The sequence below is a fragment of the Callithrix jacchus genome, chromosome 20 (assembly GCF_049354715.1).
Source record: "Callithrix jacchus isolate 240 chromosome 20, calJac240_pri, whole genome shotgun sequence".
NCBI lineage: Eukaryota > Metazoa > Chordata > Mammalia > Primates > Cebidae > Callithrix > Callithrix jacchus.
The window spans coordinates 44466791-44610969 of NC_133521.1; the positions used below are offsets into that span (position 1 = coordinate 44466791).

At 50.3% G+C, this 144179-nt stretch overlaps 1 long non-coding RNA gene across 1 annotated transcript; it reads right to left on the reverse strand.

Annotated features, from left to right (window-relative positions):
* Nucleotides 1-4180: 4180 nt before the first annotated feature.
* Nucleotides 4181-90427, reverse strand: LOC144580554 (uncharacterized). The gene is made up of 9 exons (XR_013530247.1): nucleotides 90151-90427; nucleotides 79968-80153; nucleotides 35123-35222; nucleotides 34362-34706; nucleotides 33806-33934; nucleotides 21771-22045; nucleotides 16354-16541; nucleotides 13164-14057; nucleotides 4181-11229 (listed from the first exon to the last, which is right to left on the reverse strand). It is a non-coding gene; the product is annotated as an uncharacterized LOC144580554 (long non-coding RNA).
* Nucleotides 90428-144179: the final 53752 nt, after the last annotated feature.

Consider the following 144179-nt stretch of genomic DNA (forward strand, 5'->3'; position numbering starts at 1 on the left):
GAGCAGGGATGCCTACAGGTTGTTTTCTTACAAGGAGGAAGTGGTGTGGTTGGGTTTCCATTTCAGAAAGGTCACTCTGGCCACAGAGCGGGGGACAGATTAGCAAAAGAGACACCTATGGAGTATGTTCAAGTATATACATATAGGAGATCCAAGAACACACGGCCAACACGGGACATCGTGTGTGCGTCTGTCGGGCAGTGAATTAGCGGAAATACGTTCTTTTGCAGATGCAGCGATATTTGCAGACCTGCAATTTGTGATGGTTTCCTTTCTGAAGAGTCACTTGTGTAACTGCTGTTTTATATGTCATCTTTCCTTCAACAGATCCTCAAACTGCATTAAGCCTGTAGTTCACAAAACCTGGATCTGGCAGTGGGGACCAGGAGTGTCCTTCTGCAATTACAGACCCATCGGAGGACATGTGGGGTAAGGCTGGAGTGTAAACAGGGAGGGCCACCCCGAACCAGGTTTGGAAACTCGCACTGGATCCCAGCTGAACCAATGCCGCTCTGGGCGGATGCTCTGACCTGGGAGCCTTCATGGGCAGTTCACTCATGAATATCACTGGGCTCAGATCTGTGAGATCCACGCCTCCCACACGAGGCCCCGTCTTCCAGCCAGAATAACACACTCTAAGCTGGGGCGTAGTTGAAAGTGAAACTGTGTATTTTTAAAGGTTTAAAAGCTCATCTGAAGAAGGGCAAAGGGTCAGGAAAGAGAGTTCCATTTACAGAGATTTGGAAATCTTCCCCAAGGAAGGTGCCCCACTTAGTGTCCTTTCCACTGTATGCGTCGCCCCCAGGCTGGAACCAAGGTGGCTGGTCCATGTTCCTGTCCACAGTGGTGACAAGGGGTTGGCTTCTGAAGTTTGCTCTGGAGAAAGAGGTAAACGGGCATTTTGGAGGTGGAGGGAGGGGTCTGCGAGGGGCTGGGCGAGACAGCTATGGGGTGTAGTGGGGGAACCCTGCACTGCATACCTGTAGGTATCCCCTCTGGATGGGCCTGAGGGAGTCCCTTTCTCCAAGTGGGTCTCATATGCCAAAGAGGAACAAACGAAGGCTGGAGAGTTTATGCCTCTTGCCCAAAGTCCCTGTGAAATGTGTGTGGAGTCGGGGGCAGCAAGCATTGACTGGAAATCCGCCTTTTAACGGCAGCCTGATTCAGATTGACAGGTAGTCAGCACTCAGATGTTCCCATCTGAGCTCATTGCTGCCGTTCTGAAAGGCTGAGTTTTGCTGTCAACATTCCACATTTTAAAGCACCCTTTATCATTATCTACAACAAGCAGCATTAGGAATGCGTGTCCTCCTGTGCTTTGCAGCTTACATAAGTCTTTCTTCTGCATTGTTTCCTGAAATTCTCACAAGAACACTAACAGTTAGGTGTTGGGTGTCCATTTGACAGAACAGAAAACAGATTTAAAAAAGAGGCCAGGCGAGGTGGCTCACGCCTGTAATCCTAGCACTTCGGGAGGCCAAGGAGGGTGAATCACAAGGTCAGGAGATCGAGGCCATCCTGGCTAACACAGTGAAACCCTGTCGCTACCAAAAATACAAAAAATTAGCCAGGCATGGTGGCATGTACTCATAGTCCCAGCTACTCGGGAGGCTGGGGCAGGAGAAATGCTTGAACCCGGGAGGCACAGGTTGCAGTGAGCTGAGATCATGCCACTGCCCTCCAGTCCAGCCTGGGTGATACAGCGAGACGCCGTCTCAAATAATAAAGAGAGAAGGAAAAAGGCTTTATTCAAAGCCAAGTCAGTGAACAGGGCGGAGCAAGGCCTCAAACCCAGGCCTCCCAGTCTTAACTCCAGTATTCTCGGCTCTCTTGGGAACTGCTTAGAAGGGCCCATTCCATTTTCCTGGCGTAACACGAGGGAATGATGGAATGGGTGTGGGTGTGGGTGCCGTGGGTCCCCACGGGTGCTAATGTCTCCCAGCTACCTCCAACAGGTGCTGCCAGGACACGACTCAACGTCTGGGTCCACTGGACAGGAGCGCACTGCGGGCCCCCGCCCTCTGCTGCAGGCCTTGGCTGGTGCCGTTCTCTCTGCCCAGGACGCATCTCTCGCCTTTCTGCTTGGGCGTTGCCTCCTTAGGAGCCAGCTGACTCGTCTCATTGACGACTCCCGAAAGCCCCTACCACTGGGTGGAATTAGCTCCCGTATGTCTTCTGCTGCTTCCTCGACATCTGCCTCACAGCAGTAGGTTGTAGCCTGCAGGAGGACAGGTGTCTTCTTCCTCTGCTCGTCACTCTGTCCTCAGCAGCCACTGCTGGCACCCAGTGTGTTCTCAGTGATGGTGTATGGCTGACAGGCAGGCGGGAAGCAGGAGGAAGCCTTGTCTGCTGTCCACCTGCATCGGGGCATGTTGTACTGAGTACAAGCTCGGCCGGGGAGACCTGAACCCAGGCGGCGCTGAAGGCAAAGACAGGCAGACACCCAGCTAGAACAGCAACGTGGGTCTGTCCCGGGGTCCAACAGCCTACCGAGCTTAGAGTCTCAGGGGCAGACAACATTCCAGGCTGAAGGCCCCCGGCAGAGTCTGATCCACTTATTTATTCACTCTTAAACAGGTGATTGTTATTAATAAACAGGTGTTCTGTATTTACTCAACTCAAAAACATACCAAGTAGGCAGCTGTTTCCCACTTACCACTAATTGTAAACTAAAAGGTATTCTCCACAGGGAGCCATGGGGGCAGGGGAAACTTAATGTTTCTCAACAGTGTTTTCAGTGCAGATTGCCGTGGGCTGCAGGTTTTCAGTTGGGACATTTATCCCAAAACAGCATCCTTGAGCAGCCTTCTATTCTACAGCACTGCCCAGGCTACCAAGGAGCCTGGAAGGACGGCCAGGGTGAAGCCCTAACCCTTCCTTTTTGATGGGAGAACTCCGGGACAAGTGACGGACCATCTTTGAGTCTTGGCTTCCTCATCTGTAAGACGGGTCTGAGAGCATTGCCACTTGCTGCAGCCCTGAAGATGGCACCAGAAGCAGGACACTGAAGTACCAACTCAGGATACCCCGAGAAGTGCCCAGTCAACACCAGCTGGAGAACAGATGGGGCAATGCAAGTAACTAAGCTCTGGAAGGCTCCACCTGGTATGTTACTAATCACTAACACTTAAACATTGCTTTCAAACATTAGCATTGTAAGCAACCATCACTCTACCACTGCTTGCAGAAAGAACGAACACAGGACTGGCGATTTGGGGAGCCCATCTCAGCCATCACTTCTCTCCTTGCAGGGACATTGTTTCACACGTCGGGGTTGTCACCTCAGATGCCTCTGGGGCAGGCAGGTGCCTAAAGGAAGAAGGCAGCAGGGGTTAGGTATGGCCTTGCTCCCAACAAAGGACACCCACAGGTTTAAAACATAGTGGTCACTCTAAAATCTATCTCCAGCTCATTCTGCAGACTAGCACTTTGCAACTGATACCTTGCATGGGGATACTTGATTACTGGTGACTATCCTAACTGAGATTATTTCAGGTCCCCAAACCACTGGGGCCAGATGCCTGCATAATTCAGAACTTTCATGGGTTGTAGAAGGTCACACGGTGCATAGACCCCACGTGATATCACTTCCCCACAGGGTTTGGAGCAGCCTTTCATGAACAGTTCTCTCGGGAGGGTTTCGGCTTTCATGCTGAGGGACAAACTGAGATTAAAGACAGTCTCATGCATGTTCACGGTGGCAGGTTTTCCGCCATTTGAGCTTTTTGATTATTATTAGGTTTTCGGCGTTTGGGATATTGAAATTGCTGAAAAGGGACTGTGGATCTGTGTGGCCAGATTCTGAGTCTCCCAGGCAGATCCTGAAGAACCGACCACCTCTAGTGTCCCTGTGTCTGTTTCCCTGTGCCTGGAGGAAGAGGTTCCCTGTCCGCCAGCGCCAAGCCACCTCCTCTTCCTTCTTCCCTCAGCAGTGGCCTTCCCATCCAGGCTTCCGGGAGCAGAGATTTTTTTCCTCTCTGCATAGCTTGCATATTCAGACTCTGAGCGCAAAGGCCAACTGAGCTGCCAACTGAGTGGAACAGTACCAGGGGAGCCAACCGATAACTGATGAGCAAAGGCGGGTTCCATGCAGGATCACCAGCGAGCCACGGCGGGATCACGTGGGATCACCAGCGGGCCACGGCGGGTTCCACATGGGATCACCAGCACGCCACGGCGAGTTCCACGCAGGATCACCAGCGAGCCACGGCGGGTTCCACGCAGGATCACCAGTGAGCCACGGCGGGATCACGTGGGATCACCAGCGGGCCACGGCGGGTTCCACGCAGGATCACAGCACGCCACAGCGGGTTCCACGCGGGATCACCAGCACGCCATGGCGGGTTCCACGCAGGATCACCAGCGAGCCACGGCAGGTTCCACGCGGGATCACCAGTGAGCCACGGCGATCGGGGCTAGACTTGCATCTTCTCACTCCGACCTTGGGGTGTTTTTCTCTAAGCTGCAAGAGACTCAAGAAAAAAAAAAAATCCCGGCTATCCGGCAGGGGACAGCACGCCAAGACTGAATCTGGAGAGGAGACGTGGGGCCCCAGGTCCATGTCCATCTTACAGGCCTCTGGTCTTTGGCAACTCTTCTTCCTGAAAGTGAAAATTCCTTTTGTCTGTGGGAAAAACCTCATAAAAAAAAAATCCCAACTGAAAAGCACATTGGTTTCTATTTATAATTGGGGGGAAGGAATTTCACACAGATTCAACACTTACATGAAAAATCAAAAGAGCCTATGACTCAGACGCCGACGTGTTTCCCGTTTCCTAATAGCCTTAATTTTTTTAGGTCACTGCTCAGCTATTCAAAGATTGTCTCATTTAAAGATGATTTATTTATCAAGGACATTGGGAGAAGCCCGGTGAGTGCTGAAGGCAACAATGCCGCTCTCTACTCACAAACAGAACAGCAACCGCCTACCTCCCTAGCGGTTTCCAAAGAGCTGCCATGTTCAGAAACCTCAAAGAGGAGAAAATGGGTGGAAAATGGTGACTATTTTTAATTTCTTCCCTACAGATAGGAAGAAGGGAATCAAAGAGAAGAAAGGGGACCAATTTCAAAACAGGCAAAGCTGGGGCCTGACTAGAATTTCCAAGCACTCTTTCTGCATGGCATGTCCTGGCAAGGTCGACAGAGAATGAAGAAGCCTTCGAATAAATTTCATTCCATGGGAGTAAAAATCCAATTTCATGCCCTGAGGCACTTGGGGAGATTCGGGAGTTTTGACCTCTTAGCTGGGTCTGTCTGTCTGTCTGTCCAGTAAGCGTGAAGGAGGAGGTCAGCTCCAGCTCCCAGTTAACCATTTAGATCAAAGAATGATTTCACCAAGTCAGTGAGGCTCACCACTCACTGTCAGCTGCAAACCTCCATGGCGGAATGGGTGGCATGGCGTTGCTCTTGTCAGTGAAAACCTACTGGATCAGGCCTACTTGTCCATCAAGAAGTAAAAGAGCTGCAAAAATAATGGCAACAGAGAATATGGCTGGGGGGTTAGCACCTGCAGAGGCTGCTGGCAGGACCTGATGTGAATTAGCCAACTCCTCTAATGGATTGAATTGTGTCGCCCAAAAGAGCATGGAAGTCCTAACCCCCAATACCTATCAATGTGGCCCTATGTGGAAACAGGACCTTTGCAGGTGATTAATTTAAGACAGTGTCACACCTAGTGGCCTCTGGCTGCTCAGTCAAGAACAGGAGCGGTGAGGGTGGTATATGAGTCAGGGTTCTTCAGACAGGCACAACAGGATATATGTCTATATGAAAGGGAGTTTATTAGGGAGAATTGACTCATATGATCGCAGGGTAAAGTCCCATGATAGGCTTTCTGCAAGCTGAGGAGCAAGGAAGCCATTGGTGAATCAGTCAGAGCCCCAAAACCTCAAAAGTAGGGAAGTCCACAGCGCAGCCTTCGGTCTGTGGCCAAAGGCCCCAGAGCCCCTGGCAAACCTCTGATGTAAGTCCAAGAGTCCGAACGCTGGGCTAACTTGGAGTCTGACATTCGAGGGCAGGAAGCATCCAGCATGGGAGAAAGATGGGGGCCAGAAGACCCAGCAAAGGTCTGCTTTATTCTAGCTGCACTGGCAGTTGATGAGTAGTCCCCTCGCACACCGAGGGTGGGTCTGCTTCACCCGCTCCCCTGACACAAACCTTAATCTCCTTTGGCAACACCTTTACAGATGGACCCGGGACAACACTTTTCAGCCTTCAATCCAATCCAGTTGACACTGACTATTAACCACCACAGGTGGCTCTGGATGGGTGTCCTGAGTGGGGCATGTGGTGCCTGTCACTCCCGGCCATTCTGCACCTCTGTTTAGGGGAGGGCGGTGCACTACCTCTCCTCCTCCCACCAGCCTTTCTCTAATTATTGAGCAAATGCTAAGCGCCAACTCTGGCCCGAGCACTGGGGGCACACAGCCTATTTAGCCTTTTTCACCACCCACCAGGTGGGTGCCATTATTACCCCAGTTTAGACATGAGACTCGTTAGGCTCAAGACAGCTGTGTGTCTTGCCCAAGGTCAAACTCCAGCAAGAACAGAAATCCGAGATGCACCCTTGGGCCTGCCTGGCCCTAGAGCCCGAGCTGTGATGCCTGCGGTCCGCTGTGGGTGCCAGCCATTTGAGGGGAATGGGAGTAGCTTCCAGGGGTCGGGTGAGCTCATCCTGTGTCCTTAGAATAAACTAGCAGGAAGTAGCTACACTAGAAACACAGTGTTTCTGCAAGCAGGAGCCCAAAGAGGGCAACCTCTCCAGCCTCACTGTCTTTCCCTGGGGTGTTCTTTGCCCCATGGAGCACTCATATTGTGAGCTGTAAAAGTCAGGGAGCCACACTCTGAAGCCATTTAAGGTCAGCCTCTGGGCCTCCAGACCTCCCTGCCTCCCTGCCTCCGTTTTCCTCCCTGGGCACCTGTGTGGCTCCTAAGGCTCCTCTCCACTCTCCCCACTTGAAGCTGACCTACAGTCCCCTCCCAGGTCTCCCGGGATGGACCTCGCCACACCCCTCCAAGCGTTGTGAAGGCCCCACTGCCCCTCTTGCCAAGGCCCGTGGTGAGTACATCGCACCCAGCTTTGCTGAGCAGAGAAGGTTTGAGCCTTTAGTCTGGGGCAGGTGCTCTGTTCCCACAACCCCGAAGTTACCCCAACCTGTCTGTGCTAGAACCTTGGCCAGGGGCCCACCAAGGAAGCCCTCAAGGAGGTCTTGGTATTGTAGCTGGGGGGATAAGAGCTGACCCCAACATCTGGGGAAAGGTCCACATTTTTCATACGGGGCCAGAAGCAGGGTGAGGGGCGCCACCGGGGAGGCCTTTGGGGTGGAGCCCTATGGAATGGAAGAGTTCGGCCCTGTGCACATGCTTAGAAGGGAAGGGAGGAATATTCTGGATGTGTGAGGACCCTTGCAGGGGTGAGACACCCTGTTGGCCAGTGGGAAGAGACCAAAGCTAGAGGCAGAATATTCGATGGAAGAGTTGGGTTGAGGCTTGGGCACGGATGGTGGCTGAGGAGAGGCATATCCCCGCCACACTGAGGGTTAGAAGAGGGACACTTGGCAGGTGGCCTTCATCCACCCACACCCTCTTCTTGGGAACAGTGACAGGCACAACACACAGGATGAGAATTCCTCATGCATGACAGTCACCCCCCCATTCAATAAAGAGAATTGCATTCACCACCAAAGAACGACCCCGACTTCCCACACCGACATTTTGGGCTTTTATGACATGTCACAAAAGGCAAAGAGAGGTGGACATTGTTGCTGTGTTAGGAGAGGCAGAGACGTGGGAGAAGCGAACAGCACCAGAAAGGAAAACGTGACAGCACGGTGCTGTGTGCAGCCCCTGGACGCCCTTCGTGTTGGCTGAGAGATGCGAGTTAGCAACTTGGTGTTTTGTTTTTTTTTTTTTAAGATGTCCTCTGGTTGCTGGATTTGGCTTCTTTGATGACTGCATTGCCCTGAGACCGGACCCCAGGGGTAAGTGCTCCCCGGACAGCTCAAAGGTGGGTTGCCGCATACACCAGGGTCTCTTCCTAATCCAACACAAACCATGTGATCCATGGTACTCTTGAAAATCATGTAACTCACCCCTGAATGGTAGGACTTGAGCCCTAATAGGCTCAGACATGTAAAAAGTTATTCTTTTTTTTGTTGATGAAGGTTGGCCATAGGATCCCTTTTCCAGGGTTCTTTCCCTAAAACAGGAAGGAGGGCAAAGGAATTTAGAACACAATTTCTTCTTAAGCACACATAATAATCAAATTCTGAAAGTGAAATGTACATGTGCCTCTGTTGTGTGTTTGTGTGTGCATGTGAATTCATGTGTGTTTGTGTGCTTTGTGTGTGCTCATGTGTGCATATGTGTGTGCTCATGTGTGTGCATGTGTGCCTGTGTGTGATATGATTCCACTGATATATTTCACGGGGGAGAGCGGTTCCTGCTTCTGTGTCTTATTCAGAAGACACTAAAGCTATGAACTGAAGCTATGCCTGCTTCCTCTGCCCCAGGCTCTCCTTCCAAGGCCAAAGTCATCCTTTGTCTCATCTACTCAACCTAACAGATGCATTTTTAGGAAAGAGACCCTCCATGCATTTCAGCTCCGGGGCTTGGTGACTTCTACATTCCTTTCATCTTCCTAAAGGGGAAGGTCAACACAAAGCCAGCCGTGGCACAGGCCTGGAGGAGAGGGCTGACTGTCCATAGACAGAAAGAAGGCTGACCGTCCACAGACAGAGGGCTGACTGTCCATAGACAGAAGGAAGGCTGACTGTTCACAGACAGAGGGCCGACCATCCACAGACAGAGGGCTGACCGTCCATAGACAGAGGGCTGACTGTCCATAGACAGAAGGAAGGCTGACCGTCCACAGACAGAGGGCCGACCATCCACAGACAGAGGGCTGACCATCCACAGAGGGCCGACCGTCCACAGACAGAGGGCCGACCATCCACAGACAGAGGGCCGACCATCCACAGACAGAGGGCTGACTGTCCATAGACAGAAGGAAGGCTGACCGTCCACAGACAGAGGGCTGACCATCCACAGACAGAGGGCTGACTGTCCATAGACAGAAGGAAGGCTGACCGTCCACAGACAGAGGGCTGACCATCCACAGACAGAGGGCTGACCATCCACAGACAGAGGGCTGACCATCCACAGAGGGCCGACCGTCCACAGACAGAGGGCCGACCATCCACAGACAGAGGGCTGACTGTCCATAGACAGAAGGAAGGCTGACTGTCCACAGACAGAGGGCCGACCATCCACAGAGGGCTGACCGTCCATAGACAGAGGGCCGACCGTCCATAGACAGAGGGCCGACCGTCCATAGACAGAAGGCTGACCATCCATAAACAGAAGGAAGGCTGACCATCCATAGACAGAAGGAAGGCTGACCGTCCATAGACAGAGGGCCGACCATCCACAGACAGAGGGCCGACCGTCCACAGACAGAGGGCCGACCGTCCACAGACAGAAGGCCCACGGCTGTTCTCGCTCTGCTCTGCTGCTGGGAGTGAGCGGCTGGGTGGCAGACGCCCTCCATGGCGTGTATGAAACTTCACAAATGGCACTTTGTCATCCCGCCGAGGGATCTGGGACGTCCCGTGAGGTGGAATATACAAACGCCCACTGGATTAAGAGCCGGCAGACTGGTTCCCAAAGCAAACACTGAGCTAATTTTTCCAGCATATGCCTTTCATGTCTGGGCTGCTTCAGGCTCTGCTGGGTCACTGGGCTCTTTGTTGCTGCCTCTGCCGAAGTCCCCGGCCCCTCCGCCTCACTGGCTCCTGGAGTCACCCAGATCCTAATACAGTGTTCTGTTTCACTAGAGGAGCTGGAAGAGCCCCCCAAAGAGTTCCTCTGAGATTGGCCTTTGAAATCTGCATGCTGGTGAGCAGGAACCCGCTGGAAGTTTGGGATCCCATTTCTCCAAGTCCACAGCACATACCGGACTGTAGAAGTCAGGTCCTCACTTCAGGGTATGTCCCAGATCCTGTGACACGTGTCTCCTCCTGAGAACTGCCTGGTCGTGCTACACAGCCCTCTGACCCTTGCGAAGGTGCACCAGGGGCCCGCGCTGTATCGGGGTGGTGCCCAAACTCCTCCCAGCACTGCCTCCATTCATGCATCGATGCACCGGAGACACCAAGCTAAAATGGAACAATCTAGAGTGGTCTTCAGATTTTCTGCCCAATTTCACTTAATAGGCAGCAACAAGAAGAGAGTCAGCTAAGATGACCCAGTGAATGAATGGACAGCACAGAACCAGGGACCAGCTCTCCTGGCAAGCAGCCCTCTCCCCACCTCCTCCCATTCATGCCTCGGGGGAGAAGGGCACTGGGATTCCAATAGCAATCCTAGCGCCAAAAGCTCCTAGCGAGGAGTTAGAGTCATGCTTTTTATAGCAACAGGCTCAGTGGGGTGTGCTCCCCTGACTGGAAGGAGCAAGGATCAGGTCCCCATGTGGCTGCACCAGGGCTGATGGCTTGCCGTGTGTCACTGAACCTCCAGCTCTCCATCAGGGCAAATAAATAATAATCGACATTCCAAAGGCAGTTTACATGTGAACATGCATGTTCCCGACCAGCTCTCATCTCCTTCCTTATCCGCCACCACTCCTGCTCCATGCTCCAGTGACCCCGGCCTGCCCAGAGTTCGTGGACTGGTCTGTGCTATCTCAGGGTGCTGTCTCTGTGTGGCCGTCCCAGCAGCCTGGAATCCAGCCATCCCAGCCCGCCTTTCCTGAGCCATCCTTTAAAACCAGCTCAGATATTCCCTTCTCCTGGAACCTTCCACACCGTGCCTCTCATGATCACAGGTGTCATCTTTAGAATTACCGTCATTGGTGCCAACAAGCAGCCCAGAGTAACTGCGTGGTTCTAAAGCTGCCTGGTACAGGCCGGCAGCAGCAGATGCTTCTGGGAGGAGCTTCATAAGTGGATGCTTTTCTCCCCGGCTCTTTACACAATGATGGGTAACCAGGAGCCCAGCGTTTTTATGCACCAGCTGTAGCGTCACCTCTGTCCCCTAGAAGCAGAATCATTTCTCTCTGCTTTGTGGTCCTAGGACACCTGCCGTTCTTCACCTGGAGCTCTTACCTGGGTGCCTTGCACACCTGTCACCTCAGTGGGCTGTGAGCTGCTTGAGGACTGGGCAGGCCCCTTTTTCTCCCACCTCCACCGCCTCTGGGAAGACAGTAGGCACTCAGTAAGTATCACTGAAAGCCTGCAGCGGGCACATTAAAAACAACAATAAAAACAGATTCACTAAAATGTTAATATTGAACAAGGTGCATATCCCACAGCCCCGTAGGGAGAGGAAGAGGCAGGTCATCCAGCACCAAAAACATCCCTCAGGCCGTCCTAACATCACAGTTTTCCAAAGGGCTGATCAGAGACAGGAAGAGGCACGGGGCGGGGGCGAGTGTATATGTTCCATTTCTAGAATTCAGATGCCAGTTTCCTTGTTTAGGGGGATAAAAGTGTTTAAAATAGATAAATCACAAAAAAAATGGTTAAATTTTGTTATCAAGATGACAACTCTTGTAGCATTAAAGCTACAGCGCTTTGGCCAGTGGCCTGTAACCCCAACATTAGGAGGCTGAGGTGAGAGCACCACTTGAGCCCGGGAGTTTGAGACCAGCCTGGACAACACAGTGAGACCCCACCCCCTCTCAAAACGTGTTTTACATTAGTGAGGCATGGTGATACACACGAGAGCCTCAGGCAGGAGGATTGCTTGAGCCAAGGAGGTCAAGGCAGCAGTGACCTCTGATGGCACCTCTGCACTCCAGCCTAGAAGACTGAGCAAGGCCCTGTTTCAAAAAAAAAAAAAAAAAGTTGTAAGGCTTTGCTTTGTGGAGCCTGTTTGGAGTTTCTGACATCTGCCGTTATCCTCACCACCATCATCTTCCTCACCACCATCACTGTAATCGTCACCAGCATCATCATGATCACAGGTGTCATCTTTAGAATTATCGTCATTGGTGCCAACAAGCAGCCCAGAGTAATTGTGTGGTTCTAAAGCTGCCTGGTACAGGCCGGCAGCAGCAGATGCTTCTGGGAGGAGCTTCATAAGTGGATGCTTTTCTCCCCGGCTCCTCTTTACACAATGATGGGTAACCAGGAGCCCAGCGTTTTTATGCACCAGCTGTAGCGTCACCTCTGTCCCCTAGTTCCACCCGGAGCCTGACCTCACAAGTCAATTACAGCTGTTTTCATTGTGCTCATCGGCTTCCAGCATCCACCCTGGCCCAGCTTTCAACAGAGGGTGGATTCCCATGAACTCTATTCTTTATGACCAGCTGGTTCCGATTAGAGATGAACCAATAAAGCAGGGAGTAATACAGTCGCAGCGTGGTCCTGAATGCAACGCTTTTCCATGTGCGTTCAGTTACCAATTGACCAATAAAACCCAGCCTTTCAACAAGGTGGATTCCATACCTCAGAGGTTTTGCTCATTTTGGTACATGCGGGTTTTCAGAGGTTGAGTAGAAAAAGAGCAGGATGACATAGGCTGGGTGAGTGTGTAAGGGTGTGAGCTCTGTGGGGGTGTGAGAATGCATGCGTGTGCATGTGTGTGAATATGTGCGTGTTTGTAAAAGTGTATGAGTGTGAGAGCGTGTGATGTATTGGGTGGCTCTGATGGGGCGGTAAGCACTGACTTCAGAGCATCTAAGATTTCGGTACAAATGCTCCTTGTCAGCACCCTTGGTTAAAAGGATTATGAGCAAAAGGAGAAATACACATTCTGGCATTTTCCTCCCTCATTTTTATGAGAAAGAGAACGATTTCTTTCCTTTCTAAATATTTACTTTCCACCTGGTTTTTCCTTTCCCTCTAAAGGTAGCCATGACTCATCAGTTTCTCATCAGCCTTTGTGCTGATGGAATCGTCACTATGAAAACGGCAGTAACATTTTTTTTTATTGCATTTTAGGTTTTGGGGTACATGTGCAGAACATGCAAGACATTTGCATAGGTACACACATGGCAGTGTGTTTTGCTGCCTTCCTCCCCTTCACCCACATTTGGCATTTCTCCCCAGGCTATCCCTCCCCAGCTCCCCCCCACTGCTGTCCCTCCCCTTTTCCCCCCAATAGACCCCAGTGTTTAGTACTCCCCTCCCTGTGTCCATGTGTTCTCATTTTTCATCACCCACCTATGAGTGAGAATATGCGGTATTTCATTTTCTGCTCCTGTGTCAGTTTGCTGAGAATGATGTTCTCCAGATTCATCCATGTCCCTACAAATGACACGAACTCTTCATTTTTGATTGCTGCATAATGTTCCATGGTGTATATGTGCCACATTTTCCCAATCCAGTCTATCACTGATGAGCATTTGGGTTGGTTCCAGGTCTTTGCTATTGTAAACAGTGCTGCAATGAACATTCGTGTGCATGTGTCCTTATAGTAACATTTTAAGGAAAGTCCCACATTGTAGCTTCGTGGCCTGGGAGAAGTTCTGCAGGGTTCCAAAAAGAAGAAAGACAACCTTCCCATTAGGCCAGCCTGTCCAAAGACAGCGCTTTATTGTTTTAAGGTAGTTCAAAGGTGGGTGGGGAAAACGTCCCTGGAAAAGCAGGCAGTTTATCACAACCCCCCAGAGTACAAAGGTGCAGATTTGGTGCTTCTGCCTCAGGCTTGGTTCCTCAATTAATTTCTTTCTCTCCCACATGGAGAGCTTGCTTTGGGTGCAAACACCAGGCAGATGGAGGCAACACGAGTTCCTCTTACACACGAGAAAATGGTTTGAGAACAAGAGCACAAGGAAGCTTCAGGTACCGCTCAGAAGCCTAACTGCATCTAGACCAGGAGATGGGTGATGGGAGGGGTGGCCCCTGGCCCTGCCAAGCTCTGGTGCTGTGACGGCACCTTGCCTCTGTTGTTCTGCACCGCAGGCCTGGCTTGCTCCACGACGATGCTATTCACACCTGAAACCCCACGTAAATGCTGTGGCTGGCATTCAGCCGGTGCTCAATAAATGTGTGTGCCGAGGAGGGTCCCAGGGAGGCTTGCTGAAGGAGGCAGGCCTGAGCCTGGTGCTGTGGATTCTGTTCAGGAGAGAAAACATGGTTTTAGGTGAGACTTGGAACTGAGTGTCGGAACAACAAAAACGGAAGAATGGAGACCACCAGCTTGGCCTCCTGCAAAGATACCAGCATGGTGCCCTTAAAGGCAGGAGCACTACAAGCTGTAATTTATCATTAATTTATTCATTCAGGAAATGAAGCCACAACGGTGAGTGATATCCATCCCTCACTCCTGGAACTTACCTTCCAGGTGGGAAAGACAGAAAATTAACAAGCAGACAAGACCGTGAGATTGTGGCAGGTGCCTGATGAAACAGAGCTCTGCTGGGGTGATCAGGGAAGGCTCCTCTCAGAAATTCACGATGGAGCTAAACCTGAAGGGAAAAAATGAAGGAACGCCATCTCCATGGAAGAGACAGGAACAGCATTCTGGGGAGAGGAGGTAGCATGTGCGGAGGCCCAAGGTGGGCTCAACTGGCCATGTCCGTGAATCAGAGGAGCTTGCGTGGCTGGAGCTCAGTGAAGTGAGATTCTAGCACCAGTTTCTCACCCTGGGCTGTGCACTAGAAATCCAGAAGTCCAGGCTGCACCACCAGAAAGCAGAATCTGGGGGCAGGACTGGGGAGTCAGTGTTTTCTCAAGGGCTCCCAGGGATGCCCATGGGCTGCCAGGGTTGAGCATCCCGGTGCCAGGCTGGGAGCAGGCGAAGTGTGTTAGAACAGGAGAGCCATGAGCTGGATTGAACACAGATGGTGACAGTGCAGACAGAAATGGTGGCATCAAGGGAAGATGCTATAATGCTGAGACTCCAAAGGGACGGGCAGGGGGACTGAGGAAGGCTGCCCTACAGAGGGGCGTTACTTGGGGTCTGAGGATGTACAGTTTTAGGCAGTTAAAGGAAAGGGGAAGGACGGGAAAGGAAAGGGGAAGGACGGGAATGGTGCTCCAAGCTGAGCGCCGCTTCCAGAGCAGTGCTCTGGAAGATGAAGCTGGACAGTCAAGGCAGAGACAGGAAGCTCATGTGGCCAATGGACGGGACTGAGGAGGGGACACAGTGCAGCCAGATTGTGCAGTGCTGCCGGCTCACTGGAAACTGTTGAGTTTTCTTCTAGGGACTGTCCCCAAACCCAGGATGAGCACTGAGTGCCACGCGTTTATTTGGGTGGATCCCAAGAAGCTTAGTAGGAGGAGCCTGGGGACGAGTGACGGGGAAGGGAAGGAAGCCACAAGAGGGAGTGCAGGCAGTCAGGTTTCCCTGGCTCCTGAACTCAGACCCATCAGAGGCTTCCTAGAGACAGTGGGGAGCACCCATCAGGTGGTCTTCATGAGCTGTGAGGGAGCCGGGGTATTGATCCTTCAGCCTGAGCTGGTGGAGGCTGTTCCTGGGCCGTCCACCCCACGGCAGCCCTTTCTGCCCCTGCGTGGGCTGAGCATGCTCCCTCAGCCAGAGACACACACGGGATAGGGCCACAGGTGCTGGCGGCAAGAAGCCACCTGCAAATGGACTGAGGCCAGCATCTGTGATATTAGCCTGGCTGCATGTTAGAATCACCTGGTGTCCTTAAAAAAATATCTAAGCATATTAGAGTCACTTGCTGAATTTTTCAAAGAATCAAAGCACACATGTGCACACATACACACCACACACTACACACATACACACCACACACTACACACACACACATATTACACACACTACACAAATCACATACACATAAACACACATATACACACCACACACATCACGCACATACACCACACACACACATAAACACATATACACACACACATATACACACATCACACACAGAAACATGGACCACACACATCACATACCACACACATACACACACACACCACACACAAATCGCACACAAACACACATACCACACACACCCCACACGACACACACAAATACACCACACACACACACACACACAAACATTTCTGGAGGTTCAGGTTGGTCTTCGAAGCTCAGGCTCAATATTTTTATCAGTATTCCAAGTGATTTCCAGGTACAACCAGACAGGGACCCCCCGCCCAAGTCACAAGGAGCATTAAAGGGTTGTAAGCATGAGAGCCAACCTAGCCTGAAATCTGTGTCCCAAAACTGTGATCAGACGTCTTGGTCTGGGGTGGTTATGGGCGCTGGGCAGAGGGAGCGCTGCCGGGGATGTGAGCAGGTACTTTCCTTTGCTTCAACATGATTGTCCGCTAAAATTTAATAACCCAGGCTTTTTCTCCATTTGTCTTAAACTGAGCAAGTTTTTGCTGGCATGCAAGGAAAGAAAAACAATCAAATACAAATATTCCTCACTTGGAACTTTTCAAAAGAGACAATGTGTAGAGGAAATGTCCAGTTGCTTCCTTTTGCAGAGGGTCAGTGCAGCGGCCTGAACTCCTGCCTCTGAACTGGTCACACAACGACCCTCCTCGGCCCGGGAGCTGCATTGTCACTTTTCGGTAGGAGAGCGGAAATCAGGTCAACCTTCCCATTAGGCCAGCCTGTCAAAAGAGAACACTTCATTGTTTTAAGGTAGTTCAAAGGTGGTTGGGAAAAAATCCCTGGAAAAACAGACAGGAGTGCATTGCAGCGCTGCATAGTACAAAGGTGGACACTCGGGGCTTCTGCCTCAGGCTTGGTTCCTGGGTCAATTTCTCCCTCTCCCACATGGAGGGCTCTCATTGGGTGCAAACACCAGCCAAATGGAGCCAGGAAAAGATCCCCTGTGGAGGAGTGAGTGGCCTTGCTGGCCAGCAGGTAGAATGGCATCCTTGGAGAAGGTATGCTTTCCATGTCTGCATGAAGAGCATTTTAATTTCTTACCATTGCTAGTCGAGGACAGCTGTCACCCATGTGGCTAAGGGTGGGCTTCGGGCTTTTCTTTTTTCTATTTTTTTCTATAGAGGGTCTCACTCTGGTTGCCCAGGCTGGGCTACAGTGGTGCCGTCTCGCCTCACTATAGCCTCAAACTCCCAGGCTCAGGTGATTCTCCCAGCTCAGCCTCTCAAGTAGCTGGGACTACAGGAACAGGTCACTTCAGCCAGCTCATATTTTCTATTTCTAGTAGAGACAGAGAGGCAGTCTCCTATGTTGCCTGGACTGATCTTGAACTCCTAGTCTCAAGCAACCCACCCACCTAGACCTCCCAAATTGCTGGGATTACAGGTATGAACCACTACACCTGGCGTAGGGGTGGTTTTTTCACTTTCTGGTGAATATCATCATTTAACGTTCACCTGCCATGTGCCAGGCAAGAAATGACACTGGGGACTCTTGAGTCTGGAGTGGCTCCTATGGGAGGATCAGGGAACTGTTTCTGAGGAAGGTGGTGCTTTTTGGCTGATGCGTTCTGCACTTTTCCAGTTTTTTTCTCTTGATGGCGAACGCTTAGAAAAGAGAGATGAGCAAAAACACCATAGGAATCTCTCAGAATTATGGTGACCATGCAATTTATTAGCCAAATTGGGACACTTGGGAAGTGAGAGAAGACACTGTGATTAACTGATTAATGACAGCAGGAGAGACCAGGCAGGAAACAATGCTGTCTGGAGCCAAACAGGCCATCTGGGAGCTCTGCTGCTAACATGGCTCCCAGCAACAAACTCCTCCAAAGTCTGGAGCACGCTCTTCTGGTCATTTTTCTGTGAAGTACAGACAGTGTTTTCCATGAAGACGGGACCTTGCTCTGCATTCTAATTTTAGGATGACCATGGACTTCCTGGTCCTAACTGGGAGTGTGGACAGTGAGAGGGGAGAGGCAGATATTCTCCTGCTGGGAAAACAGGCTGTAGGGCCACCCTCGCTATTTTGAATCCTGTCTTCCTTCCACTTGAAACATCATAGCGCCTTTCTCTTTTGCTGTTTTCTTTTTCCATAAAAGCATTTCTGATCACTGCCTCATATTCCAGCATGCATGCATGCCATCTCCTCAGCTGAGCTTTTTCGTGGTCTCCCATCATTCTGCTGTTAAAACAATGCAGGGGGGATCATCCTTGGAGACAGGGCCCGGTGCAAATCCATGATTATTTCTCCAGGACACATTCTTAGAATGTAAAGTTTTTAAAATGTAAATTTTCAATTTAAATTGCTAGGCGAAAAGATATGGGCTCTTATTTAATACTAGAGCTCTGCTCTACCCAGCCATCCCTTGTGAAAATAAATCCCCCCACCCTGACTGCTGAGTATAAAGGTACAATGGTGGGGTGATGATGTTTTAGATTCTTAGACTATTTGTAAGTGGAAGGTGACTGCAACCAGCGTGGAGGGTAAGTGGGAACTGTCAGGAGAAGCGGGCAGGTAGGGTATTCCAAGTAGGTGGAAAGACTCACCCAAGGCCAGGGGTAACGGAAAATGCCCAGTTTGGAGGTTCTGTCTGTCATCAATGTTTCATGTTTTAGAGAGCTAGATCACCTGCGTTTCTGGGCCCATAAATAGACTGAGAACAAATACAGATTATGAATATATTATCTAATCCCACTTTGATCCTGTTTTCCAAAGTAAACACTGCTGTTAACAGTAATGGCTCTAACACCTTCCTGTCGGCAGCCATGGAAATAGTGACTGCATCGCCATGTCTCAAACCCTCTTAAGCAGGTGGCAGGAGCTTTTACTGTCTCCACTCTACAGTTGGGGAAACGAAGGCCTAGAGGAAATTCTGTACCTTGTCTGTAGTCAACTTCGGGTCTCCAGTTTCCCTTTGCTGGGTTGCTCACCTAGTTTCTAATCACACCAGATTCCCAGGTTCCTGAATATGGTGATGATGGTGCTTATGATGGTAATAATGATGGTGGTGATGATTATGGTGGTGGTGATGGTGATGATGGTGGTGATGGTGAAGATGGTGGTGGTGGTGATGGTGATGGTGGTGATGGTGATGATGATAGTGATGGTGATGATGGTGATGATGGTGGTGGTAATGGTGATGATGGTGATGGTGATGATGATGGTGATAATGGTGGTGATGGTGATGATGGTGGTGGTAATGGTGATGATGGTGATGGTGATGATGGTGGTAATGGTGGTGATGGTGATAATGATGGTGGTAGTAATGGTGAAGATAGTGGTGATGATGATGGTGATGGTGATGATGATGGTGGTGATGATGGTGATGGTGGTGGTGATGGTGATGATGGTGGTGATGGTGAAGATGGCAGTGGTGGTGATGGTGATGATGGTGGTGATGGTGATAATGATGGTGGTGGTAATGGTGATGATGGTGATGGTGATGATGATGGTGGTGATGATGATGGTGATAATGGTGGTGATGGTGATAATGATGGTGAAGATAGTGGTGATGATGACGGTGATGGTGATGATGATAGTGATGGTGATGATGGTGGTGATGGTAATGATGGTGGTGATGATGGTGATGATGGTGATGGTGATGGTGATGATGGTGATGGTGATGATGGTGGTGATGGTGAAGATGGTGGTGGTGGTGATGGTGATGGTGGTGATGGTGATGATAGTGGTGATGGTGATGATGATAGTGATGGTGATGATGGTGGTGATGGTGATGATGGTGGTGGTAATGGTGATGATGGTGATGGTGATGATGATGGTGATAATGGTGGTGATGGTGATAATGATGGTGGTGGTAATGGTGATGATGGTGGTGGTGATGATGATGGTGGTAATGGTGGTGATGGTGATAATGATGGTGGTGGTAATGGTGATGATGGTGGTGGTGATGATGATGGTGATAATGGTGGTGATGATGATAATGATGGTGGTGGTAATGGTGATGATGGTGATGGTGATGATGGTGGTGGTGATGATGATGGTGGTGATGATGGTGATGGTGATGGTGATGATGGTGGTGATGGTGATAATGATGGTGGTGGTAATGGTGAAGATAGTGGTGATGATGATGGTGATGGTGATGATGATGGTGGTGATGATGGTGATGGTGATGGTGAAGATGGTGGTGGTGGTGATGGTGATGGTGGTGATGGTGATGACGGTGGTGATGGTGATAATGATGGTGGTGGTAATGGTGATGATGGTGATGGTGATGATGATGGTGGTGATGATGATGGTGATAATGGTGGTGATGGTGATAATGATGGTGGTGGTAATGGTGAAGATAGTGGTGATGATGATGGTGATGGTGATGATGATGGTGGTGATGATGGTGATGATGATAATGGTGGTGATGGTGATGGTGGTGATGGTGAAGATGGTGGTGGTGATGGTGGTGGTGATGGTGATGGTGGTGGTGATGGTAATGATGATGGTGGTGATGATGGTGATGATGATGGTGGTGATGATGATGGTGATAATGGTGGTGATGGTGATAATGATGGTGGTGGTAATGGTGAAGATAGTGGTGATGATGATGGTGGTGGTGATGATGATGGTGGTGATGATGGTGATGATGATAATGGTGGTGATGGTGATGGTGGTGATGGTGAAGATGGTGGTGGTGATGGTGGTGGTGATGGTGATGGTGGTGGTGATGGTGGTGGTGATGGTGATGATGATGGTGGTGATGGTGATGGTGGTGGTGGTGATGGTGATGATGGTGGTGGTAATGGTGATGATGGTGATGGTGATGAAGGTGATGATGATGGTAATGATGATGGTGGTGACGGTGATGATGATGGTGGTGGTAATGGTGAAGACGGTGGTGATGATAGTGGTGATGGTGATGATTGTGATGATGATGTTGGTGATGATTATGATGATGGTAGTGTTGATCAGAGTGGCAATGAAGGTGATGGTAATGACAGTGGTGATGGTGATGATGGTGGTGATGGTGGTGGTGATGATAATGGTGCTGCTGCTGATGGTGGTGGTGGTGATGATGATGGTAGATGATGAAGATGATGGTGGCGATGATCATGGTGGCGATGAAGGTAACGATAATGACAGTGGTGATGGTGATGATCGTGGTGATGGTGGTAGTGATAATGGTGCTGCTCCTGATGATGGTGCTGATGGTGGTGGTGGTGATGGTAATGATGATGGTGGTGACGGTGATAGTGATGATGATGGTGATGATAATGGTGCTGCTGCTGCTGATGGTGGTGATGATGATGGTAGATGATGAAGATGATGGTGGCGATGATCATGGTGGTGATGAAGGTAACGATAATGACAGTGGTGACAGTGATGATCGTGGTGACGGTGATGATATCATGGTGGGGATTGTGGTGATGACTACCAGTCATCTGGAACTCACCTTGTGCTGGCCCTGATCTATAGCCTTTGTATAACAATTGACTTCATTCTCATAATTACCCAGGAGTGACGAATTATCATTATCCTATTGTACAGACAAGTCACTGGAGGCTTAAAGAGTGAAGCCCCTTGTTCAATATCAAAAATGACATTTTAGAAATACTCATTCCAAGAATAGCGACACACAGAAACACTCATGCCAGGAGTATTGAAAATAAGAAGTTTTGTTTCTTTGGAAGCAGAAAATATTATTATAAAAACTTGTTTTTAGCTCACTCGGGAAGTAAGGTCAGCAGGGTCTCCTTGCCTTTTCTTTTCTTTCTTCTTTTTTATATATTTATTTTTAAATATTTGAGTCTCCATTTCACTCCCAGTCTGTGAAAAACATTTGTCCCTTTGAGGTGTTTATTCACCCTGGAAGCCTGGCCACTCTCCAAGCGCCACTTGCCAGCCCTTGGTGTAAACCAGGGATGCACATGCTCAAAACAGAGCACAGCGAGGTGGCGTTCATCGCTGAAACCCCCTCAAACCCCACACTGTTTACTTACTTGCTTTCACCTTGTTTATTGTACCAAAAAAGCAGCACAACATAAAATGAAAACCAGACAGAAGAGGTGGCGTGTGCTGAGGATTTTCCATAGGTGCTCAGCATTTTCTGATGACTTGGCAGAGGGAGGAGATGGATGAAGAAATGATCCCTTGCGGCCGTGCGGCACCAGCGGAGTCGGCTCTGCGGAGGCGTGGAGGTGCTCTATAGCCCGCTGGGTCGTGTGATCGGCTCTTCCTGAAACTTCATGGGCCTTCAAGGAGGGCACTGTGCTAGCTGCCAAGATTCAAATGGGGGAGAAGCCTGAAATGTGTGAACCTAAGGAACTTCAGGGTGGGGTGGGGGTGAGCAGAGAAGTAAATAGGCCACTACAAAGTGGCGGGTCTATGGTGGGCACAGCTGAGACCGTTCACTTTATCTTCACTTTCCTGAGGGTACACAAGGAGTTCATGTTTCTCCGCGTCTCTTGCAGGCAGGCTGGGACCAGGTGATTAGTTCTGGACAACAGTGTGAGCAACGGTGACACGAGCCACTTTGGGTCCTGGGCAGCTGAGGCAGGAGTGAGTTCTCTCCACTGTCTCTGCTCCCTGCTGTGCCCAGGAGGAATGCCTCCTTCAGCCTGAGTCCCTAACAATGGTGTGGAACGGGGATGTGAGCTTCTTGGGATATGCCGTGTGAGTGAGACGCAGATGTGGGTTGCATGAAGTCCCTGAGGTTGCAGGGTTTCTGTGTGACTGCAGCCCGACCTCATTGGTCCTGGCTGGTTCAAGGGAGCAGTTACACAGTGCTCTGGGCATGAGGTGGATGGCAGGGGGGATGGGGCTCAGCAAAGGCTTCCCTCAGACGGGAGACGTAAACTGAGCCTTGATGGAGCTGGCCAGGCGACCAGCAGAGGAAGAGCTTTCAGTGAAGAGGGAGCAGCTCCTGCAGGTGGTGGGGGGAGGGCTCTGCAGGTGGTGGGGGGAGGGCTCTGCCTATCCAGGGCCAGGCAGGAGTGCCCAGTGCAGATGGAGCAGAGTGTGAGGCAGGCGCTGGCTCCTCTCAGATGGCGAGAAAAACACAAGGGAGGGAAAACAAAATCTGAGGATTCAGGCTGCCCTGGGTAGTGGTTCTCTGGCAAGCAAAGGCAAGAGGCTGGGGTGAGTGCCATCACAGTCCCTGGGCATGAAGGTCCCTGGTGCCTGAGAGAGGGGGATGGCCATAGCAGAGATTTGCACCCTCGCTGCCGGCCGGGCCCCCACACTGCCTTGGGAAGCCCCGGCGGGCTATGCGTGAGGCCGGGCTGTACACTGTTCCCTCGCTCCAGCCCAGCCTGGGCCCCATGCCCATGGATGGTACTCATGTCATCAACTCAGTGTTTATTTTTGGCTTTTTCCATTGCACTCAGAGCCAGCTATCAAGCCAGACACATTTTGCTTTTTTTAACTTAGCCTGGCTTATGAGTCCAATGTTGAACCAGGATCTGAGGGGAGGGCACGTATCTGCATTGACACAGAAGTCCCAATTGTGTCTCTTGGATGGCAAGATAAAAGCAGTTTTCAAAAAACAGGGAAAGAGCACAGGCAGAGCAGAGGGGGCTCCCAAAGGGAAGGCTCTGGCGGTGGGCTGGCAGTGGGCTGGCTGAGCCTGCGTCTGCATGAGATAGGGGGAGCATTGGCATCACCTGGCAGAGACTGAACTAGCTGTCCTTCCTTCCCACCAATGTGCATGACAGGCAGCAGAGCCTCCCGGTGTGCAGGGGCTGAGACTCACAGCCCACTGAATTTGCGTGCTACTTATTCACCAGTCCCAGACCTGATGGATGGTCATTGTCCTGTCACCTTAATCGGCCACATTGGCGTTCATTCATCCAACAGGTCTGCTACACCCCTTCTGTGCCAGGTCCTGCTCTCAGTTTTGGGGACCTAACAGAGAACCTGTTGTACCCACCCCTGTCCTCAAGGAGCTTCCAGTCTAGGGAAAAGAGAGGAAGCTGTGAGACACAGAAGGTCTCAGAGTGAGAGTGGCATTGTTCCATCACTCAACTTCTGGTTTCTTCCTACCTCTGTAGCTCCCCCTACAAGGTCACATTTCCAATCGTTAGATATGAGGGTTTCCTGGTGCTTGGTCCCTGGCCCTCTCCTTCCTCCTTGTACTATTTCAGTCCCACCCCTCAGCTCCCAGGAGTTCAGCTAGCGTCTGAGCTGACAGTTTCCAGGCCCAGAGCTCAGGTCTCTGGCCTAACCTCCTGTAGACATCTCCACTGGCATCCATCACACTCGTACATCCACTGCCTGGTTCTGCGCACCAACACTGCAGCCCTGCCAGGTGGGTTTACTTCTTCCACCTGCAAATCCACAGCCACGCAGCCCAGGCTGCTGGCACCTCCAGCCAGGATCTCCCTGGAGCTTTCTGTTGGCCTTCTTCCTGTCTTCCTGTCCTCCCGCCTCGTCCACCTGCACACTACCCTAGCCTAGTAATCACAGTGGCCCATGTTCTAAGTAGAAGGGCCCATCCCTCTGCTCAGAACCCTACCACAGCCCCTTGTTCCTCAGAGTCAAAGCCGAAGTCTTTACAGGCTCCCAGTGCTCTCTGCTCTCTCCACTCCCCTGACCCCTTCGAACTCTCTCCTCTCCACCCCTCCCACTCACCCCACCACAGCCAGACTCATCTCTCATTCCTCCATAAGCGACCTGCTTCAAGACCCTCCCTCTTTCCGCTCCCTCTCCTGGCATGCTCTTCCCCTGATACATCTTTGGCTCCCACTTTCCCTTCCACAGGCTTTTACAATGCCACCCTCTCTGCAGCCTTCAGTGACTTCTCTACTTACAGTGCAGACCCCACACCCAACCCCCCACAGCATCCCCCTGTCCTGTTTTCTCCCCATGTATTCTTATCTGTGCACTTTACTTACTGATTTAATGTCTGAGTCCTCCCTCCAGAACATAAGTCCCTGAGGGCAGGAGTCGGTGCAGTTCTGTGCCCTCCTGTGCCCCCGGAGAGAATGCCCTCAACCTAACATGCCTGGTTAGCTCTGATTGCTTTGAACCTCATGGAATTAAACGACGTGCACTTTCCATGTCTGTCTGGCTTGTTGAGCTCAGCAACTCTACGGCTGTGGATTACCCATCTCCAGGCTGTACCAGGCTCCATTCTGTGAATATAACACATTTATTCACCCGTTCTACTATGATGTGCGTTTGAGCTGTTTTCAGCTGGGGTTACTGTGGGTAGCACTGCTATGTGCACCCCAATCCTTGATTGCAGGAATGGATATCCTTCAAACTGGCAACCTGGACACAGGTTTGACCCCATGTGGGGCGGTCTAAACCTCTCCTCCACCAGGCAGGTCCTGCTTGCCCAGATGGTATTTTGTTAGCTAGAAGACACGGCCATTCTTTCAAATGACTTTGATTGCCAAAAATAATAATGCGGCCAATCTAAGGGGCGATTTTAAAACTCTGTTGTTAAGACTTCTCCAATCCAAACTCAGGGTGACCCCTCTGGATGGCGGAAAGGGGACTGCATCCTTGATGGCACTCTTCTCAGACCACTGCCCTCGAGGCCCAGCCTCACATAGTGGTGTCTGCCTACAGCTGGCAATGGTAATGGCATCTGGAGACAGGGCGGCCGACACCCTCTGCCCTTCGTGTGAGGGGTGAGGGGGCAGAGGGGGTAAGGAAGGGACCAAGGCTGGCCCCTGCCTAGAAGGACGAGCTTCCCAGAAGCCCTTCTACGGAGATCCTGTCTCTCAGAGGCCGTGCTCTGGAACTGGAGCAGCCTGGGCCACTCTCCTTCCTTTGGTTTTCCGTTTTATTTCTAATTTGAGCCACATTTGTCTGAAAACGGGATATGTCACCAATCATTTCAAACTTCTGGCTCCTCTTGAAACGCAGGAAAATATGGCCGCCCTGGGCCAGCATTTGGCTGTGGCCACAGCTGGTTGAAGCTGAGTATTGGGCTCTCTACGTAAGGCGGGGGAAATTCCAAACATGAAGTTACTCTACGGTGGCCTCATGACCTATGTGCATGTGAATTTGCTTCTAGGTATTGAGGAAAGAGATGGAGAGAAAGAGCAAGACAAAGAGGGGTAAGACAGAGACAAAGAGAGAGACAGAGAGAGACGGAGAGGGAAAGGAAGACAGAGAGGGATGAGAGACAGAGAGAAGGTAAGACAGAGAGGCAAAGGGGGGAAAATGATTCTAAAAGCCTGGGGTGTCTGCCCACGGATGAAACTGAAGACGGTCCCTTCCCATACCCCACGGCCACCTGGAACACGCAGCTTGCAGCCCTGAAGGTGAATGTGAGTTCCCCGTTTGCAGACGTACCCTCACTGTGCGGCAGAGCCTCTGTGGAAGCCGCTGCCTTTGTTCATTCAGCAGCGGAAGCAGCATGATTTATAGATGATTTAACTGTTCTTTCAAGGATTATTTTTTCTATACAGTTCTGAATTGGGGGCTTACCTGCTGACATTAGAACCTGATTTCCATTGAAGTGGCAACTCGGTTAAATGATACCTTTTTAACCAAGGTGTATTCAGCCCCAGCCCTGACCCCCGGGGGAATGTCTCCTCCAGGTAGCATGGGCTGAAACCTGAAATGTGCCTACCTCTCCTGAGAGTGGCATGAGTGGGGGCCACACAGCTTCTTCCTCACAGGTTCCAGCACCCAGGCTGAGCGGAGCTGAGGGGAACCACACCCCACAGAAAGCAGCGCCAGCCTGGCCGGCTTGTCCCCATCCCCATCCCCAGGAGGCCAGGCCAGCTGCCAGCGGGGAGGAGGAAAGCCATGGCACCACAGGTGGTGAGATCAGCCTCCCACTGCACCTGGTGGGGGCGGGCCTCCTCCCAGAGTGGGCAGTGACCGCAGCTGTCACTCACAGCCAAATGGGTCCAGCAAACAAAATGTCACTCACTGTCCCCTGACAAGAACCAATAAATGGCCAGGGAGAGGCAGGAATAGGAGCAAGGCTACAGCTTTACCTTGAGGGCGCCTGTGGCTGCTCCACGTGGCAAACCTCCAACTCCCACAAGGCTGGCACATGCACACCATGGACATGCTCGTGTGTCCGCAGACACGCACACCCACGTGTTCTGAACAACCCGATCACACAGAGCACACGCAGTTTGGAACTGCTAGAGGCAACGGCTGCACAACATTGCGAAGGCCACTGAGTTGTTCACTTTAAAATGATTTTCTGCTACATGAATTTCATCCAAATTTTTAAAAGGCGACAGCAGCAATACACATGCACATGCAAACACCACACATCCTTACACTACCTAACTTCCCAGCACCAGAGAGGAGGCTCCAATTCGGGGGGGTGGGGGGTTTGGTTTGGGGACCTAGACTCACCTGATTTTCCAGACCCACCCCCATGGTAAGCTCAGAGATGCGTGGGGGGACATTTTCGTCTTAGATCCTCCCAGCCCTCTGTTATGGGTTAAGGTCAGCCCATGTGACAGCTGTGACAAGCCAGTTCGAGCAGCCATGCTTGTCTGTATTGTTCCATCATCGAGATCCCCGGCCCCCTGTCCCACCCTCTGCGCATCCCTCTGGCAAGCCTTCCATCCTCTTCTCAGGACTCACTAAGCTGCTGCCTTCTCAATTTCAGTGCCTGGTCAGCGAGGGGCATTCACTGGACTACATGAAAGATAGAATTCCAACAGACCACAGGCAGCGCAGCTTATCAATCGCATTGTTTAAATAGATAGCTCCTGGACGTGTGTTTTGAAATAGAAGCTTTCTAAGTCCCTGCGGGATTTACAGGCTGGATTGCTCAGGGGCGATGCTCTCAGCCAGAGCAGGCAGGAAGGAGCACCGTGGAGGGACGCTTCAGTCTCGGAGCCACATGGCCACCTCGCTGATCACGCACATCTGGTGGCGGATCTCTGCCTTTTGGTGCGTTTTGTGGCTGACCGTATGAAGGCACAGGATGTGTCTGTGGCCTGCATCGCACACCCGCTTTCACACGCCGCAGCCCAGAAAGAGAGGCAGAGCCTGTGCAGACCTGGGGGAGTCACGCCAAGGTTCTTCCTCAGGCTCTTGTGCCGGTTTAAGCTCAGGGATACCCCAGCATGTGGACATGGTAGGGGAAAGAACCGTGAATGGTGCAAGTCCAGATGAGGACGGCCTGGATGTCGATGATCGCCACGCAGCTACTGGACAAAGGGCTGCTCCTCGGCAAAGCTTAGGGCCAGTGTGGAAACCGAGGCGTGGTCTCTGCTCTCCGTTGGGGGTGTCTGTGGGTCCACAGCTGGGTGATGACCTCTGAGGACTGTCTGCTGCAGGCAATGGCTGTGCCCACCCAGGGGGTGCTGGGGCAGGTGGGCGCATCCCAGCTGCTGAGCCAAAAGGCTAGGCCAGCGCCTAATTAAAATGACTCACTGTGAATAGGAAAAAGCACTAGAGGGGTGATACGGTTGTGTCCCCACCCAAATCTCATCTCGAACTGTAATCCCCATAATCCCCATGTGTGGAGGGAGGGACCTGGTGGGAGGGGATGGATCCCCGGGGCGGGTCCCCCCGGGCTGTTCTCGTGATAGTGAGTGAGTTCTCATGAGATCTGATGGTTTAAACGTGGCAGTTTCCCCTGGGCTTGTCTCCTACCTGCCGCCTTGTGAAGAAGGTCCTTGCTGCTTCTTTGCCTTCGGCCATGATTCTCAGTTCCCTGAGGCCTCCCCAGCCATGGGAACCCGGAGGCAGTTAAACCTCTTCCCTTTATAAATTACCCAGTCTGGTGTGGTATCTTTACAGCAGTGTGAAAACGGACGAATACAGGGGTTTGCTTCTTCCTCCCTCCCTGCCTTCCCTCCTTCCCTCCCTCCTCCTAATCTCTTTCTTCCCTCCCTGTCTTTCTCTCTATTTCTTTTATTCGCTCAGTCAGCAAACATCCAACGAGCAGGAATTTCCTTATGCTAAGGGCTGAGAGAAACTTAGAGATGAATAACAGATGAGCTCTGGCTCTGCCCTCTAAGGGCTTACAGAAGTACGGATGGCAGGGACCCTACCTCCATGCCATCTCCTCCTACCTCCCTCCCTCCTTCCCTCATCTTGGTGCCAGGACCCACCTGCCCAGCTGCCTGCAGGGCCGTGCCAGGTGGGGCACAGTGAAGCCCAAACAGGGCTGCCCTGAGCCCCGAGGCCACGTCCTCAGCACCAGCCCGTGTGCAAACCCTGATTCCAGGTGACCAAGCAGTCAGTGCTGAGCTAGCTGGGCAGGAAAGAGGCCTCCAGCAACACTTTCAAGGGCTCCTTTCACGTTTAGCAAAGAGCTCTTTCAAGTCCAATGTTCCCCCTGGCTCAGCAGAATTCCGATTTTCTTGATTTATGCTGACAATTGCACATTCTTTTATCGCTGTTTAAGCCCCTGAAAGCGCAGGAGGGGAAAACGTGATGAGAATCTGTGGCCTGCTGTCTTCCTCCTCACCTCCCTCACCCCCTCTGCTCCTCTGGAAAGTGCTTCTCTCTGAGCTCTGGTTCCCGCTCAGCTGACCACAGGGGAGTGGGAGTTGGCACCCGCATCACTGCACAGCCCGTATTGATGCAGGAACGGCTGCATGGGAAGAAGGTGGGCAGGCCTTCCAAGAACTGGGATGCAATTTCCTCCAGCACATTTTGGGGAACTGTGAACCCTGTCCCTGAGAAAATTTGGAGAGCAGCAGAGGTAGTCCAGGCCACACATGCCTGCTCTGCGCTTGCTTTTGGCTGAGGGTGGGGACAATGAAGGTCAGCTGCTGTCTGAGACTGAGGGGCACTTGGGTGTGGTCTGGCTTCTGCCACCACTGAGTGTGTGGCCTCAGGCAAGTGGCTTGCCCTCTGTGAGCCTCACATTTCCCCTTATAAAATGAGAGATTTGGATAAGCTTGGGAGCTCAGCTCAGAAACGACTTAGCCCCAGACCCCTGCTGCCGAGTCCATCAGAAGCCAATCCTTATACATTGTCAGTGGGTATCAGTGTGGGTCCTCGGGAAGGAACGCCATGATGGAGTCGGGATGCATTGGGGAGGTGGTGCCGCTGTGCTGCATGACATGGAGGGGGAGCTGGAGGGTGCAGGCCAGCCTTCAGATTGTGATGCCGGTCTGACACCCGTGAGAGGAGAGGGGAAGAAAGGAGCATGAGGTAGCAAGAGCCTCGGCCTGCCATGCATCTCAGAGGGTGTCTCAGCCAGGCAGACTGGGAGCCCCAGACTGAAGGTGGCCCCCAGAGGATGCTCCTGCTGGGCAGAAATGGGGGCCCCTTTGCTTGGCCATCAACTGCCCAGAGGCACGGAGTCTTGGCTGGAGAGCTGAGGCAGAGACGGAGGGCACTTGAAGTGGAGGCGCCAGCCACCCTCACCCACAGCAGGGTTTCTCCTGGCGTGAGGGGCATCTGAGCCACGCACCCGTGGGATCCTGCCACAGATATGTTAATTTGGCCAACTTCTTTTGAAAGCGTTTGGACTGTATTTGACAAAATCTTTTTTTTTTTTAAAGGAAAATGGGGTTTTTTCTGTTTATCTGCTCAGAAACAGAAAGAAAACATCAAGAGGGCCCTTGAGACACTCACCTAGTGCTTTGGGAAGGGACTGGGGACTGGGCTACAGGGAAGAATAACTCTCTCTCTGTGTCTCTGGTATCTCTGTCTCTCTCTTTCTGGCCTCTCTGTCTCTCTGGTCTCTGTCTGTCTGTCACTGTCTCTGATCTGTCTCTGTCTCTCTCTCTCTCTAGCATCTTTCTGTGTCCCTCTCTGGTCTCTCTCTATCTCTGTCTCTCTCTGATCTGTCACTCTCTCTGGTCCCTCTCTGTCTCTCTCTGTCTCTCTCTGTCTCTCCCCTCCCCTCTGTCTCCCTCTCTCTCTGTTGATCTCTCTCTGTCTCTCTTTCTCTTTCTCTCTATGTGTCCATCTCTCCCTGTCTCTGTCTCACTCTGTTTTGCTATCTCTGTTTTTTCTTGGTTTCTCTCTGTCTGTCTCTGGTCTCTCTCTTTCTCTCTCTCTCTCTCTCTCTCTCTCTCTCCATCTCTCCCTGTCTCTGTCTCACTCTGTTTTGCTGTCTCTGTTTTTTCTTGGTTTCTCTCTGTCTGTCTCTGTCTCTCTCTCTCTCTCTGTCTCTCTCTTTCTCTCTGTGTGTCCATTCCTCCCTGTCTCTGTCTCACTCTGATTTGCTGTCTCTGTTTTTTCTTGGTTTCTCTCTGTCTGTCTCTGTCTCTCTCTCTCTCTCTCTGTCTCTCTCTTTCTCTCTGTGTGTCCATCCCTCCCTGTCTCTGTCTCACTCTGATTTGCTGTCTCTGTTTTTTCTTGGTGTCTCTCTGTCTGTCTCTGTCTCTCTCTCTCTCTGTCTCTCTCTTTCTCTCTGTGTGTCCATCCCTCCCTGTCTCTGTCTCACTCTGATTTGCTGTCTCTGTTTTTTCTTGGTTTCTCTCTGTCTGTCTCTGTCTCTCTCTCTCTCTCTCTCTCTGTCTCTCTCTTTCTCTCTGTCTGTCCATCCCTCCCTGTCTCTGTCTCACTCTGATTTGCTGTCTCTGTTTTTTCTTGGTTTCTCTCTGTCTGTCTCTGTCTCTCTCTCTCTCTCTCTCTCTGTCTCTCTCTTTCTCTCTGTGTGTCCATCTCTCCCTGTCTCTGTCTCACTCTGATTTGCTGTCTGTTTTTTCTTGGTTTCTCTCTGTCTGTCTCTGTCTCTCTGACATACACTCTCATTCTCTCACACTCACACACAAATAGACGAGTACTGTCTTAAGTTGCAACAGGTTTGCCCCTTATTCCCTAGAAAGTTCCCATTTATTTCCTGTCCTTGGGAAAGGGAAATCTCTAAATCCATTTGGGGTTTCTCATTAAGATCCTGACAAATGAGAGAGAAAGAAGAACTTGAAGCCCACCGCATCACCAAATATGGGATAAAAATGCGCCCTTTCCCCGCCTGTGTTCCCCGTAAGTCATGACCACAGAACTACCGGAGGCCCCCAGGGCGCTGTTCCTCATGGCCCGTCTCACCCAGCTCCCAACACATGCTAAACTGGCCGGTGTGACCACACAGACTTCCCGATGAAACCCAAGATGCAAACGGGTTAACCTTTAAAAACAATGCTGGGCTTTCTTAAACGCCGGCCTGACCCGTCCCCACTGCTCCTGCATTGGCCGTGATTGACAGGGCCCCTGGGACCCTCAGGGTGAGGCCTCTGGCAGGCTCTGGCCTTTCCTGGGGTTTAGAGGCCCCGGGCAGATTATCTATATGGTCCAGTGGGGACCTATCTTTCAGCTTTTCCTGTCAAGAATTCCTGCCTCCTGCTTGGGACACAGCGAAGGGGGTTGACAAGCGAGACAGCCTGTGCCCCTTGCAGCCGCCTAAAAGTCACTCGTTCTAAGCCAGCCTCCATCTGTCCAACAGGCACACAGACTGCCGCCAGGCACGGCCCCCATTCTCCACCCCGAGCTCCTGCACAGCCAGTCAGGAGGCTGGAGCAGCAGAGGGAGCCGGCTGAGGCTCCCCCAACCCCGGGCCGCAACTGTCATCACAGATCCCTGAAAAACGAGCTCTGTAATCTTTGCCGTCGGCGGGCGCACAATTGCAGCCTTACAGTTCCCGCAGCTGTTTACCGTCCCCAGCGGAGCCCGCCTCGGGGCCCAGAGATACACACACACTGCCCTGAAATGGGACGTGACCACTGGGCACCACAGGTGCCCGTGTGAGACCTCATGGGACACTCATGGCCATGCAGGCAGCTCTTAGGGCCACCCTACAGATGGGGAAACCAAGGCCCGAGAGGCCAGTGGCTTCCCTGAGACTCCAATCTAAGCAACTGGGCTCCAAATTGCAAGTTCTGTCCGTCTCAGGTCCCCAGAGAAGCCCTGTTGTTCTCTTGAGATGTTTTCATGGCAGCAACAAAGGACGTGGGGATGGCCTGATGCCTGCAGAAGGGGCTGGAAGTAGGCGGGCTCTCCTGCCCTCTCCTGCCTGTGCATGGCCTGCCAGACTCAGGTGTCTGCCCCCTGAATGTTTCTCCCACGTTCCTGTCTTTAGACACAAACATGCACCTGCCACAGGGCCTTTGCACAGGCTGGGCCACCCGCCTGGAGTGCGGCCCGGTTCATCCCTTTCACTCAGGTCCTCAGGGAGGCCTTCTCTGCCCGCCAGGGGCCAACCCACACTGCCCTGCTGCCCTCACTGTCATCTCACCTCACTGAGCTTCTCCAAGCACCAAGGACTGCGGTCACGTGTTGATTTCTCTAAGCAGCCTTTCCTCTACTCAGTTGTAAGTTTAATAAAGGTAGGAATGTCCATATATTTCATCCACTGACATAGACCCAGACCCTAGAACTGCGGCTGGCATGAGGTAGGAGCCCAAGAGGTATTGGATGGGCAAGTGGGCAAATGAGGAAAGGTGGGTGTGTAGCCTGTATCCCCTTTACCTTCGCGTGGTGAGCAGCTTTTGCAAAGGCTTCCCAGTTCACGACGGAGTCCCTTAACCGCCTGGCTCACCCTAAAGCCTTCTTCTACAATGTGCCGCTCACACAGCTGGTGGGCTCCTTCCCAAAAGGAGATCAGAATCCCCAATCAGGGAACTTGGACTTGGGACTGAGAGGGAGAATGCATGCAGTGTTAGGTTGTTACATACACACACTCCTGGGGAAATGTTTCCCAGACACGGACCACATGGGTGGAGGGGAGAGGAACCAGGGCGAAAAGCACGAGGACACTGAGAGAAGAAAGACCGAGAGAGAGGTGAGAGGGAAGGAGAAGCAGAGAGAGAAACAGAGAAAAAGGGAAGGGACAGCGGGAGAAAAACAGAGACAGAATTCCTGCACCTTCCTGGGGAGTTGCCCATCCCCCTCCAAGGTCCAGCCACATCCCTGTATCCTTATAAATCCCCCATTTGTCACCTAAGCCAGAACCAGGGTGTCTGTGCTGCTTGCCGACAAGAGCCGAACTCAGCCTGCACCAGCCTGTCTTCTTGTGCACCCCTCACAACGTGGGTGCGCTGGGCCATGTGCAGCGAGGGAGACAAGGATGTCTCAAGGAAGACCCTGACCTCCGTGTGTGCAAGGAAACCTGCCTGGCACACGTGTCATTCAAGACACCTACCTCATGTGGAGTCAACCGTCTGTCCATCGTTCCAACAGCATCTTTTGAAAGGCCCCTCTGTGCCGGCCTCATGCTCAGGAGTTGGGGTTGAATAGACCGACACTACTTAGCGCTTGTGGCGTTTACATTCTGTTGGGAAGAAAGTAAGTTCATAAAGCTAAAAAGTAAAAGTCATTGTGCTGTAATTGACAGGAGTAAAGCAACAGGAGTGCTCAGGGCTAGGGAAGGGGTCAGAGCTTTTGGTAGGGCACTGAAGGCAGGTGTCACTGAAAGGTGACATTTGAATAGAAGTGTGAAGGAGGTGAGGGAGGGCACAATCCAGGTGGCTCCAGCAAGTGCAAAGGCCCCGGGGCAGGAACTGCCTGTGTGAGGCACTGAGCCCCAGCCCTGTGGCAAGGGGTAGAGGGGGTGGGTGGTGCACGAGGGATAGGCTCAGGAAGGAACCAGGCCAGACGTACTGCAGGGGACACATGGGGAGGCCCTCACCAGCCATTTTTGTGATTTATTTTGGCCTCACAGAATCTTGGGAGGTAAAAGATGAAGAACAAAGACTCACAGAGGTCGAGTGAATTCCTGAAGGTCACACGGCTGCTATGCAGGAGGTCTGGGGCTCCAACAGGCATGGGACCCCCACTGGCTCCTTTTTCTCCAGCCAGCAGCTGAGTCTTGAGTGATTGTTAGGAAGCGGTGGGTGTCCGAAGCAATGGCACCATTTGTCCCTCACCAGCTGTGAATGCAGGCTCCGGTTGCCCCACATCCTCACCAACGCCGGAGACTTTCCATTCCTGGGTGACACCCATCCTGGTGGGTGTGAGGTGGCATCTCCTTGTGGTTTTGATTTGCATTCCCCGACAGCTTATGACGGTGAGCATCTTTTCATGTGCTCGTTGGACACAAAACGCTGCATGGCGCATAATTCCATTTCCACAAAACATATAGAAAAGGAAAATCCATAGAGACAGAAGGCAGACTTGCGGTTGACAAGGGCTGGGTGAGGGGCAATGGGGAGGGACCGTGAGTGGGTGCAGGGTTTCCTCTGCGGGTGGTAAAAGTGTTCTGGAGTTTGCGGCGATGGTTGCCCTGTGCTGTGAATGTACTAAACGCCACTGAATCTCCACTTCGAAATGGCTCAAATAGTGACTCGTATGTGAGGTGTCCCTTACCAAATGAAGAATAGAAGCAGTGGGTTGCTATGGGCTCTTTTGGAAGGGGATTGCCTGATTATAATTTTATCGTCTTACAGTCTGCCCCTTTTTTCTAGATTTTGGCACATGTTTGCACGGGCTTGGACTCTTGCTGGGGTTTTTAGGAATTTACCTTAAGGAGAAAGTCTTGGAAAGGCCAGCGGGGCTTTCTGCAAGTGTCCTGGTCAGATGTCAGAGCCAGTGAGGAGAATGTGCTGATTACCGGCTTCTCTCTGCAAAACAGAGCCCAGCATGTCCACGTCACCCTCCAAGGTCACCCCCAAACTCATCTGGCACCCAATTAAATCGACGCCCAGCCCCGCGTGGAAGCCTGAAGAACGTGAACTAATAACAATAAATAGCTCTTTGGTTACTTTTTACAGACACATTTGGACTGCATTTCAGGCGACTTTATGGGCAAATGCTATTTTGAGCGTTCCCAAATTCCCAAATTGCACGTGAAACATCCTCAGGGCGAACATGAGGAGTTTTAAGCTCATGGATCTTGGATATAAATCTCAGGCTGTCCCAAGACCCAGGCAAGACTGGCGTAGCCACTGAAGTGCCCTCCCAGAGGTTTAGACAGGGCCTGGCCAAGACTCGCCCTCAGGCACAGCTGGGGAAGAGGCCAGGTCTAAGACCAGGGCCTTCCAGGAAGAGAGGGCTAGAGAATAGAGGGGTGGGGAGGTGGCGAAGAAGCGGGGGGCTGTGGGGTTCACCTGCTCTAGGGAACCCCCTCCATCTTCTCAGGAGGTGGGGGCCATTGTTTATCATAACTCTTTCCCATCCTAATTTAGGATTGGCTTGTCCTAAAGTGGGCACAGGTGTGCTTCCCACCATCACTTTCCCTCCAGATCTGCAGCCCACCTGAGCCTCACCCAGGGCAACCAGGTGGGCCACAGACACATGGTGCTTACTCTGTTTCCCCACCTGCCACAGGATGTTGACATCAAGTGCTGTCCCTCCACCTGGAAAGCTTTGCTGACCTTTGCCCTCCCCTCCTCACCCATCGGCTTCCCCTTCTTCCAGTGCCAACTCACTGTCACTTCCCCAGGGCAGCGCCCCTGACCACCAGCCCAGGCTGGGCCAGTTCTTGGGGTGACTTGCCCCCCGCCACCACAAGTGTCTCCTTCATTTGCATGATTCATTGACTTTTTTTGTTTTTCGAGATGGAGTTTCACTTTTGTTACCCAGGCTGGAGTGCAATGGCAAGATCTCGGCTCACTGCAACCTCTGTCTCCTGTGTTCAAGCAATTCTCCCGCCTCAGCCTCCCAAGTAGCTGGGATTACAGGCATGCACCACCATGCCCAGCTAATTTTTGTATTTTTAGTAGAGACGGGGTTTCACCATGTTGACCAGGATGGTCTCAATGTCTTGAACTCATGATCCACCCACCTCGGCCTCCCAAAGTGCTGGGATTACAGGCTTGAGCCACTGCACCTGGCCAATTCACTGACTATCTAACGGGGGACATCATGTGTCCCACTCACCATCCCCAGCACCTAACTGGGACCTGGCTCCTGGCAGGCTCCTGAAAATAACTCACACCTAAACAAACGCCTCCACCCCTACTCCTAGCTGCAAGAGTCCGGCAGACCCATGCGACAGCTGGGGAGGTGAGCTGATGCCAGGAGGAGATGGGTCTGCAGTTGAATCCTGAGATACTCTGAATCACTCCTTCATTCATCTGTTTGTTCAAAATCTACTGCATGCTCAGCACTGTGCTGAAGACATGGAGATGAACAAGGCAACCCGTCCGTCCAGCTAGGGAAATGTGCACCCAGATTACTGCTACACGACGAATCCCAAGGAAGGAACTTGGTGATGAACACGGGAGGAGTCAATTCCTTATCCTAGAAATACAGAATTGATTCCAGGTCCCCCTCAGATATCATAATCTACAGATGCTCGAGTCCCCCTGTAGTACAGCACAGTGTTTACATATAACAAATGCACACTCCCCACATACTTCAAATCATCTGTAGGTTACTTACGATACCTAGCACAACGTAAATGCTGTGTGCATAGTTGTTATACTGTTTTGGTATTATTTTTATGGTTGCACTGATATTTGTATTGGGTTTGATTTTGGAATATTTTCAATCTGAGGTAGATTGAAGCTATGAGTGTGAACCTGTGGGTGCCACACAGAGAGGCACAGCTCCCCTGCTGGTTATCAGCTTCCTTCCTCATCAACACAATCCACATCCCATAATAGGCACCGAAAGTGCTAAAGGCACTCAATTTCCCAGCAAGCCTTGCAGCTAAGAGTGGCCCCATGGACCCAGTTCCGACCTCAGAACTCAAGGGGAGCTCGGCAGGGGGTCTCTTGGAGAGATCTGCTTCTGGGAAAGCGCTTTCTCCCCAGTGAAGAGATGCCTGGGATGAGAGTCCCCCCTGCAACCCCGTCTTTGGGTCTGACTGTGTGAGAAGGTGGGGCCTGTCGTTGGAGCCCCCATTTCACGAGGTTAAAGTCAGCCCATGCAGAGGCTGGGAAACCGGCCGAGAGGAGGTGCCGGCTCCCCGTGATGCCGCTGAGCCACACGTGGAATCCCCCTGCCTGCAGAATTCCCGGCCTGCAGACTTCTTCTGCGGAGCCACTCAGGACCATCACTGCTGACACCACTCTCGCTCACATTTTACTATTTAGAGCCAGGAGCAGCTGAGCCACTGCAACCTTACTGTTCCACCTCATTCTCTTGGACTCTTGTCCCAGGAATGTGCTAAATGAGGCAATACCGGGTATCCCAGGGGTGCTAAATGAGGCAATACTGGGTATGCCAGCGGGCCTAGGGGGCCTCCCTGATGGCTGCCCATGGCCAAGTCCTCTCAAAACTTCCAGGATGTTCCACAACCCTCCAGGAGTCCCAGAGCTTCCCAGAGCTCTACTGCTTATCAGCTGTCCAGCACTGACAACTTAGTCAACCTGCTGTGACTCAGTTTCCTCTGCAGCAAAGAGGAGGAGAACGCTTGAGTCTTGATAAAATAAGGAAGTGTGAGTGCCTGCTCTCCTTCTGTCCCCCACCCCCAGGTCTTTCTCGTGCCCTCACCCCACTTAGCCTCCCCAGTTCTCCCTCCTGAAGACACCCAGTGACTTCACCCTCAATGCCCTTCTCAGACCCTGGACTGTCAGATCCGCCAGGGAAGAACCTTGCTCGACTGTCTTTACTCCAAGTGTGCACTCCTCAGAGGTTAGTACAAATCTGGCCACAAATTCATTTTTTTCCCAAGAAAGGAGCCTCCACATCTCAAGAGGACTTCCCAGACACCAAAGCTCTGAAAATCTCAGAGCCACACTGTCCAGGACAGCACCTCAGGCCACACACGGCTTCTGAGCACTTGAAATAAAGATACTGGAGTAGGCTGCACGTAGTGGCTCCCGCCTGTCATCTCTGCACGTTGGGAGGCCAAAGCAGGCGGATTGCCTGAGCTCAGGAGTTTGCAACCAGCCTGGGCAACATGGTAAGACCCCGTCCCTACTAAAATACAAAAAAAAAAAAATAGCGGGCTGTGGTGGTGTCTGCCTGTAGTACCAGCTACTTGGGAGGCTGAGGCAGGAGAATTGCTTGAACCCAGGAGGCAGAGGTTGCGGTGAGCTGAGATTGTGCCATTGCACTCTAGCCTGGGCAACTGACCAAGACTCTGTCTCAAAAAACAAACAAAAAAAGACACTGGAGTATAAAATACATACTGGGCACCAGATTTCAAAGGCAGAGAAAGAAAAGAATGGAAAGTGTCATATTAATAATATTTACATGATTACATATTGGTATGATTGGTAATATTAATAATATTTACATGATCACATATCGGTATGATTGGTAATATTAATAATATTTACATGATCACATATCGGTATGATTGGTAATATTAATAATATTTACATGATCACATATCGGTATGATTGGTAATATTAATAATATTTACATGATCACATATCGGTATGATTGGTAATATTAATAATATTTACATGATCACATATCGGTATGATTGGTAATATTAATAATATTTACATGATCACATATCGGTATGATTGGTAATATTAATAATATTTACATGATCACATATGGGTATGACTGGTAATATTAATAATATTTACATGATCACATATGGGGTATGATTGGTAATATTAATAATATTTACATGATCACATATGGGTATGACTGGTAATATTAATATTTACATGATCACATATTGGTATGATTGGTAATATTAATAATATTTACATGATCACATATTGGTATGACTGGTAATATTAATAATATTTACATGATCACATATTGGTATGATTGGTAATATTAATAATATTTACATGATCACATATTGGAATGACTGGTAATATTAATAATATTTACATGATCACATATCGGTATGACTGACAATATTAATAATATTTACATGATCACATATCGGTATGATTGGTAATATTAATAATATTTACATGATCACATATTGGTATGATGAATAGTTTTGATATATTGGGTTGCATAAAATGCATTACTAAAATCGGTATCACCTGATTCTTTTTACTGGCTCACATCAGATCACTTGCGGGATGTTTCCATGCAGCTGTGCCAATGCCAGGACCCTGCCTCCCCGCCTCCACTCCCGGCCTCGCCCACTGTCCTCCAGGCTCCAGCCATGCTGGCCTTGTCTCTGCCTCCCCAGATGTTCCCTGAAGACCCTGATTAAGGTCTTCCTCTCTCTGCCTCGTTGCTGTAATTCATCTTGTTCCCAGCATGTATCACAGTCAGAAAGTATTAGCAGGGTTTTATTTATTTATTTGCATGCCTGGCTCATTTTTAATTGACAAAAAGCATGTGTAGGCCAGGCACGGTGGCTCACACCTGTAACCCCAGCACTTTGGTAGGCTGAGGTGGTCAGATCATCGTAGGTTAGGTGTTCAAGACCAGACTGGCCAACATGGGGAAACCCCGTCTCTACTAAAAACACAAAAATTGGCGGGGTGTGGTGGTGGATGCCTGTAATCTCAACTAATTGGTAGGCTGAGGCAGGAGAACCACTTGAACCCAGGAGGTGGAGATTGCAGTGAGCAGAGATCATACCACTGCACTCCAGCCTGGGAGATAGAGCAAGACTCTGTCTCAAAAAAAAAGAAAAAGAAGAAAAAGCATATATATTTATGGTGTACAACATGATGTTTTGAAATATATACTATCTCTTCATCACTTCCCACTGCATCCGGCATGGAAAAGATGGTCAACCATTTGTTAATAAGCCCATTTTAAATAAAGTCATGAACAACTGAGTGAATGAACATATGTTCTCGGGGTGCAGCGGATGAGGAAGCCACAGTAACGGCATCTGGCCTCAGGGCAGCACCATGGTGTCCTGTCCACCTCATATGTCGGTTCGGTGCCTGAAGCACCGTGCAAACGTCCGAAATGTAAATGGCAAACTTCAAATTATTGGCACACCCATCGTCCTGCGACCTTCATTTCATTTTCCTTTGTGTGCTCCCATTCAGCCATTTTCTATTCGTATACGCGCTTTTCATAATTGCAATTGTACATCTTTTATTGGCTTTTAACTTTTAACATGGCATCACTTACATTTTTCCAAGTTTCTATGGGACCCTAAACTGGCTGCTAAATGTTGCATCCTATTTTGTTGTTTTAAAGTTTGAGAATCATGTTATTATAGAAAAGGGGACTAGGGGCCAAATCTCGCCTGCTGCCTGTTTTTGTAAATAAAGTTTTATCGGAGCACAGGCCCTCCCCTTGCTTACTTACTGTCTGTAGCTGCTTTTGTGTTATAATGGCAGAGCTGGGGAGCCGAGACAGAGACTGCCTATATGTGGTCTGCAAAGCCAGAAGCGTTGACTGTCTTTGCCTTTACGAAGAAGTTAGCCCTCCCCGATTCTAGAACATGTAGAAATTTCCAGATACTGGCAACTGGATTACCTGTCAGTGAACATTCATCTTTGTGCATCTTAATACTAGCTCTCCTCTGTGTAAAATCTGAGGGATAGAATCAGTTGGCTGAAGAGAACCAACATGTCTTGCAATGCCTTACCCTCATGTTGTGTAAGATTTACCAGGCTACCAAGAGTCAGGGAATGCTCTCGTTTCGCTGCAATCAAATGAACACTACATGTTAATGTTTAGAATGTCGGGGGTTAATATGGGAAGTATAGAAACGACACTTGAGGGCTTCCCTAATTTCATTATCTTCAATATTCAGTGACCGGATTTATCTTTTGGGAGTGGTTTTACTATCCCAAAAGCCCAATAATAGAGTTGCAGTGAACTTTGTTTTAAAGGGATATTCAAATACCTTAAACTTGTTCTAAAAAGCCTCTTCCCAGAGAAAAGCGTTTCTTTTACTAAGGGAATTAACCTCTGGGGACAGCAGTTTCAGTAAGACAGTCCCAATCCATATCGTATGGAGTCCTGTATCTGGTGTGACTCCCTGCAGCCGGGGCTGAGCACCCCTGGCCCCTCCTTGACTCCCCAGCTCCTTGTTTTGGCATCTTCACCCCCTTCACACCCGTGCCCTTTCCTGCCCCAGTCCTCCAGCCATAGAGGCCTCATGTTTCCTTTCATCTACACATAGGACTCCTCCAACTGCAATGCTCTCTCCAGCCCTTGACCACCAACCAAGTCTGACTCATCCATCAGAGAAAACATCAGATAGGACCGTAGATGCAAGACTAGACTGAACATTGTGCACGTTTCAGAGGCTGCATACGTGGGCTCTGATCTTGACTCCAGGACTTAATGGTGTCTGATTCAAGGCAAACTTTGAACCCTGTCAACTCACTTTCTTCTACATAGAATGGAAATCACAATGCTGAATGGGCCAGGTCATTGTGAAGACTATAGGTGATATGTGTGAGTCATGGTGGCCCAAATATGAGTGATACATCCCAATAAATACTGGTTTTCAAAAATGCATTATTGTTTTTTTTTTTTTTTTTTTTTTTTTGAGACGGAGTTTCACTCTTGTTACCGAGGCTGGAGTGCAATGGCGCGATCTCGGCTCACCACAACCTCCGCCTCCTGGGTTCAGGCAATTCTCCTGCCTCAGCCTCCTCAGTAGCTGGGATTACAGGCATGTGCCACCGTGCTCAGCTAATTTTTTGTATTTTTAGTAGAGACGGGGTTTCACCATGTTGACCAGGATGGTCGATCTCTTGACCTCGTGATCCACCCGCCTCAGCCTCCCAAAGTGCTGGGATTACAGGCGTGAGCCACCGCATCTGGCCAAAAATGCATTATTGTTACTGCTGAGACATTTTCCCTTTAGAGGGAACTAGCCCAACATGCTTCTAGAAAGGATCTTTGAACAGTGCCTGTGCTTTGCCTCTTTAAAGACATTTATGTGAGACTCCCGACTTTGAGCATCTTTAGGGACAGCAAACCTTTATTTTCAGAAGCAGCTTTGGATTTTAAAACAGTCTGTCAGAGCCACTCCTGATGATTCACCGACACAACAAGCATGGCTTGTTTCCCCAGTAAAGAAACAAAACCAATTTCACCATTGGATTCTGCAACCTCTGGGTGTGTCTGAAAGTCTCCAACGTCAAAAACGGATCAAATATTGAGAGTACGTTTGTGGACTGGGGTTTTCTATCTATTTGTTTATTTAATAAGTGTCTGCTAATCTTTTGCAGGAGGCTGGGGAGGGAGGGAGGGATGGATGGATGAATGGATGGATGGAGATAGAAATAAATAATAGAGATAGACAAATGATAGAGCTGGATATAGATAAAAGATTGATGATAAAGATAATAGATATAGATAATATATAGATGATAGAGATGAATAGAGGATATAGATGCATGGTTAGATAGATAGACAGACGGACGGACGGACGGACGGACGGACGGATGGACGGATAGATAGATAGATAGATAGATAGATAGATAGATAGATGATAGATAGATAGATAGATGATAGATAGATGATAGATAGATAGATGATAGATAGATAGATAGATGATAGATAGATAGATAGATAGATGATAGACAGATGATAGATAGATAGATGATAGATAGATAGATGATAGATAGATATATAGATAGATAGATAGATAGATGATAGATAGATAGACAGATAGATAGATGATAGATAGATAGATGATAGATAGATAGATGATAGATAGATAGATAGATGATAGATAGATGATAGATAGATGATAGATAGATGATAGATAGATGATAGATAGATAGATGATAGATAGATGATAGATGATAGATAGATAGATGATATATAGATAGATAGATGATAGATAGATGATAGATTAGATAGATAGATAGATAGATAGATAGATAGATAGATAGATGCTAGATAGATAGATGATAGATAGATAGATGATAGACAGATAGATAGATGCTAGACACCTGATGCAAAACCACTTGTTGCTATTAGGGACATTTGTTACAATCAAAGCGTATCATGAGACTAATGACTAAAGACTTAGGATGTAAACTGTATTAACAGCTATTGTTGAGGACAGTAATGGACAAAAACTTCTCTTAAGCATAAATGAGTACAATTACTGTGTCAATTAAAAGAAGAAATTAGAGTTAAAAAGCAAGCAAAGCTTTACCTGAGACTGGAAATGATAACGGAAACCTGGCCTTCTCATTGGCAAATTAACTAGTTAGTCATTAGTAGACAGACTTAAGTTAGAGCACGGACATGCAGAGTTGGTCACCCTCACATGTGGACACATCCAACCGGTGAGGTTCTGAATCTCACACCCGAATGCAGTCGAAAGCTGGAAATGTGACTCTCCTACCTGGGCCCAGACCACAGGTGGGATGGCAACTCATTTTTGATCCCAGTTCGCAGGCGCTATGATGACTCTCGTACCTGGAACCAACCAATAGGCCAAATAAAGCATCTTTAATTGCAGGAATGTGAGAGTGTCTGCTCACACCATGGGACAGGGTGTCTGTGGGTTCAAATGAGGACACCTGCTATTCCCAGGTGCCAGCTCTAGAACACTGTCTTACGATCTGCTGTTCCCTTCTGCCTGTCGGGGGATCATGGGCCCCTAGAATTAGGGATCTGTCCATCTCTATCCCAACCCTGGCCATGCCCAGTCATTCCCAACAGGCCTGGGTCCACCCCCTCTCCAGTCTCCTAACTTCCCTAGACCTCATCTATTCTGATGAAAAGATAGGGACAACAGTGACTCTAGGAGAATTAATTGAACCTGTGTGTGTTTCACACTTGTATGGCACCTATGGGTGCCAAGGGCGTGAAGGAAACACCACCCTCCTCCTCCCCACCGTCTCCAGCTTCTACTACGTGCTTTCCATGTGTTGGAAACTAAGCAATTTTGTGAAAATCAAGATCCCACAGAGATTCCCATGCACAGTGAGGGCACTATGATCTTTACTCCCTTTGCTTCAAGAAGCAGATGGGGGCACAGAGAGAGGAAGTTGCTAGAGGCTGACCCAGGCAGGAAGTGGCAGAGGCAGGATTTGAACCCAAATGAAGCATCTGGCCCCGGAGCGTGGGCTGAACTCTAGTAATATGGGTCTCTGAACGCAGGCTGAATGCCTATTTAAAACTAGTTGAAAGCATGCCATTGGATGTACTTAGTCACAAAAACGTTATTTACATGCCTGAATAAAATTAGAAGGTTTCACAGTTAATTTAGCACACAGGACCATTACGCTGGATAATTCGAATCAGCTCTTCCATTTGATCTTTTCTGAAAGTGGCTGATGCTATTATTACTGTGGCTGAAGACGCAGAGGAAACCCTTCCTGTGCTGCCTCGGAGCCAAGGCAGCCAACGATTTTCTAGTATCTGTCGTTATGAACTGGAAAATGTGTCCTAATCTCTGTGAACGTCTCCAAGTAAGATCTTTATCACCAAACACACAGAAGGGATGGAGAGAAACAGCCCAGTTCACCCCAAACGCCTTTTTTGTTGTGTTTTTAAAACACGCATGGTTTATTTCATTTGCAGTTGAGCATTTTGGGTGGCTGGCTCTCCTCGTTTTCTGTTTTCTCTTTCCACAGCTGAGCACTTATTCTACGTGGGAGAGGCATGGGGTGCAGGGTGGTGGCGATGGGGCTGTGTGCTGATCCCTGGGGCCGGTTCCCACGAGTAGACCAGCTTTTTTGGCCCTAGAGGCCAGCTTCCTGGGGAAGATTCCAGAACAGTGACTGCAAGGTTGACTGGTGCACCAAAGTCAGGCACATGCACAGGAGGCTGTGGGCAGGTTCCCCATCCTAAAGCTTTAGACCTGAGGTGCTCACCAGGGAGGGGCCATGTGCTCCCCCACCTTTAGGGTGGGAAACATGAACCTCTAGAGAGGAGAGCTAAGACAGATAGCAACCCAGTTAGATTTAAAACCTGAATATTTTCAAACATTCCATTTCATAATATTACATAGGGTATTGGAAAACAGCTTTCTTTACATAACTTGAAAACACAGAGTAACGAAGTGTTTTTGGCAGGTGGAGATTTTTAGGTGGGATCACAATGGTTAATGAGGACATATTCTCCATAGCCGTTTGGGGCAGTGGATGTATGAATTGCACATAAAATGGGATTGTTTCTGCATTTCTCAAAGGAGATATCTGTCTAAGAAGGCTAAGAAACATTTATTTGGAGAATGAGCCAAAGAGTGAGTTAAGAAACCAGCTGCTTCACACTTACCTAATCATTCACAAATTCAAAATAGATGAGCCTTGCACCAGCTGATTGCGCAGCGCAGCGCCCAACCACATCTAAACTTGGAAGGTTTTTAGCTCTGATGGGGGGTAGGTAGGTTTTAGCAAAGCATGGTTGGGGTAGGGGCTTGTCCTAGCCAAGACCTGCCATGACCCATACAGGTACAACCTTCCTTGTCTTTGGGACCGATGATCTCATCGCAGGGAGCTGTCAGTCTCTGAGTTCTTGAGAAAGATCAATGCAGCTGATAAGCGCTTCCTGGGTGAGTGACAGAGCCACTTCTCAGCATTATCGTGTTATCACCGTGCCTTCTGTGATTGCACAAATCCTCACAACCTCCCAGCTGCTCATGCTCACTTTCTTCACAACGCCCCTCCCTCTGGCAGTGGGAGCATCTGTTTATAGGCTCCTATGGATTTAGAGTGAAAGAATCACATTTTCTGGGATCTGCCACTGGGGAGATGTACTCTTATCAATTTTTTTTCTCTGTTACTGTTCTCTGAGGCCCACAGAAGTGAGGGGCATGCCTAGGATCACTTGAGTGAGTTAGGAAGGGACGCAGCCCAGGACACCAGCTTCCTGTCCCCCTTCAGGGCTCCCTCCCACCATGACATCAGAGTGCACACACCCGTCGCTCTGAGTCAGGGGGCTGGGAGTGGATAACATGCTAAGTGGAAATTGGGGCCCAATGTTGCCAAATTTATGAATTTGTAAAAGGTGAAAATGTTTTCTATAATAAATAATTCCCCCATTTTTAAAAACACTTTTTTTTTCCAAAAAAGCAAAACCTCAATTGAATCCAATCAAACAAACTCCAAGAGACATGCAACAGCAAAATGCAAGTCCCTACACTCTTCCAAAATGCCAATGCAGTGAAGACAAAGAACCACAGAGGAATGTTCCAGATTAAAGAAGACCAAGAAGACGGCCACATGCAAGGTGCACTTCCAGGCTGAAGCCTGGATGGGAAGGCAAAAGTCGCCCTAAAGCACAGCACTGGGACAAATGATGATGATTGAATAGGACGATCAGCTAAGAGCATCTGGTGCTGTGGCTTAGAAAGTCCTTCTCCTCGGGGGGAACAACGATGTGTTCACAGCTGAGAACACACCCTCCACACGCTCCTGTCAAGGAGTTCAACAAAATAAAGAGACAAACGATGACAATGATGATGCTGATAGTGACAGAGAAGGAGCAAAGAGCAAGTGCAGCAAACACCAGCCACAGGTGAGCCCAGCCACAGGTGAGCCCAGCCATAGGTGAGCCCAGCCACAGGTGAGCACAGCCATAGGTGAGCCCAGCCATAGGTGAGCCCAGCCACAGGTGAGCCCAGCCATAGGTGAGTCCACCCACAAGAGAGCCCAGCCATAGGTGAGCCCAGACACAGGTGAGCCCAGCCATAGGTGAGCCCAGCCATAGGTGAGCCCAGCCACAGGTGAGTCCAGCCATAGGTGAGCCCAGCCACAGGTGAGCCCAGCCATAGGTGAGTCTACCCACAAGAGAGCCCAGCCACAGGTGAGCCCAGCCATAGGTGAGTCCACCCACAAGGGAGCCCAGCCATAGGTGAGCCCAGCCATAGGTGAGCCCAGCCACAAGAGAGCCCAGCCACAGGTGAGCCCAGCCATAGGTGAGTCTACCCACAAGAGAGCCCAGCCATAGGTGAGCCCAGCCACAGGTGAGCACAGCCATAAGTGAGCCCAGGCACAGGTGTGCCCAGCCACAGGTGAGCCCAGCCATAGGTGAGCCCATCCACAAGAGAGCCCAGCCACAGGTGAGCCCAGCCATAGGTGAGTCTACCCACAAGAGAGCCCAGCCACAGGTGAGCCCAGCCATAGGTGAGTCTACCCACAAGAGAGCCCAGCCACAGGTGAGCCCAGCCATAGGTGAGTCTACCCACAAGAGAGCCCAGCCACAGGTGAGCCCAGCCATAGGTGAGTCCAGCCACAGGGAGCACAGCCACAGGGGAGCACAGCCACAGGGGAGTCCAGCCACAGGAGTAATGCCAGCCACAGGTGAGCCCAGCCACAGGAATCTACCAGGCCATTGTAATATTTGTCCATTTTTCTACAAGTCCAATTTTTTAAAGTAAAACCTTCTATAAAAGCAAATAAAACAGGGAAAAATACAGCCAGGGAGCCATGCCTAGCCTCCCTACCCATCTGCCCCTCTCATGGGCTGCCCCAGGATGGAAGCTGCCCCTGTAACACAGCGCCCATCGGTGAAAGAGGCTCAGGTGACCCACCGAGCAGTCCAATCTCATCCAAAGACGTGGGTACCAAGACTGCTTTGAGCACCCATCTGCCAGGTCACAGCGGGGAAGAACACATCAGACGCAGCTCCTGGCCTCGTGGACTTAGAGTCTAGACGCATTCAGATCAGAGCACAAGCAAACTCCGCCCTGTGCGAAGGCACCGAAAACGCATGTGCTGAAGGGAACAGCGGGCAGCAGCAGCAGCAGCCAGGGCCAGAGGCACTCAGGAGCAGAGACAGGACAGGGAAGCTCACCCTGATGGGGCGGTCAGGGAAGGAGAGCAGAAGCCCCGCCATCCAAGAACTCAGGACAGGGGTTCCAGCAGCAGCCACTGCCCCTGTGACACAATGAAGACCAGAGGCCCGTGTGCCAGGCACGGTGAGGTAGAGCTAGAGAGCGCAGAGTGAGTTTTGGGAGCTACATGGCACTGGCCTGGAAGGTCACACTACAGGAATGGATTTCATTCTGATGGAGAAGGGCCTGTGTCCACCCCCGACCCTCTCCCTCTGTGCTGTCGGAAGCCTGCAGCTGATGACATCAAGAGCAGAGCCGTCTCACATCGCGCTTGCTGCAGGCCCGACGGAGCTCTGAGCACGCAACGTCTCTGGGCCAATTCAGTCCCCACACTAGCCCAGCCAGGAAGGTGTGGCTATTATCCCCGTATTGCAGATGAAAAAACTGAGACATCAATGTGAAAAGGGCTGTTGTGGAAACAGCTCTGCGGGGTTGAACTGTGTCACTGAAACAGTTATGGTCAAGTCCTACCCCTGGGCACGTGTGAGACCTTATTTGGAAGTGGCATCACTGCAGATATAATCGGGTTAAGATATGGTCATATGAGATGAGGGTGGACTCTAATCCAACAGGACTGGTGCCTTCATAAGAAGAGGGAAATTTGGACACAGACTCACACAGAGGGAAGATGGCAGAGGCCGCGTAATGCACCTCAGAGCCAGGGAATCCCAAGAAGAGCCTGTGAGACCGGAAGTGGGAAGAGGCAGGAAGCATCCTCCCCTGGAGCCCTCAGAGGGAGCACGGCCCTGCCCACACCTCGGATTCAGATTCCCAGCCTCCGGGACTGTGAGAGACTCCATTCTGCTACAGTAAGCCCCACTGTTTGTGGTCACTCATTATGGTCCTGGACATGAGTGTCAGCTCTAGAGAGGGTTGTCAGATGTGCATACAGGGGCTGGTCACATCCACTGCAAGAAGCTGGTGGCACGGGGGCTTCTACAGGTTGTTGTTGGCATCGATTGAAGAACAACTGTGCCCCTTGTCAGCCACCCCAGCCCCAAAACACATCGGAACAGAGGTCCTGTAGAACCCACAGGAAAGAAAAATGAAAGTCAAGCAGTCACTACTTCTTCCCCTTCCGTTTTCCCTCAGGGCATCATTGAATACCTTATAAACTGGGCCACACTGGAGTCCCCAGCATTCGGCCCGGAGCTGTTTTGATGGACAGCTGTCCACAGAGGGGCAGACGCCTCCAGGGGCTGTGCCTGCAGGACAGGACGGGGCTGCCACCATGGCCTCCCTGGGACCCCAAATCAGATACCTGATCAAATTAGCACGTGCAGCTGTCCAAATCGGGGTCCTGAAACCCCATGACTGGTTCTGTGAGGGGCCAGGGACAATACACAGAGGAGAACCAGCTTTCTAACGAAAACATTGGCGGGAGAAACAAAGGACACTTTCTCTCCGAGCCCGCCCTGCCCGAGGACCTTTCCTGGGAAGGAGGGAGAGAAGAGGGAGGAAACCCAGAGGTCAGGACGGCGGGATCGGAGCGACGGGAGCCTGAGACCCTCCCTCACCGCACAGTGCCTGTCCCCAGCTGGTGGACCCCAGCCCCTGCCTGCCCCAGCATTCCAGGATATCTGATTCCTGACCAGGGAGGCTGCCTCAGTTAACAAACATTTAGGCTTACGGTGAGCTGTTCAGCATGCATTTTCCTCACAGGAAAATAAGCCAATCTTGCAGGATTTGGAATTTTGGAAGTTTTCACTTGGGAATAAACAAGCCCCCTTTGATTTCCCTCTCAAGGTACGCCAGGAATAGACATTTTGATCTGACATCCAAGCAGGGGGATCGTCTGTTTTTTGTATAACAGTAGTGGCTGTTTAGAGAAAGGATCGGTAGTTAAACTTTCAAGTCTCAGCCAGAAATTACACGTAAACAAACTGTCGTGAAGGCACCAATGAGTGCCAGATGAGGCCAGGTAGAGGCCTGGGGGCTTCTCCGGGCTGCCCTAGAGCCGAGAATGAGAGAACACTGCAAGCCACCCGACTGAGGACACAGCACGCACACTGTGAACACACACCTGAACAGCGGGAGTCCAAATCGCAGAATTCGCACTCAGGCCCAGCACTCAGTGTGTGTGAATTCCCTAGAAGGACGTTTCTGCTGCTTGCTTGCTCGGGAAGCCCTGCACTCGGAGCAGCATTTTGGTGGCTGCCTGAGGGCGGGGATGGGGAGGGAGCAGAGGGTTTCACTGCTCAGGAGGGATGGAAGCCACGTTGCTGACAGTACTGTATAGCAGACTAAATGCAGCGCCGTGGACTAGGGTTTTGCAGAGGTGGAGGCTGCGAACACACTCACCCTGACTTCTTTTTTTTTTTGAGATGGAGTTTGTTATTTGTTTGTTTGTTTTGAGTCAGAGAGTTTCGCTCTTGTTACCCAGGCTGGAGTGCAATGGCGCGATCTCGGCTCACCGCAACCTCCGCCTCCTGGGTTCAGGCAATTCTCCTGCCTCAGCCTCCCGAGTAGCTGGGATTACAGGCACGCACCACCACACCCAGCTCATTTTGTATTTTTAGTAGAGACAGGGTTTCTCCATGTTGGTCAGGCTGGTCTCGAACTCCCAACCACAGGTGATCTGCCTGTCTTGGCTTCCCAGAGTGCTGGGATTACAGGTGTGAGCTACCGCACCCGGCCTACCCTGACTTCTAAGATGATGATACAGAGAGCAAGGCTGGTTATCACAGGGGGACGAGATGACACTGCTCCCACAAAAGGACTCACTCTCCAGGGGGTGATGTGGCACCACTGAGCTGCTGTGGTTTCGACAGCTGACACTGCCACTCTGACTCACGTGCCGCACTTCTCTTAAGCAGCTGACAACCACGGTTACTTTTAAATCTTCCAATGTCTTGCCAGGTGGATGCTGTATTTTCTCATTTTACTGCTGAGCTAGCTGAGTCTTCGGGACATTCAGTACCTTGAGTGAGTCCTGTGGCTGGGACACAGAGGGGCAGGCCATAGCACCCACATGCTTTTTTGTTGGAAGACTGTTCTTTCTCAATGGCCTTTTCTGCCTCCAATAAGTATAGTCAGCTCAGTAATTTCACACAGTGTCACTAATTTAACCACGAATCCATTCAGCAAATCCTTCTTGAGTTGCTATTTTGTTGGGTACTGGGAGGTACCTGCACAAAGGATGTGTCCAGGCAGTAGGGAAAACCAGTGAACAAAAAGACAAAAATCCCCGTTCTTCCGAGCGCTGCAGCGGGGACAGATGGATAAACGCAGTGAAGAAGTAAACTGTAGGACATACTAAGAAAGAGAGAACAAGGCCTGGGGTGGGGGTTGGGAGAGCTGGGTTAGAGTGTGCATGTAGATTTAGCACTGGCCAGCTCTAAGCTGGAAGCCAGGGGTTAAGACAGGAGCGAGGCCAAGCTTCTGTGCACAAGCTCATAGCCCATCAGGAGAGAATGACGTGGGAACCATCATCACCACACCGGGGGAGAAGGGCTATGTGGAAGCAAGAGGAAGGACATGATGTGGGAACAGGAGGGAAAGTGTCTACACTCTCACAGGCAACCCTAGGGAGCTGCATAGGAGCACACCCGTGCGTGTGCGTTACTTCCCCTCCCAGGTCACTGTGACAGTGGCAGCTGCTGTTGCCATTTCTCACCCACTAAGTGTTAACCCGCACTAAAAGCTTCATTGCCTTCTCAGAATGGCTCCATGAGAAAGAAACAGAGGCTTGGAGAGAGAAAACAATCTGCCTCAGGTCCCATAGAGATGATGGTGGCTTCAGAATCCCACCAGATCTGTGTCTGTCTCTAAAACCCTGCTCCCATCCAGAATCTTATACTGCAATACTTTTGAAGGAAAGAACTATTTCTTGTCTTCCCTCTGTCTGCTGTAGAGCTAGCACAGCTTCCTGAAGAGGTTACATGCTCAGCCAACAGTTGTTGAACAAATGAATGTATTTGTAGTTATATATGGACTGTGCTTCGTTCCCTGTATACAGCCTCTCTCTCTCTCTCTCTCTCTCTCTCTCTCTCTTCCTCCTTCCCTCCCTCTCACTCTTCCTCTCCCTCTCTTCCTCTGCCTCCCTTCCTGCATTCCTTCCGTCCCCTACTGAGTGGCAGAGGAGAGAGAAACGTTTAGAGACACACTCCCCCAGGATTGCAGGTGTGTACCCAGCTCATCTTCCGGCTGAAGGATTAGCTGTCTTTTCTCCTGGTGGCTTTACTCTGTGCTACTGAGAAGACGTAGGTTCTGGAGCAACATGGCACCTTGGCTTCCTTCTCCTCACTCTCCCAGTTACTCACCTCTCAGGGTGCAAGGGCACTGGGTTTTGTGCACGCACAAACCCATGGCCTGGTGAAAGGCTGGGCCTTATGCCAGCCCCAAGGCCAGGTGGCCTCTCTTCACAGTCTTCAGCAGCCCGTAGGAGGGGAGCCAAGCTCAAATCCAATTAGTGGCTCCTCACAAGTCCCTCCTGAGTGGGAGGTGCTGCACCTTCACAGGAAGGTGAAGCTGCACATCAAAGGTCCACCTCTTCCATGCGCTGAGGCTCGGCCCAGGTCCCTGGAGCAGGCTGCAGAGGAACTCCATCCAAGATGCCCTGTGAGCTTGGAAAAGTCCTCCTGGAGCGGGGTGGGCCGTGGTTTTAGGAGGTGTCAGGTTCTGCGTCCAGGACATCAGAGGTTTGTCTGAAACCTCTCCAAACCTTTCACATTGGAGAAATTGCAGTGGGAGGCTGCCACCCTCCATCCCTGCAGTGAGACTTCTGGCACCTCTGCCCTCCGTCCTGGCCAGAAACAGCGAAGCCGAATTCTTTGCTCCCACACCCCACGCACTTTCAGCTGCACACAGAGTCCCCATTGACTTCAAAGGGAAGAACGGAGAAGAAACAGGGGCTGCCTGTCAGCAGAGGTTCCTAAACACGAGTTCAGCACTCACAGGCCCTACGCCAACAACACAGCCAAATATCCACCTGGGGTGGAATGGGGTGGGGGAAGGAGAGGTGGAAGGAGACCCCCTCAAAACTAGGCAGGCCCAGCCATGCTTGCACAGAGGTGCAGCTTCCAAAGTGCCTGGAAGCCCCCAGTGGGGACCCCCTTTGCTCCAGGAATTGTCTTCCAGAATTGAAGCTTGAGGGATGTGTGCAGACCCCATCTCCCTGAGGTCTGCTCAGCCACAGTGGCCACCAAGCCCAGCGTGGCTCCACTTGCTATCAGAGTCAAAGAAATGCAGGGGGAGGCAGCCAGCACACCCACGCCCCGTGTAAGGCGTTCTCCCTGGTGACAGCCGATGCTGCAGAGACGCGAACATGACTGGAGCCAAGTGGGCTTACAGAATCGCAGGTCACTCGTAGATCTGCAGGGTGGACAGTGAAAAAAGAGGAGACCAGAGCCTGGTGGCAGCGTGTCCCCAAGCCACACAGCCAGGAAATGGCAGGACTGGGACCAACAGGTGAGTCTTTTCTTCTGCTCGTTTTTTCTTATGCGATTTCCAAGGGAAGAGCTAACTGGAGATAGATGGGACCCATCATTCATTCATTCATTTAATCATCCATTCATTCATGTATTCAATAAATATTACCAAAGACCTGCTCGGGGCTAGACTCTAGATCAACCCTGGGAGACACAGAGGATAAGTCAGAGTTTATAGTTTGACGGGGGAAGGAGAGGTATTTAAACAAATGCTTTCACACAAATGTTCACAGTCACATGACTCACAACGGCCAAAATTTGGAAAGAGTCCAAATGTCTGTCAATAGATATGAAGAAAAACATACTGTACAACGGAATATGATTCAGCCGTAAAAAGGAACAGAGTGCTGATTCACGCTGCGATGGATGAGCTTCAGAAACACGACACTACGTGAAAGAAGCCAAACCCACGAGGCCACATTTTTAACAGTTTACATGAATGTCCAGAATAGCTAAGTCCACGGAGACAGAAAGCAGACTAGGTATTGCTGGGGGAAGGGGTATGTGGGGAGTGACTGCTCATGGAGACAGGGTTTCTTTTGAGAGGTGGCGACCATCTCATCACACTAGATAGAGGTGGTGGCGATGCGCCGCTGTGAGCACCCTGAAGACCACTGTGAGCCCCCTGACCGCTGTGAGCGCCCAGACCGCTGTGAGCTGCCCTGACCGCCACTGTGAGCCACCCTGACCGCCACTGTGAGTGCCCTGACCGCTGTGAGCCGCCCTGACCACTGTGAGCCGCCCTGACCACTGTGAGCGCCCTGACCGCCACTGTGAGCACCCTGAAGGCCACTGTGAGCGCCCTGACCGCTGTGAGCGCCCGACCGCTGTGAGCCGCCCTGACCACTGTGAGCGTCCTGACCGCATTTTCTTTATCCAGTCTATCATGGATGACATTTGGTTTGGTTCCAAATCTTTGCTATTGTGAAGAGTGCCACAGTAAACATATGTGTGCATGTGTCTTTATAACAGAATGATTTATAATTCTTTGGGTATATACCCAGGAATGGGATTGCTGGGTCAAAACGCATTTCCAGTTCTGGATCCTTGTGGAATTGCCACACATCTTCCACAATGGTTGAACTAATTTACACTCCCACTAACAGTGTAAACGTGTTCCTGTTCTCCACATCCTCTCCAGCATCTGTTGTCTCCTGACTTTTTAATGACTGCCAATCTCACTGGCATGAGATGGTATCTCAATGTGAGTTTAATTTGCATTTCTCTAATGGCCAGTGTTGATGAGCTTTTTTAATTATGTTTGTTGGCTGCATAAATGTCTCACTTTGAGAAGTGTCTGTTCACATCCTTGTGGCTCTCTGAATGACTGGGTGCCCCACACCCTTCATCTCTGCATTACTGCGGGCACTCAAAATTGGCTGTGCTTGCATTCTCATTAGCAAGGACTTCCCTGCCTTTAAAATTATTGTAATCGTATTCAACTCTCAGTCTCCCTTTGCATAAGTCACTATGGTCACGTTCAGGGGAATTTCCATTCTTCCAGTTGCGTGTATCAATGTCTACAACAGACCATTTCTCTCCCTTCCTCTGGTCCTTCAAAATACAATTCCAGGGGGGGCAATGATACAAGTAATTACTTACACGTGCTCTTCTTTCTAGAGTTCCTTGAACCCCTTCACAGGTATCCAATGAGTTCTTCCTTCTAGGGCAAAATTACTATCACCATCTCCATCTTGAAGAGGGGAGGAATGGTAAAATAGTATGCAGTCACTACCTGCTACCCCCTGGGCTCTGGAGACGATAACCCTGTCTTTGAGTCCCAGCCTTGCCTTTTACTAAACTGTGTGACCTTGGGCAAATAGCTCGGCCTCCGTGTTCTCCATTTCTTCATCTGTCAAATGGCAATAATACCTTTCTCATGGGGTTGCTGACCCATCATTGGGGTGTAACGGGCTAGAAATGAGGAGACACATAGTACTCTTAGAGGAGTTGGAATTCCAAGTGAGGAGTTTATTAAAAGGGGGAATTATAGCACTGAACAGAAAGTTTTAGGGATGATTTGGTCCAAACTTGCTGTCTTATAGGTTCTGAGTCTGAGACATACAGAGGTGAAACAGCTTCCACTGTCAAACGCCTTCCAGTAGATCTTTGGGTCTCAATGCAGATGCGTGCTCAGGTTACGCAGGCAGCCCAGGTTCCACTCCTGGCTAATTGAGGTAGAATCTCTGCAGGGGGGAGGGTGACTTTTAAAAAAGCTCCCAGGTGATGTAATGTGCAGCCAGGTGTGAGAGCACCTCCTCCTCGAACATCTTCTGCTCACATCAGTGAATATTCACTGAGCACCTGCTCTGAATCAAATGGTGACTTGGCTCCTTGGGAAAAGGTTGTGATCTTCTACCAAAATCCCAGTCAACTGAGGTTTGCAGAGGAAACCTGATGGGATTCCCAAGCTAAATGTCCTCCGATACCCCAAGCTTAATGCCTCTCTCTCACCTTTTCAACCAACCCAAACTATCCTGGTTAATGTCAATGCCATCTTCCGCTTCCTGAATAGAAACCTTGAGCACAGACTCTTTCCTGTCTCTCACCACGTGATTCCAAACCAACACAGCTCAGGAACTATGTTCGTTCACCCCTGGGCAGGTTCCTTTTCCATTCCCACGACATGGATACTTTACAGGCTTCTTACCCACCTTCCCTCTTTGAAGACTGTGGTAATCTGCTCCTTCACGGGGAAAATGGTTCACTGTGCACCAACCTTCTCATTTAACCATCTCATTACTCTCCCTCCCCTGCGCCCTCCCTTTTGTCCTACCTGCCTTCCCTCCTTCCTTCCTCCCTTCCTTCTTTCCATTATCCCTTCTTTCTTTTTTTCTCTTTTTCCTATCTCCCTTTTCCTCCATCTCTTTTCCTTCTTCCCCCTCAAGGTTCTGCCATTCTCAGAACAAGGATTTAGATCATTCCCCCAAAATAAGGGTTCCTTTTCTGAGTCGGAGTTTCGCTCTTGTTACCCAGGCTGGAGTGCAATGGCGCGATCTCGGCTCACCGCAACCTCCACCTCCTGGGCTCAGGCAATTCTCCTGCCTCAGTCTCCTGAGTAGCTGGGATTATAGGCACGCGCCACCGTGCCCAGCTAATTTTTTCTATCTTTAGTAGAGACGGGGTTTCACCATGTTGACCAGGATGGTCTCGATCTCCTGACCTCGTGATCCACCTGCTCGGCCTCCCAAAGTGCTGGGATTACAGGCTTGAGCCACCGCGCCCGGCTGGGTTCCTTTTCTAAAGGCTGTGACGATGCAGGCTCTTCTAACCACACAGTGCTGAGCTCAGACGAGGTCTTCAGATAATTCTGGCTGACTGGAGGGGATAGGGCTTCACCGGGTGCGGGCCCCCTCGAGGGGATTTTTCTTCCATCGCTTTCTATTGGCTCGGGTTTCCTCACCCTGGGAGGGAGGTGGAGGACAGAAATCTCAAAGCAGCATAGAAGGAGAAGTTGGATATTGAAGGAATCTTGGAATCGCTCTGCCCTGCTTGTGCTCACACGTGAGACACCAAGCGTCACATGGGCCAGTGTCATGTGGGCCAGCGTCACGTGATGCCTGGTGTCTCACATGTGTGAGCACAAGCTGGGTACAGCAGGCCAGGTCCTTGCAAAGTGTTCCAGGTCCTCCCGACAGAACACAGTGTCAGCCACAGAGTCCAGATGCAAATCCAGAATATTTGACTTCCACATTTCTTTCCAGGTTTCTAGCGGCTTCTCACCTCGTGATCTTTCCTTTGTGACTCCCTTTGGAGGCTTTGAGGATAAATTCAGAAATTTATTATAAAAGACTAAAAATTAGAACTCACTTCAGTCTCTTTTCTCCTCTTGAGAATATTTCAAAGGTAAAATGAGAGACTGCCACACAGGCTCCCAGATTTAAATACCTACAGAAGCCAGGCCTGTGGTTTAAATAAACAAAGTGCACTAGGTGTGAGGCAGCAGGGCGTGGTGGGGACTGCAGCACATTGGAAAGCACAGCTTCCTTCGAAGGGGATGGCCACTGCTCACCTCCAGCCAGTGTCTGCCAAGTGGAACACCCAGCTTTAGCCAGATCTTCTGATTTTTCAAGAAAAGCTAGAGATCTAGGATTTTTTTTTTTTAAATAGCAAAGGTATACTTTATTGTAAGCAATACCAGGTATCTGCTCAGGTGGGCTCTCCTCACTTCGCTGTCATCCACTCTCTGAAGGTTTGGGAGATTTTTCCAAAGTGTTTCAGAAACTCTATTAGGATCTTTTCTCAGCTGGTCTTCCTCTTTGGACAGAGATCTGTGGACATTCTCGGATTTTATCATTTGTCCTTTGTCCACCTGTATCTGAAACCAGTGATTTTCTTCTTTCTCCAGTGCGTATATATATTTACCCACTTCCATCGTTGTCTCAGTCTTCCCCTCACTTTTAAGTAACTTCTCTTGATTTAGGAAACAGTTCAGTTGATGCTTAGTTTTTTCAGCTTCCTGTAAGGCCTGTTTCAATTGCTCCTGAAACACTTTAAGAGCTGTGAGATGCCTTTTTAAAATTAAAACACATCTATGGACTGATCTTGTTCCCAAGCCACCAGGTACACCCTCTGCTTTAGAGTATCAGAATATCTCAGGTAGGGGTGTCACTGAGCCTCTAAGCTGTATGCCTTCCCCACACAGCCGGCTCTGCCATGGCCAGAAAGAGGAGACGTCTCCTGGCAGAAATGACAGCTGACATCAATTGTTTGAAATTGGACGTGTCTGCATAACCTGCCACCCGTCTGTGTGTAAGTAGTCAACACTGCTATTAGAAGCTGGACTTCAAAGTGTGATGTGGACAGCAGGCAGGAGGCCTGCACAGTGTCTCTGTTTTCATCCCGTTATTAATGAGAGTTGGTTTACATGAGCCTCAAGTGCTGATAAGGGCGTCTGAGGCTCGTCACTGTAAATGCCCCATAGACAATTTACTAGACAGCCGAGCCCAGCCCATTAGTCATGGACTATTGGAAGGCGTTTTAGATGTTGTTTTTAAATCATCTTTTCAACTCCATTCGCCTTGAACTTCATGCAGGTAACATAGGGAGGATGGGAGCTGAGGGTTCCTGGTGAGCAGTGCAGCAACTTCTCGCCAGATATTTGAATGGGATCGTCAAGGCTCGATGCCATGGAAGGTGAGAGGGCTGGGGGCACTTTGATTTACACTCTGACCAGCTGCAGAGCCCTGGAGAAGTCCCCGGGCACGTCCAGGCCTCAGCACCTGCAGCTCTAAGATCGGAGCATAAGACCTGGGGTCCCACCGATTTCTTCTGTCTAGGGTGGCCGACAGCCCTGTTTGCCTGGATCTTTCCTAGTATTTTCACTAGAAGTCCCACGACCCAGGAAAACCAGGGTAGTCACCCTCCCTCCAGCCCTAAATTTTACAAAGCCAATCAAACCAAGAGCCATGAAGGCAATCTCTCATTGTCAAAGGTTGGCAGTGAATGCAGAGGTGGTGTTGACGGGTCGGGTCAGCTCCGAGAGCTTCATAAGGAACTGGCCACTGCATCACAGGCCTTTGGCCGAAGAGCTAGAGTTCTCACAACGTCTGAAGAGGATTCAAAGAATCGCTTGGGTCTAAGGTGACTGTGGGTTCTTTTGTGGAAGAACAGTATATGTCTGCAGCACTCCCAGCTGATTTTATGTCAATATGCATGTATCAGGGGGCTTTCTGTGAGCCAGATGTTAGGCTGGACAGGGGTAGCCCTACCCTCAATGCTGATCCAGTTCAGTCAGGGACACAGCCATAGTGACATTCTAACATACTCCTTATCACACATTTCCTTTGTGTTGTGTTTTATAGGAGGCAGAAAAGCGATAGAGAAATCTGACTTGAGGTCTCAGGGTGAAAACTTCCAGCTGGGGCTTAAGCTCCGCTTGTACGAGAGTCCCTGGACCATGTTGAAGTGCAGGTTCTGATCCCTGCAGGATCTTGGCAGGCCTGAGATCATGAATCCCTGGACCGTGCTAAAGTGCAGGTTCTGATCCCATGGATCTCGGCAGGCCTGAGATTGTGAGTCCCTGGACCGTGCTGAAGTGCAGGTTCTGATCCCATGGGTCTGGGTGAGCCTGAGATCGTGGATCCCTGGACCGTGTTGAAGTGCAGGTTCTGATACCGTGGGTCTGGGTGAGCCTGAGATCGTGGATCCCTGGACCGTGTTGAAGTGCAGGTTCTGATACCATGGGTCTGGATGAGCCTGAGATCATGACTCCCTGGACCGTGTTGAAGTGCAGGTTCTGATACCGTGGGTCTGGGTGAGCCTGAGATCGTGAGTCCCTGGACCATGTTGAAGTGCAGGTTCTGATACCGTGGGTCTGGATGAGCCTGAGATCCTGGATCCCTGGACCGTGTTGAAGTGCAGGTTCTGATCCCGTGGGTCTGGGTGAGCCTGAGATCGTGAGTCCCTGGACCGTGTTGAAGTGCAGGTTCTGATACCGTGGGTCTGGGTGAGCCTGAGATCGTGGATCCCTGGACCGTGTTGAAGTGCAGGTTCTGATACTGTGGGTCTGGATGAGCCTGAGATCCTGGATCCCTGGACCGTGTTGAAGTGCAGGTTCTGATACCGTGGGTCTGGGTGAGCCTGAGATCCTGGATCCCTGGACCGTGTTGAAGTGCAGGTTCTGATACCGTGGGTCTGGGTGAGCCTGAGATCGTGGATCCCTGGACCGTGTTGAAGTGCAGGTTCTGATACCGTGGGTCTGGGTGAGCCTGAGATCGTGGATCCCTGGACCGTGTTGAAGTGCAGGTTCTGATCCCGTGGGTCTGGGTGAGCCTGAGATCGTGAGTCCCTGGACCGTGTTGAAGTGCAGGTTCTGATCCCATGGGTCTGGATGAGCCTGAGATCATGACTCCCTGGACCGTGTTGAAGTGCAGGTTCTGATACCGTGGGTCTGGGTGAGCCTGAGATCGTGGATCCCTGGACCATGTTGAAGTGCAGGTTCTGATACCGTGGGTCTGGGTGAGCCTGAGATCGTGAGTCCCTGGACCGTGTTGAAGTGCAGGTTCTGATACCGTGGGTCTGGATGAGCCTGAGATCATGGATCCCTGGACCGTGTTGAAGTGCAGGTTCTGATACCGTGGGTCTGGGTGAGCCTGAGATCGTGAGTCCCTGGACCGTGTTGAAGTGCAGGTTCTGATACCGTGGGTCTGGATGAGCCTGAGATCATGGATCCCTGGACCGTGTTGAAGTGCAGGTTCTGATACCGTGGGTCTGGGTGAGCCTGAGATCGTGAGTCCCTGGACCGTGTTGAAGTGCAGGTTCTGATACCGTGGGTCTGGATGAGCCTGAGATCATGGATCCCTGGACCGTGTTGAAGTGCAGGTTCTGATACCGTGGGTCTGGGTGAGCCTGAGATCGTGAGTCCCTGGACCGTGTTGAAGTGCAGGTTCTGATACCGTGGGTCTGGGTGAGCCTGAGATCGTGGATCCCTAGACCGTGTTGAAGTGCAGGTTCTGATCCCATGGGTCTGGGTGAGCCTGAGATCGTGGATCCCTGGACCGTGTTGAAGTGCAGGTTCTGATACCGTGGGTCTGGATGAGCCTGAGATCGTGGATCCCTGGACCGTGTTGAAGTGCAGGTTCTGATACCGTGGGTCTGGATGAGCCTGAGATCGTGGATTCCTGGACCGTGTTGAAGTGCAGGTTCTGATCCCATGGATCTGGGTGAGCCTGAGATCGTGGATCCCTGGACTGTGTTGAAGTGCAGGTTCTGATCCCATGGGTCTGGGTGAGCCTGAGATCGTGGATCCCTAGACCGTGTTGAAGTGCAGGTTCTGATACTGTGGGTCTGGATGAGCCTGAGATCGTGACTCCCTGGACCGTGTTGAAGTGCAGGTTCTGATACCGTGGGTCTGGATGAGCCTGAGATCGGGCACCTCTAACAGGCACCAGGTGACGTCACTGCTGCAGTGACCAGCTTTGGGCAGCCAGGGGCTGGGTAACTGGCTCCCTCGTAGCAGTAACTGAATAGATTTCATTCATCTTTTATCTGTAGGAATGAGCAGACCCTCAGAAGGAGCCAGTGGACACATGAACAGAAGGAACGAATGAATGAGTGAATGAATGGGCCATCACTTAACACGGGCTCACCCACCATGGATCCTGGCGTTTCTCTTCTAGCCTTTTCCCATTTGGTGCAGTCTACATTTCTGAGAATATTCAAGACCACTTGTTGGATAATCAACCGATGGAACTGCCCAGGGGAGAACCCAGCTATGCCTGGTAGAGATGACCAAATCCAGCCCCAGTCCTTCTTCTTCCAAGCCCACATGGCCACAGCAAGAAGTCCATTTCCTTTCCTTCCTTTTTTTTTTTTTTTTTTTGAGACGGAGTTTCGCTCCTGTTTCCCAGGCTGGAGTGTAATGGCGAGATCTCAGCTCCATTAAGCTCCATTAAGCTGAGATCTCTGCCCCCCCGCCCCTAACCCCAGGCTTAAGCAATTCTCCTGCCTCAGCCTCCCAAGTAGCTGGGATTACATGCAGGGGCCACAGCACCCAGCTAACTTTGTATTTTTAGTAGAGATGGGGTTGTTCCATGTTGGTTAGGCTGGTCTCAAACTCCCGACGTGAAGGCAATCTGCCCACCTCGGCCTCCCAAACTGCTAGGATTACAAGTGTGAGCCTGGCTTCATTTGCTTCTTAAATGAGCCAAAAGATGGCAGTTCCCTTCTTTCATCCTCTCTGCACTTACTCCACCCTTGACAATGATTTGGGAACCTTTTTATATTTGTATTTATGTTTCTTTTATTCTAATTATAAAAGTATTAAAATAATCAGAGATATCATCTGAGTTATGCACAGGATGTGCAATTCTTTGTGGTTTGATAAATGTCAAAAGAAGGGATTAATTGAATAATTGAGGGTGTATCCTTAGGCACAGGTATTTGCTGCCAGTAAAAAACATATTTTTGCATGTGAACAACAGGAAGTAATCACCATATAATAATAATTATAAGTGCAAGTTTGAAACACTATAAAGAACATAATATTGATTTTATAGGAAAAAATATTCCACACAGAAAAGCACAAGAGAAACTGAATCAAAATCATAACAGGTTGGTGCTGGGTGGAAGAGTCTTTTTGTCCTTGGGCAAAATAATCAGACATGAAGCTTGGATGGGAGTCGGATTTCTGGGTAAAATCTCAGCTCTACTACCAGCTGGTTCTCTGGCCATGGGCAGGGTTCCTATCTGGTTGGTGCCTCGTTTTCTATAAAAATGAAAATGATTCTACCCCAGAACTCCTAGGGCTGAAGGGATGAATCAGGCAAAGTACTTCGACAAAATGAAGGGACTAATGAGGGAATACTGCCAGCACCTACCAGGAGGATAAACTGGGGGACCTGAGGTACCCCTGCCCCACCCCCACCCGAGTACAACACACAAATACACATACACAAATGCACACACATACAAACACATGCACAAACAGAAAGGCACACACATATGCACACGCAAATGCACACATATACAAACACACATAAACATGAATACACACACAAACACAAATACACACAAAAACAGAGACACACACACACAAACTCATGAAGGCACACAGACACAAACATACACACAAAAATATATACACATCCATAAATAGCACAAACACAAATTCATACACATACACACAAACATACACAAACACACACATACAAAACACACATGCAAGCAAACAAACATGCACAAACACACACAAACACACAGAAACACCAACACAAATGCACACCCAAACACACATATAATCACACAAACACCCCCACACACAAGCACCATTCCCTCTCCGCTTCAGCCTCCATTTGGCTCCTGGCCATGTCCTGCAAGCCCTCTGTCATGGATGGGCCCTTTGCCATTGTCTGCTTCCTGCCTGCCCCTCACCCGATAAGAGAACAGGTGGGTGAGCAGAGCTGCAGGTGGGGAGGCACCTTCTTAGAGAATCAGACGCTCTTGCCTCAGCTGAGGAGGAAGCACCGCTCGCTCGCTGAGTACCAGGCCCAGAAATGTCCGGGACAGCCTTCTTGGAGGGAAAGGAGGCGGCCGGCAGCAGAAATACCGCAGTCCCAGCTTAGCAACGCTGAGACCCATGCGCCGGGCAGGCTAACACTTTAAACCACTCTAGGGTCTTATTCTGTTCAGTCCCCTGTTGGGTACCACCCCATAATATGCACACACACAGTTTGGGATTTTCTAAATGACAGCACCCGTTAATTGTCTGGTTAGGTATGACCTATTAAACATTTACCGCCCATTTCCTGTACATGTCTGGTGAGGCCGGCAGGAAATTTAGAACAAATTAAACAGCAGCTGCAGTCCCTCATGCTTTAATGGCCCCTCCACGATCCTGTGTGGGATTGTAAAATATGAGGGCAGATCTGTTAGGGACAGGCTGGTTTCGTCAAGGAAGCATCCACCTCCCCATCCTCCTGCCAACGAGACCCCATAAAGTTAAATTGGCCAGTGAGCATCTTCCCTCCCGGGCTTCCACCCACACTGCCATAGATGTGAGGAGGTTTTCCAACCCCACACCCCACTCACCTCCTCTCCAGGCCCCCACCCCTCCCAGCCGTTCCCACACGATTTCACATGTGGTCCGAGAGGGGCACTTCCTGCCGTTATAAAAAGCAAAACCAAGACCCCAGCAAAAACAGCCTGTGTGCAGAACACCCAAGTTGACAGTGTGAGAGCGAAGGCCTAATCCATTCCATATGACAAACAGCAGTGGCCCGCAGGGGCCGGCCAAACCCTGAGGAGAATTCAGAACAGTCCTTCCACCCCCCTCCCCTGCCCTGGGTTCCTCACTGCACACCCCCCCCAACTCCCTCCTCAAGTGGACCCTTCAAAACAGGAGAAAAATATTCTTAGGAGCATGCCCCTAACTTTAAACTGATTATGTTTGGGTTTAATAGCCTACTATGCATTGTTCTTTCTTCACTTTGAAAATAAACTCTAGGAAGCATTAATGCAAATACAATATAAACACGCTCGTTCCTAAATTTTCAAATGTCCCTGGTGTGTTTGGGCTTGCTCCTTAAGGTTACGGGTTAGGTTGATGTAAGAACCAGATGGATCTTTAAGTTGGAAGCTTTGCAGCCCTGCCCGTGTAAACAGACAGCTGTCCAGATGATGGGAGGTAGAACAGAGCCCCAGGAACACGGCCTTGGATAACTGCTTCCATTGTCTTTCCTGAACCAGCCAAACACACAAGCTCTGTGAGGGCTCCTTCCTTGTTGCTCTGAAGCAAAATGACAAACATCACCTTAGTTACAGAAGGAGGTGCAATTATAGAGGTGTTGATTTCAGGAGTGAATGAAATAACAGCTTTCTATGGGACCACATTTTATTCCATCCCTTTATGTTTCTGTAGCCTTTTCATGCCAAACCATCTTGTTTCCATCGACAAATACCCTTCCTTCATTGAGTCCCCATTGAAAGCCAGCAAATAGGACAATCCCTGTCACCATTGCCCTCCAAAGATAACTTCGTGTGCTTATCAGTGACCACATGTGAAGGAGAACCGTTCTACTTCCTGTTTCCTACTTCCTGCTTCCTGCTCCCAAGTTCCATAAACCATTCTCCTTGAGAGGTGCTAAAAATGGAAAGGACAAGATGAAAGAGTTGGCCAAGAGATTTATACCAGCCCATAAAATCTCTGCAGTGCTCTGAAGACTACATTGTCAATTCCACTTTAACTTAACCTTTCACTGAGTGGCGATTTGAATGTTGCCTGTGATTCCATTAAAACCTACGAGACTAACCATTTGTGGTTTGGTTGTTCTGGATGACTTGACAAATTAGTCTTGTAAATTTTGGGTGTCTTAAGCACTAAATTAGGTCATTTGTTTAATGAGCCAGTCCACTGCCCAGAGTTTGACCCCAGCCCACTGGGGTGAGTTCACATGGAGTTCCACTGCGGAGGCCGGAGGCCCCTCATTTGTCTCAGGCTTCTAGAGAAACAGCTCCAGAATTAGGGCTGGGAACTGAATTCCAACCTCAACATTGATTCATTAGTGAACGTAACAAGGTGAATTATTTGCCCTGTTTCTCTCCCGCCCATTCTCGTCATCACCCTGCCCTGCAACCAGTGCACAAGCGGGATCTCACCTGGCTCTCACAATAAACCCAAGGCAGTGCCGTCACTATGCTCATTTTTCCAAATCCTGAAAATGCTGTGTTTCCCGGGAGCACATTCAGTCACTCACACTCACTCACTTATTCAACTTTTCACTAAATATTTATTAAGCAACTAGCAGGTGCCAGTCACTGGGGAGACACAGCTGATTAAGCCATAGGTATTGCTTTTAAGGGTTTTATCATTCCATTGAACAGAGTCATGCATATCAATAAATGTAATATAATTTTATCATTACCATAATTCAGGCAGAAGTACTCCTGAGGCACAACCAACCTTGTCTCTAAAACATTCCTTGAATTATGTATGTGGATTTCAACCTTTTCAAACAGTGTCCGTTCACTAACACGATGTCCATCCACAAGCCAACATCTGTGTGGTGTGTGCCTTCTACAGGAAGTACTGTCTACTCACAGCACATTTCACAGGTATTGCTGACACATCAAGTACAAAGGCAGCTGACGTTACTTTTGAAACAAATTGATGGTTCCTTTGAAAGATAGAGTAGGCCAGGCGCAGTGGCTCACGTCTGTAATCCCAACACCTTGGGAGGCTGAGGCAGGCAGATCACAAGGTCAGGAGTTCAAGACCAGTCTGACCAACATGGTGAAACCCCATCTCTTCTAAAAATACAAAAATTAGCCAGGCATGGTGTAGCACGCCTGTTATCTCAGCTACTCAGGAGGCTGAGGCAGAAGAATTGCTTGAACCTAGGAGGTGGAGGTTGCAATGAGCCAAACTCGTGCCACTGCACTCCAGCCTCAATGACAGAACAAGACTCCGTCTCAAAAAAAAAAAAAAAAAAGGAGTAAAGGTGATCTTCTCATTATTACTTTATTTGCCTCCTCCACACGTTGTAGCTTCCCATTTCTCATCTGACTTGCTCTGAACTGTTAAGACAGACGGATCATTCCAAGTCTAGCCAATAATCAACCCACAACCCACCCTCCTTCATGGCAACATTTTGTGTGGTTATTTTACAAAGGACTCCTGAGAGAGCTAGCCGGGAAGAGTTACTGCTGAGAGATAACAAGCTCAGGACCGTTCCAAAGGCTCTCGCTGCCCACAGATGTGACAAGGGCAGTGTGAATGTCACGGCCACATCATCCCATGACTGCCTTCACAGACCTGCCCCCAGGAGGAAGTTCCCTTTTTTCCCTCTGCCTAAATATACACTGACATGGTTGGAGATCTAACAGTAGATTTAGGCATTTAGGAGAAACAAGGACCACTGAACAATTGCCTTGCATACGTAGACCATGGGTGGTAACAACGCCAGTGAAGTTGTTAAACTTTTTGTATTTGGTGCACGTATATAAAACCTCAAATCCCCACCCCCAACACACAGAGATGGGGGGTGTAGGGAGAGAGAGGGAAAGAGAGACACCCAAATACATGCACACACCTTGACACGTACCTTGGAAATACTATGTGAAGGTAGAGATGCCCTCCTGAACCAATAGCAGCCTGATGGTGACTCTGGAGTCTCCTAACTTAGGTTTCAGTGGCACCTTCCTGTCCCATCCCAGTTTCTACTGACACATTCCTTATCTGAACTTCCTAGAGTGTGCCAATCACCCCAGCTAAGCTGTAACTCAGTTGAGGGCGGTACCTGTGTCATTTCCCTAATTTTAGTTGGAACATTATAAATACATAGTAAAGAACACAACTATTAAGAATACACCTAGGGACGATCCAAGATGTCCGAATAGGAACAGCTCTGGATTGCAGTCCCCAGCAAAAATGCAGAGGGTGAGTGATCACCGCATTTCCACATGAATTTTTACTGCCACAGACCAGGAGTTTCCCAGGCAGAAAAGTGCCACAAGTCTCCAGCATGGCTATTTCAGCCAGCGCAACAAATCCCCGCACAAAAACTTACACAAATCTGGGCACTGTTTCAACTGGCAACTGGAATGCCTGGGAGACAGAGTCACCCATTCAACTGAAAAAAAGGTGGCTGAAACAGGAAGCCAGGTGATCTGGCTCGGCTGGTCCCACCCGGACAAAGACCAACAATCTGAAATGCTCTGGATTGAGAGTTTCACAGCATGCACAGCTGGACCCAGGACAGTCTATCTCTGTGGGGGTAAGAGCATCCACCATTACCAAGGCAGTCACCACTACCAAGGCAGTCCACTATTACCGAGGCAGTCTGTCATTACCAAGGCAATCTGCCATTACTGAGGCAGACCACCATTACCAAGGCAGTTCTAACTATACCTAACTATACCCCTATAAATAAAGCTGCAAGGAAGTTCACACAGCAGCTGGGCAGAGCCCATGGCAGCTCAGCAACGCCTCTGCTGGCAGACTGTGACTAGGCTGCCTCCTTGCTAGGCAGGACATCTCTGGAAAAAGGCAGCAGCACATCAGGAACTTATAAAGCCCCACTTTCCCAGGACAGAGCACATGGGGAAAAGAGGTGGTTATGAGCTCTATTGCAGCAGACTTGAATGTACCTGCCCAGCAGCTCTGAATGAAACAATGGAGCTCACAGCTCAGCACTTGAGCCCCTATAAGGGACAGACTATCTCCTCAAGCAGCTCCCTGACCCCTGTATATCCAAAGAGACACCTCATAAAGGAGCTGAGGCTGACATCTGGCGGGTGTCCTTCCAGGACAAAGATAACAGAAGAAGAAACTGGCAGCAACCCTTACTGTTCTGCAGCCCCTGCAGGTGATCCCCAGGCAAGCAGGGTCTGGAGTGGACCTCCAGCAGTCCTATAGCAGAGGGGCCTGACTGTTAGAAGGAAAACTAAGAAACAGAAAAATTTAACTTCATCATCAACAAACAGGACATCCACTCAGAGACCCCATCTGAAAGTCACCAACTACAAACACCACAGGGAGATAAATCCACAAAGATGGGAAGAAACCAGCATAAAAAGGATGAAAACACCCAAAACCAGAATGCCTCTCCTCCTCCAAGGGATCACAACTCCTCACAGGCAAGAGAACAAGGCTGGATGGGAATGAGTCTGATGAATTGACAGAAACAGGCTTCAGAAGGTGGGTAATAAGAAACTTCTCTGAGCTAAAAGAATATGTTCTAACCCAATGCAAAGAAACTAAGAACCTTGAAAAAAGTTTTGATGAAATGCTAACAGAATAAACAGCTTAGAGAGGAATATAAATGAATTGATGGAGCTGAAAAACCTAACACTAGAACTTTGCAAAGCATACACAAGTTTCAATAGCTGAATCGACCAAGCAGAAGAAAGGATATCAGAGATTGAAGATCAACTTAATGAAATAAAACAAGTCAAGATTAGAGAAAAAAGAATTTAAAAAAAATGAACAAAGCCTCCAAGAAATACGGGATTGTGTGAAAAGACCTAATCTACACTTGATAAGTATACCTAAATGTGACAGAGAGAATGAATCCAAGCCGGAAAACACTCTTCAGGATATTATCCAGGAGAACTTCCCCAACCTAGCAAGGCAGGCCAACATTCAAGTCCAGGAAAGACAGAGACCACCACAAAGATATTCCTCAAGAAGACCAACCCCAAGGCACATAATTGTGAGATTCACCAGGTTTGAAATGAAGGAAAAAATGCTAAGGGCAGCCAGAGAGGAAGGTTGGGTTACCCACAAAGGGAAGCCCATTAGACTCACAGTGATCTCTCAGCAGAAACTCTACAAGTCAGAAGACAGTGGGGGCCAATATTCAACATCCTTAAAGAAAAGAACTTTCAACCTAGAATTTCATATCCAGCCAAACTAAGCTTCATAAGTGAAGGAGAAATAAAATCCTTTACGAACAAGCAATTGCTCAGAGATTTCATCACCACCAGGCCTGCCTGACAAGACCTCCCGAAAGAAGCACCAAACATAGAAAGGAACAACCAGTACCAGCTACTCCAAAAACATACCAAATGGTAAAGAGCATTGACACAAGGAAGAAACTGTGTCAACTAACAGGCAAAACAACCAGCTAGCATCAAAATGGCAGGATCAAATTCACAAATAACAGTATTAACCTTCAATGTAAATGGGCTAAATGCCCCAATCAAAAGACACAGACTGGCAAATTGTATAAAAAGTCAAAACCCATCGGTGTGCTGTATCCAGGAAACCCATCTCACATGCAAGGATACACATAGGCTCAAAATAAAGGGATGGAGGAAGATTTACCAAGCAAATGGAGAGCAAAAAGAAGCAGGAGTTGCAATCCTAGTCTCTGATAAAATAGACTTTAAACCAACAAAGATCAGAAGAGACATAGAAGGGCATTACCTAATGGTAAAATGATCAATGCAACGAGAAGAGCTAATGATCCTAAATATATACACATCCAATACAGGAGCACCCAGATACATAAAGCAAGTTCTTAATGACTTACAAAGAGACTTAGACTCCCACACAATAATACTGGGAGACTTTAACACTCCACTGTCAACATTAGACAGATCAACGAGACAGAAAATTAACAAGGATATCCAGGACTTGAACTCAGATCTGGACCAAGCAAACCTAATAGACATCTAAAGAACTCTCCACCCCAAAGCCACAGAATATACATTCTTCTCAGCACCACATCACACCTACTCTAAAACTGACCACATAATTGGAAGTAAAGCACTCCTCAGCAAATGCAAAAGAATGGAAATCATAACAAACAGTCTCTCAGACCACAGTGCAATCAAATTAGAACTCAGGATTAAGAAACTAACTCAGAACCTCAAGACTTCATGGAAACTGAACAACTGGCTCTTGAATGTTGACTGAATAAACAATGAAATGAAGGCAGAAATAAAGATGTTCTTTGAAACCAACTAGAATGAAGACACAATGTACCAAAAGCTCTGGGACACACTTAAAGCAGTGTCTAGAGGAAACTTTAAAGCAATAAATGCCCACACAGGAAGCAAGGAAAGATCTAAAATTGAAACCCTATTATCAAAATTGAAAGAGCTAGAGGAGCAAGATCAAAAAACTCAAAAGCTAGCAGAAGACAAGAAATAACTAAGATCAGAGCAGAACTGAAGGATATAGAGACACCAAAAACCCTTCCAAAAATCAATAAATCTAGGAGCTGATTTTTTGAAAAGATCAACAAAATAGGCCACTAGCCAGATTAATAAAGTAGAAAAGAGAGAATAATTAAATAGATGCAATAAAAAATGATGAAGGGGATATCACCACAGATTCCACAGAAATTCAAACCATCATCAGAGATTATTACAAACAACTCTATGCACATAAACCAGTAAACCTGGAAGAAATGCATAAATTCCTGGACACTTGCACCCTCCCAAGCCTAAACCAGGAAGAAGTCAAAACCCTGAATAGACCAATAACAAGGGCAGAAGTTGAGGCAGCAATTAGTAGCCTACCACCCAAAAAAGCCCAGGTCCAGACGGGTTCACAGCCAAATTCTACCAGACATATAAAGAGGAGCTGGTACCACTTCTTCTGTAACTATTCTAAACAATTCAAAAAGAGGGAATCCTTCCCAAATCATTTTATGAGACCAACATCATCCTGATACCAAAACCCGGCAGAGACTCGACAAGAAAAGAAAACTTCAGGCCAATATCCATGTTGAACATAGATGCAAAAATCTTCAATAAAATACTGGCAAACCGACTGCAACAGCACATTAAAAAGCTTATCCATCATGATCAAGTAGGATTCATCCCAGGGATGCAAGGCTGGTTCAACATACTCAAGTCTATAAATGTCATTCATCACACACAACCACAGACAAAAACAACATGATTATCTCAATAGATGCAGAGAAGGCCTTCAACAAAATTCAACAGCCCTTTATGCTAAAAACTCTCAGTAAACTAGGTATTGATGGAATGTATCTCAAAATAATAAAAGCAATTTACAACAAACCCACAGCCAATTTCATACTGAATGGGCAGAAACTGAAAGCATTCCCTTTGAAATCTGGCACTAGACAAGGATGCCCTCTCTCACCACTCCTATTCAATATAGTACTGGAAGTTCTAGCCAGAGCAATCAGGCAAGAAAAAGAAATAAAGGGTATTCAATTAGGAAAGGAGGAAGTCAAATTGTCTCTATTTGCAGATGACATGATTGTATATTTAGAAGACCCCACTGTCTCAGCCCCAAATCTCCTGAAACTGATAAGCAACTTCAGCAAAGTCTCAGGATACAAAATCAATGTGCAAAAAATCACAAGCATTCTTATACACCAATAACAGACTTAAACAGAGCCAAATCAAGAACGAACTGCCATTCACAATTGCTACAAAGAGAATAAAATACCTAAGAATACAACTAACAAAGGATGTAAAGGACCTCTTCAAGGAGAACTACAAACCACTGCTCCAGGAAATAACAGAGGACACAAACAGATGGAAAAATATTCCATGCTCATGGTTAGGAAGACTAAATATTGTGAAAATGGCCATATTGCCCAAAGTAACTTATAGATTCAATGCTATCCCCATTAAGCTACCTATGACCCTCTTCACAGAACTGGAAAAAACAACCTTAAACTTCATATGGAACCAAAAGAGAGCCCACATAGCCAAGTCAATTCTAAGCAAAAAGAACAAAGCTGGAGGCAACATGCTACCTGACTTCAAACTATTCTACAAGGCTACAGTCATCAAAACAGCATGGTACTGGACCAAAACAGAAATATAGACCAATGGGACAGAACAGAGGTCTCGGAGGCAATGCCACACATCTACAACCATCTGATCTTTGACAAACCTGACAAAAACAAGCAATGGGGAAAGGATCCCTGTTTAACAGATGGTGTTGGGAAAATTGGCTAGCCATGTGCAGAAAGCAGAAACTGGACCCCTTCCTGACACCTTACACTAAAATTAATTCCAGATGTATTAAAGACTTAAACATAAGACATAATACCATAAAAATCCTAGAAGAAAATCTAGGCAAAACTATCCAGGACATAGGAGTAGGCAAGGACTTCATGACTAAAACACCAAAAGCATTGGCAACAAAAGCCAAAATAGACAAACAGGATCTAATTAAACTCCAGAGCTTCTGCACAGCAAAAGAAACAATCATTAGAGTGAACTGGCAACCAACAGAATGGGAAAAATTTTTTGCAATCTGCCCATCTGACAAAGGACTAATATCTAGAATCTACAAAGAACTAAAACAGATTTACAAGAAAAAGACAACCCCATTCAAAAGTGGGCAAAGGATATGAACAGACACTTTTCAAAAGAAGACATACATGAGGCCAACAAACATAGGAAAAAATGCTCATCATCACTGGACATTAGAGAAATGCAAATCAAAACTACATTGAGATACCATCTCATGTCAGTTAGAATGGCAATCATTTAAAAAGTCTGGAGAAAACAGATGGTGGAGAGGATGTAGAGAAATAGAAACACTTTTACACTGCTGGTGGGAGTGTAAATTAGTTCAACCACTGTGGAAGACAGTGTGGCGATTCCTCAAGGACCTTGAAATAGAAATTCCATTTGACCCAGCAATCCCATTACTGGGTATATATCCAAAGGATTATAAATCATTCTATTATAAGGACACATGCACACGAATGTTCACTGCAGCACTGTTTACAATAGCAAAGACTAGGAACCAACCCAAATGCCCATTGATGATAGACTGGACAGGAAAATGTAGCACATATACACCATGGAATACTAGGCGGCCATAAAAAAATGATGAGTTCATGTCCTTTGTAGGTACATGGATGAACCTGGAAACCATCATTCTCAGCAAACCGACACAAGAATAGAAAATCAAACACCACATGTTCTCGTTCATAGGTGGATGTTGAACAATGAGAACACATGGACAAAGGGAGGGGAGCATCACACACTGAGATCTGTTGGGGAGGAATAGGGGAGGGACAGTGAGGGGTAGGGAATTGGGGAGGGATAACATGGGGAGAAATGCCAGATAAAGGTGATGGGGATGGAGGCAGCAAACCACATCGCCATGTATATACCTATGCAACAATCCTGCATGTTCTTCACATGTACTCCAGAACCTAAAGCGCAACTATATACATACATACATACATACATACATGAATATACCATAATTTTCACATATGTACAGTGTAACTACTACCCACATGAAATAGAATGTTTTCCAGTACCCTGGAAAACCCTCCCGCACCGCTTCCCAACCAACATCTCCCAAGGATGACTGCTGTCCTGAGCTCCACCATCAGAGACTGGTGTTGCCTGCCCTCCCTCTTCATATAAAGGGACATATGGTGTGTGCTCTTTTCCTTAGCGTGGTAGATTCCTTCACTCATCATTAGTGTGTGAGAGTCACCCATGTCTTGGATAGCAGTACTCCACTCTTCTTCAATGCTGTGAGTGTGCTCCATTATATGGAGACGCTTTGATTATTTATGCATCCTACATGGATGAATACTTGGTATTTTCTGGCTTGGGGTGATGATGAATGAAGCAGTTATGAATGCATATATGGTTGGTGGATGTTATTCATTTCTCTGGGCTGCATATGTTGGATCCTACGATAGGAGGACATGGAGCTGTAGTAGACCTTTATTAAGCATCCACCATGTGCCAGGCACTGGGGATACAGAGACGATGAAGCCATAGTTCTCATCACATGGTTCTCCGGAGTAGGCCAGTTCACATGCCACCGGCCAGGCGTGAGCTGTCACCAACACAGGGCATTCCCAGTCTCTTCCATTTCAGTCATTGTACCGGGCAGGTAGCATTACCTTGTTGTGGCTTTAATGCTTATTCCCCCAGTGAGTAATGAGTTGGGGCACCTGTTCATACACACACTGCCCACTTATGACTCTAGTGAAAAGTACTTGTTCAAGCCTTCAGGGATCATGTGGTTCATACTCAGTCATCAACGATTGCTTTTAACCATCAAGCCCAATGGCTCAAGCCCAGTGCCTTTTTCCTTCAGCCATGAGCAGAGCATGAGCTCAACGTGTGGGCCTGGACGTGTCATGGCCTTGTGGCGTGATGTTTCCAAGCTCTCCCTCCCTAACAGGGCAGCAGCCATCCTTTCTTCTACCTCCTAAGATTGTTTTGTGGATTAACCAAGATGATGCAGCAGAGTGCGGAACACCATGCCCGCTGCACAGTCAATGCTTGATGCCTATTAGCTATGATTATGTCTACAAGGTGTTGGCCAATTTCACCATTCATGGGGGCAGGGGGTGGACCTCCATAAATGGCTGCTCCCCTCCAGAATGCCTGTGGTGAGCTTGGCATCCTTGCTGACGGTCGGCTTGTTCCCATTCAGCCCCATGAGGGTGACGAGGGGTTCTTGAATCAGCTTGTTCCTTTGCTGCTGTCTGCCCTGGTAGGAGTGTGTGGGAGATAGTCACTTCTCCCCCAAAAGCTCTGATGGTCCCTCCAAGCTGAGGAGGAGAAAAAGAACCCCTCAGAAGTGGCCCATCTATGGGTGCTGCCACCCTGGTATTATCCACCACCTCAGGGGTGGAGTCCAACATCTAGGACGTTTGCCTCCTGGCCCTTCTCTTTGCTTTTAGATTTCAGTGGGGGAAGCCCCCTCTCCGTCACCTCTTCCCGCTTCCCTGAACAAAAACACCATTCTCCACGCTGAACTCTGCCCTGATGCAGGGGCGTCTGGCTTCCTCCACACGGCAGCCTGTCAGGTTTCGATTAGGCCAGGGAAACACCACAGGAAATGAGTCCAGGAGAGGAAGCCTGTGATTTTTTTTTTTCAAATACCAGATTTATTAATTTTTTTAAGGGACAGTGTCCTGGCTGTGCCAAGTCAAGGAGGAATGTGAAAAATCTGCTGCTCCAAGCAGGGAGGGAGCTGCTGGGTCCTCTGTTGTCTCCATTAAAAGCCCCTGGGAAGATCCCGGTGTCCTGGGGAAGACAAGGTGCATCAGCTGCGAGGACGTGAGTGCCGGGGTCCCACCCAGGGCCGAGTGGGCAGCTGACCAGGCACAGCCTGCCATGCCCAGCCACAATTTGGCTCCTCTGGCTCCATCTCCTGCCTGGCCCTGTGAAGCCCAATGACCCTGACCTTACAGTCCCAGGCTTTGAATATTTCATGAGCCAACCACTTTCCTGAGCTCCGGTTTCCTCTGTTGTAGGACAGGGACTTCGAACTGAATATATAGGTCATCTGAGACCCTTCTGGCTACGAATGCCATCAGTATTGCCTGCTAGTGCCTCCACTAGCAGGGTGTGAGCATGATTTGGGCTGCAGGTGCCACGACAGATCTCCGCATCCCACACTGACTCGGCCACTTCTGTGCCATGATGCGAGGTACAGACCTTTCCTTAGCCTCGGTTTCTTCCTCGGTAAAGCAGGAATCCCAATAGTTACACCCACTCTGTGCCAGTCATTCTCACTGCCTGACTTGTGGTAACTCACTTCATCTGCAATATGGTTTGGCTCTGTGTCTCCACCCAAATCTCACCTTGAATTGCAGTAATTCCGAGGTGTCAAGGGAGGGAACTGATGGGAGATAATTGAATCATGGGGCAAGTTTTTCCTGTTCTGTTCTTGTGATAGTGAATAAGTCTCACAAGATCTGATGGTTTTATAAGGGTGTTCCCCTGCATACGCTCTCTTGCCTGCCACCATGTAAGACATGATTTTATCCTTCCTTCACCTTCTCCAGTAATTGTGAGGCCTCCCCAGCCATGAGGAACTGTGAGTCCCTTAAACCTCTTTTCTTTATAAATTACCCAGTCTCGGGTATGTCTTTATTAGCAGTGTGAGAATGGACAAATACAGTCCCCATCTAGAGGACGATGGACTTAATCCATCAATATTGGTTCATCACTTGTAGCAAAGGTACCACACGCTGTTACCAGTAGTGGAAACTATTTTCCCATCTAGAGGACTGTGTTAGAGTCCCAGCGAGCACAGAGGCAAGTACTATTATTAACCCCATTCTACAGATAAGGTAACTGAGGGTAAATAACTTGCCCTAGGTCACACAGCTGTTACGTGGCTGAATCAGTTAGGTTCCTAGCAGAGATGCAGAGTCGGTTGAAGACGCATCGTAAGAGATTTACTGCCAGGGTGGGCTTCACAGTGGTGGGGCCAGCTGGGCAGGTCCAGCGTCTGCAGGGTGCTCACCTCAAGGGGCGGGCAGGGGTGAGGCTGCCCACAGGTGGGGTTTCTTCTTCCTCAGGAAAGCAAAGCCTCAGCCTGGCTCTCAAGGCCTCCCAGCTGACCCACCCAAGCCCACCCAGGTCATCTAAAGCAGTCTCCCTTACTGAGGGCCGACTGATCATGCCCCTTCATCACATCTGCAAAACTACCTCCCCGCCAGCAGCACCCAGAGGTGTGGGACTGAACGACCGGGGACTGAAGTTGTCACATAAAACTGACCATCATGGAGGCGAAGGCGGGGCTCGCACTGGGAAGGTCTGGCTCCAGGGTTCACATACTGTTTGTGTCCTTCTTATTTTTTAAATTCATGGAATTTTTAGAGTAGCTTTGGGCCTACAGAAATTGAGCAGAACCTGCAGAGAGTTTCCATTCTCTCTCATGCACACACAGTTTCCACTACTAGTAACATCATGTGACACATTTGTTACAAATGATGAACCAATACTGATGGATTATCATTAAGTCCATTGTTGCTCACTCTTGGCGTTGGACATTCTATGAGTTTGGACAATTGCATAATGGCCTGACCCCACGATTCCACTAGCATACCCCGAGTCTCTCCGCCCTAAAAATGCCCTTGACCTACTTATCTCTCTCTCCCGTCACCCCTGGAAACCACAAATGCTTTCACTATCTCCACAGTTTTGCCTTTTTTCAGAAATGTCATCTAGATGATCCTACGGCCTGTGGCCTTTTCCGACGGGCTTCTTTCACCGAGCGACGGGCATTTCAGTCTTCTCTGTGTCCTCCCAAGGCCTAGCAGCTCTCTTCCTTTTGCTGCTGAATCATATTCCAAGGCCACCTCCCACCGTGTATTTATCCATTTGGTGCTGAAGGATATCTGGGTTGCCTCTGGGCTTTGAAAATCAGAATAAAACTGTGACACATCTGTGTGCAGGTTTTTGTGTGGACAGAGGTTTACAACTTCTTTGGGTAAATACCAAGGATCATGACAGCTGGAGCGGGCGGCAAGAGCATGCTCAGTTTTGTGGGAAACTTTTGGACTGTCCTCCAGAGTGGCTATGCCCATGACTCTATGTCCTTTCAGCAGCACTGCCATGTCCAGCTGTGGGTGGTCACTGAACAGCCTAGAGGACAGGCAGGCACGCAGGTGGCGCTCATTGTGGGATGGGGAGGCATGCAGGTAGTGCTCAGTGAGTGAAAGGCAGGCACGCAGGTGGTGCTCATTGTGGGATGGGGAGGCATGCAGGTAGTGCTCAGTGAGTGAAAGGCAGGCACGCAGGTGGTGCTCATTGTCGGACAGGCAGGCACGCAGGTGCTGCTCATTGTCGGACAGGCAGGCGCGCAGGTGGTGCTCATTGTCGGACAGGCAGGCACGCAGGTGGTGCTCATTGTCGGACAGGCAGGCACGCAGGTGGTGCTCATTGTCGGACAGGCAGGCACGCAGGTGGTGCTCATTGTGGGATGGGGAGGCATGCAGGTAGTGCTCAGTGAGTGAAAGGCAGGCACGCAGGTGGTGCTCATTGTCGGACAGGCAGGCGCGCAGGTGGTGCTCATTGTCGGACAGGCAGGCGCGCAGGTGGTGCTCATTGTCGGACAGGCAGGCGCGCAGGTGGTGCTCATTGTCGGACAGGCAGGCGCGCAGGTGGTGCTCATTGTCGGACAGGCAGGCGCGCAGGTGGTGCTCATTGTCGGACAGGCAGGCGCGCAGTTGGCTCCATTCGAGCTGCTATGACCTCCATGTGAGTCTCTCTACACACCCTTCTTATCTTGGGGGCCCATGGAGGTGATGTCAGCCGCACCTCGGAGCTCTGCTGTCTCCTCGGGGTTGCAGGGCCTGGTGAAGGGCTTCCCATTTAGACGGAGCCAGCCCAGCACACCCTTGGAGTTGAAGCTCAGGTCACAGCCAGTTCAGCTTTGTGAACTTCTGTAGACCCTGGCATCCCGCCGGTCTCCTGGTGGAGGCTTCAGGGGGCACTGGGGATGAAATCATGACAGGCTGGCTGGGCGAGCTTTTCTTACTACTCATTTCCAAACACAAGTATGCAGCCCATGCAGGCCAACAAAGGCTGCCGCAGCTCACAGGGGTCCACAGGCCACAGGCCACAGACCACAGCCATGGTGTGATCAGGCCCATGGGAGCATCTGCAGATGCAGGAAGGGAACAGCCCATGCCCAGGTAAGGCCTGAGATCTGGCCTCTGGCTCACCTGGTCCCTGGGCTCTCCAGAGGTGCAGTTGGAGACCTGGGAAATGGCAGCAATGACGACCCCCTGGTGGCTCTCCCTATGGGGCAAACATCTAGCGGCTCCTTACTGCACATATCACCAAGCACATTACCTGCAGCGTCTTGTGAACGTGAGGTTAGTGCTGTGAGTCTCTCCCGATTGGGCAGATGTGACCCCAAGGCTCAGGGGGGTGACGTGAAGTTCAGGGGTTGGCTGTACTTGCCAGAGGTGATTGAGCTGTCCGGGGCAATTGAAGACTATATTGTCATCAGCAGGCCAGAGCTGTTTCCTCCTGGGAACAAGGTTGGCATCAGCTGGATTCCCTCCTCAGCCCTGCTGCAGACCATCTTTTTTACACTGAGTGAGTCCGTAGCACAACAGCCTCATCAGCAAAACCAGAATCACACAGTCCCCCCTGCACCGGATTCCGAAAATGATAAGCCCAGGCCAGGGCACCACGAGCTGCCAGGAATATCAATGGCTGGCATTACTCCTCGCCCCACACACACTCTCTTCCCACCCTGGTCTCAGCACACAGCGGCCAGCATCACCCTCTGGCCATGACCCTTCTCAGCCGGAAGCAACCTTCAGGGGTGCTGCCTCGTCTACCCACCCAAGAGAAGCCCTTTTCAGCCTCCGTTTCTGAACATCGAACGTCTCTCAGCTCCCCCATCCCAGAGCCAGGAGTCAGGCTGAGAAAGAAGGAGCACACCAAGTAGACAGAAAGCAATCCGGTCCCTCTAATAAAATAAAAGCCATCGCAGCTCTGAGCCCAGGGTGGACACGCAGCGGGGGAATAGCATTGGACTCGGCAGAGCTCACAGTGAGGCCGAGAGCTTCCAATTTCCTGACGGGTTCCATTTCATGTAAACACGACTTAACTCTTTAAATCATTAGAAGAGCTGGCCCAGTGTCCTTGTCACCCCCGGGGTCCCTCCCTACCTTGTTGGACGGCAATTCCCAGGCAGTCTCAGGATGTGGCGACGTTGTTTGTAAAGAGGCTCCAAATGGTCCCCACACCACGTTTCTCTTGAGACACAGGCAACTGGGGTGTGGTGGGGCCTTTGTAGAGATGGGAACGGATTATTTCACCGTTTCTGCCGTGAAGATGAAAGAGCGGGAGGCAGGCTGGAAAACAGACAATTCATGGGGCTGTCAGAGCTCGATTTGAATTTCATTCACACCAGGCTGAGCTGGGGTGCGGGGAGCAGGACTTGAAGTCTTTTTCCAAGGGGAAGGGGCTGAGCCCTCACTGCTGAAGTGATAATCCAGCCCAAGGGGCCTGGCCCAGGCTGGACATTTTGTCCTCGCTGTCAAAATGCTGGGAGTCCAGGAGCAGATGGAGTGGTGTCGGCAGTCATAAAATGCCCTGCCCCACCCGGGACTAATAGGTCAAGAGGAGGGATTGGCGCCATGCATGTCATAAAACCCCTCCAGGCCTGTCATGTTCCGATAAATCTTGATTTTGTAACAGAATAGCGCCGCAGTTCCCAGCCTTGGGTTTCACAGGTGAGCTGTGGGCTGATGGATGGTCTGGGAGCCGGGGGGTAGGAACGAGGACGGAGGAAACCCTAGCCGACACCCGCTCCAGGCTCCCAGCACTGGCAGGAAACCTGGCCTACAGGAGGATCTCAGGCATGTGTCACTGCTGGCAGGTGCCCGGGTCCCACATGCCTCGAATTGGATGAGCCAAATAACGGTGGGTGATATCCTTGCTGTCGGGCTCCTGGACCCATCCGTGGCAATACAAACAGGGGCTGCCAAGGAGAATGAGGCTGAGCCCAGCACAGCCTGGGGAATCCATTGCCCTGGGTGGGGGGCGCCTGCAAACTGTCTGCTACCCCCTGGGGGCCCTTCTGTCTTTTACACCAAGGCGCCATCTTGCCAGTAGGAGCTCTGTGGCTGAATGTCCACCAAAAACACTCCACAGGAAGGATCAGACTCCAACCCCAAAGTCGTCCAGGGCGGCAGGTGACCACATACTGCATACATTTATTTATCAACACATCAACTCTTATTCCAGCAAGGGAAGCAGGTCAGGTGGGAGAAGATAAAGCATGAGTGACCCTTGGCCTCCTGCCTTGGGGAGAAAGAAACAGAGACTCTCAGGGACTTGCCCACAGAGAACATGGGCTCTGGTCATTGCCAGGATGGAAAATGGGCCTGGCATGATCAGAGCGTCTGGTATTTACAAGGAAAAGTCTGAATTCTGGGGAGAATCCACCTGGAAGTAGGCACTGAGGAGTCAAATGTAAAACAGGTGCTGGCCCACATGGCAGAGCAACAGAAAGCTGATGACCCTACCTAAGGGCCTGCAGGCTCGACTTGGGCAGTAAGACCAGAAGGAGTGCAGAAGATTCTTCCTATGAACTGCAGAGCCTGTAGACTACGGTCAAGTTTTCCATCCCGACCCTCGAGAGCAGCCCGTGCAGGTGCAGGGGTGGCTACGTGTTATTTTCACATGGCAAGCTATGGCTTTGGCTCCATATCTCCCACTGGAGCAGACAATCTGGAATGCAAGTGAGAGAGAGTGATTTTATAGTAGGGCTAACCTTGAAGGCCTCTGATTTAGGAACATAAAAGTCCATGGTGTCTGAACTCCTGAATTTTCTCAATGGAGACATGTCTTGTACTCCCCTTGCACCTCATGGGACATTCTAACTGGTGGAGGCTTTGGGGCTCAGCGTCTGGGGAAGTGGAACTGCCAGGTTCCGATGGAGGAGGAGGGAATTCTCTCAACCAGCACAGTGGCTGAGACAATCCCAGCCCTGAGCGGCACCCAGGTCATTGTTCACTACCACGTCTGATCTCAGTGTGCTACGATGCCAGCCTCTGCCCTGTCCCTCCTTTGCGCTCCATGAAATTTAAAAATAAAAGGTGACAACCAGCAGACCACTGCCACCCTACTCTCCCACCCTGGGGTTTGAAAGCAGAAGGAACTTGGGTGAGTCCCAGCTCCACCACACAGTAACCATACTGTTGGGCCAACAGCTGTTGACCACGTTCGTGTTCTCTGTCTCCTTATCTTTGAAATAGGAACACAGTATTCCCATGCAAAAACCGGTGATGAGACTCTGAATGAGGCTGTGCTCTGCATGGTGGTTCTTCAGTAACTGGTGGTACTCACTCCTGTGGCTGCTTATGATTTGTGTTATTTTGAGTGCATTGAGACTTATCCAGCCACTCCTCTCTCATCGCCTGGGATGTGTCCTGTCCTGCACGTTCTGCTGAGCCTTGTTGAGCTTTTTCACCTTCAAATCCAGTTGTGTTCAGGTATCTCTGGCCCCAAGTAGAGGGCAACTCAGAGAAGCAGGGAGATCACCCCACTTTGATTTCTATGGTCTTCCCCCTGGGGACCCATGTGCATTTTAACAGATTTCTAAAGCTATTCAGATGAGGCATGCTGAAGGCATTAAGAACAATTTAGATTTGTCCACAGTAACACAAATAGCTTCTGAAAAAAACGTAAATTTTAGATTGATACAGTGTGATACAATTTATATAAACACACTTACAAACCAGCAATTATTTCCTATGGATATATGTCCACATGTGTAAAACATAATACATATCTATGAGAGTGTGCATGTGAGAGAAAGAGAGATAATTAGCTACCACAATAAGACATTAGCATTCTCCCAATTCTGGGGAAGGAGAAAAAGGTAACTAAAAGTAGAGGTGGTAAATTCTAAATGTTTTAAGAGAACAGTATCTTTTTACCTTTGTAACTGATTTTTAAGCTAAGGAAATCAAATTATTTTCAAGTTTCAAGTCATGGCATGGGAAGTCACCAATGGACTGGTCTTGAATATTCCTTGAGTCATTGAAAGCAATTCTGGTCACTTCCTGTTCTAGGACATTCAGGGGTTACTGGGGTGCTGTCATACCCTGCAGGGTTCCAGACCATTCTTTCTTTGGGTGACCCCGGGGGTGGCTGGGAGTGGGGGGAGGGTAGGACAGACTTCCTCTGCCCTGGCTGAGACCTTCTCTCTTGCTCTTTAGTATTGCTTTCATGCCGGTCAAACACAGCACCTAACTTTAAAGACCAAGATCAGGGGCTTGCCAAAACCTTAGAAAATTTATTCAACAGGAAGCAGCTTCTGTAAAAGCACACTGATAGGAAATAAAGCTGAAGGACTCCAAAATGCAAAATGCTCCCCAGAAGCCCACTTGCTTTTCAAAAATAGAGAAACTAAATGTCGAACAATAAGAGATTGGCTGTGTAAATTCTGAAATGTGTATTAAAACAGAACATGATGTAGACATGGAAAATAATGTTGGAAAATGGCTCATGACACGAGAAACTGAGATATACATTGTTGATTCATTATTTCAAAGTTGAAGGCTATTCCTTGTAGCAAAAACTTCTGGACAAAAATAGAGAAGGAAAAAAACCAGTAGTTTGAGAGAATGCAGACACAATCTACTAATGACTGAACTGTGACTCCCCAGTTCAGTTCATACGGTGAAGCCTTCCCCCACAATGTAATAGAATTTGGGAGGTGATTCAGTTTAGATGAGGTCATGAGGAAGGGGCTCTCATGCTGGTCTTTGTGTCCATATAAGACGAGACACCAGGGAGCTGTCTGTCCTTCTCTCTGCCACATGAAGACCCAGCAAGGTGGCAGCCCTCTGCAAGCCAGGAAGAGCACCATCACCAAACCCAACCATGCTGGCACAGCCTCCAAAACTATGAGAAATAAACATCTGTTGTTGAAGCCACCCAGTCTGTGTATTTTGTTATGACAGCCCAAGCAGACTGAGACATAGCCCACCTCTACCTGAGCCCAACAGAATGTGGCCCTGACTCAGCCACACAGGTGATGTGAGCCCAGGCAAATCACACACCCCTCCTGGGTCTGGATTTCCACTTTCTATAATCTCTTGGACCAGCCATTCCCATCTTGGGTGCCCCAAACCTTAAGAGTTGATAAAGACAGTTGTGAAAACTATTATAAAGTCTTTCTAGCTATTCCAAAAAATGCCTGTTTGCATGGAAGTTACACATGTTTTTAACTGATACAATGGAAAAAAGAATTCATTTTGAAAAAATAACTATAGTTTCTAGTAGACAAAATCTTTCAAATAGAGAGGTGTATTAGGGTAATGCTGGGTGCTGTAACAAATAACCCCAAAATAAAAGTGGCTTAGCACAATAGATATTTATCACTTCTCATATAAAGTCGAAACCAATGTTCCCGACTTAACAGGCAGCTCTCCTCCAGGTGGGAATTCTGCCTAGTTGTCTTCCAGGACCTCAGAATCTTCTCAATTTCCCTGGAAAATAGGGAAAGAAGAGAAAATCTTGGAAGGGAGATTTTCCTGGGCCATTGGCTAGACTCAGTCACATGACCACAGCTAATTGCAAGGCAGGCTGGGAAACAAAGTCCAGCTGTATTTCCAGGGGACAAAAAAAGAGGTCATTGGCTTGATGAGCCACTGACTGGTCTCAACCAGAGGAGGCAAAAGAGGTCACACATAAAACAATGCATTCATGTGAAGAAAACATGGAGCTGTTGCCGCGTCGGGTGTCTTCTGTGGCGTCCTGTGAGTCTGTGATTTGGGGCTCATGTCTCACCTCCCAAATGATGGGCAAGGATGGTATTAAAATAGTGGCATTTGCAAAAGCCAGCTATGCTGTCCCTACGGCACCAGTACCCTCAAAAATGCCTCACAGTGTAACACACCAGCAGCAAATGCAGCTGGATCTCCCACTTCAGGCAGCCTGACCCAGCCTGTGGCATGAGCTTTGATGTCTGCCTTGCCAAGATGCTGGAGAGGCTGTGTCCGCTGGTCACCGCCATCAGGCCTCCAGAGGGTCCCAGGCACCATCATGTGCTCTGCAGCAGGCCGGCGCTTCCTCTTTGAGTTCCCGGGTTGGCGGCCTGGGAGCTGGGAACATGGAGACCTCTGAAACCTCTCTGCTTTCCAGGGGTCTACACCCAGGGGAGGGTAAGGCCAGAGCCTGGGTGGTCTGGACCCAGGCAAGTCCCTTCCCCTGGGAGCCCGCGTGCCCTCATCTGCTGGCCTGTCTCCTGCCTGTCTTCCCCCACCTCCTCACCGCACTGGTCCTCTGCAGCTTCAGGCCAAGTTTGCTGCAGCTCCACAGGGACCCTGTGTTCTTCCCTCCACATCTCTGCAGGTGCCATTTCTCCACCCCCAGCACCTGCCTTGAGTCCCCTCCTCACTTAGCCCCAACTCCTACCTATGTCTCCTGTGTCAGCACAGTGTACACTGCACACCTTGGGGTCCCTGTCCTTTCCTTTCTACTCACTGCCCTGAGTCATAATCCCTGGTGACTCCTCTGCCACCCCCCACTGTCATCTCCCACTAGGCCTTTAAGCCCGCCTCCCCATCCCACTCTCCTCCTTCTGCCAGAATCCCAGCTGGGGTGGCTCTGCAGGCTGAGCCACACACGGCACCCCAGGTTCACCAGCACACCAGCAAGGAGCCTCAGAGGCTGCAGAGACTTGGGGTGCAGGAACCAGGACCCAGGAAAGGCTGGGGCCATGGGCTGGCATGTAGGCAATTACTGTCTGTTAACTGAATCTGCACCACGAGACAGGGCCATTTAGGGCTGGAGAATGGGAGGATGGCTAAAGGATGCAGAGGTTTCTTTCCAGGGTGATAAGAATGTTCTAGAATTGATTGAGATGGTGGTTGTTCATATGTGTGAATATAGTAAAAGCCATTGAATTGGACACTTGAAATGGATGGATTACAGGGCATTCGAATGACATCTCCCTAAAGCTGATAAGAAGCAGGGTTGAAGGGTGGAATCCATGCCCCACAGAGGAAGGCAGCAGAAGGCAGGATGGAAGGCTGTGTGTCTGTCTAAGGACTTTCAATTCACTAAGGCAATAAAAGGAAAGTGCTTGGCACAGCACCAGCTTATTGTAAATTCTCAATAAACAGTTATAAAACGAACAAGAAGCAAGTGATGACCACCATCCCAGCATGACTTTGGAGCCGATGCCCACAGGGGGTCCCTTCGCCCTGTGCAGAGCAAGCCCCTCCATGCCTGGCTTCCGGGGAGGCAGGGGCCCCTTCCTGGAGAGGACGGAGGTTTGGGTAGGGATGCAGCTCACGGCCCTTTCTTCAGGGCAGCGTGAAGGCCTCCTCCACAGATAAGCCGCCAGCCTCTTCACCAGGTTCTCAGCAGCGAGATTAGAGATCTCTGGCTTGCGGGCTGCGGCTCCTGGCTGTCAGGAGGAATGAGCCCAGGGATGATGAATGAGAGAGAAGGAAATGTAGTCATGCATGCCGGTCCGCCAAGCAGCATAAATCTCTCCGGAGATTGCAGAGAGGATGGATTCCTCCCTCGCCGGGCCTTGAGAAAGGGCATCCTCTAGGTTCCGCAAAGTCTGGGGAACCCCCACAGGCCTTGAATCAAAGCTCACCTGCACGGACCAGATGGGAGCTGGGTTTGCAGGAACCCGATGCTGAGGACGACCACCATGCCCTCAGAGGCAGCCTGAATTGGTGACTCACTGGGAAGCCAGGCTTGGCTGCAGACAGGGCAATGGATAAAGGCAGCAGGCATGGGCCCAGGTTCGAATCCAGCCTCTGCCACTCACTAGCTTTGAGGCCTAGGTGAGTTTCTTCACTCTCTTGGCTTCTCCTTGTCTGTGAAATGGCAATAAAGGATTTCTACAGGGCATCATGTGAAGACTGAGTTGCTGGGGCACAGTTCTCAGAAGCATGCCTTGGTGGGCGGCAGGCAGGCCCTGCAGTCCCGCCCATGTTCTCTGCCACACAGTTGCTCTGCATCCTCTCATTCAGTCATGGAGACACCTCCAGAAACAGGAGTCACCAGTCCCATTGTACAGATGGGAACACAGAGGCCCAGTGTGTTGCCTGACCTGTCCAACCTTCCACAGTGAGCAGCCTGGCCCCTCACCGAGCTGTCTGACCTGGGGTCTCTGTGACTTTTAAAAGCTTGTTCCCAGCCTCCTACAGGGCACTGGGATGGCCATTTGTCAGCACTGCCTCCAGACCCTGGGCGGCAGGAACAAATGTCGCCCTCCCACCCGCCAGCTGTCTTTGCCGCATGCAGCATCCCAGCGGCCTCAGATCTATTTTTGAAGGGGGTGCGTTCCCCTTTGTTCCTTCTCCCGGCCATCGCGAGTCCCCTGCCCTTCTTCATCCAAATTATGCAAAGTCCTTTCAGCCCTGGGATCTGCGTAGACTTTGGACTCCTCGGAGGTCAGAAACCCGAGCTGGGCACTAAGAAGACACCAACTGTTGCTGAGAAGGGAGGGGCTTTAATGGTTTTAGCAGATGCCACAGGACGGAGGGGCCGGGGCCGCCCCAACTGCCCACCCGCAGATAACCCCTGCCCTTGCCTCTCTCAACGGGTGAGGCAGAAAATCCAAGCTCTGGGGAGGCCGATAAATACTTAGGTGTCAGCCCCTGCAGGGTTCAAACCTCTTGCCTCGGAGAAGGCATTTTAAGTTCTCACAAGAACCCTTTGGCTGAACCAGCAGGAAACTGTGCTTGGGCACTGATGGGACTGAGGACTGTGGCTTCTATAGGGGGTTCTAGAATCCCAGGGCTGCATGTCTGGGTTTGTGCGTCACCTGGCCCCAGGACTGAGTGACTCCATCCAGGGGTAGGTGGGTAGGGGTGAAGCCCCGAGAACCCGTGCCCAGCTCCAGGCTGGGACCCTCACTGCCCACAGATGTGCCCCGGGCTCACCTCTGAGACTCCTGGGAGGCAAGGTGAGAGGTTTTATTTGCACAAAGGAGGTCCATTTGTTATTCATGAGAATAACTCTGTTTAGAAGACAGGATGGAGCTTTTGTTTTCTTTTTAAGGTCAGACAGTCACATAGCTAAAAATTCAAGATACAGAAAGTTATCTCCCTCTCACCTGTTCCCACGGCTACCTTCCCAGGGATGCCTATGTTTACAGATATTTAGGCCTGTAAGCATATAATTACATGCATGTAAGTAGGTGAGTGCATATCCTTATGTACATGTAAGTATACACAGACATACACATACACACAGTCGTGAGCCACTTAAAGACAGGGATACATTCTGAGAAATGCATCACTGTGATTTTGTCACTGCGTGAACATGAGAGTGTGCGTACACACACCTAGATGGCACAGCCTATTACACGCCTAGGCTGTAGGGCATAGTCTATTGCTCCCAGGCTACGAACCTGTACAGCATGCTATACACCGAATACCGTGGGTAATTGTGACACAGTGGTAAGTATTCACATATCCAACCATCAAAAAAGGACAATAAAAATATGGCATGATTATCTTAGGAGACCACCGTCGTACATGCAGTCAGTCCACTGTCAGCTGAAGCGTTACGCGGTGCATGACTGTATACACACACGTACATGCATGTTCACACACACCCTGTCCACACTGCTTTAAACCCTGCTGTTTCCAGCCATCTCGTCCGGTGATAAGTAGATGCTGGCATCTAAAGAGCTGTGATTCTTTTTCGTGGCTGTATGCTACTCCCTCGAACAGCCCATTCATCATCTACGCATTTAACTGGTCCCCTGGAGACAGGCCCTTCATTATAAGCATTACTTTTCTCATGGAATGGGAATCTGTTTTGCCGGGGTGGTGGGGGGGGGGTACTGCTTGTTGAGGGGGGACAGGGAGGGCTTGGTGGGAATCTGGGGTCTAGAGATGTGAGTGAGCATCCTGACCTCCTGGTCATTATCTGTGTATCCTGTGCCACCGTCAGCCACCCCTACCTGTCCACCAGGCAGTAAACAAGACACACAGGCCTTCACGAATAGAACACACAGCTGTTTAGGGCAGAAGAGTTCAGCTATTCCGTCCTGAGCTCTGAAGGCAGCCTCACCTGGGATCACATTCCCACCCTACTTCTTATAAACCAGGTGCACTTGGCAGAAACCTTTCCTCTGAGCCTCAGTTGGGGCATAATTATGACAGTCCCCGCCCAGATTTATTTTATGATTAAATGAGATTCACCAGCGTATGTCCAGCCACTCGACATCAGCGGGCATCAGCACATGCTCAATGCATTTTTGCTATTGCTGTTGTCATCGTCACTGGGATGGCGGCGGCCCTCCTGACACACCGTACCCTTCTGCGCAGATGTTCCCCACGATGCAGTTATCCCAAACCCACAGCACTACTGGGGCTCAGAGACTCAGCACAGCTGGTGGGGATTACCACTTCATCCACCCCCGCAGGTGCTCCGGAGGCCACTTCCTCTCCCGAGGTCCCCACGTGTGTCTTTGAATATTAGAACACACACGATTCCTCTCTGGCGGGGGAATCCTGCCTGGAGGCAGGGGATTGAACCAAATGACCTTTTGACCTCTTGCCCAACCCCAGCCCCAGCCCCAGCCCCAGCCCCAGGATCTGAGATCAGCTGGCGTGCACATGGGCCAATGAAATTAGCCACTCCTTCCGGAAAGGCGAGTGTATTTGGGCCTCTACGGCTCCCAGGGGCTGTCTCAGATAAGACTTGCTCGGGACTCTTTTCTTCCCCCTGGGACTTGTGGAAATTTCTGAGTCTGTTTGACATCAACTCCTGTCCTCCCAGTCCCACCACTGGCCTTCCACTGACCTTTGGAGACCAGGGAGAGAAAATGTCGTTTTTCCTCTAATCCACTGAACTCTCTGAGAGGACAAAGTGACAGAGGCCAGCATGGCCTCTCCAGGAAGGCCTCCGGCCCCTACCATCGCTGTGACTTAGAAAATGCACCCACACCCAGCTGAGGCCAAGAGGCACCGGCTGCCCCTTACACTGAAAATGAAGTGAAACCTCCCAAGAGGCTTCTCCAGAGAGACTCGGAAGAGCAGCAGGAAGGCAGGAGGATGCCGATAGGACACCGGGGAAGAGGAGGAAATGGCCCACTGGGTCTAGACACCTTATCTGGCCCTGTGCGGGCACCAGCTCCACACTCATCCATCGTCCCCCGGAATGGACTTCCTGCCTTAGGACCCGCGCCAATGACCTCACCCCCTTGCTATCTCGACGGTCCCGCTGCTGCCCGCTCTGGGCTCTCAGGAATTAGGGGGCCAGATAACAAGTCTAGACAGCTCAGAAGTTTGAAATGGATTATTCTCAGGGGGAGGAGAATGGCTAGCAACGAGCTCTAGGGACTCAAATGCCAAATACCTGGACGGCGTTCAGATTCCGAGTGGGAGTCCAGGCATTTGCGTTCTTCCTCTGTGGCCCCACCGCCCTGAGGCTGGCAAGGAGCACAGCAGCTGCCACGAAGCCACCAGGGTCTGGCTCCCCTGGCCCGGGCAGTGGGCACTCCACTCGCTCCTCCCTTCTGTCAGCTTCAGGTGAGCTTCCAGGGCCACCTCTGCAGAGCTGGACAGGGATCTCCAGGCCAAGAAGGTGACGGTGCCTCATCACCCTCAATGCGTCCAGCCCCAGGAGCAGGAATGAGCCACACAAAGAACGGAAGGAAGTCCACCATGGAGCGGAGCTCCTCCCGAGGGATCTCGGTGCTGAGCGCTCGCCCAGACAGCAAGCATTTGCCATGAAGCTCTCATCAGTGCCCTCTCTGCCCCTTCTCCCACTCTGTTATGAATCCATTGTGTTCCCCAGAAATTCTCATGTTGCCATCCTCACTGCCAGTCCCTCTGAATGTGACCTTATTTGGAAGTAGGGCCCTAGGAGATGTGATTTGTTGCACTGAAGTCGCTGGAGCAGGACTGGCCACTCACCCATTATGACTGGTGTCTTTATAACAAGGCCCCTCACAGATGGGCAGGCCAGAAACACCCAGAGCCACTGTGGTCGGGTGCAGCCCCGGGCCCGGGGCAGTGAAGCGCTGAGATGTAACCCTGCAAGGCTGCAAACTGCAAGACCCCTCCCCAGTCTCCCAGAGCTCCCCGGAGGGTGGAGCCCCAGATGCCCGCCATGGTCAGCCAATCAACAGTACACTCTGCGCTGGCTTCCTCCCTTTCCCGGGTCCCCTCATCCCACCCCTTCACTTCCTGAGATCCCCTCCCAGACTGCCTACGTTCCCATCCCGGGCTCTGGGCTGGGTGGAGGGGAGACAACCTGCCATGAACTCGGGCCAGGAAGAGGAGACACAGTCTTGGCTGCACATGGAAGGTGCAGCCTTCTATATACACTCATGGGTTTTTATAGAACACTTGTCCCCAAACTGGAACCAAGCTGATGAGTATCATGAAATTGCTAGTTCTCTCTACAGCCATTCTGCCTCTTAAGTGGTCATTTTAATTATAACCAGGTGCATGACTGCCCTTCCCCGAGATTCACCACCCCGCCCTTCATTCTTTTATTTTGTTGGGGTAGGGGATGGAGTTCGCTCTATCACCTAGGCTGGAGTGCAGTGGCCTGATTTTGGCTCACCGCAACCTCCGCCTTCTGGGTTCAAGCAGCTCTCCTGCCTCAGCCTCCCAGGCATTTGGGACTACAGGTGTGCGCCGCCACTCCCGGCTAATTTTTTGTATTTTCGGTAGGGGGTTTCACCATGTTAGCCAGGATGGTCTCAAACTCCTGACCTCTTGATCCACCTACATCGGCCTCTCAAAATGCTGGGATTACAGGGTGAGCCACCACACCCGGCCCCGCCCTTCATTCTTAGTGAAGACCTAAGGTCCCAGGTGTGACTCCATGTCTAGATTCTGGGATGTGAATGCCCAACTTGTAGCTTGTGGCCTTGAAGGGCAGACATATGCCTGCATCCCTCCTTTCCTCCATCATGCTGTCTAAAATGCAGGTGTGATGGGGGCAGATCTGACTACTCCCCCTCCTCCTCTTTCTCCTTCCCCTTCTCCTCCCCCTCTTCCTCCTCTTCTCTTCCTCTTCCTTCCTTTTTTCCTCCTCATCCGTCTCACACTCAGGCAGCATGAGGTTTAAAAGCACCATGCAGTCGTAGGTTAATCTTTCTCCATCAGAGCCAACAGTGAAGCTTCTGACCCTAGCATCCCTTTCATTTATCTTAGAGAGCCCAGTACCGCCTTCATTTACATTTATCTAACAACAGAGCGGGAGAAATAAACGATGGTCAGGAATTCAGGTGAACCCAAGAAGCGAGGGGAAAGGGGCTCCTTCCAGGAAAGGCCAGGGGGAGAGAAGCAGCCTGCTTTGATGAAATCTGGAAAAAGCTGCTTTCCGGGGGCAAGGTGGCCTGACACATGGCAGGCGGGTCACCGGGAACCCCACGTGGGGGAGTTTCCTAGAATGGCAATGCGCAGGGACAGTGGGTGAGTCAGGTCTTTAATTGCCAGAAATTACCTTGATTTCATGGCAATGTTGAAGTGTCTAGAAAGCCTGTGTTACATAAAGATAAACTTGTGTGAAGACCAGGGCTGAGAAGCAGCCAAAAGCAGTGAGGAATGTGAGCTCCACACCGGCTCCTGCCGATGGGTTCAGCAGCACATTTTTTCAGGCAGGGAGTAGGAACCGAGTGTATCTGAGAGACTGAGAAGACATCAGCAGTGGGCCCGGCCCTGCGTGTTGGCCACAGGCGGCCAACTCCGTGGCTGTCCCTGGTGCCGGCTGATCCTGATCTGCACGCAGCTTCAGGCTGGGTGGGGGTGTGGTGTGCGGCTCGCTGGAAATGACCCTTCCTGGGACCAGCGCGTGGGCTGGAACACTCCTGCTCCTTGCCAGCTGTGGGGCCTGACGTCACCTAACCTCGCTGAGCACATTTGGCGCAACTCTGAAATGAAGCCAATGGCGCCTCTTGTGTTTGGTACCTGAGGGTACAGGGTAATATCGGGGGAATTATTTCCCATCAGCTCTCCTCCTCCTCCCTTTCTTTTGAGACATGAAAAGAAGCACTTGGGCTGACACGGACCTGGGGCACATGCAACCAGGTGTGGAGGTGTGAGGTGTGGTGTGAGAGTGAGGTGTGTGAGTGCGAAGTGTGTAAGAGTGAGGTCCGTGATTGTGAGGTGTGGTGTGTGAATGTGAAGTGTGGTGTGAGAGTGAGGTGCATGATTGTGAGGTGTGGTGTGAGAGTGAGGTGTGTGAGGGTGAAGTGTGTAAGAGGTGCGTGATTGTGAGGTGTGTGTGAGGTGTGTGAATGTGAAGTGTGGTGTGAGAGTGAGGTGTGTGAGGGTGAAGTGTGTAAGAGTGAGGTGCATGATTGTGAGGTAAGAGTGAGGTGTGTGTGAAGTGTGAAATAGTGAGGTGCATGATTGTGAGGTGTGGTGAGTGAGGTGTGTGTGAAGTGTGAAATAGTGAGGTGCATGAGTGTGAGCTGTGAGTGATGTGAGGTGGATGAGGTGTGAGGTGGATGTAAGGGTGAAGGGTGAGAGTGAAGTGTGATGTGGGAGGTTTGGTGTGAGTGGGAGGTGTAGTTTGAGTGTGAGGTTGAGGAATGGTGTGTGAGATGTGAGTATAACGTGAGTGTGAGGGATGCTGTGAGTTGGAGTGTGATGTGAGGTGTGTTGTGTGTAATCGTGACCTGTGAGTGTAGAATGTGAGGTGAAGTGTGAGTGTGAAGAGGTGTGTGAGTGTAAGGTCTGGAGTGAGTGTGAAGTGTGTGAGGTGGTATGAGATGAGTGTGAGGTGTGGTGTTAGTGTGAGATGTGTGCTGTGTGAAATGTGTGAGTGTGAAGTATAAGCATGAGGTGTGTGTGAGATGTCTGAGTGTGAGATGTGAGATGTGTGAGGTGTGAGGAGATGTGTGAGGTGGTGTGAGAGATGTGTGCAAGGTGTGACCGTGAGGTGGTGTGAGTGTGAGGTGTGTGAATGTGAAGTGTGAGGTGAAGTGTGACATGTGCCTGAGGTGTGACTGGGTACGAGGTGTGAGGGGAGTATGAGATGTGTAAGTGTGAGGTGTGGGTGTGAGAAAGTGTGGGATGGCTCTGTGAGTTGGTGGAAATCCCACTGGAGAGGAAGCCAGGAGCCCCAGAGAAGTGGCAGTACTTGGAAGGAAAATCAGGTCAAGGTTCTCACAGACGTGTCACCTGAAGCAAGAACATGTACTGGTTTTGGTACCTACCTACGTGCGCAGTAAGAGCATAAAAATATGGACAGAAGGAAACACCCCAGCTTCTGAATAGAGGTTCCCTTTAGGGCTGGAAAGACGGGGAAGAAGGGAAGGAGGAAAATGGGATACAGTGGGAGCCTCTGGCTGTCGCGAAGTTTTTAAACAGGCAAAATGGAACATGGGTTAATTCTGAGAGCTGGCATAGCCAGATGCCAATAGACATGAGAAACAGACCATCACTATCAGCCATTGGGAAATGCAAACTAAAGCCACACTGAGACCCTCTTCACATCCTCCAGGCTGGAGAGAGTGACAGCAGTCACCGGCACTGAGGACAGGGTGGAGCGGCTGGAGCTCCCGGATACTCTGGGTTGGGTCACGTGGTGCCACCACCTTGGAAAAGTGTTCAGCAGTGCTTTATATGGGAAAGCACACGCACACCCTGTCACCCAGCAACTCCACGCTAGCTGTGTGCCCACCCCACAGGTGAACACGTCCCTCAGAAGACATCTACAGGAAGGTTCCCAGCGGCACTATTACTCAGAACAGTTAAACCCCAGCCTTATGCCTCCAACACTGAGATCAGCTCAGCAAGTGCGGTCTCTTCGCACAGTGGAACACAACAGAGCGGTGAGAACAAGCCAAGCGCACAGCTCCACGCAGCTGGGACGGCTCTCAGACAGGATGAGGGGTTCCTGCTGCTGGATTCCATTACCATCAAGTTTCATCAAGTTCAAGCGCAGGCACCGCCAATCTCTTAGAGTTCAGGGTACTGGTCAGCCTTGGGTGGTAGCGACTAAAGGGGCCTAAGGGGCTTTCGGGGTTCAGTGGTCATATTCTTGTTTTCTTTTGAGACAGGGTCTTGCTCTGTTGCCCAGGCTGGAGTCCCGTGGTGTGCTCATGGCTCACTGCAGCCTCAACCTCCTGGGCTCCAGCAATCCTCCCCTCTCAGCCTCCCATGTATCCAGGAACACAGGCACACGCCACCACCCCCCACACTCAGCACTTAATAATTTATTTTATTTTTTGTAGAAATAGGGCTCTCACTGTGTTTCCCAGGCTGATCTCAAATTCCTGGACTCAAGCCATCCTCCTGCCTCAGACTCCCAAAGTGCAGGCCTTATATTCTGCTTCTCTGAGTGCTGGTGACACGGGTGTGGTCACTTTGTGAAAATTCTTCAGCCTGCGCCCTTAGGATTTGTGCACTCTTCAGACTATATCTTACACTTTAAGAAAAACATCTACTTCGAAAACTGTCTTTACACAACTGTGTGCGGGATATGCTGTTATCTATATTTTCCAGATCTTTGGTCTATTTCATGAATTAAAAAATAGACACAAAGATATACAGCAATAGGAGAGATGCAAGGACTCAAGCCAGTTACTGAAAAGGGTTTAAGGGGCAGGCAGAGAGTGGGGCCATTTCCCGGGGATTAGCTCATGAATCCCCACATCAACCCCTGAACGTGCACCAGAGACCACAGCTCTGAAGCGCGAGGCAAGGCAGCTTCCCGTGGCCACAGTGATCCACGCAAGCCTCTCTGAACCTTCTGTCCTGGCCCGGGGTGGGCTGCCGGCCACACAATTGGATGAGTTCTCTCAGGAGGACAACAAGAATGGCAGCCTCTTCCAGCTCCAGTGCCCTCAGCGCCTGCACTGGCAAGTCAGGGAGAGTTCACCAGGTCAGCATTCCAGGCCACGGAGGAGTTTCAGTTACACTGCAAGGACTCAGGAGTTCTGTGGCCGTCACCGGCTGATTTGTTCTGGGTCACAAGGCTATCGGAGGCTGCTCAAAGTCAGGGGAATGAGGAAGCCGGTGGTTTATGTGGGTGCCTGTGAGCAAAGACAGGAAATGACAGAGATTTGCTCCTTGGAGCAGCCACAAAGCTTGGGGCGGAGGGGCAGCGTCCACACTGAGACTCCTCCTGCCCGTTGGACAGGCACCCAGCGAGTGAGATGCAAACTCAGCAGGCGTGTGATCGAAGCACATGCTCCATCTAATCCACCCACCGCCAGTGCCATTTTCAAGATGAAAACATCTTCGAGAGATGAGGCATTCTCAGCCCCTTCCAGCCCCAGGGCCCCCCAGGGGGTACGTCTCCGGACACCAGATCCCAGGCAAGGTTCCTGCACAAAACACAGCCCCCCGCCTAACCACACACACACACACACACACACACACACACACAAAGGATCAGGGGTCTCATAAGTTCAGGGCAGGCTGCCGACAACAGACTCCTCAGGAAGTGACATTGAACAAAAGATTTTGTTTCAGGGAGCTCCCAACCCCCAACTTCTCACCAGCTTTATTGAGATGTCACTCACAGCCCACACAATTCAACCACTTAGAGTGTACAACTCAATGGGTTTTGGCGTGTTCACAGAGTGGTGCAGCCATCACCGCATTCAGAACCGTTTCAGTCCATTTTAGAACACTGTCATCACTCTGGAAAGAAACCCAGCACCTCTCAGCGGTCAGCACCCCCCAACTCCTCCCTTTCCCCCAGTGCTGGAAACATCTCATCTGCTTCACAGCTCCATGGCTTTGCTTGTTTTGGACATTTTCTATAAATGGATCCGTTTAACACATCGGGGCTCTCTCACCTCGTGTCCTGTTTTCAAGGTTCGTCCTTGTTGTGGCTTGTGCCCGAGTTTCATTCCTTTCTGTGGCGGAATACTATTCTGTTGTGTGGATAGATGGCATTTTGCATAGCCATTGATCGCTTGATGGGTATTTGGGTGTTTTGTATTTTTGGCCATTATGAATCACTCTGCTATGAGCACCTGTGTACAGATACTTGTGTGGATGAATGTATGCAATTCTCTGGGATAGTTGGTGTAAGCTATGCCATCTGCAGAGCAAGAACTGTACGGCATGCCCTTGAGTCACCCTGGGCTGCGTGCAGCAGAAGGCAGGGAGAAAGGTGTGGTGCTCTTACGGAACCCCAGTGCACATCACGGAGAGAGGCCCTGTGGATACTCAGTGAAGAAATGATGCAGTGGACTAATGTATCTGGGCACTTGGTCATATCAGATGCTTGAATTTTTGCTGTTAGCGTGTGCTGACCCTGAGTCCTTCCGTCACCCTCTGTGGGACAAAGTTGGCCTAAGGAACTTTCCCCATGTGATTCTAAGAGGTGCTTCAGGTAGGGAGGCATCTTCAACAGTCCATCCAAATGGGACCATGGGTCGGTAGGAAGCATGTGTGGAGAACTTTTCTCTGAGAAGAAAAAGAGCAGGCATAACCCTGTGACTGCTCGCCTTCATTCCAGAAGCACAGACTCTGGAACAGACATGACGTGGACTCAAGTCTCAGCTCCACCTCTCACTAGTGCATGACCATGCAAGCACTTGGTGTCTCCCAGCCTTGGTTCCCTCTGCATGGTGGGGACCACAATTCCTTACTACTTACAGGTGTAGGCTGGGGTTGCAAACTCCTGCAAAGGTCTGATGTGGAGTCAGCAGTGCTGCAAAGTGAAGGGGCCACAGCACATAGACCTACACCCAGGGGAACGGTGTAGATCAGTCAGGGTGCACACCCAGGGGAACAGTGTGGATCGCTCAGGGTGCACACCCAGGGGGAATGGTGTGGATAAGTCAGGGTGCGCACCCAGGGGGAATGGTGTGGATAAGTCAGGGTGCGCACCCAGGGGAACGGTGTGGATCGCTCAGGGTGCACACCCACGGGGAACCGTGTGGATAAGTCAGGGTGCGCACCCAGGGGAACACTGTGGATCGCTCAGGGTGCACAACTGGGGGAACGGTGTGCCTCAGTCAGGGTGCGCACCCGGGGGGAACAGTGTGGATCACTCAGGGTGCGCACCCGGGGGGAACGGTGTGGATCGCTCAGGGTGCACACCCGGGGAAATGGTGTGAATCACTCAGGGTGCACACCCGGGGAAATGGTGAGGATCCCTCAGGGTGCACACCTGGAGAAATGGTGCGGATCGCTCAGGGTGCGCATTGCTCAGGGTGCGCACCGGGGGAATGGTGTGGATCAGTCAGGGTGCATTTGGCTACAAGTAAGGAAGAGAAAAGAAAGAGGTTGGGCTGCAACCAATGGTGAGGGCCACAGGGTGCGCAATCAGGGGAATGGTGTAGGTCACTGAAGGTGCGTGCCCAGGGAGCCAACTAATGGTGTGAGTAGATGCTTTATTTAGGAAACTATTTGTTTCTCCTTATTTTAAGGAGCATTGCTGATTCTCTGGATACCAAGTAGCATCCCGGCTTAAAAGGATTTGATGAATCTAGTGGATTGAGTATAGAAAGAGAGGCTGCAACACGGGTTTGTCTTGACCTCTCTGGAATAGATGTTCTTAGGAGCATTCTGAAATGTTACACACAGTACATGTCATGGCCCCTAGACCAGGCTGATTTGAGAGGTTTTGTTCACCTGGGAAGCAGAACCTTTGCCATGCACATGAGATCTTGCCCAAGCACCTTGCCCAGGCATACTTCCCTTCACATTTTTCTTGGGTAGATTTCTTTTTTCCAGTTCAACCTCCAAGAGTCTCCTCCCAAGCCCTGCAGGAAACTGTGAGCTGTAGCTTCAACAAGTCCAAGTCCCCGCCCCTTTCTTTTTCACCTCTGTGCTCTTCAGAATGCGCTGTACAGTTCAGAAATAAACTAGGAGAAATATTAAGTCCTTCTGTGTTTCATTTGGGACCGTGTTTTGCATGGGCTACAAACCATTTGCTCCACAGTGATCTCATATGTTACCATAAACCTTAATAGTAGAGGAACCAAAACTGTTGCTCCAACCATAGCTTTTTGTGGCAGAGATAGGACAGTTTTCAAGTCATGCTCAGGATTGTCCTCATGGTCACAAGGTAGCTGCTGCTGCTCAAGACATCACATTATTACTTTCCAACATTCAAAGCAGTAAGTACAAGGAGGGAGGAGAGAGAATATCTCTATTTGTATTTATGTGCTTCTAAACACACAAATGCATTTTCTTCTAAGTTTTTGGTCTTGCCATTCACATTAAACTTCTGGATAAATCTGGTATTCATTTTTGTGTACAGTGTTAAGTAGGAATCCCATTTCATGTTTTAACATACAGTGTTTTAAATGATGCAACTGAATTTCTTCATCTTTTCTTCAGTGGATTTTGCTTTGTGTTCTCATTAATACATCTCCCAAGCTAGTTTTGAGGTCAGGGTATTTGTCCTGTGGGTTCAGATATTTTGGGATGTTTTCAGAAAGGGGATGGGATGGGGGACAGGCGTGCTACCCAGCACTATTCCAGACGTTGATTTGTCTGGGAATTCATGGAAGAGTACACGTGTGTTGGCACTAGTGATATTTTCCACATCTAAGGTCTCAGCTGCCAATAAAGTTATGAGTAGACAGAGCTGCTGTCTCCATCCCTCATTGTGCGCAGGAGACAGCCGAGGCTTTCAGGGCGGCTCTTGCAGGTGGCTCTGGAGTGCAGGGCATCCTCTGCTTTCTGTGGAACCCTGATGGCTCTTCCTGTAAGTTCAGATGACCATCCCTCCCCAGTGTCATGGATGCCTGACCACTTCCTCACCAAGGATGTTCCCCATACAGAAGACAGACCCATAGTTCTAAGGGACTCAGGCTGGGCTCTCCACCCATTTCCATCTACATCATGGAACCCTCCTGACATTAACCATGGTGCTCCTTCCTCTTTAGCACCTGGAGGCAACACAAGCATTAATGTGGCTCCACAGCCCCCAGCCCCATTTGGATTGATTCAGTGCGGATGTGCCAGGCTGTGATTTCACTGATTCCTGGACGGAAGCTCATGTTCCAGAAAAAAGCTCACTTTACAGCAGGCCAGGGTATGGGAAGGCAAGAGCCTTGTCACTTTTTGGACACATTTGGTCACTTACCATTGGTGCCTTCAAAGCACCGTATTTGGGAGCCAGATATTTTTCATAAATAAATGAAGTCCAAAGCTGATAAAAATCAATGCATCTGAAACAGCGCATGGTTCCTGGTTCGGCTTTCCAGCGGATATGTCCCTTTGAAATATTCACAACAACAAAAAGGCTTGTTTTTCCATCCAAGGCAAACGGAAATACTCGCAGTAGGGCAAAAACAGATATCGTTTGGGGCCTGGAGCCTCTCAGACAACCAAGCGGTCTGTGGGCATGGAGGATGTTCACAACTTTGCTGAGACCATCTGTGAGAGGAGGGGTCTTCACGTCACATGGAAAGACAGGAGACTGTCTTAGGGTGTAACTGTTTGTAAGAAAGAGCTCAGGTGTGAACAGAGTGGTTTCTGGAGCTAGATGAACCTGGGTTGAAATCCTGGTGCAACTGCTTGCTAGTGACCTTGCCTCTCGGAGCCTCAGTTTACCTGTCTGACAGACAGGATATTAGCAGTGACTTAACAGGGGCTGAGAGGCACAAGTGACTTAAATCACATCATGAAGTCCTAACCTAGTGGTAGTTCTCCATATTGTGAATATTTCCATGTCAGAAATCAGTGAAGTGTAAGTCCTTGTCAAATAGCTCATTTTTACCCCAAACCATCACATCCAGCATTATTTTGTCTTACACTTGTTCTTTCATGTCATTTTCAGAACCAGCAGGCATTGGCTGAGTTAGGCCCTGTGGATGAGTCTCTTCTCTGCACCCAGGGCCAGGGGCCAGGCCTGGTACTCCTTCTGTACCACACGGGATTTTTATTAAGAATAATAGTTCATGGTGGCCAAGTCTGGAGGCACTCACACATGCCAGGAGAGGCTCTGAGTACTTCCCACATACTAGTGACTTACTTAATCCTCACAATAATCCACGACATGGTGGAGGGCACTATGATTATCCCAATTTTACAGATTGAAATTGAAGCTCAGAATGGCAGATTAACCTCTCCAGCACCATTCAGCTTGTATGTGGCAGGATCAGGGTTCACCCAAGACAGCCTACCCCTCTGTCAAATCATGTTTCATCTATCGGCGGGGGAGTGAAAAAGAGTTCCAGGGGTCAGGGGTCAGCAGTCATATCCGGAACAGTCATGTTTGGGTGAAGTCAGGAGATAAATATAAATCAAAGGTGTTAGAATGTAACATCATGCAGCTACTAGAGAAAACAGCTTGTCGGTTCCTCAAAAGATGAAACCTAGACTGAGTGTATGACCCAGCAATTCCGCTCCTGGGTGTGTACCCAAGAGAAATGAAAGCAAGTGTTTAAACAAAGACACGTACATACATGTTCATAGCAACCTTATTTGCAATAGCCAAAAGGCAGAAACAGCCCAAAAATCCATTAGCAGATGAATGCATAAACACAAAATATGGCCCATCCACACAAGTGAATATTAATCAGTCTTAAAAAGGAATGAAGTTCTGACACATGCTGCAATATGGGTGAACCTTGAACACATCATGCTAAGTCGAAGAAGGTAGATACAAAGCATCACCTATTGTATGATTCCATTTATATGAAATGTCCAGAATAGGTAAATTCATAGAGACAGAAAATGGGTTAGTGGTTTTTAGGCCTGGAGAGAGAGGAATGAGAAGAGATTGCTCATGGGTATGGGATTTCCCTTTGGGGTGACAAAAATACTTTGGAACTAGACAGAGGTGATGGTTGTACAACGTATTGAATACACGAAATGCCACAGAGTTGTTCACTTTAAAAAAATTAAACTTTACTAGACAAAGCCAGTCTGCAAAGAATGGAAGAAGTCCCTACTTCTTCAAATGTGGGGACATCAACTCAAGGCAACAAAAAATATAAAAATCCAAGGAGACAGAACACCGCTGAAAGAACACAATTATATCCTAATAGAATACCCCAAAGAAATGGAGATATATTAATTACCTGACGAAGAATTAAAAATAATTGTTTTAAGGAGGCTCAGTGAACTTCGAGAAAATACAGAGAAACAATTCAGTGAAATCAAGAAAACTATACATAACGAAAACAATTAACTTTATAGTATGTAAATTTAATGTCAACACAAAATGAAAAACTTGAGAATATGAGAAGAGATCGGTGCTTACCAATCTTTGCTAACAACCACTTCTGTGCCGACGTTGCCAGGTTCGAAACGCCTTCTGAATCTAAATCTGCGACACTGGGTTCAGAGAGAACATTTAGTTCACTGGGAATGAAAGTCTTGCTCATATCTACCTGGAGGCTGAGAGCCTCCTCACCCAGCCTCCACAGGCCTCAACAGATGGTCTCATGAGAAAGACATCATCTCGCATGTGCTCTCTTGTGGGGAAATGGCAACATCAAGGCAAATAAGCATTAATGTGGGAAGTCCACAAATTCTCTGGCCTGAATTGTGTGTGTGTGTGTGTGTGTGTGTGTGTGTGTGTGTACACGTATCAACCAAGGAAACAGAGGAGAGTCCCGAGTAAATGAATAGGCAAATTCCACTCTGAGCAGGGACCCAACAAGCCAGGTCAACTCAGGAGCAGAGCTAGAATCAAGTGTTGGTGAAGCAAAGTGAAAGGTCCAAACTTGTTCTTGCCAGATGTTGACTCTCTGGCACATGGCGATGGATCACAAAGCCACCACCCAAAGATGGAGTGAAGGGCAAATGACTGTAAGCCTTTCCAAACAGTGCAATTTATTCATTCACTCATTCATGCCACCAGTATTAACTGAGCACCTATTACATGCTGGTGGGAAAACCTAATAAACAAAGAATCCAGTTCATGCCCTTGTAGAATTTATATGCTAGAGACACATATATAGTGATTAAAGTTGTGGCAGTGGGCTGGGGAAGAAGTAGAAAGTGCCATAATCAATTTCAAGAAACCCTGATCTGACCAGTGAATCAGGGAAGGCTTCCTGGAGGAAGTAGTATTAACTAGGAAAATACGGGGAAGAAAGCACACCCCAGGAAGAGACAACGGTGTGTTCCAAGCCCCAGTTAAGAGGGAGCAGAGTCTGAGGGATGGAAAATGTCCGTGTCCAGAGAGTAAGGGCCCATAGGTACTACCTGCCATGCACAGCACTCAGCCCCATACCACAGTGCAATCTTTTAACCCTCATGGCAGTCTTTGAGGTGGGCTCTACAGTCATTCCTATTTTCCAGGTGAGGTTGCTGAAGCACAGAGAGATTCATGAACTTCCCCCGAGTCCCTCACTAGGGAGTGTGGGGCAGAAATGTGCCCAGTGAGCTTCAGAGCCAGTGCTCTCGAGCGGCACCCGCTTACACGGGGGACTCGGACATGGGCCAGGCCACAGAATCTTGCAATTCATGGCAGCAGGAACTTTGCCTTTTATCTTAAGATGATACAGAAGTTACTGAGGCGCTGCCACAGGCAGGGTCATAATGTGAAAGGAACGTTGTGGGGGAGAATGAGAGACCAGGCAGCAAGACCAATAAGATGGGGTCACTGGGTGGGAGACAATGCCTCTTTCTCCAGGGTGGTAGCACCTGGTAGGTGGTAACCCACGGTGGTTCCAGAAAATGACCACCCCAGGTAAAGCACTCTTCCCAGAAGCACTGCTTCCCAGCCATCAAGCGGACCTCAATCTCTCTCCAAAGAGCAGGAATTACTCTATCACTCCATGGGCGACTCCAGGGCAGCGTTACCCAACCTTGACTGCTGGTCAAAATCACCTGGGGAGCTTTAAAAATAGGAGTATTGGGCCCCACCCAGGAGAGGACCATGTAATGGGTCTCGGGTGGGACTCAGGCACTGGCATTTTTAAGCGCTCCCTGAATGATGCCACTGGGCAACCAGCCACCAGAGAAGCCGTTTCCAGCCAGGCTCCGTTATTCTCTGGCAGCCTCAGGGGCTCTTCCAGGCTACAGGATGACTCTTCCCTCAAACCAAAGGAATTCACAGACCCAGGAAGGAGGTCTACGGCCTGCACAGACGTGGTGGGGGCTTGGCATGGCCCTTTCTGGAAATTCTTTCTATCCTCCCTGTTCCCCCGTCATTTTCTTGAGGCAAAAATAAATAGCAACATTCCCACTCGTGTCAAAGTGACGGGTGTGTACGCCTTCCACGTGAAAAGTCATGCCCCAAAGCCAAGTCAGACAACCAAACAAAACCTCACTGTCAGTGAGTGGATGTGTCCAATATTCCAAGCAAAACTGTTTAAAGCTATGTTTGTAACGTGACGCTAAGTGGATAATGGAAGGCTATGGGGAGGCCCGGGGAATGAATGCATTTTCGTTTGCAGTTTGAAAATCAATAGCAGACTTGGAAATCCTAGATGCACTCACGCACGAGACAATCCATGTCATTGAAGTGAGGCCGGTCCACAGCCTTGTGAGAGAGGCCAGCAGCCCAGAGAGCAGGACAGACCCTCCAGATGCAGCAGGCCCGCTCCCGCTCTGGGAAGAAGGATTGGCCTTCACCACCAATCCTTGCAAACAACCAATTCCACACCAATGCTGCACGGATCTAAGCGCTTTCTGAGTCTACATCTGTGCCATTGAGGCATTGAGTTCAGACAGAACATTCAGTTCACTGGGAATGAAGATCTTGCCCATATCTATCTGGAGGCTGGGAGCCTCCTCACCCAGCCTCTACAGGCCCCAACAGATGTCATGAGAAAGGAGGACATCATCTTGTGTGTGCTGTCTCACGGGGAAGTAGCAACATCAGTGCAAACAAGCATCATGCAGGAAGGTCTCAAATTCCCTGACTTGTTACAATTCTTCCAATTGAGGGGACCCTACCCTGGGTCCACATCTGCCTTTTAGTGGCTGCGTGAGTCCACTTGGGTTGGGTGTGGAATTCCACATGGGAGTCAACCTCCTGTGAGGAATTCCCATTAGCTTTATCAGATTTTCCCAGGAACCCCTCAACCCAAAAGCTGGAGGCTCACCCACCCTCCCAATCCATGGAGAGGCAAGTGCTAAAAGAAGGAAGCTGTGAGTGGGCTCGGGAATGACCCACCAAAGTGTAGTGGCCTCTGGGGACACTGAGGGGGAGTCTGGCCACTCCAGGTTTGCCACACGTTTTTGTCTGTGCCAGAAACACTGCCAGGGACTCTGCGCTCACCTCCTGTTCTGATTTTACCTTAACCCTTGCAAGAGGGGGTGTCTATTGCCCACCAGTCTCATCCCCATTTTAAATGTGAGAAGCTGAGATTCAGGGAAGCGAAGGAGTTTGCTGGTGGTCATTCTGAGCAGCTGGAAAGTGAGACCTTGAAACCCATTTCTTTGTCTGATTCCAAATCCCAGACCGTAACCGTGGTGTGGGGGCCTACAGAGAAGCAAGCCCGAGGAGAGGGTCTGGATGCCACCCCGTGGGGGCCATGTCTGGAAGGTGGTAGCCGCAGAGGAAAAGCTGAGTCAGTGCACCTGAAATTCTGCTGATCTGACCCATCCTCACACTTTTAGGAAAAACAGTCCATTCTCTTTGATCCACGTCCAGGGCCATGATGGGCTCAGGTTCAAAAACAACACGTCCCTAAAGTGTGGAAGCCCTTGGGTTCTGGGAAAGTGGGAGAATGGATTTGTTCTTCCTGAAGTTTATTCAAGGTTTCCTCCTCACTGGGTTGCCCAGGCCTCCTTGGGAGAGGCAGTGTGGCCACAGACCCCTCAACCACGCCAACGCCACAGGGCCCAGGGCAAGGATGGACAGCACCAGCCCCATCAGCATGTGGTGGGATGCAGACCTTTCAGGAGGGACCTTGAGGAGGCGCAGAGTCCAGAGGAAGGCCTCAGTTTCCCTGCAGGTGCACCCTTTGGGTGGCCAGGGACCGGGCCTGTTCTAACCATGAGTGTGTGCTCCACAGCTTCCGGCAGCAGTGCTGTGAAATACCCAATCAAACAAGCCCAGCCGAGCTCAGGACATACCCTCATGACCACAGCAAATGTCCACATTGTATTCAGCTGTGAAAAGAAAGAAAGAGCTATGAGAATTCTTCCATAGTCCAAGGTTTTAAATACTTTCTGAAATTTCCCCTAGATCTTTTTATCACACACTTGTGCAAACAAAGTGACGTCAAGATTTTAAAAAGGGACCCTTCACATGTTGGTCAAGAATTGCACGTAGCTCTTTCCGATGTAAAACGTGATTTCCTTTAAAAAAGCTATGCTTGGGGAGGTGGCAGGTAAGAAGAGTGACTGCTGATGAACACGGTTTTTCTGGGCGCTGAAAACATTCTAAACCTGGCTACTGTGAGAGCTGCATGGATCCGTAATACACTGAAACCACTGAAGTGTGCACCTTCCACGACTGAACCGTATGGTGGATTCATCGCATCTCAGTAAGACTGCTAGGAAAAAGGAAGTTACCTTCACGGAAGTACACTGAAGCTTCTTGTTACCATGTTTGAAATGATACATTTGGACAATTCACGCCTATTCAAATGTAAAGTCATTTATTATTCGCTTCACATAAATGAAAATAAAATTAGCATCCTATTTTCCTGAAGTTACTTTATAGAAAGGAAACACAGAGATGGCCCCCAGATCCTCTGTCTACCCGACCATGCGCACAGATATGGTTTTCGTGTATGTGTCACCCTGCAGGAATGGCGGGAATGTCCTGAAATAAAGTCCTTTGGTCCTCTCTACAGGACAGCCAAGGAGATGGAAAGATCAGATGACACTGAAAATATTCACAGCCAGCCCGGCTGGGGCCTAGGCAGTCAGAACAAACACCCCCAGAGGCACTGGGCCCAGCAGGTGCCCTCGGTGAGTTAGGGCTGCAGGTTCAACTGCACAGGTTAGGGAAGCAAACGTCCCCCTCACCTGACCCCCCCACCTCCCCAGACTGGCTGCCGCCTTCAGCGGCTTCCCTACCTCTCCCTTTTCTGCTCTGAGGGGGATTTTTTTTAACTTTTATTTTAGGCTCAGGGCTACATGCGCAGGTTTGGTATGTAGGTGAGTTGCATGGCACAGGGGTTTGGTATATGGGCTGTTTCATCCCCCAGGTGATAAGCATAGCACCCGATAGTTTTTGCATCCTAACTCCCCTCCCCTCCATACCCTCAGGCAGGGGTCTGCAGCTGGCTCACCCACCATGCCTGGAAGGCTTTGCAGGTCCCCATCAGGCCTTGCTGCCTTCTAGCTGCTCCTGCTGTGAGCAACTAGGCTCTGGCTTCTCCTGCCGCGTCCCCGCGTTCTGGTGCTGTCAACGTGGCAACGAGGTAAGCACCCTCCTGCTCTACCTGTTGGTCCAGATCGACCCCATGTTTCCTCCTGATGTCCTTGGCTGGCTCAGGATGAGGGAAGGAGCAGGGGGATTCTCTGCGCGCTCACTCGGTCACTCAGCGGACCTCGCCATCCAGCAACCTCTGGCCTCCCAGAACTGCTCTGCTGGCCAGCGTGGCTAACAGCTTCTCCAAGGGCTATGCTGAGAATCACTGTCCTCAAGAGGATGGCAAGGGGTGAACACTTTCCCTTGAACATTTTCTTTGAAGACAGCCTGTTGGCAAGTTTAAGGAGTGGCAGGTCCCCAGCCATGGGAGGAGCTCTGGGTTCCACCATCCCCTGACCCATCCTGTGCCTGCCATTTATGAACCCCTTCAATGAGCCAGGCACAGAGCTAACCAGCCACAGGTTTCCTCTCATCTCCTCACAGCTGCTCCAGGAGAGGGTCTTCTTATCCTCCTATGGGGAAACCAAGGCATGGGGGGCAGGGGATTACTAATGCATAGATCCAACTCCCACTGCCTGGAGGCAGGCTAAGAACCCCACTGCCTGCTGCTAAGCCATGCTGAGGTCCCTCACTGTACACTTACACACATACATGGCACCCAGAGACACACATCAAGCCACAGGCATCCCCACCTGCACAAAGGTCAGTGCACAGCGCTCGGATGGCAGAGATGGCTGCAAAGGCACAGCCCCTCCCTCCACCTTCTCGCCCTGCAACTGTGATGAGTTACTGCACTTCGTGTGCCTCATCTGTACCCTGAAGGTGTCAGTACCCGCCACATTGTGTTACAAAAATAAGTTTATGTGTGAAAAATATTAAATATATTTTTAAAACTTAGATTGTAGATTACGTGTTCAATACCATGACCTGCTGTTATGAGTTACTATTATTACTGCCCTTGTTGCCCCAACTCTGCCCATAGATAGGGTGCTTGTTGCCGGGCCAGGAAGGATGCGGGGAGGCCCAGGAGCTCTGAGGCTCCCGCCCTTCACAGGAATTGAGCCCTCTCGGCTGCTCCTGCTCGCACTCCCACTCCCCCAGCTTCCACAGAGGAATTCTGCTGGGAAAGGCTCTGTCCTGGGTACCTCCGCCCCCCACCAAGACAACACATCTTTCATGACCCCAGCCCTTCTAGGAGTTTCTGCATGTGCACTCAGGTGTACTTACATGACAGTGTCCCTGTCACCTGTGTTCACGGGTTATTGTTGGAACTAAATTCCAGGACCAGCACTGGAGGGCGGTGAGCATAGGGGAGTGAGAGGAGGAGGCTGGCCTAGGAAGTTTTCATCAATTCCCAAAGCAATCCTCTCCTTGAACCCCTAGGACTGACCATGGGCTGCTATCACCTGGAGGGAGAGGTGTGGAGGGAAGATGCCACCTTCTCCAGAAACACAGGACATGGACAAGCTCTCTCGGCGCTGGGTGGTTTCATGCACATTGCACGTGTGCTAACTCAACCTCCTGAAAGGTTTACCTCAAAGGATGGAACCCGAAGATAGGTATTTCCATTTTCATCTCCATTTTACAAATAGGTAAACTGATGGCCGAGGGGGAGACACTTTCCAAAGGTCAGGACAGTGGAGATGGCGCAAAGCCGGCATAGACAGCTGGCGGTTCTGCTGCGGAGGCCCTGCGTTCAGCCGTCACATCACACTGCCTCTCTGGCTTTTCTTTGCCAAAAGAAGGAATCCCAGGACCCAGAAGGGACCTTGGAGGTCCTCCAAGCAATTCCCCCCTCTCTGTTCTCAGAACACTTGGAGATGGGAAAACCGAGGCACAGGGTGCTCAGGGGAAGTTTCTGTATCTACAAGGCAATCAGAGACCTCCTTCCACCAGGTGCACCTAGCTCCTGCCCTTTGGGTTGACAACCTCTCTGAGTCTCTTAGAAACATGGATGGAATATTATGCAGCCATCAAAAATGATGAGTTCATGTCCTTTGTAGGCACATGAATGAACCTGGAGACCATTATTCTCAGCAAACTGACACAAGAACAGAAAATGAAATACTGCATGTTCTCACTCATAGGTGAGTGTTGAACAATGAGAACCCATGGACACAGGGAGGGGAGCACTAAACACTGGGGTCTGTTGGGGGGAATAGGGGAGGGACAGCAGGGGGTAGGGAGTTGGGGAGAAATAGCATGGGGAGAAATGCCAGATATAGGTGAAGGGGAGGAAGGCAGCAAATCACACTGCCACCTGTGTACCTATGTGACTATCTTGCATTTTCTTCAATGTACCCCAAAACCTAAAATGCAATTAAAAAAAAAGAAGGAGAAAAAAAAACACAGATGGAAGAAAAGTTCATGCAAAGAAGCAAGCCCGATTTTTTACTTTTCTGTGATGAGAAGGATTTCATATAGAAAGTTGGACGGTGAGTGGATGCACCACAGACGCACATGCATGCCCTCTCCCCATCCAGGGAGGCAAGCGGCCAGCTCTAATGATAATACATTTCCTGAGAACTTTCCACTCTCTCTGAAGCACTTCTAATTATGTCTGGAGCCTTTCCTTCCTACCCCACAGGATGAGCTGGGATATGTGCTCGGGAGTTTTCTCTCTTGCACTGGCCTGGAGCTGTGCCAAGAGTGTTGGAGCAGAGTTGAGGGGGATTCCCGGCTCCTCACATCCCGCCATCTCCCTGGGCTGCATTTTCTCACCTGCAGAGGGGAGAGAGCAATACCTGCTTCCACATGCAGGTGTTCCTGGAAGGATTCGGTGGGATGGCGACTGTGGGTCATCCCCTGTCATTAGTCCACGAATGCTAGCTATTCTCACAGTGATTCTGAAAGGGGTAGACAAGAGGCAACTTTGTCCTTTTCTTACTGCTGTGAAGCCACAACTATCTTTTAACGCACTCGCGGAATTACCAGCAACTGCCTTCTCTTTCCTGAAGCCAAATACTTCTTCGAGAACACCTGGGTACCTGTCCCTCTGGGTGTTTGTCCGTCCCCAGCTGTTTTCACAACTCACCAGGTATCCCCAGCCACCTCCTGGGGTTTCATGGACTCAATCCACTTTAACCTACACACATTGTGATATCCTATAATATTACATTAATGCTTGCATTGCATAATATTTATATTATGAAATATACATACCTGATATACACTATGCTGGACATTATATAATGTTGATAATATATGATGCGACATAAGGAGTCGATGTGTGGTCAAGTGCAAGAGGCAATCACACAGAAAGAACTTCAGGGAAAGGAGACCCCTTTGGCCTGTGCTCAGCCCTTAGGCTGGTCCTCAGAAGCCGTTAGTTACCATCTAGCCCTACCACTTAAACCTCGCCTCATCAAGCCTCAGTTTCCAAATCTGTCACATGGGAAACGAGGCCCTCATCATCACATATTGCAGATTCAATGGGCATAGTTACCACCTCAGTGGTGCATCTGGAGGGCAGGCATAGTGGAAGGCATTGTTTGCCCTGGCTCATCTAAGACCTTGGTACCTCCAGGAAGGAAGTATTCTACCAATCCTTGATGCACAGCTGAAGAGCCAAGGCTGGGAGAGGCAGAATCCTCTATTCAGAGTCATGGGATTGTGGAGAGAAGGTTCTGAATCTTGAGTCCCCAGAGCCTATGTCCCCCAAGTCTGTGTGCACTGCCTTACAAAGTCAGGAGCTGTAAGGCTTTTTATCTGCCCCTCCAGACCAGCAAGAGCCGGCTGGCAGCCCTCAGCCATGCTGCTGTGTCTTTTCCTCCCTGCCCACTTCCACCTTCCACCTGAGTTGATTTCCCAGCCATATTCTGACCGGGAATAGATGGGTTACAAGGTCCCTTCCATCATTCCAGAGATCAGTTCCTGGCCACTTCCTGGGCCTCCCAAGACAGATATTTATGCTCTCTGCTCTCATGTCAGGCTGGTCCTCAGAATCTGGCAGCTCTGGTAGCTTAGAAGAAACAATAAAGGACTCTGCTCTTTAGCAAGTCTGATTTCACTACACCAGAGCCGTGAGTCTCATGATCCATTCCCTTTATCTTAGTAGCCACAGTATCCCCAGGGTCAAGCAGTGTACCTGGCATGAGGCCAGGAGGTACTAAACACATCTGCAGGCTTCGCCATCAGACAGACCTGCAGTGACTGTATCTGACCACTTACTAACGATGTGGCCCAGGCAGGTCACTTCACTCCTCCAAGCCTTGATTTTTTGCATCTGTAAAAGGAGGACATTTTTACAGCATAGCATCTGGCTCACTGGATGTCTGATAAGGTTAAATAGAATGTATTAGCACAGTGCTTGACTGATAGCAAATGCTCGATGAGGGATGGCTATCATCATCACCATCATCTCCAATACCATCACCATCAACATGATCATTATCATCATCACCATCATCATCACCACCACTATCATCATCTTGATCACTACCACTATCATCGTCACCATCATCACCATCACATCACCACCATCACCATCATCACCATCACATCACCACCATCACCATCATCACCATCACCATCAATATCATCACTATCACCATAACCATTGTCACCATCACCACCATCACATCACCACCATCACCATCATCACCATCACCATCATCAAGATCATCACTATCACCACAACCATCATCACCATCATAACCATCACCAACACCATCACCATCACCATCATCACCAATATCACCACCACCATCATTACCATCACCACCACCATCATTACCATCACCATCATCATCACCACCAGTATCATCACTATCACCACCACCATCATTGTCACCATCACTATCACCACAACCATCATCACCATGATAACCATCACCAACACCATCACCATCATCACCAATATCATCACCACCATCATTACCATCACCATCATCATCACCATCACCACCATCATAACCATCACCACGATAACCATCACCAACACCATCACCATCATCACCAATATCATCACCACCATCATTACCATCACCATCATCATCACCATCACCACCATCATTACCATCACCACTTTCTCTGTAGACACTTTGCTGAGACTTACCCTCATGACAGCCACTGAGGACTCAGTTTAGAGCTGGTGGAGAACCAGCCCAAAGCACTTATGTAGCATAGGTCTCCTCAGCATCAGCAGTGTGTTCGACTTAGCTGACTCACTCGAATAATAGCATGGCAAAGGCAGGGAGGCCCAGAGCATTCCCACTGCCACTGTGCTGTGATTCCTGGGGGTCCTGGCATGTAATCTGGAGCAGGTGGGTGGATTTCAAAAACACTATCCTCCCCCATCTCTACAGAGGAGATTCCCAGCTCGGCGTTCCAGTCAGGGCATGGTGAGAATGACTCACTCTGTGTCCTTCTTTAAGACCCTCCTCAGGAAGTGAAGAAGTCACTTTGGAGGCTCTCACTCACAAATAGAACATTTTATTCCCACTCGTGAGATCAGTGTGTACTCAACCAGGACGAGAAGCCGTGCCAACAGGCTGTGCCAGGGTGTCAGGAACGTTTAGATTCTTGAATGTGGAAACGAGAAGCAAGGATGGGCACACATTTCCAATGGCCATTGCTGAATGTCCCCATTGTGGTAACAGCTAACAGTTTTCTAATCCCTGAAGAATGTATGTGACGGGGGAGATCCTCTCAACTCATTTCCTTCCCCCCAGAAGCCACCTTCAGTACGGAGCTTAGGTCATTCTTGGCAGATGATGTGGCAAGCTTTTAGGAGTGATTTATTCCCAAGAAAACGGTTGTTGTACCTGCTTCTTTGACAAGGGCCCCAGGTCAGCTGTGCCAATTGCCATGCTGAGAGTTGAGTGACATTTGCTGGTGTTCTAAGACCTTGATCTGATCCCTGGTTGACCCGTTTTCTGATATAAGTGATGGCTGATGTTTACTGAGGTATGATCTGGACCAAGCCCTTGGCTAATGGCTTTATAGGTGGCATTAGGTTTTCTCTCCACGACAAACCAACAACTTAACATTTTTCAATATCCTACTTGTGGATCAGGAAACCGAAGCCAAGAAAGGTCGTCAAGATTTACATGAAGTCATTCAACTAAAAAGTTTTGGAAGCTCGGATTCAGGGCCAGGAGGAAATCTCTTCCCTACACCCCTATCATTAACTTGCATGATATTTGGTCTCTGCTGGTCACTGGGCTGCCACTTCCACCCCTCCCCTGCTTTGTATCAACGGGAAATACATTTCCCAGGTTCTGTGCGCTCTGACTTCTGGGCAGCTTCAGCCAATGGGAGGCACTTGTGGAGGACTTCACAGAGAAGTATTTATTTTTTCTCTTTTTCTCTCTGTTTCTCTCTCCCCCACTGCCCTACCTCCTGTATGGCTCCAGCTCCTCTGGAAACACCCTTCCCTCCATGGTCCCTATTCCCACTAGACAGACTATCAATGGTCCAGTTTTCACCAGATGACCCTCGCTCCTAGATTCCATGACACCGTCTCCTCCTTTGTCACTCCAGCCCAAGGAGTGACTTTCTGCTGTGGCTGATCCCTGTGCTGCCTCACCACCTGCAGGTTGGCATCTCCCCTTTACCTCACCTGTAAAACCATCCCCCTGTATTAAATCCCTCCATGTAAAATACCTGGAGTGACTTCTGTTTGCAGAGTGGACATGAGCTGATGGATCCTCAGCCTTGGCAGCAATTGTGAGGAGGAGGAGTGGTGGGGAATGGGGGAAATACAGTGAGTGCGAACTGTCTCCCTGTCATCACACCCAAGCCTAACAGACATGATCTCATTTCACTCTCACAATCAAACTTTTTAAGCAGGTGATGTCATTAGCCCCATTTACAGAGGACCCTCCAGCTTCCTTAGGATAAGGACCTTGGTCATCTAAAAGAGAACAGAGATGGGGGTCAACCCTTGTTCTTCCAGGGCACCAAAGGGGAGCCCTGGCCCCACAGCCGCTGCCACCCTCACTCCCTGGCCTGCCCAGCTCGCACTTACTACACACAGGAGGCCATGCTTGGTGTGACATTCTGCACCTGACAAGGGCCAGCCCCACATGGGCCTGTGGAAAGCCCCAGTACGTGCTGCCTTCTACCCTCACTTAGGATTCTGACCTAAGCTCCTAGGCCTCCTGTGACCACACAGCATGGCCTGAACCAGACGCCCTCAGCTGAGAGTGGCTGTGGCAGGCCCAGATTTACGGCTTTGTTGTTCCTGTGTTTTGGAGTTTTTACAGCCCCGAGCTCCCTCGAGAACCCCGTGCTTTCTCTAGGACATATCAGTCAGACGGCGGAGGAAATATCCCAAATGCTGGGAACATCCTGTGTCACGGTGTCTCCCGGGCCCAGGTACCACGACCTTTTGTTTGCAGCTCAAAGGAGAGGAGGGGACTGATAAAGAGCAGGGGCTGCGGGAGGGCGGGGGGAGGGCCGGGGGCCCCTCTGGTGCCCTGGTTTGTTCTCCAAGGTGACATATGTCCCCAGCTTCCTGATCAAAACAGTCACAGCCATGGGCCTCGGATGCAGAGCCAGTGCTGTTGCTGCAGTGAGCACCTCTTCACTACCCGCCTGTCCATTCGTTTGGGGCAGCTGACTCTGCAAGAAGCCCCCACACTGGCCAGTGAGGTCCAGTGGTTATTTTGCCTGCATGGGATTGTCCTGTGCCTATTGTCCTGTGCCACCCCTCCCCTGCACCCGCTGCCTCTCCCAGAATCCTCTGGGCTGCAACTCCTGTGTGAGATCAGGGCCCAGTCCTGCAGGGACTAGATGGGTGGGGGTGGGGAAGGGGCCAGGAAAGCAGTGGGGTGGAGGCAAGAGAGTAGCGGCCAGTAGGAGAGAGTTAGAGCATATCAAAATATAATACACATATATTCAGCCAGATGTGGTGGCTCATGCCTATAATCCCAGCACTTTGGGAGGCTGATGCTGGCAGATCACAAGGTCAGGAGTTTGAGACCAGCCTGACCAACATGGCGAAACCCTGTCTCTACTAAAAATACAAAAAATTAGCTGGGCATGGTGGCACATACCTGTAATTCCAGGTACTCAGGAGGCTGAGGCAGGAGAATCGCTTGTACCCAGGAGGTGGAGGTTGCAGTGAGCCGAGATCGTGCCACTGCACTCCAGCCTGGGTGATAGAGTGAGACTCCATCCCCTCGCAAAAAAATACACATGTATTCGTAAAATAAGTAATAACCAAAAGCTATAAAGGTCTGGAATGATACAGACTGTTGAGGGTGGCCTCCTCTGGGGAGTGGTAGGATCAGCTTTTCTTCTTCAGGCCATTCCATATTACCCAAAAAGAACCGTTAATGGCCATCTACCATCTATCAGCTTTTTTTAAAGAAAAAATATAAAGTTCCTTGAACTTGAAGTGTGTAGCTCAAGCCAATGAATCCAAGAGCAAAAGAGATATTAAGGAGGAGTACGTATATAAACTCTCCCCGTCCTGTCTGTGGATGGTTGGTGTCACACCAGGTCTAGATTCTTCCTCATTCTACTCAGAGGGAGGAGTGGCCCCTATGCAGCCCCTGGAGCTGTGTCCCCCTTTGCAGTCATGACACTTGTGGAGAAAACAGGGATCAGAGGACCCAGGAAGGTGCCAGGGGCCCCACAGCTGGGAGGGGCAGAGACAAGACCCAGGTCAGTGCAGCACCCACACGAAGGGCAGAGGCAGGTGCTCTCAGGACACCCCAGCACCAAGCCTCCTGAGAAGTGGGGACAGCCCCGGGTCCAGGCACTGACCCCATCAGCTCTGTGATCACATGCTTAGCCCCATGGTGGGCCGTAGATGGACAAGGACAGAGGCACCAACGTCCCCAGCTTAGCCCCTGGCCTCCAAAGGAAAGGGCACCAGCAGTTGCCTCTGAAACATGGCCCTGGTGTCCCACCCTGAGAAACAAATGTGACCTGACATCCGACTCACACCCGTCTCCCCTCTGACCCACCCCAAATCCAGGCCCTATGTCCTCTGCCCAGGCAGCTGCAAGGCGGAGCATGTGCTTTCAAGTACAGTTTTCCCCCAGTTTGGGCCGCTGCTAAAAATACACCGTTACTGACAGGCGACACGTGGAAATCCCTTTCTGGTGATGGAAAACCACAGTGGAGCCATTCATAATGCTGATGTTAAGGGACAGAAGAAATGCCCCCTTGGTAACAGGTGTCCCCATGTCCAGGCTCCAGTGTACCTGAGACTCTGAGCTGGCATGTCACATCCATGAGGATGAGCTCCCCACCAGTCAGCCCCAACTTTCCCCTGCAGCAGCCACAGTGGAGCACCTAGAATGTGTGGTCATTACACCAAGTGGGTTTCTGGATCCCAGATCTCCTCCACCTGCTTTGTCTGATTTGAATCACCCCACAGTACTGTACACGGGGGATTACATGCCATTCCCATTTCAGAGAGTGAAACTGAAGCCATGCCAGAGGCTTTGCAAATGCTGTTCCTTCTGCTCAGATTACTTTTCAATGTGATCATCATAAAGTGGGCCAGAGTGAAGCATGGAAAGTGCTTAGAAGCCCTGAGCCTCTGTGTAAGAAGCTGGCTGCCCTAAAGCCACCACGGGGAGAGAGGAGCCCGAGACGCCCCGGCACCCTGCAGCCCAGTGATCTGAGTCATTCCAGCCCAGACACCCAGAGAAAAAGTCTTTGAGATGAGCCCAGGCCCAGCCACCATCTCATGCAGCTGGTAAGAGATGCTGATTGAGACCCACAATGCTGACCCCAGGCAAGACCTGGATTGGGGAGCCCCCGTTTGGGGGTGTTTTGTTACACAGCAACAACTGAGAACCACCTGGGCTCTGCGGCCCTTGAAGGGAGGGTGACCAAAGCTGACAAATTGCTGTGAAGAGACCCCGCCCCAGCTGAGCTGCCCTCAGCAAGAGCCTTGTGGGGACTATGACTTCCTGTTTCAGCAGCATTTCAGGAAACGCCGGTGACAAGGCTTTGGGAAGGGTGATGACAGTGAGGGCAGGGAGCTTGACTCTGCAGACAGTGATGGTTCAGGTGGGAACAGCAGCCCACTTTGCTACAGGGATCCATGATAGTGTCTAAGGAGGAGAGGAGGCCATGGCCGAGGGCGCAGCAGGCACCGGGGGGGTTCCACGTGCATTGTCACTTCTGCTCTCCCACCACCCCATGAGTCAGGCACTATTAGAACTCCCTCTCTGGAGAGGAGGCTCGGAGATGTAGAATAACCCATCCAGGACACAGCCTGTAACTCCCGGAGCTTGGATTCAAATGAGGTTTGTCATTCTGCGTTCCTTATCAATAACAAAATGGATGGGAGGAAGGTAGGGGGAGGGGCCCCGCTACCGGACCTCTACACCAAGACTTCAGGAGAGCTGTGCAAATTCAGCATCCAGACGCTCTGCCAATGATGCTGGGGAAACCCTCCTGGGGGAGCCGGTGATGGGAAGTTAAATGGACATTCGGGCTTGTCCCCTCAGAGGGAGGGTCAGTTAGGCCCAGATTTGGTCCCCGCTCTTTCCTCATCAACTGTACACCTCGGGCAAGTCAGCTTTTGTAATAACGTGCACTCATCTGGAAAACTGGCACAGTCCACACTCCAGAGGGTGGGGGGTCCCTTCGGACAATATGGACCTACTGAAGCCAGCATGGGACGGAAAGTTCCTGAACAGCAGCTGTTTGGACCAACATGATTATCATGTCATATCACGGTCATGTCATATCACGCCAGGACTGCACTTCCAGGCGCCCCTCCATGGCAGGATGGGAAGCCAGGTGTGAACGTGCTACCTAGGAACACTCAGAAGCTCTGAGGGTGGCCTGAGCTCCACCTGACCTGCCATGGTCCCCTTCCCTCCCCTCTGAAGGTACTGACAGCAGCCCCTTCCTCTTCTTCCTTGGCTTCTTCCCAGCCAAGGCCGGTGTCAGAAGATCTCCCCAGGACCTGTCAGCTAGACTGCGATTGCAAAGAGGGCGTCAGTCTATATCGCATGCAGAACCCTGGTCCGAGGGTGCCCGCCCCTCACCCGCCGCTCTGATAAACAGCCACATCTGGAGATGAGGGGTGACAGTAAAACCTGTCCCCCACTGTGCCTGGCAGAAGAGCCTTTCCCAGCCAAGAGCGAAACATCTGGAAACACGCAGAGACCCCATCTCCATTGTAAACACAGGCAAAGCTAGAATACAGGCGCATCAATGAGAAACAACGGGATGGGGCCAGTCAGTCCCACACAATCCCAACACTCAGACGCAACGATAATTTTTTGTTTTTTAATTTGAGACAAGCTTTCACTGTTCACCCAGGCTGGAGTGCATGGCACAATCAAAGCTCACTGTAGCCTCAACCTCCTGGGCTCAAGCAATCCTCCTGCCTCAGCCTCCCAAGTAGCTGGGACTACAGGCAGACACCACCATGCCAGACTACGTTTTTCATTTTTTAGAGATGGGCTCCTGCTAGGTTGTCCAAGCTAGTCGTGGACTCCTGGGCTCAAGTGATCCACCCGCCTCGGCCTCCCAAAGTGCTGGGTTTACAGGCGCGAGCCACTCCACCTAGCCAACAATTTTTCTTAGCATGTTGGTGTCATGCGAGATGTTTGAGGTGAAAAACACCTTTTAAACTCTTATGGAAGTGTAATATACATGGAGAAAAGCACAGGCATCTTAGGTGTGTGGTTGGATTTTTCCCAGTGAAATTTCTGCGTGCTGGTGTACATGCAATGCTGGGTCACGGACCAGGCGGCTGGAAAGGCATGTTCCATTCGACTCCATTCCACTAACAAAGCTTCATCCTGTCCTTCCCTCCAGCTCCCCTAACGCTTGCTCCTCCCAACACCAACCCAGTTTTGAGAGCTTCAGGGAGCTCCAACCCACCTCCCATGTGGGGTCGAACCTCTACAAAGAACGCGTGGAGCATCTCGGGTCTCTCCCTCAGGCAGCTGTAATTTTCCACTGATGTATGTGCTTGTCTCCCCCAGCTGGACAGGGACCCCCAAGGGCAGGACCACCAGGCCTGTTATGCCCCTGAAGTCCCCTGCCCCTGGCCTTGGTTCCATCTCTAAAACTTGAATTCTCCTACCAAGAGAGCTACCGTGGCTTTCCTGAGACGCCCAGGGCCTTGGGAAGCCATCTCCTCACCTCTGAATTGCCCACAGTCTCCAAGAAAAAACTGGAGCTGCTCCCTGAGCCCAAGCTCCTGATCAAGACTCCACAAAGACTCTGCTGAGCAGGAAGATTTATCAGACCCTCAGCTCTGCTAAAAGCATTCTGTCAAAGAATTTGAAATACGCATCTCAGATTCGGTGTCGGGAGACAGCTATTCCCTCTGAGGGGGGAAGATGTGAAACCCATCAGTCCCCCGTGTGACTCTCCAGGCCAGCCAGGGGATCAGATCCTGATGGACAGGGAAGCCTTAGAGGGGCCCCGCTGGAGGCTGGAAGGAGCAGGAGCTGGGCAGGCTGCGAAGGACAAGGGGAAGATGGATGGGGCTGGGGGGAGCTGCTGACAGAGCGCCTGGAGGGGAATGAAGCTGGAAAAGATCCGCACTGGGACGCAGGCCTTGGAAATCCTGGCTGGGCTCAGCCTTGGCTTCACCAGGAGCCTTGGAGAAGGAGAAGCAGAAGGCTGTCAGGGAGCAGCTTTCCTGGCCACCCATCAGGGAACAGGGAGGATTGCAGTCCTGAAGGCCCAAGCTAGACAGGGCAGGGGTCCCAGCCCATTCCGGGTAGGTGGGGGCCTTTCCAATCCAGCTCTGTTCACCCCCTACCCAGCTCCAGATCTGCTGGGGTGGCCACTCAGTGTTCAGAAAGAGATCTGAAACATGCACATTCATAAGGAGGTAGTGCAGGACCCTGCCTGCCATCCGCTGATGCCCAGGAGCCTTTACACCCCCAAGTCCTTCAGCCAGGGACTCTACCCAGGTCTTGCCTTGCATATCTCATTGTATTTTAGCCCACATGTCACTGCATCAGACAAAGCCTCATGGACACACACTCTAGAGTATGTGGCATCACATTCATGGTCATGCACACACACCTGTGCACTCACAAGCTCAAATACACACACTTACATGCACACATGTGTACACACACAGTTGTACACTTATGCATGCACACGCTTCAATGCACCCATGTCACACATATGCATTCTCCACAATATAGCCAAGGGATTGGAGACCAGGCTCTGGAGACAGACTGACTTCTTCAGCTCTGCCTCTGCCCTGTGACCCTGGGGCGGTGACTTAACAGCTCCGTGCCTTGGTTTCTTCATAGGTGAAATGGTAGCCGATAACACTGCCCACTTCCTGAGGCTACTTACAAGGTGGGGCTGTTGGGGGGCAACACATATACAGCACTTAGCCTGAGAGAGTTAGGACACAGAGAGGGCAGTGTCTCTGTCACTTCATCCCAGGACTCAACAGGACGGGAAGTGATCTTAGCCACTCACTGGTCTGCTCACCTCTCCTCTGTCTCCCTCCCCAGCCTTCGTGGAGCACAAAGAATATTGGTGGGATGGACAATTGGTGGGATGGAATATTGGTGGGATGAACAAGGTTCTCAGCCCATCCCTGGGAGCCGGGTCATGCGCAGACCTCACACTCCACATGCAGAGTAACAAAGCAAAGCCTCCTTCACAGGAGGGTGAGGGTGCAATGAGTTCATGCTTGGAAGGAGGCACCAGGCAGGTCCCTGCACACAGCAGGCCCCTCATGCAGGAGCTGAGTTCAGGGTTTCCTCTGCCGCTCACATCAGCCCTGCAACACAGGCTTCCTAAGCCTTCCTTTTCTCCAGACTGCTACTTACTGACCCACACTCTGTGCCAAGCAAGATGCTAAAGGCTTCCTATGCATTTCTTACTGAGCTCTCATGACAATCCTATTGACAGGTGCTCCGACGATCTCCTTTTTGCTAAAGAGTTAACTAAGGCTTGGTGAGATTGGATGGCATCCTTGGTCCCCAGAGAGCATGTGGTCCTGATTTGAACCCAGCAGTGATGCCAGGCTCGCTGGGCTCTGACCTCACTTCTGCAGTCATGGAAGCTATTCTTGTACCCCTCATAAGACGGAGGAACACAGGCTCTGAGAGGGCCAATGGCGTGCCCAAGCCCCCGAGGTCTTCCCTGGTGGGAAGCTTGGACTCGATTTGGGTCATCCTGTCTGCAATATGCCTTCTGCTCTTCCCCGCAGGACCCGACGCAGCAATTCCAGAAGGAATTCTAGCCCCCGTCTGCCACAGTTGGAAAGCAGACTCCTGTTGCATTCCCTTTGCCAATTTGCTTGCAGTGGGTTGACAGGGAGCAGCTCCCAGCTTGTCCCAGCCTTTGTATGGCAGGGGCTTCCAGCAACCCCTCTCCAAAGGTCCTCACAGCACCCCCACACCGTGGGGCTGTCCCAGCGCTGAGGCCATTAGCAGAATGATAGCAGCCAGCTGCTCACTCTGTCTGCGAGACAGACCAGAGCTGCTTGAGTGACACGCTTGGAAGTTTCACCCACGTTCCTCTCCCGGAATCACCGGGGCAGCCAAACCCCAGGAATCTGCCTGCTTGAAGGAATCAAATCCACCATTTCACTGCCCACGCTCAGGACCCGGAGGGTCTCTTGGAATAAGGCTCATGAGGCGGCTTCTGGATTTGATTACAAGGAAATCTGTTCCCCATCTCAACCGCTCAACTCTCTTCCCTCAACTGCAGGAATGTGATGCCGGCTGATTTCTCAGCAACTCCTGCGTTTCTTGCAGACACTGGACCTGGAGCCAACTTTCTACCTGGCTTGTGTGATTCATAAATTACAGTGCAATCAAAGGACACATTCAGAAACTGCTGGAAGTTTCCATGGGTGAACATATCAGTTTCCCAGGGCAACAAATGCCACCAACTGGGGGGCTTACAACAGCAGGAACCTACTCTCTCCCATTCTGGAGGCCAAGAATCCAAAATCTGAGCATCGGCTGGGCTGTGCTTCCTGCAGTGGCTCCTAAGGGAGGGTCCTTCCTGCCTCTTCTGACTCCTGGTGGCCCCAGCTATTCCATAGCTTGTGGCTTCATCACTGCAGTCTCTGCCTCCGTCTTCACGTGGCCTCTCCCCACTGTGTGTCTCCTGTAAGAACACCTGTCATTGGGTTTACACCCAGCCAGGTAATCCAGGGTGATCTCATCTTGAGCTCCTTAACTTCACCACCTCTGCACAGATGCTCTTTCCAAAAGAGGTCAGCTTCATAGACTGTGGGGATGATGTGGATTTATTGGTTGGACGGCTACCCCTGGACCCCATACATTGAGTTTTATTCTCCCTTCTGAGGACGTGAAGAAAGGGCCCTTGCCCTGACCTGCTCAGGGGCAGGGAGGTAGAGAGGACCCCCAGGCTCAGCTCTGCCACGCCCCTGGGAAGCCTTGACCTCAGCCACCACCTGCCCTGATCTCAGAGCGGGGACTTCGGCAGGAACCCCACCTGACCAAGGCCCAGCCCTTTCTGAGTTTACATGCCAGAGGAGGAGATGGACAGTAAATGAACACCACGAAAGACGGACAGGTAAATATATCTCACGGTGACAAATGCAGCGAAGGGAAACGCAGCAGGGTGAGAGAGAGAGAGATGGGTGGAGGCCTCCTCCTGGGTTGGGGATGAGGATAGAAAGAGACCACAGGCACCAAGCCACTCACTCAAAGCCTGGGATCAACCAAACCCCAGGTGCACAGGAGACATCAGCACCATTGGGTCCCAGAGGAGACTGACTTCTAGTCCTCATTCTACTGCTAACCAGCCCCCAAGGCAGGGCGAGTTGCCTCCCTCTTCTAACTCTCAACCATCTCCTAAGGCGGGAGTGGTGTCACAAATGAGCTGGTGCCCCTAGAAGGCTCGGCACACACCCGGGGACCAGCCCCCAGCGAATAGTGCTGTCACCTCTGATCCTGAGTTCCAATGTCCTCCAAGGTTCCTGGTTCCCTCCACCTCCAGCCTTCTAGTCTCCACCCCCGACCTGGCTCCTCCATGTTTCCAACCACTGACCAAGGACCCCTGATGACTCCTTCCATGTGCAGTGGCGCTGGGTGGGTAGATGCAGAGGGAGCTGGGCTGACGCTGTGGCTGTGACCAGCTGCAAAGCAGGAGAGGCTCCCGGAACACCCGCTGCCTTGGTGGGGTGCCAGGAGCGATAGCCAGGTCTGTTTGCTTTACCTTATCTGAGTGTTTTTCACCAACATTGCCCCATCCCCTCTGTTCCCTCACAGAGGTTATCAGCTACACACCCACCGCAGGGGTGAAGCCCCACAGGTGACCTTTCCCACGCCTGCCTCTCCATGCCCAAGACCAAGGTCCTTCCCAACACCAGATCCCTACTCTTCTAGAGGGTCTCCCCAGAAAGGGTGAGCTTGGAAAGGAGACCCACACGCCCTTAGAATCAGCTCTTTCCAAAGCGCTCCAGAGCCCATCAATTCCAAGAAAGAGCCTGGAGATGCGGATGCTCGGAGCGAGGTGGAGGCCCTACGTGTTCTCTGCTCCCAAAAGGTCAGCACGTTCAAACCACTGTGGCATCAGTTTTCAGAGGCTGCCGTAACAGAACCACAGGCTTGGGGGCTTCGATAACAGGAATTTATTCTCACATTTCTGCAGGACCCAGGTCCAAGAGCAGGGTGACGGCAGGGTGGGCTCCCTGCAGGCTGTGAGGGGACTGTCCCAGGCCTCTCGGGGCATTGGGTGGGCCATTGAATCTTTGGCCTCATTTGCCTTGTTCTTGCATGACGGGATCTCTGCCTCCATCTCCATCAACGCTTCTCCCAGGTGTCTACCACATACCCTTTGAAAAGTGCCTCTACCCACATACACCTTGTAAGGACACAGCCACGGATTCATGACCTCATCTTAACTTGATTACGTCTGCAAAGATCCTATTTGCAAATCAGGTCACATTCACAAGTACTGACATTAAGACTTCTATGCCTTTCACAGGGACACAACTGAACTCACAAGTTTTAAATACTGCATTCAAGCCCTACCCCACCCCAGACCAGCTACAGCAGCATCTCTAAGGGAGGCCAGGTGGGTCTAGGGTGAATCCAACTGCATCACTGCCCCTGTCCAACAGACACAGGGAAACTAAGGCCCTCCAAAGTGGACAGGAGATGCCCAGTGGCACAGATGCCTTGAATCTGAGGTCTGCTCCTCCTGGTTCATGCCACAGCCTCAGCAGCAGGCCAGGAGCAGGGACTGTGCTTGAGTGTTCAGGGAGGAGGATGAGGTCCCAGCACCAAGCCCCAGAAAGCTCACGTGGGTGTACGAGTTTCCTGAGTCACTGTCTTTCATCTTCGCAACCCAGATGGTGCATGCACGATATCGCCCCATTCTCTCCAGGTGGAAACTAAGATTCAGAGAGGCAAATGTACTTGCTCAAGGTAGCAAAGCTAGCTGGGGGTTACAGGGAGAAGCGAAGGAAGGATTCAAGCCCAGGCTCATGCAGCCACACAGCTTGAACCACTTCCCCAAACAGCGCTGCCCAGGAAACCCAAGCCCACCTGTGCTTCCCTGCCATAAATGGTAAGAAACACTCTTCACAGGATTATTGAAATCCTCCTGTGACCAAGCTAGAATAGCTGGGCTCCCAGTGAGGCCGACCCATGGTCTCCTCCCAGCTCTGCCATTTACCAGCTGTGTGGCCTGGGGCAAGTCATTTTACCTCTCTGTTCCTCAGTTTCCTCAACTGTAAAATAGGCACGAAAATAGTGCCTACCGGTTAGGGTGCTGGTGAATTAAATGGTGCCTGGGGAAGTGTTTTAGATGACTGTTACCTCCAGGGCAACGGGCAGCTCTGGCAGGCACTGGGCCCAGCTGTCCCTCAGCAGCTCACCCCTAATTTCTGTTTAAGGCCCCATCCCCTCTCGTCCCCACCCCCACCACAATCACATGACATCTTACTTGCAAGGCTTGTCAGGGCCACTAGTATGGTGATAAATCTCCCACCAGCCCCTGCCTGCCCTCCCTCTAGCCTCTCCTCAGAGACCAGGTTGTTATAAATGTGTCCAGCCTCGTGAAACCGAACCCCGACCTGCCCTACGACAGTGGCGGCATCTCAACTGCCATTGCCTTATCTGATTGGAAACCAATCCCAGCCTTTCCCCTCTGGAGACTCCAAGGGAGGTTCTTGCTGCTGATTGTAATCTGGGGCACGCCCCCAGGAAAAGCAGGGCTCCACAGCAGGGCCAGGTGCCAGCTGCAGCAGGCCATAGGCCTGGCAAAATAGGAGGCAAAGAGGTGAGCGAGCCGCAGCCCGCCCCGGCCCCAGTCTGTGCTCAGGATCTGTCTTGCCATGTGTTTTTGTCAGTGATGACCTTCTTGTCTCCTTTCCCTGTAAAAGGAACCTATTGGCTTCTATAACAGAACGGCTGCCCAAATGTTGTTTGCGAGTTTCAGGTAGGGCTTCCTCCAGAGTTGAAACAGTGTCTCCAGAAACAGACTTGCCTCTCTGCTCCTGGATGCTGCCACCTGGTTGGGGCTCCTACATCTGGCCTCCTGTAGCCAGCAGGTGCAGCCAGCCGCCCCTGGCACCACATGGCTTGGGATGTTGGCGCAGCAGGAAGGAGTGAATGTGCTTGGGCCAGCACACCCAGCCAAAGCCCGAGGCACCCTCGCATTGGTCTGACCTGTACCTGCACTCCTGCTTGACTGGCGGAAAGCATTTTGTCAGGCTTAGGTGCTTCTAAAGTATCTGAAATTTTACCGGCCCCAGCATTTTAGGATTCAGAGGGCCCAGCTGTAAAGTCAGTGTGAGCTCAAGGGCTTGGGTTGTTGGAAGAAGAGGAGGAAGATTTTGGGGGTACTCGGGGAAGCCAGGGACAGCATCTCTGATTGAGCCTGAAGACTGGCCAGGAACCACACTTCATAGGCACTGGGTCACAGCTCCAAACAGCAAGGATATTAATGACACAATCCACAGGCAAGGAAACCAAGGGGTTGGGAACACACCTGCCCGGCTACAGCGTGTTATCGTGGTCTGAGAGACCTGCTGGAAGCAAAGAACACCCTGCGAACTGGAGGTCCAGGGCGCACTGGAGACACCGGCAGGAGCGGCAGGTGTCACGGGATATGTGCATCACCTGCAGCTGCTCAAACAGATGACCACAACCTGGGAGGCTTCAAACCACAGAAGCTTCCTCCCTTGCCGAAAGCTCACGTGTGAAGACCAAAATGAAGCGCAGAAAGTCCAAAATGAAGGTGTCTGCAGGGCTGTGCTCTCTCCGGAGGCTCATGGGGAGGACACTTCCTTCCTCCTCTGGCTTCTGCCCGTGGCTGCAACGCTCCTGTGTCTGCCTCCATCTTAGCGTGGCCTCTTCCTGGTCTGTGTGTGTCTCGCATCTTTCTCTGCCTCTCTTATGAAAGCACTCAGGACTGGGCAGTCCAGGATCCTCTCATCTTAAGATCCTTGGTTTCATCACATCGGCAAAGACCCTTTTCCCAATCAGGTCACGCTCACAAGCTTCAGGAATTTGCCGTGGATATTTTGGGAGAGACCATTTTTTCAGCCTACCATACAGGCACACACGGAGTGCAAATATAAATGCGTTGCACCTGGCACGGGTAACCAAAGTAGCGGCTCGTGCCAAGGACAGAAACTTGCACTTGAGTTTGGCGCTCTGGTGTATGAACTTTCTACTCAGAAAACTGTATTGAACAAAGGACACGAGGCTGCCATGGTGGAGTACCTCCCACGAGCTGGCTGTCATCTCCTTGGCAGCTCTTACCCGCTTTCCAAGGTGGATTCTAGGCACACACTTTACTGATGTGAAATGAAGACTCAGAGAGTCGTTCCGTTTGCCCAAAGGCAGAGTAGGGATTCAGCTGGATGCCATCAGACTCCAGAACCTGCACCCTCCACAGTACATTATGCTGTTCCTCTTGCTTGAAAACCCAGCACTGGAATATAATCTAATACCCATGCCCTCACCAATGCACCCCGGCATTCACGGCCTGCCAGCTCTTGGTTGGCACTTCTATGCCTTCACAGATTCAACAAACATTTAAGACATGCTCCACAGAGCCAGACATTGTGGCAGTGTAGAGAAGGAAGGACGTTTTTCTCTATCCTGGAAGTTAGAATCTGAGAATCTGCTGTAACCCATGTAACCCCATAAAAGTCTGACAAAGTCACTATGATCTGATTGCTGTGGCAGTGATGAGGACGCTGAGGTTCAGAGAAGCCCTGAGCTTGTCAAAAGCACAGCCAGGACTTGCCGATATGACTAGGTCCAGAGCATATTATTCCCCTCCCACGCCTTGTCCTCCTTCGATAACTGCTAGCTGTGTTTTGGTTAAAGCGTGTGAATTACAGGGAAAAAAATGAAAGGCAAAATAGTACTCTCCCGCTCCCTAGCTACATGAACTTGGGAAAATTAACCTCTCTGATTCTCCTTTTCTTTTGCAGTAGATGAAAGGTACATCTCTTAGGAAGCCACTGCAAATAATGGAAAAACCGGCCTTGAAATGCCCTGCAAAGTGCAGAGAATTGATTAGATCCCATAACCTAAGGGTCAGTGGTGGGGCAACCTCAGGCACAGCCTGACCCCAGCCTGAAGCAGCATCGGCCTCAGTGGGTTCTTCTCTCTTCATTTCTTAGCCTATTTTTGGCCCGTGCTCAAAACTCATCTAGTCTCAAGTGGCAGCCAGCATCTCCAGGGCCACATCTGCCTAGATGCTAGTCCAGCAGGAAGGAGAAAGGGTTCCCTCTCAGGCCGGGTGCGGTGGTTCATGCCTGTAATCCCAGTCCTTTGGGAGACTGAGGCAGGGGGATCATGAGGTCAAGAGATGAAGACCATCCTGGCCTACAAAAGGAAACCCTGTCTCTACTGTAAAAACAAAAATTAGCCCAGCGTGTAGTCCCAGCTACTCAGGAGGCTGAGGCAGGAGAATCACTTAAACTGAGGAGGCAGAGGTTGCAGTGAGCCAACATGGCACCACTGCACTCCAGGCTGGGCGACAGAGTGAGACTCCATCTCAAGAAAAAACAAAAAGCAAGCGTTCGGTCTTGAGGCACCAGGAGGTGTGGCTGGGATATCTCTGGTCATTTTCCGACACTTGAGCCAAGCAGGCTGGCCAGGGAAGGGCTGAGGGACTGAGCCTTGGGTCATGGCTCCTAAGTCCCATACAAAAATCTGGATGCCGTCCAGAGGAGGAGGATGAATACCAGGGAGGGACACAGCAAACATCCAGGACGCGGGGCTTGATGACTCCGTGCCTGAGGTGCACGTTAAAATCCCATGGGGAGCTTTGTGAACGCATCAATCCTCCGAGGCCCCGTGCAAGACCAGGTACATCAGAACTACCTGGGGTGGGGCCCAGGTGTGGGCGCGTTTTAAGAGCTTCCCTACTGATTCTGTTGGGCAGCAAGATGGAGAACACCTGCTCACACCTTCAATAGAGTTTAGTTTATTTCCTTTATGTTTTGTTTTTGAGACAGAGTCTAATTCTGCCTCCCAAGCTGGAGTGCAGTGGTTCAATTAAAGCCCACTATAGCCTCGACTTCACGTCTCAAACCATCCCCCTGCCTCAGTGCCCCCAAGTAACTGGGACCACAGATGCGTGCCACCACACCTGAGTTGTATTTTAAATAAAATGTTTCTTAGCTTAAGACGCCATTAAAAAAAAATACCAGAGACTATGTGGCTTCAACAACAGACATTTATCTTCTCAGTTCCGGAGGCTGGAAGTCCACGGTCCGGGTTCCACATGGTCAGGTACTGATGGACCTTCTTCCTAGTATGAGCCCCCACCTTAAATACCATCCCACTAGGGGTGGGGCTTCAGCATATGAATTTGGTGGAGACATGCTTCAGTCCGGAGAAATGGGCTGCTACCATGTTATTAATATAAACCCATGAATGTGCCAGGAGAAAAAAGGAAGCATCACACATTGTCTGAGGATCTAGACATTAAAACAGAACATTCTGCCACTTCATAAAACACAACCCACAATAAGGATAATAAAGGGGCCGTGGGTGTGATGCCTAAACCTCCCTAATGGACTCCTGCAGACGTCCAGCACGGCGCCCACCCGCAACTGACCCCCTTGCAAACAGCTTTCCACTCGATATTCACAGAGGACATGACCAGACACGGTGAATTACTTGAAGTCTCAGATGCCCCGGTTGGAGTCGCAATTTGTGAAGCCACCAGCCGTCTGGTGACTGACGGGCAGACGCGAGGTGCGATCCATCATGAGGGCTGGCTCAGGAAAGACACATTGGTGGGAGAGCTAAAACAGATGGCGGGTCAGGGCTTGCGGGTGGAGCTCCTCCCAAGACCCAGGGGCCAATGCTGCCCAGGAGGAGAGTAAGCACGATTCTGGAACCATTCTTTCCAGATAGATGAGTCCACACTGCCTGCCCCTGCCATGCACCTCTTCCCAGCACCATGTGGCTCTCCTGAGGATTTCACACTCCACACAGACTCACCACCTTCACCAAGGGGCAAAGCTCTCTGAGATCTGGGCCTGGAATCCCATTTGACAGTCACAGACCCCAGTCTACAGTCTTTGTCTTCATCAAGGGGCAGAAGCAATGTGGCTCTGTGACTAAGCAGGTGCTTCCAAGGTGCCCCTGGCTGGGCTGGGATGCAACCTCTACAGCAGACAAGACTGTGAGCTTTGGGGAGGTGTTTAACTCCAAGGAGCTACATTTGCTCATCTACAGAAGGGGAGAATCATCACATTCCCCCCCCCCCCGCCGTGAATGCTGTCAGGGTGAACTGCCATTACGCTTAACACAGGAGGAGTGTGTGGCAAATGTGATTCTGGCTCTGGTCTTCCACAGCCATGTCCCAGCTGTTTGGCAGCCTCTGGGCCATTTGGACTGAGGACAAAAGGCCTTTGGAAGCCTAGCAGAAGCAGGAAGCAGGAAGTGGGCTGAGAGGAGAGGCCAGTAAGCAGGTCCTGAGCCTGTGCCCTCACTGAAGGGGTTTGGCCCATCTACTGAGCAGGCAGCGTGATGTGGCTGAACCCGAACTGCAAAGGCAGGAACATCTGGGGCAACATCTGCCTCTAAAGACAGCAGGGAGCCGGGAAGAGCTCAGAGGCCACGGAGCTCCGCTGCGTGCCAGGTCCTGCCTGTGGGGCCCCATTGCTCCTCCACACATTCACGTCACTGCCCTTGGAGAATCTTCAGTAGCTCGCTACTGCCTCGGAGTCAACCCCAGCCCCTGGGATGTATTTCAGAGCACTCTGCTCTGCTGACCTCACCAGCTTCCTCCAGCCCCATGCTAAACCATCTCTACCTCACAATCTGCACTCCAGCCAGGCCCACCTGTCCTCGGCACAGGTCCAGTTCTGGTCATACATCTTCCTGAGGCCTCTGTAGACTCCTCTGCCTTGGCCCATCTTTGACTTAGCCTCCAGGTCTTAGCTCAGGTGCCCTGCCAAGGGAAGCCTTCCCATCCCCTCTCTGTGTTCCCATAGCTCCAATCTTCATCACCTTGGCAGCTGCAGGGCTCAGCTTAGGGCCTGGCACACAGTAGGTACACAGAAAATCAATTGAATGGGTGGATTTAATTAGATTCAGCAGCAAATATTTTTGAGCACCTCCATGGGCCAGGCACTGAGCTAAGCCCTGCTATTCAGCAGTGAGCAGAAAAGACAAAAGTCCCTGACCTCTCATTATGGTGAACAAGGCAATTAATAAAGAAGAAAAATAAGTTAAAAATGTTTTAGAGCGTAAGTGCCCAGAAGAAAACAGAAAAAGGGGAGAGCACATATGAAATGTTGAGGCCTAGAAAGGTGAAAATTCTAGAGTGGACAAAAAGGCCGTGCTAAGAAGGTGCCCATGAGTATAAACCTCAGATTGTTGGGAGTGAGTCATGTGGCTAGATGGAAGGTTGAATTGACGGGTGGATGGGATGCATGGATTAATCAATGAATGGGGGAGAGATGGATACAGGGAGGGAAGGAGGGAGGGAGGGAGAGAGAGGGAGGGAGGGAGGGGTGGGTGAGTGAGTGGGTGGATGGATGGATGGACAAATGAATGGATGGGTGGGTGGATTAATGGATGGATGGGGGATAGATAGATGCAGGAATGGAGGGAGGGAGGGTAGATGGATAGACAAATGGATGGGTGAGTTGATGGATGGATGCATGAGTGGATGGATGCATGAGAGGATGGATAAACGGATGGATGAATGGGGATGATGGCTGGATGGGTGCATGGATGGATGAGTGAATGGATGGATAGATTGGTGGATGAATGGATGGATGGAAGCAAAGATAGAAGGAAGATTAGGTGGATAGGTGGATGATGGCTAGATAAATGATGGATGACCATCATGCCACCCAGCATGATAGGGGCCCAGACTATCAGCTTTCTAGGCACCAGCAGGCTGGACTTCATGAGTGAGCCCAAAGCTTCTTCCTGCTCTTCCAGTCAGGGGTTTAAGGATGGGTTGGTTGTCTTGGAAACACAGCCTGCCATCCTCCCTTCAGAGCTGCATCAGCACAGACACTTTAAAAGCTGGAGCAGAGAACAGCTTTCTGGAAGGGTTCCTAAGGTGGCTACAAGTTCCCAACCCATTTAGAAGCAGAGCCTAATTTCCCACCCCTTGAGTATGCATTGGTCAGAGAGACTTGCTTAGCCAGTAGGAAGCTGCAGGCTCTGAGGCTAGTCCTAAAGCTTTGTGGCTTCCCCACAGGCCTCACTAAACACTTATTAAATCCTTTGGCTGCCATTAACAAGTCCAGCTGGCAGCTGAAGAGACATTGAGACTACATAGGGGCAGAGGCCATTTGAGGCCAGGACTCCTGGCTTGTGAGAAATACTGCCCCAGACTCTCCAAACCAGCCCAGTCATCAGCTTGACATCACTGAGTGATCCCATGTGACCCCAAGAGAGCTGAAGAGTCAGCCAGCGGAGCCCAGACCCAACTGCTGACAGAGCTTCTTGTGCAGCCCAGGCACAGGATGCAGGAAGTCAGCTGGGTGCAGCTTTGGCTCCTTTGATGAGTGTCTTCCTAGCTGCACTTTGGGAGAAAAGAAGATAGGGCACCCCCATGTGTGGGCACATCCACAGAGCAGTGTCTGTAAACCTGCTTTGGCACAGCACACAGGCTAAGAACATTTTTCACATATTTAAATTATCACAATAAAATCAAAACAGCAATTTTGTTTCATGACATGTGTAAGGTACATGAAATTCAAATTTCAGCATCCAGGATACATTTTTGTCTGCACACAGTCAGGCTCGCTCATTTGCACGTTGTCTATGACTGCTTAAAACAGCAGAACTGAATATTTCCAACAGAGACCCTTTAATCCCACAACTGAAAATGTTTGCTATTGGGCTGTTTACAGAGAAAGGGCGCCGACCCCTGCTCTAGAGACAAGCCATTTTGCTGGAGATAAGGCAGGGAAGGGGTCATTCTAAACACAGGGAAATTGGTGGATTGTCCAGATGCTTTAAATATCCCCAAGCTAGATGCATATGTTTTTTTAAATTTCTCTAAGATTTGTCCTTAGATTTATAATTGTGAGCAACTCCTTTTTAATTTTTTCTTTTTAACAGATGTATTAAGATATAATTAAACAGCATACAATTTGCTCATTTGAAGCACATGATCCAATGGATGTCAGTATACTTGCAGAGTTGCACGGCCAGTGCCACTGTCTATCTTTAGAACATTTCCATCACCATAAAAGAAACCTCATGCCCTTTAGCAGTCACACTGCCCACTCCACTCTCAGCCCTGGGCAACCACTAATCCTCACTTCCTTTGAGAGCACAATTATGCATTTCTGACATGTCTTAAAGAATCTTATGTCCTAAGTGAGCTTTCCAATTCTCAGCAAGTGATGCTTGGCACCTCTATTTCCACCAGTGTCCTTAGCATATCTGGTTTATATACACTCAGAATAGCATTTCCTAAACTGTGTTCCATGACCCACCAACCCCAAAGAGCAGAGACTGCTAGTTTTCCTCTAAGGTCTGTTTCCCCTGCAGTGGTCAGTGTTAGAGTACTTGACATTAGTGGGGCACATGACTGTCCAGTAAAAACTACATACCCCAGCATTCTTTGCAGCTAGGTGTGTCATGTGATTGTATTCTGATCAATGGGAAGTGAGAGGTCCAAGTCCTGGGAAGTATCCTTAAAAGGGAAGGGCTGTGGGGTGGAAATGGACAAGAGGCCAATAAAGTTGGCTTGGTCCCACCCACCTTGGCCCTTTCCTGCTGGCAGGAGCACAAATGTGGTGATGATGATTTATCATAGTCACCCACATCAACAAGGCTAACACCTGGGAGTTGCAGGAGCTCAGCTCTGAATCCCTGCTTGAATTAGGAAATGCTGCCTGCGATATCCACCACATGTCAACTCCTGCTGCGGATTAGTGTATTAAAGGTTCGGAAAAGTTCTGCGCTAAGAAAGCAGTCAAACTCCACGTGAGCCCACCATCCCCAAATGTCCACGCAGTTTTTTATTTTTGCTTCTCACCTCCTCACAGCCCATATAAAACACTTGGGTAACTTCCGCTCTGAAATGATGTTGTACATAGTTAAGCAAAAAAAGAGAGGGAGAGAATGATATTTGGTCTGATTTTTCATTCAGGGCAAAAGACACTGTTCTGCTCTGAGCCCTGGCAGATCACACACCCAGTGTCCTACAGGGAGTGGCAGGTTTAGGTCACATGCCTCACCCCAGAGTAATGGGGTTTGCAAGAAATACAGTGTTCATCTGCAGCCCTTTCAGGACCAATCTTCCCAAATACACACAAAGAAAAGGACGACAAATATTTTGCTTCCCAAGGTTCGGGAACTTTTCCTTAATTATAAGCAGTCTTCTTTATGTCGGGGTTTGACTAGACTCTGAGAAGCCGTCTCTGCATTCGGCTTTGCATCTGCAGTTACCTCCTTGCATTCAGTTGCCCAGGGTCACACAGCTACAAAGTTGCTGAGTCAAGGTTTGATCCCGGGTGTGCTAAAAATACTTTTTTTGCTCCTACAAAAGAACCGTGTGTCCGAGACTGACCCCTGTTCATGAGAGGAAGCTGTGACTTTAAGACACAGATCAAGGCTTTCAGAGCAGGAGTGACCTGGGCTTCACCTTTAACTGGGGCCAACGTGTCTGTCCCAGGGTAGCGAGGTGGTTAAAAGTTCACTGTCTGCATCTGGAATCAGACTTCCTGCCCTCAAACCCAACTCCTCAACTTCTGAGAGTGGACTTGGGCAAATCAGTTCACCCATCTGAGCCTCAGGTTCCTCATTTGTAAAAAGCCAGTAATAAACCCAGTTGCATCTCAGGGATGTCGGGAACACTGAAGGCAGCACGCTCTAGTAAATCAGGGCATCCATGCGCTCTGTGGCCCAGCACCTCCACCCCTGCCTGCACCCCTACCGACCCGAAGGTGTATATCCACCTAAACAGATATCAGAATGCCCAGACAGCACCCAGACAGGAAACCATCCCACGCCCATCCCCAGGTCACGAAGGGACCAGTTGGGCTGTGTGCAGCTGTACAATGAGAGACCCCCACAGTGAGAACAAATGGTATGCTGCTACACGCAGCAACGCAGAGGATGCTCACAGCAGTGTGAGTGGGCATGGCCCAGCCCGGGCGTCTGCTGTTCGAGCCTCCCACAGACTACTTGAGGGCAGAGCTCACCTCGGCTCTGGTGTTACAAGTCATAGGGCAGTCAGGCTGGGATGCGGGAGTGGTCAGGCCGGGATGGAGGGGTGGTCAGTCTGGGATGAGAGCAGGAGATCTGCTGGGGATGGGGAATAGATCAGCCCGGGATGGGGGAGGAGATCAGTGCAGGATGGCAGGGGTGGTCAGCCAGGGATGGGGGGCAGTGGTCAGCCCAGGATGGGGGTGAGTGGTCAGCCCTAGATGGGGAGTGGTCAGCCAGGGATGGTGGGGAAGGTCTAAGGGCTGGTCACAATCTCTTTCAGGATCACAGCCGTGTTCACTATAGGAACATGTAAAGATGTAGATATAGATACAGATGTACATAGATGTAGATATAGAGGGAGATGTAGAAAGACATCACAGATATAGATGCAGTTAGATGCAGATACAGATATAGACATAAGCTATAGATAAGGATGTTGATATTATAAATATAGGTGATAGAAATTAGAGATAGATGATAGACTTTCTAGATATAGACATATAAACAGACATTATAAATAGAGATGTAGGTGCAGACAGCTGTAGATATAGACATCAGATATAGATATGGATATGGGTATACACAGCTGTACATGTGGATGTGTGGATATGGGTGTGCACAGCTGTACATGTGGATGTGTGGATATGGGTATACACAGCTGTACATGTGGATGTGTGGATATGGGTGTACACAGCTGTACATGTGGATGTGTGGATATGGGTGTACACAGCTGTACATGTGGATGTGTGGATATGGGTGTACACAGCTGTACATGCGGATGTGTAGATATGAGTGTAGACAGCTGTACATGTGGATGTGTGGATATGGGTGTACACAGCTGTACATGCGGATGTGTGGATATGGGTGTACACAGCTGTACATGCGGATGTGTAGATATGGGTGTGCACAGCTGTACATGTGGATGTGTGGATATGGGTGTACACAGCTGTACATGTGGATGTGTGGATATGGGTGTACACAGCTGTACATGTGGATGTGTGGATATGGGTGTACACAGCTGTACATGTGGATGTGTGGATATGGGTATACACAGCTGTACACGTGGATGTGTGGATATGGGTGTGCACAGCCGTACATGTGGATGTGTGGATATGGGTGTACACAGCTGTACATGTGGATTTGGTGTAGACAGATGTAGATATAGACATTGATACCGACAGCTATAGATGTAGATGTATAGATACAGGTGTAGACAGATGTAGATATAGACATTGATACAGACAGCTATAGATGTAGATGTATAGATACAGGTGTAGACAGATGTAGATGTAGATGTATAAAACCACAGTAGAAGTTTCCCCATAAAGTTCTCACTCAATGCTGTTAGGGGCAATGGTAACACACACACTAGAAAACAGTATCTCTTAAGCAAACGCGAGTGCTGTACTCTGTCTCCCTGACTCTCCAGTACTGGGGTCTGTTCTCACAGTCCCTGTCCTCTCCAGGCTGAGACGGGAGTTGTGGGAGCCCCACAGTCAGCACAAGGGATCCACCAGCACGAGGGATCCACCAGCTTCCCTGGGTGGCTTAAGCAGGCAGCTTTCATCACACACGCGGCCCAGGGCAAGGCAGGAGGGTCCTTGAGGAGTGGGGCACAGGAGGGTCCCATGCTGAGATGAGCAGGCGTGCAGGGGGCTGGGCCACTTGGTCTAAGGGAGACCCCTCTTAAGGCCCAGGGGAGTCCAAGGTCTGAACAGCCTGGACCTTCAGGACCTGCTCCAGCAAGAAGAGAGGGAGTTGGAGAGGGAGGCCTGGCAGACAGGCTAGGCCCTGAAGCATGAGGCAGTTTCTGAAAGCATGAGGCTGTGACACTAACTGTGTAGCCACCAAGGAGTTGGAACCCCAGAAGTGGGACACGGGATGAGGGCTGAGGGCTGGGCCAGGCAAGACTGCAGAGCCCAGGTGAGTAGCACAACGGTCCTGGGCTTCCCCTAACACGAGGGATGGGCACGAGCAAGGACGGGCTGCTTAAGGACTAGAAGTGCCCTTGGTTATACGGTTGAGGGCCCCAGCCTTTCCCCTCAGGCCCCTCCCCACCCTTCTCATGGCCCTTTGTAGGACCTCTGGGGCTCCAGCAAGTGCTGGAGAGAGGACCACTGGGGTGGTTCATCCTCATCTTAGGTACCAACTTGGCTGGGCCACGGGACCCAGATATTCAGTCAAACATGTCTAGATGTGAAGGTATTTTTTAGATGAGCATTTAAATCAGTAGGCTTTCAGAAAAGCAAATTACCCTCTACAATCTGGGTGGGCTTCACCCAATCAGTTGAAGGCCTAAAGAGAAAAAGACTGACCTCCCCTGAGGAAGAGAAAATTCTGCCAGCAGACGGCTTTCAGAGTCCAGGCACCTCTTCCAGCTCAAAGATTTTGGACTTGCCAATATCCACAATTATATCAGCCAATTTTTAAAAAATAAATGAATAAGCAAATAAATTTGTATTTACCTATAGATGTATATAGATCCTATAGTGTGTGAACACCAAGTATCTGGGACATGTCTCAGTTAATTTAAAAAGTTTATTTTTCCCAGGTTGAGGACACAAGCCCATGACACAGCCTCAGGATGTCCTGACAACATGTGCCCAACGTGGTCAGAGCACAGTTTGGTTTTATACATTTTAGGGAGACATGAGACATCATTAGACCTATGTGAGATAAACATTGGTTTGGTCCGGAAAGGCAGTAGAAGAGGACTTCCAGGTCATAGGTAGATAACAGACAAATGGTTGCATTCTTTTGGGTTTCTGATTAGCCTCTCCAAAGGAGACAGCCAGATATGCATTTATCTCACTGAACAGAGGGGTGACTTTGAATAGAATTAGAGGCAGGTTTGCCCTAAGCAGTTCCCTGGTTGACTTTTCCTTTCAGTTTAGTGATTTTGGGGGCCCAAGATTTATTTTTCTTTCACAAGAGGTAGATAAAGATGATAGAGTAAGATAGAGATAGATATCAAGGGCGATAGAAAGAGAAATGAATGGATGACAGATGGAGGCTGATGGATAGGTAGATAAATGGAGAGAGAGATAGAGAGATGATGGATGAGTCGGTAGAAAGAGAAAAGGATGGATGGATAGATTGATGTATAGATAAATGGATGGATGATGGATGGATGGGTAGATTGATGAATAAATGGATGGAGAGATAAATAACAGATTATGGATAGACAGGTAGAATGAGAGAAAAAGACAGATAGGGCTGGATAAATTAATGGATTGATAGAAAGATGGATAGATTGATAGATGGATGTATGACAGATGGATAGACTGATTGATAAATAGATGGTAGATAGAAGATAGATAATAGATGGATAAATAGAAGATAAATATGTTGACAGATGGTTAATAAATCGGTGAATACATGAATAGATACATAGAAGACTGACGGATAGAGAGTAAACAGATAGATGCTTGGTGGGTAGATAGAAGACAGATACATGAATAGATGGAGGGGTAGATAGCTGTGGATAGAGATAGGCAGGCAGGTAGATGATAGACAGACAGTTGTCCTCCTATTGGTTTCGCTTCTCTGGAAAGCCCTGACTGACATTGTTGTGAAAGTGTCGAGGTATTTGTTGCTGCAGAGAGAGGCAGAAGAGAAGTTTTGTAGCAAGAAGATAACAGTGAGAGGAGCATCACACACTGGGGGCAGTTGGCGGGGGTAGGGGAGACAGCGGTGGGGGGTGGGGAGGGATAACATGGGGAGAAATGCCAGATATAGCATGCACCCAAAGTTAAATAAACAAATTTTTAAAAAAGAAGAAGGTAAGAGTGGGCCTGGGGCAGCTGCAGGGCTGGACAAAACCTAAGCAGGTGTGCCACCTCGCCGTGACCTCCTGCTCCTGGGCAGCAGCTGGCTGCTCACTGTCCACAGTGCCCACTTGCCTGCCTCTGGGTCCGATGACCTGACAGTGCCGGGCACACAGTATGTACTCGGCAAGTGTGCTGGCGAGTGGACGACGGCCGCCCTCAGGTCTGAGTCTCCAGAGGGGACCGTGCTGTGCTTTCCACGGCCCCCGCACACTCCCGGGCACACACTGTCACTCGGTGTGTTCTGGCGTTGTGCCCTTTTCTTCGTTTAGGGTTCATCTGGATGATCTGTTTCTTGGAAATGCATTATAAATACACATTCATGACAGCAGGGGACTTAACATTATTTATTAATATTAATATTATAAGGATCACATGAAAAGCCCTAATATTATTCCTGACATATGGACATGAATTTTTTTTTTAATTTTAGATGGATTCTCGCTCTGTCACTTGGAGTGCAATGGTGTGATCTTGCCTCACTGCAACTTCTGCCTCCTGGATTCAAGCAGTTCTCCTGCCTCAGCCTCCCAAGTAGCTGGGATTATAGATAGGGTTTGCCATGTTGGCCATGCTGGTCTCAAACTCCTGACCTCAGGTGATTAACCTGCCTCCGTGTCCCAAATTGCTGGGATTACAGGCATGAGCCATGGCTCCAGGCTCAATTTTTTTTAAATGTGTTTCCCTTAGAAGTTTTATGGAATGAAATGCCAAATAGCCAAGCAGTAAATAGAGCCCCCTACAATAAATTGTTTAAAATCTCTGTACCCTGTAGAAGCAACAGTGTGGATGGACCGCTGGTTCTGCTGAGTGAAAGGAGACAGCAATCCACACAGCCCCTTCCATCCAAGTCAAGAAACAGTGAGGCTGACCTACAATGGCAGAACCAGACAGAAGGGCCTCATGTGGAAGGGGTGGTGTCCACTGAGGGTGTCTGCTGGCGGTGCACTGCAAAACCCCACCTCTATAAAAAAAAAAAATCGCAAAAATTAGCTGGGGATGGGGCATGCACCTGTAGTCCTAGCTACTCATAAAGCTGAGGTGGGAGGATCACCTGAGCCCAGGGAGGTAGAGGCTGCCGTGAGCCATGATCATACCACTGCAGGCCATCTCAAAAAAAAACAAAAGAGTTTGTTGAGGCTGAGGTAGAGACGGGTAAATCTCAGAGTAAAGCCTGGGGGTAAAATTTGGCTAGAGGGAAGGCTGAGAGTGGAGGCTAGGGGAGGGAGGCTGGGGGTGAAGGCTGGGTGGGCAAGGCTGGGTGGAGACTGAGGGTGAAGGCTGGGGGAGATTGAAGGTGGAGGCTGAGAGAGATTGAAGGTGGAGGCTGAGAGTGGAGGCTAGGGGAGGGAGGCTGGGGGTGAAGCCTGGGTGGGCAAGGCTGGGGTGGAGACTGAGGGTGAAGGCTGGAAACAGAATGGAGGCTGGGAGTGAAGGCTGGGGGAGATTGAAGGTGAAGGCTGAGGGTGGAGGCTGGGAGTGGAGGCGAGGTTGACGGCTATGGACTCAGACCTGGGTTTGGCTGTAAGCCTGTCTTCGTTAAGGAGCTCACCTTCTCTCACTTAACAGATTCCTCGTTTATAAAATGGTACTGATGACACTCAGTTCTTGGATGTTATTCAAATCAAGCAAGATAATACAAACTATTATCCATGTAAGCCTGATGGCATCCCTCCGGGAACCCTCAGCTCAGGTGCAGAATGCGAACAAGCACGGGTTAATGGACTGTGCGCCGATGTGAGGACTCCGAGTCTCCAGCACCTTACCAACGAGCAGCAGGAATTCAGGGGGTTGCTCTGCACCTACCATTACCAACTCCACTTGCGAACGTTCTGCTTTTTGTCCTCCTTCTATTGGTTGGGGAAACTGAGGCAGAGAGAGAGTAATTTGCTGTAGGTCAGGGAGCAAGTGAGGGTAGAGCCAGGGTCTGAGCGGGACAGTCTGGCTCGAAGTGTGCCCTGGGCCCTGGGTCGTCCGGTACGGACACACACCCGGGGAACTTGATCATAAAAACCAGTCGTGAATTACTTGGCGACAGACCGATGGGGGTATCGTTGGGATGCAGAATCCATCTCTTTTACAACCGTTCTGACGTGTTTATAGATGTGTGCATTTGATGTGGGGAGGGGAAGGCGGCCTAGAATCCTCTGGGCCACCCCTAGCTCTGTGCACGGCTGAGTCCACCCACTGCTGGGAAAGGAGGAAAACCATCCATGTTGAATGATATTCACTAACGCAGGTTCCAGAGCGGATCTTTGGCACATGTGCCAGCCCTGACCCTGGCTGCCTTTAAAATATGGCCTAGAAAGCAAAGGCCAGGCGCAGTGGTACACACACCTGTAATCCCAGCACTTTGGGAGACCAGGCCAAGGTGGGCAGATCACCTGAGGTCGGGAGTTCAAGACCAGTCTGACCAACATGGAGAAACCTCATCTCTACTAAAAATACAAAATTAGCCGGTTACATGCCTGTAGTCCTAGCTACTCGGGAGGCTGAGGCAGGAGTTATCTCTTGAACCTGGGAGGTAGAGGCTGCAGTGAGCCCAGATCACACCATTGCAACAAGAGTGAACAAGGCAACAGCCTGGGCAACAAGAGTGAAACTCCGTCTCAAATATGTATACATATATCCTAGAAAGCACAGCAGAAAGTGGCAGGAAAGGAGGCATCCCCATCTCAAACCTCTCACTGTTGAGACTCCCCTGAGCTCAGGTCCACATTGCCACTTCTGACTGGCTGTCTTCCTAGAGCACACAAATCGTCAGCCAGGAGCACTCTGGGGAAGCCCCTGACCTGGAAAAGCCACTGGAATGCTCGTCCCTACCCAGCGTTCCCTGCAGAGCCACCCAGTGCCTGGGCCTGCCCTGAAAAGCAGGAAAGAGGAGAAATGGAAGTGGGGCGTGGCATTTCCGAGACCCTGACGGGCTGTGGACCTGTCTGTCTCCGCTGAGGCGCCCAGGCTGGGAAAGCTATTTATAGAAACGGAGGAATGTCCGATGACCACATCTGGAAGCCACTGAGGGAGGGCTGAGCTGCCTGCAGAGCCTGGCACCCGCTGGATGACACCCCAGTGGGCCGTCACCAAGAGTCGCTGAAAAACCAGGGTGTAGCCACCTCCCTCCAAGGGCCTCCAGGGCAACTGTCGCTGGTTTGAAAGGACATTCTGTGCTGGCTGGAGGGATGGTTCCACTGGGTGAAGGGCAATTATCTGCCATAATTATGCAAGCTTCTAATCACGGCAAGGTGGCAACTACTTACAAATTGCTAAGGCAGTAAATCCCCAGGCAGAAAAGCCTCCTGCCCTTGGAATGTGGGCTGACTCCTGAGGGAAGGGGTGACCTCAGGTGGCCCAGCCTTGCCCTTGCCCCAAAGGCTTTCTCAACAGTCTCTGAAAACGCTGAGAATGTGGCGGACAACAGGCCTGTGGGACAGTGGCCACAGCCTCGCTCTGGCTTCTTGAAGGCTTTGGGGGCGGGGACTGGGCCTCCACGCTCTGCCTCCTGCTCTCAGCTCCAGGCCCTGGGCTTCCCGGCACAGGCAGGTTTTCCATGCACACCTCTTCCTGTTGCAAGAAGGTAACTGTGGGCCTGAGGCAGCTGCAAGGCTGAAGCCCCTTGCAGGGTGGGACAGGACCTAAGTGGGTGTGCCACCTCACTGTGATCTCCTGCTCTTGAGCAACAGCTGGCTTCTGTCTAAAGTGCCCACTTGCCTGCCTCTGGGTCCGAGGACCTGACAGGCACACAGTAGGTGCTCGGTAAGTGCTGGAGAGCCGATGATGGCCGCCCTCAGGTCTGAGTCTCCAGGCTGGACCACGCTGTGCCTCCCGCGGCGCCCGCACGCGTCTCACACGCTGTCACCCGTGTGCCTTTTCTTAGTTTAGGGTTCATCTGGGCAATTCATTTCCTTGAAATGCATTATAAATATCCGTATTCATGACAGCAGGGGATTTAACATTATTTATTAATACTGTTTAAGGACACAAATTACAAACCCAGTATTTTGTCCTTACAAGAGGAGAGATACACAGACACACCGAGGAGAGGCCAGTGAAGACACAGTCAGGGATTGGAGCCATGCGGCCATAACCCAAGGGACGCCTGGAGCCACCAGAAGCTGGTGGGGATGGGGTCACGAAACACCCTCCCCTGGAGCCTTTAGGCCCCCTGGCCTCAGAACTGGGAGAGAAAGCTCGTCTGCTGTTGTGCGCCCCCAAAACCTGGTTGTTTGTTAGGAGAGCCAAGGAATCTGCGACCGTGCCCTGAGACCTGCGTGTGGAGAGCTGCCACGGTGCCTACTCACTGGCCACCACCCTCATGGGGCTTTCATCCCCCCGGGGTGCCCCCTCTGTCTCCAAGCACCTGTCACTGCACAAGAGGACCAGAGACCCATGTGAAAGGAGCAGGGGCACGGTGGCTTGAAGCTGTCTTCTCGCCTGGGCTGCAGTCGCTTTTGCACCTGTCCCCTGTGCTGGTCACAGCTGCCCAGCAGCCCCAGCTCTGGCAGTCCAGGGAGAAGCTTTTTTTTAATTGAGATGGAGTTTTGCTCTTGTTGCCCAGTCTGGAGTGCAGTGGCACGATCCTGACTCACTGTAATCTCTGCCTCCTGGGTTCAAGAGATTCTCCTGCCTCAGCCTCCCAAGTAGCTGGGATTACAGGCATGTGCTACCACACCCTGCTGATTTTGTATTTTTAGTAGAGATGGGGTTTCTCCGTGATGGTCAGGCTAGTCCCAAACTCCCAACCTCAGGTGATCCGCCCACCTCAGCCTCTCAAAGTGCTGGGATTACAGGAGTAAGCCACCATGCCTGGCCACCAGGAAGAAGCTCTAAGAGAAAGTATCACCAGCACAGTGCAGGGACACACAGAGCAGGGACACACACACTGCACTGGCCATTGTGTCGCCCCGTTGTTTGGAGAGCAGGACCTTGTTCACCCCTGGATCCCAGATACAGATGTGTAGGGTCTGGGGCTGGCCCTAATTAACTTAGGGAGGCCATGTATACTTGACTGGACCTCGGAGGTCACTGGCAAACCCCGAGTTGCCCATGTGCTATTTTTAGCCTTGAGGGCGACATGGGGAGACTCAACTTTGCCATAGCTGGGCTGGCCAGAGCAGGGGGTCTCAGTGGAAGAGTGAGGGAAGGAATGACAGAGTACACAGAGACTCCACCAGAAGAGGCCTGTGCCTCCCCACGCAGGCTGGGCCTTCGCTACGGCATTTCCACCCACAGGATCCATATGTTTGCACCATTGCTGTGGGGCGGGGTCAGCACTGGCACCAGCTCGGAGTTAGGGAAACAGGCACAGAGTGGCAAAATGTGTGAAGGGCCCAGAGAAGGAGAACGTCTGCCCTCCAGAGCCCCTCGCTGTAGGAAGATCATGTCTGAGGGGATCTGAGGGCTCAGTGCCTGGAGGAATGGAAAAGTCCTCAGGGTGACAAGATGACAGGAAGCCCGTGCTGCTGGGAAGAGTGGGGGTTTCCACACAGGGCAGGCGGGGGAGGGGTTAGAGGTGCCCTGGGTGCACAGCCCACTCCATTACTTCCGGCTGTGAACGCTTGGGGAAGTGGCTTAGCAGGTGGTGGCATGCTGCCTCAGCTGTGAAATGGGGTAAAATGCTATGACACAGGTGGCATGCGTGGCACACCAACCAGAGCACTGCTGGTGCTCTGCTGGGCTCCTGTGACGCCCTGACCAGTCCACCCAGCACTGGGGGTGGGCCGTGATAGAGGCAGAGCTGGGGTGTGAAACCGGTGGCCTCACAAAGATGTCCCAGGGAGAGGGTGGCCCCCAGGGTGAGCCCAAGGAGGAAGAGGAGGCAGAGGGTAGAGGAGGGTAG